Here is a 102,263-nt window from a genome sequence, read left to right as displayed (position 1 = left end):
GATAACTAACTAACTGGATGGATGGATGGATAACTGGATGGATAACTGGATGGATAACTAACTAACTAACTAACTAACTGGATGGATGGCTAACTAACTAGATAGATGGATAGATAGATGGATAACTGGATGGATGGATAGATGGATAACTAACTAACTAACTGGATGGATAACTGGATGGATAACTGGATGGATAACTAACGAACTAACTAACTGGATGGATGGATGGGTGGATGGATGACTAACTAACTAACTGGATGGATAACTAACTAACTAACTAACTGGATGGATGGATGGCTAACTAACTAGATAGATAGATAGATAGATAGCTACATAGATAGATAGATACATAGATACATACATACATACTTTCTTCTTCCTTCCCTCCTTTAAGCCCCCCAACACTCAGCACCCCCCATATTGACAAAGGCGTCTGCTGTGACCAAATGACTAACGCTCCAAAAATGTCACTCTCTATGTGTGTGTGTGTGTGTATGTGTTTGTGCGCGCGTGCACATTTGCGTGGGTCCCTCCGTACTGTCACAGGCCATCGGGTCGTACGGCTGACAGCTCGAATGAGTTTCACCCGGCCCTTTGTGAGCCACATGGATGCCACGACCTTGGCGTGACTGTCAAGAAGAAGACGAAGGGCGGCGGGGGAAACGCGCGTCGCAAAACGTGCGTAGCAAAACGTGAATAAAATCCGAATTCAGGACTCGGGTTTGTGCGCTAGATGACAGGAAAAGCCAAAATGTCAGGGTAACATTGAAATAATGGGTAGACGTAGCACATGTAGCACACATGCTGTAGTAGTGCTCAGCGGTAAAAAAGTAAAATGTTACTAAAGCTACTGTAGATGCTTTTGGCAGACTGCAGTGTCATCATTATCTGGCCGTGTGTGCGTGATAATAAACAAGTACACCTGGCTCCTTGCATAAACTCACGCCTCCGAGGCTGCGACACACCTCCGCTGTCAGACTTTCCATTGCGGTGACCTCACGCTCTTGATATGCTGGCACGCACACGCGCACGCACACGCGCACGTATACACGCGGATGCCTGACATTCCGTGCAATCACAACAACTTTTATAATATTCATTTATCGTAAGGATCAGGGAATTTTATGATGCGTCTGTCTCGAATAGTCTCCTCCCTCTTCCCGGTTATGATAACCTCATGACGCTATTGCTCACCAGGCGTGGGAGGGTTACTTTAAAAAGTGTAATGTAATCCAGATTAGAGTAATGTAACTTGATGACTTTCTATTTAGATTTTGGATTACTTCACTACATAAAATGCCAGTGAAGAAATTATTATTCAAGTTATCCCACCAGATTCTTGATTTCTCCTTTAGAGTCCTTTTTATTTAACTCATTCACTGCCATTGACGGCTGTAGACGTCAAAAATTCATTTGAACTATTTCTATTCGTTTTACATTTTTTTCCACTTTTCTTAACAAGAGTATAAAAACCTAGAATTTTTTTTATTGTACATTTAGAACAGATATAAAATTTGTGATTGATTGTGAGTTAACTAGTGAAGTCATGCGATTAATTACAATATAAATTTGTAATCGTCTGACACCCCCTAATTTTTTTTCGATTAATCACAAATCTGTTCTAAATGTACAATAAAAAATATATAGGTTTTCATACTCTTGTTAACAAAAGTGAAAACAATGTTAAACTAATAGAAATAGTCAAAAAATTTTTTTGACTTTTATAGCCGTCAATGGCAGTGAATTCATTTTTTTTTTTTTTTAAATCGGAGCTTCAGGTTGTTAACATTTTTAATTGAAAATAATTGCATGACTTCACTAGTTAACTCACGATTAATCACAAATTTTATATATGTTCTAAAGGTACAATAAAAGTTTTTTTTTTATAGTTTTTTTTTTACTCTTGTTAACAAAAGTGGGGGGGAAAAGTGAAACTGATAGAAATAGTTCAAATTAATTTTTGACATCTATAGCCCTCAATGGCAGTGAATGAGTTAATTGGAAACTACATTTTCACATAACTGCAATATAATGACCATATTCTTACAAAATCTCCTGGCCCAACTGTAGTTGACAAATTAACGCCCGCTGTTGGCGAAAGGTACATTTCTGAATATCTCAGTGATGTTCAGAGTAGTTTTAATTTGTGGCTTTAGTCCTCCTTTTAATCAACTGACTGCGTGCACACTTTAATCCGAGAGAACGCACGTGCACATGGGTAAAATGGGACACGCACACACACGGGAAGAAGTGTGTGACTTGAGTGCAATGCAACAAGGATTAGAGAGTAACAGATCAAGGTCATTGCAGTGCGATGAGCTCGTAGCAAACGCTAAAACTTGACATTAGAGCTGTCAAAGTAACCAGGCAGGGGTGTCAAAATTAGTGAGTTAATTTTGAGTTAATTTAATGTTCTTTTAGTGCCACACAAAAAAATTCATTTGAACTATTTCTATTAGTAAACCATTTTTTTCCACTTTTGTTAACAAGAGTATGAAAATTTACATTTAGAACAGATATAACATTTGTGATTAATCATGAGTTAACTAGTGAAGTCATGCAATTAATTATGATTTTAAAAAATTACCGCCTGAAGCCCCGAATTTTTTATATTCTTGTTTTATTTATATGATTTTATGGCAGTGAATGAGTTAATGAAAAATTTAAATGAATCAGATTAGCCGATTAATCGATTGCATAATCGATAGATTAATCGATTCTAATGACCTAATTAACAAAACACAATACTAACAACTGCGACATTGAGCAAGCGCGACACTTCCTGTCGGGAAAAGTGTGTTTTGAGGATGTGAGCAAAGGCGAGGCGCGTTGCCACAGCGCGACCACATTACGCCACGTTGACATCGACAAGTATAGTCATTAGGGGGGGAAAAAAAAACAAAAACAACGAAGCGAGTTCCCTTTTCCGCGGAGCAGCGTGACTGGGAAGGCTGCAAGAAACGGATCTGCAGCTTTTCATGTATAACACCAAGACAGATGAGGGAATAGAAAAGGATGCACTTCTTGTTTCGCTTCTGTAAATTCTGCTGGTTACCACAGTGGATGCAAACAAACCGCATCTTGGAATACTTTTGTGGTTCCTTGCCACTTATTCGGTGTAACTTGCCACCTGGCATAAATAAATAGAACGACTCAAAATAATCCACACAGTCAAAAAATGTGTTGTGCATGCCCGGTACGAGCAATGTACAATTAAAGCGAGGGCGGGACCAATTCATCGGCAGATAATAGCACTTTTAAAATCTTTTTTTTTTCTTCAGATTTAAAAATAAATAAATTAACACACCTCAACATAAGACAAAAATAATGACATTCAAATGCCCCCCCTCCCCTCACCCCCACTCCCCAAAGCAAAAAAAGGTGGATTTTCATCTGTTTTTTTCCCCCCTCAATTAAAGTGTCATGTAAAACTCAGTCAAATGTTGACATTAATCACCCCCCCCCCCACCACCACAAAAAAAGTGATAAAAATTTAGATTAAATTAAAAGTAAGCGGGACCAATTCTGCCGATATGACCACTTTTAAAATCAGGAAAAATAGGCAGATTATTATTATTATTATTTTTTTTGCTGTTTTTTAAAATACATTAACACACTACAACATAAGACAAGCTAAAGAAATTCAAACGCCACCCCAACCCCCCAAAAATAAAAATAAATACAAATCTGTCAACATTTTGGGCAATTTTTCCCTCCGTTGTGAAAAACAAAACAAAAACCTTAACAAATAAAAAAGTGCAATGTAAAAATCATTCAAATGTTGACATTCAACCCCCCTTCGAAAAAAGTCATTAAAAAATTGAATTTTTGCAGATTTTTTCCCACATTATAACATATAACAAAGATAATGACATTCAAACATTCCCCTTCCCAAAAATGTTGAAGTTTTTTTTTTTAACTCATGAAACATTGAAAAGTAAGAACAAGCATAATGACATTCACACATCAAAAATCAGCAAAAATAAATAAATGAATGCCGTTAGTTTTAATTCGTTTATAGAGCAGGGTTGATGTTGTTTTTAGTTTGTATTTTTTCATAAATGCTTTGTTTTAGTTAAATTTGTATTGGTTTTAGTAAACTACAATTCCCAAACGACTGACGTTCCTCCCTTAGCCACTTTTGGATTTTGCCGCTAGCAATTTTGTACATTATTGTACAAACAGCTTTAGTCTTAACTCAAAGGACATAATTGTACGTACCAAGGGACGTCTAACGAGCAGAAAAGCGGAGAGGGCGTGAGACGGACCCAAGTGTGACAACATGTGATGAAAAGATTATCGTTGCATTGCCACAAGCATACACACATCCACTTCGGTAATTATGGCTTCAGCCCGCTTGTAAGATAATAACAGGAAATTGTGTAGCACCATTTGCAGGAAGGTCAAACTATTGTGATAAATGTGGAGCATTGAGCTAAAAAAAAAAAAGAAAAAAAAAAGAAATCATTGTTTTTGTTGTGTCTTTGTTTGAACTTTGAGTGACTTGGTCTTGGATTTCTTGCCAGTCCAGAATCATAGACTTAACAGATTTTTTATTTTTTTTTTATTTTTTTCACTCGCCTACGAGGCGGGCTAGCGTGGAGACAAGATTGCATGTGTGTGTCTGGAGACAGACGGTTGGCCCAAGACAAAGCGTCGAGTCAGGGGTTAGATGAGGCCGAGGATGGAGACACGACTCCCCCTCTGCAAACAACACACAGACCAAACGACCATCACAGGCCCATACAAACACACCCTCGCTACATGACAACACCATTGTGGCACTGTGTGTGTGTGTGGGTGTGTGTGTGTGTGCGTGTGTGTCAGCTTTCTTCAAGTGAGTGAAATAAATGCAAAGAGGCAAAATCCACTTCCTTATTGGGCTAGATGGATAATATTGACACAGTCTGTCATCACAATATGAAGACTAAAATGTCCGACCGGATGGGACAGGTGGGTGGGGTTTACTGAAACTTCTCCTTTCGTACTTGCCGTAAAAGCCGGCATTTTCCGCCTTACTTTAACTTGCCTGCTATTTTCTTGCTCAAAGCTGGATGCGCTCCGCTTTAACGCGGTTCCTGCCGCAAGTCTGCGAAAAGTGAACTCGAACATCCGAGCTCTTAATTTGGGCGTTAAACGTGTCAATCTTAGGTTAGCTTAGCAATTAGCATGGTTTCTCCGTCTTTTCTTGTCATCCCTTCACGAAAATGATACTAATCCGAAATGTAGCTTATTCGCCGCCACAGAAGCGATTATTTGCCACTTGATAAAATCGCAAATTTACGAATTTTTTTCTTGCAAATTTGCCACTTATAAAGTCACAAATTTGCGACTTTATTAAGTCTCAAATTTGCTGCTTTATTTTAATAAAAAATTTGCCACTTTATAAAGTCTCAAATTTAGGATTTTTTTCTTGCAAATTTGCCACTTTATAGTCGCAAATTTGCCACTTTATAAAGTCACAAATTTATGACTTTATAAAGTAGCAAATTTGAAATAAAAAAATTTGGCACTTTATAAAATCTCAAATTTAGGATTTTTTTTCTTGCAAATTTGCTACTTTATAAAGACACAAATTAAAAGAATTCTTGCAAATTCGCCACTTTATAGTGGCAAATTTTTTATTTTTTTACACGCAAATCTGCCACTTGATACAGTCGCAAATTTCGGATTTTTTCAGAAAATATGCCATTCTATAAAGTCGCAAATTTGTGAGGTTTTTTTGTGCCATATTGCCCTGGCCCTATATTTGCGTGGCCCTAATACGCCATCGTATCATGATATAATTTTTAGCAAAAATCAAAATTTTCCCACCACTGCACTCGAGGTCACTGGGGTAAAAGTTCAACCAGGTTCCTGGAAATTAGCTTCATGGAAGGTACGTTTATCATGCTTTTGAGTTTTTTGCTACTCAGACAATTTATCCTCCGAGTGTGTGTGTGTGTCTTGTCGGCTACATGTCACATGTAGGTGGGCCGACCGCGACGTTTACACACGACGCCACGGTTGCGGTGCGACCTCGGTACCCGCCGGTCACATTAAGTGGCGGCCGTGCCAGCCGACACACTCTCCCATTTGTTTCACAACACACTGACAGTCGCACACTCTTGTCAGTGGCAGCCGGCCGCACGCGCACACACGCACACACACACTGCGTGAACTTTGGCTCACCCTCAGCGCTTCATCACACCACACAACCTCACACCTGGATGCCGCTTGGCTGCCGCAGCATGTGGCGAGGTCGTGACCTTCAATAGGCGAAGGGGATGTCGAGGACGACTGAAAGTCAACTTGAGGGCGGAACAAGTACAAGTAGAAGAAGAAGAAGTGAATTCTCCATAGGTTGCTTCTTTTTTTTTGATGACGGTGCGTTTGCTGTGACAGTGCTGAGTTGCTGGTGGCTGCGAAACGTTTTTTTTTGGGGGGGGGCAACATTTGAAACATTTTGGCTGAAATTATCTAGATTTTTTAAAAATTAATTCAATTCATTATTAATTAATTATAATCACATTAATTATTTTAATCAACCCATTCACTCCAAGCCATTTTCACTGAAGCAAGCCCCTTCGCTCCGAGCTGTTTTACTGGATTTTGACTGATTTTCGAAGGTCCACAAAATATTCTGTTCTATTGCTATAATAAAAACATGGAACCTACCAAAAAGAAAGATTCTAGAGTCTAAAATCGGTTTCCGTTTTGCAGCAATTAGCATTAGCATAACATAGCTAAGTTTCATCATTATTCACGAACCTGTTGAAAAAGAGCGTGTTGCAACATGGCCCTGGCTGATCTCTTATATACTTTTTGGCATAACTACCTCTTCATGTCAGAAGCTGTATCAAAGCCTTCTGTATGTTCTAGCATTAAAAAAAACTACTTTTGGGGAGTGAAGGACAAAGTATTCAAACGTATTTATACGTTTTTGGATTTGAATGAGTTAATTAAAATCTTGAAATTATTCCTTAAAACATCAACTAAGTGTTTTTATATTAAAATGTAAAAATGTCTTTCATGTGTTCCCTTTTTCATGCCTGTCTTGCTTGTTAGGTTTTTGTTTCCCCCCCATTCTCGTCAGACCGGTTCCTCATGTCAGCCAATCAGGTGGGGGGGTTTTAATTTGAGAGCCCATTTTTCATGCCGAGCATAAGTCGAGCGCAAAGTGAAATGTATCTGTGTATATGGGTGGAGTTTTCTTTCTTTTGGTATTTTTGTATACGGGCCCTGCGTTGCGCCATCGGGGGAGTGAGCACAGCCAATTTACTTCCTTACTTCAGGATTGTCATATTTATGGTTGAAATATAATGACATGCACCACTCACAAAATCCACCAAAATCGCGTTACAACACCTGCACCACCATTTAGACCTGATTTTTTGCAAAATTTAAAAAATTAGGCCAGCAAACAAAGTTGAACCTAAGTTTTTTTTTTGTTTTTTTTTCCCGAAAGATCCAACGGGAGGGGGATGCACCCGTTTTTATGCCGAGCCCATCAGCACCTTTTTACAAAACTCTTTTCTTCTTTCTTTTTTCCATTTATTTTTCTTTATTTTATTTTATTTTTTATTTGTCTTGTTTTCTTTACTTTTTGTTTTTTTTACAAAATACTTTTGTTTTTTATTACTCCTGCTCTCGATCTTACCTCCCTTCTTCGCTGTGCATCGGCCCGCCACAAATTTGGTACTTTCCCTAAAGTTCACACTCAATTTAATTTGTGCAAAGAATGTCGGGTAAGATTAAGGGGCGGGGAAAGCATTTCAATTTGGCTTAAAATGATGTTCCAAAACAACCAGCTGACAAAAATGTATCTCCTTATCATCCTTCTTGTTTGTGGTCAAGGAACAAAATGTACTTGTGGGATATTTACTTGAAAAAAATAAAATAAATCCAGGGTCACATTTTAATCATCTTCCCCTTCCCATGCTTCCTCTTTCTCCCTTATTGTTGTTGTTCAGTGCTGTTTGAACATGCTGGACTTATTCATGTTGTGCAGGCGTGTCAAACTCATTTTTGAATTCTGGTTTCCCTCAGTGGTTTTAACTCATTCACTGCCATTGACGGCTATAGACGTCAACAATTCATTTGAACTATTTCTATTAGTTTTAAAAAAAAATCCACTTTTATTTGTATGAAAATCTAGAAAAAATTTTTTTTTTTATTGTACATTTAGAACAGATATCAACTTTATGATTAATCGTGAGTTAACTAATAAAGTCATGCGATTAATTACAATTAAAAATTAGGAGCGCCGGGCAATTAAAATCGTAATTAATTGCATGACTTACGAGTTCTAAATGTACTATAAAAAAAATCTAGGTTTTCATACTCTTGTTGACAAAAGTGGAACAAAAATGTTAAACTAATAGAAATAGTTCAAATGACTTTCTGACGTCTATAACCGTCAATGGCAGTGAATGAGTTAATGTGAAAGCAAATAAATTAGATGACACCCATGATGTAGTGGTTCATATAGCTGATTTGCAGCTGCCGTGCATTATTTTCCCATTCACAATCCAGACTCTTATCTTGTTTGTGTCACTTGCACGTCCTCCTTGTGAAAAGTGCATTGTTTGCGTTATTACAGTGTAATAACACCGTATTTACTTAGTTGATTACCACTTATGCCCTACACTTAAGGTTTGAGCGAGTTGCATTGTGTTGACTTTAAGTGTGCGCTTGCGTGCGCGTGTACGTCTGGGAAAGTACGTGCTGAGTCGCGATTCCTGCGAGGGAATCTGCTGACCGTGCAGCACTCTTGCTCTAATTGCTTTGAGTGAACATTGCGTATTTGCAGGTCATTTATCTTGTATTTGGCGTTTCATCACATACCTTCGCCCTCCTCTTCCTCATTCATCATGTGTCACACATACACACACATACATAAATACTCCCCCGCCCCCTCCCTCGTCTCTCTTTCACCATATGATATTCCCGTTGACATGTCCGCTGGCCTGTTGCCACAGCAACCAGACATCTCCGCCGACCCTCGCGCGGACTTGTGTGACAGCCTGCTGCAAATGAGTACAAGTCACCCACTACAAAGACTTATTTGGTTTATAACTGTGTAATGACATAGTAATTACATTTTTTTGTTTTGCACATATCAGTACAGTACTTATATATTTGTTCAACAACTATTTTACTCCCACAGATGTGACGAAACATAATTTTTTCGTCTTTTAACATTAGCCATTAATGAGAGGGGAAACTATTATGACTTTGTTTTGTTTTTGCTTTTTCTTCCAAATAGATATTACATATGATTGACAGTACTTTTGTACTTGAGTATTTACTTCTACTTAAGTACAGTATGAGTACGTTTGGCACCTGTCTCACACAAGTACACACACTAAATGACATGGTTACTCTCACACAAACGCACACACTTTCTCTCACTCTCATACACACAAATATAACATAACATCTGTTGAGCTTTTTTTATTTTCTATGAAAAATAACATTCATTACAGTTACAGTGTACAACCAACAGTTCCTTTGACTTGAAACAGCAACAATAATAATATTCAAAATAATAATAATTACACTTGAGAACCAAAGGACTTTGTTGTCCTCCATTTTGTTTTGAAATAAGTTAAGAAATAAAAAGTTGCTGAAAGTGTTTACACATATATGTTGTCGGGCTATGAACTATGTCTCATAGCGTCTCTTTGTAAAGCAACGTCTTTAAGACCGCTTTGAATATGATGCTGTGCGTTGGTCCAACGTGAGCCAATTAGACGTCACCAAAAAGTTGCAGAAAGTGAAGCGACCGTGAAGAGTCCGTCCAGTGTTTAGTGTGACACAGTTCCTCCGCCATCAAGGAGTTCTTAAGATTGCACTTTTTCTTTTTTTTTCATTTCGTCCATTGATGTCCACAACGTCAGTTGTGTGTCCAGTGTATCCATTGTTTATCCAGTGTGTATCCGGTCCCGCACTAGTAGTATCCAGTGTGTCCATGCACCCTTTGGAGATGGTTCCCCGCACTCCAAAGCCTTTGGTTTGCTTCAACAAATCCCTTTAAGGAAAAGAGAAGTTTGTTATTACCTCCTCCAAGGAAGCTTTTGTGTTTGTTTGTTAATAACGTCCTGTCTACACTTTTTTCTTTCTTCTTTTTTTGCTTTAAGTGGGCTGGTATGAAGCGGTACGGAATACCAGCCAAGGTTATTTAGGTTAACGTAAAAACAAACGGGAAGAAAGAAATCGTTAAAAAAAATAAAATTAAAAGGAAAATGCTTAAAAAAAATCTAACTTACTGAAACTGCATTTTATGTTTACAAAACTAACTAAGACTAACTATAATTATAGCAAAAATTTCCTTTGTTTTAGTCTTTGGTAATTAATTTAATGCATTTATTTTAAATTATTCATTTAACTCAGCCAAAATGCAATGCTAGGTAAGAAATGTGTTTTTTTGTTTTTTTTTGTTTTACATGGTGTTTAAATATCGCGCACAAGTAATACATATTTTTTTTAACTAAAACTAATACCGAAACTAACTAAAACGAAGCATTTTTTTAAATAACTAAAACTAATAAAAAACTAACAGAACCACCCTGAAAACGAATTAAATTTAACTACGTTAAAAAAACAAAACGAAGTAAAAACGAACTAAAATAAAAATTCCAAAATTATTATAACCCTGATACCAGCACTTCTCTCTCTCTCTAAAGAAAAAAAAGAGGTAACAGTTTATTTGGTGAGTGTCATCATTTAGACATGTCAAGGAAGCTGCAAACACAACCAACACAAAAGCTAACTTCAAAAATAAAAGCTTGCCAAATAAAACATTAATCATGTTTCCATCCAAATTGTCGAATTTTTAAGCAAATTTACTGAAAATGCGCAAAACAGACATGCTACTTATGCCCATTTCTATCTGTTCTTTTTTTTTTTTGCGAAAATTGAGAGTGGACTCCGCCGCTGTAGGTGGCGGTATATACCATAGAGATGTAATCCACCAGTAATTTAAAAGAAGAAGAAGAAGACCAGGAAGTGACTGTGCCACGCAATGACGACGTATGAGTTTTCCTTTGTAATTCTTGATAAACCGTAGCGTTTCTTTTCTGTCTTCCATCTAAAATAACATTCATATTCACTTCTTTCATTAATTTCAAAAATATTTCAGTTTCGTCCCCCCCCCAAACATACCTTACTTTATCGTCCGACATTGCTTTGTGACTACAAATATTCGTGTGATGTAATATCTGATCAAAACGTGCGACGTGTATCCGGTCTTTCCAGCTGTTATTCGCAAAACCTGCTTCCATAAGCCAAAATTCACATTTTTCTTTTTTTAGATTTGCTTCAAAGTCCACCCCCTCTTAGTGTAAAAACTTTTTTTGCAAATTTTGGGCCCTTTTTTTGAATTTCTAGCATTTCCATTTAGTTTTATTTTCGCATTTCTTGAAAATTCATATAAAAATGGATGGATGGAAACCCAACTATTGACACTTTATTAGAATTTTTGTTGCCATTTAATAGTTGCTACCAACGTCAGGGCAATGCCACCCAGAAATCCTATTCAATCGCTAATTTAGGACGCAAAAAAAACCGCAAGTCATTGACGCCATCATTGTATGATACGGCACATTTCGGCGTTAGCGATTAGCATAAACATTGACGTCTCATGAGACATTCAAATGCAGTCGGATATTTCACATTCAAGATAGAAAAAAATATGTATTATTTATTTATGTATTAATTAACTTATAATGATTTGCAACAGTCAAATAAGGGGAGTACCGGCATAAAATATATATATATTTTTTTTACGTAAAACACTGTATATTAGCGACAATGCAGGTAATGGAGATGTAAAATTCTGATATATATTTTTTTTTTAATGTTTTGCATGCAGTCTAATCGAGTCAATCAGTTGTGATTTCCATTCAATAAATGGTTATTTATTCATCATAAATATATCTTCAGCTATCTATGCTAGGACAGTCGAGCGCTCACCTGCACGTGCACCTCTACATGATCATGTCCCTCATGGCTGCCTTGCTGATCCGCTTGCGGTGTTTCCTCCTGCGGCGGGGGGACGCCGGCCTGAAAGGAGTCTGGCGGTTGGAGGGCGGGGCCGCCGTCGCGAGCTCTGTGGAGGGTAAGGGTCAATCATATTAGAGAGGCGGAAATCATTTATTATGGCTGAAAATAAATCGTTTTTCTTTCTTAATCCTGTTTAGGTCAGAAGGTAAACGACACCTACAGTCAATTCAAGGCCAGTTGTGAACGGGTCATTGAGTGGGAATCGATCCCAGATCAGCTAAATATATATATATATAAAGTCAGCTCCTGTATGTGAACCACTACACTACCAATTGCTACGACACAAAATGCAGCCCCAAAAAAAAAAAAAATTTGAGGAAAGTCGAACAATCGTGCTATTTTTAGGATTCTATTCCAGCTAAGCTAAGCTGCAGTCCGCAAAATGAACCACTACACATAGCTACAGCTCGAAAATCAACAAAATCAAAGAGAGAACCAGAAAGTTAAACAAGCTTGTACTGACTTTCAGTCAACTGCAGTTGTAAACAGGGTCACCAACTGAGAATTGATCTCACACCAGATACATAATTTAGCTATGCGAACCACTAAACAACACGTAGGGCAGAACATTTCTGCTCAATTTCTTTTCAATGGGCATTTTAACTGAGGAAATTCAGGAATAAAAAAAAAAATTGCTGTTCCATTTAATCCATCTAGCTTGGGTGTAACAGAAAAGCGTGATGCTAAAGATTTGTGAATGTGGACGTTCCTAATCTAACTGAGTCCATTTTTGCACAACATCGAGTTGTTTGAAGCAAGCTAACGTAATGCTAACATACAACGAGAAAGTCCATAGGCACCCGGGCTAACAATTAGCGTCTATGGGACGGTGTTGTTACCCCTCAAGCAAGCAAAGACAGCGACATGTAGTCAGATGATGAATACTCACAGGCAGACATTCTTGATCCTCTACAAAGAAAATAAGAAAATAATATTACTGCCGTACTGAGAAAGTTGAGAGAGAAGCTGAGTCTCCAATATAGAAATCCTGTATGTCTGTCATTGTACAGTTTCATTCTTTTTAATTCAATTTCATTGTGTCGTTACTGTTTTTATGGAGTATAATATTATAGGATGCTTTTCTTTTTCCGTTAAAAAGTATACCACCACGAAACTGGAATATTTTTGTAAAACACATTTCGGAACTTAATTGTGAGATATATTAATGGGTTTGAATTCCTGAAATCATTTTTGAAAAATGAATAGTTCCCATTTAAAGCTTTTGGTTTGGATTCTTCCACAAACGTTTTCCCCCTTTGCCGCCTTAGCCACAATACAAAAGATAAACTGTTACAATAATGTTCTCGCGAGGGGACCGGATGCACATTTGTAGTCGCAACATTTTCATTTTGTGTCCAAGCTCCCATCAAGGACAAACACTGTGACTGTGCAATTTTCACAGGGGCTTTAACTACTCCCAAGGTTACCTGCTGACCTTGGAGCTCGCAGCTTTGAGTCATTGAGTTCTCTGGGGGGTGCGGGAAGAATAGCAGGACACACGCGGCCTTGTTCATCGCTGTGCAACTTCCCGCTCCTTGTTACCCATCGTGAATTGTGTGCAGCAGCCAAAATGGACACACATTTTCTCTTACTTTGGAATCTGCGTCATACTAATCTGGACCCAAAAGGAATCTAAATTAATTTGACCTGTGAACTTTTGAATGCAAAACTAATATATTTTGCACAACTGTCTGCTCTCTAACAATCTTCGTTGTCCTGGTCCAACTAGAATTCATATTTTGACATCATGGGGCGGCGTGGCTCGCAACCCAGAGGTTGCGGGTTCTATCCCATGCGATTGTGAACATGTCGAAGTATCCTTGAGCAAGATACTGAACCCCCAGTTGCTCCTGATGCTGCGTCATCAGTCGGTGAAGGAGTCGTCGAAAGTAAAGTGCTTTGATTTTCTGGTAATTTTCTGGTAATTTTCTGGTAATTTTCTGGTAATTTTCTGGTAATTTTCTGGTAATTTTCTGGTAATTTTCTGAATTTTCCACCTTGTAACCGTGGAAAAGTGCTATATAAATTTAGACGAAGTGCAAATTCTGTAGAAATTGCGTTGGAATGCTGAGAGCTGAATTCTTATGAAGTACATTGAAAGATAAATTATGTAAAAATGACAAAGTATTAATAGTGAAATAATTTGACAATGATTAGTATTCAATATTGCATTTGTACGAAAGAGTTGCCCAAGCAGGGTTTGAACCGAGGTCTGACCTAACTTGTCAATAGCCTTGCTTATGGCATATTCATATTGAAAAAAGGTATCAATGCTGAATGGGGGACACGTGATTTTAATCAATTCTGTGAAATTATAATGCATTTTCTGATATGATAGCCAGTAATAACAATAATGATCAGTTGTATGTATGGAAGTGGGCGTGGAAAGTGTGACTTAGAAAAAGTTCAATGTCAGTCCCATTGAAAATGAATAGGAAAAAGAATCAGACGATAAATACCCCGGAAGGCGTGAATTTTTGAAGCAAGTTGAAATTTGAACGGTGTAAATCGGAAGTATTATGTGGTTGTTTCACGGCAAAAAATTGCGGGGAATAAAAATCACAATAACATATGTGGGGATGCTTCAGTACCATTTACCATGGGAGCAAGATGGATACCTAACAGCATTGCGAGGCTTTAAACAGAAAGTGGCCACTCAGAGAGACGGACAGAGACGCTGGAGTAGTCACAGAAAGCACAGAAGCGGCCTTTCTTAAAGCTAATTGTAGCTAGCTGTGTCCCTTTTCCACAGGATGCTAACAACTGGCTCGTCACAGCTCGACAACAACAAAACTTGATGTAATCTTTACCTGGTTTTGGTCTTTGCTGAGGATGAAGAGGATGAAGATGAGTGGGCCGGTCTAGCTCCCCCTGAACCACCTCCAGAACTTTCTGCCTCCTCTCCTCTTCTGTGAGCTGGCCTCCACCATTGGCCTGTGCCAAGTCCTTAGCCTCGCCCCGATTGGCCGACTCATTGTCCTTCCTCCCACTCCCCGTTAGTCGGTTCGCTTGCGTCCTCGGGTGTGCCGGCGTCGCCTCCATGTTGGGCTGGCCGGTCACAGAGTCTTTGGGGTTGGTGGAACTGTGCAAAACAGGGGTGGGGCTTTGTTCTGATCGGAGCGACGGGGTCGGGTCAGGGAGGGAGGTACCGTCCGATTGGGCGGCATTGAGTCGATATTGCGTCCTAAGATTCCGATCGTCAGAATCTCTGTCGTCGTAGCTTTGACGATGCAATTCACCGCCTTCCTCGCGACTTCCCTCGTGTCCGCTCCCCTGGCCAACCTGCGGCGGGTTTCCCATTCTGCCATGCTCGGCCCGTGAGTCCGACGGCCAGCTGTGCACCCTGGGCTGCGTATAGTGCACCAACTGCGTGTATCCCCCTTGCCGCCACTGCCTCGACGCCGGCTCCTGCTCCTCGCTGTTGTAGAGCTGCTGGTTGCGCTTCAGGTCATCGTTGCGGTGGAGGTCAGCCTTGGAACCGTGGGGTTTAGGCGGGGCGGGGTGGGCCGCCCGCGGGAGAGGCGGTTGAGGGTGGGACGGCGGGGTAAGCGCCGGCGGATTGGGCGAGGAAGGCTGGCACCTGCACGCCAGGTGGTCCTCCACCGAGATGATGGCTTTTTCATAGTGGGGCTTCATGTTGATGTACTGGATCTTTATCACCTGCACACACACACACACACAAACTCGTGAGAATGTGTTGTGCAAGTCACATTGGCATGAAGACATTTCCAGACAAGCTAATAACGCTTGGGAAATGTGGTGGCTTCCTGCCAGAACTGAAATTTTCAGGCGTCATTTTCCAACATGTTTTAAAATTGACATCATGCATGCGGACTTTGTTTTCTATGCTGGCAAATGCGGACCCCTTTATTGGTGTGTCACACACGACTGAACTAATTGTTACTAGCGTACGTCTACCCGATACCTCTCGTCTACGGTCATGCCTAATGTCAAGCTTAGCGTCAGAAAAACTGCCAGCCTGGAGCTAACAAAATGCGCCCGCGGCATCTGTTCGCGTCCTATCTTGTTTGTATAATCTGAGCAAAAATGAGAGTGTAAAAATGTCAAGGAAGCCTTTGGTGAGTTGGTTCCACCTGTTTGCATTCACACTGAGCCAACGTCCACAGTACTGTTCAACAAAGGCTCCAAGGTCTATCAACACCAGAAGTCCATTTGACTGTGGCAGATCTTGCCAACAAGGAGTCCGAAGAAAGTCAAAGGGAACATAACGTAAAGTTGTTGTCAAGACCAAACCAACCAAGACATTATCGAGACTGGGGAGTATCAAGGCAAGACTAGGACTAGGACAAGGCCAAGACTTGCGGAGGTCAAGACCGAGACAAGACCAAAACCTTTGGAGGCTGAGACCTGTCCAAGACCGAGACAGGGACCCTTAAAAAGTGATCTCGGGACCAATCTTTAGAACTGCAACGCTACCATAACGACATGCCAAAGGGCAATCTTGTGTATTAGGGGCAGCAGTGCCTCTACAGTTTTAGAACCCCGTAAAAAAAATATCACTTTAGGCCCCACTACTTCTTTCTTCTTATCCAAGGTCCTTAAAATCCTTATCAGTCCCCTTGATTGGGTTTTAGGGTTAGGTCCAGAGGTAGAAAATCCAGGACCTGCAAGTAAAAACCCTGGACTTTCTGAACCTGGATTTGCAAACACACACTAGCGAAGTCCAGGTAGTGCTCTGTTTGTCTTTGAAGACCTTTCATCTCTCATCTGAGTAGGCTTCATCAGTTCACGCAGCAGTCCTAAGCCTAAATCCTAAGCCAACGGGTCCACGGTATTAAGCAGAACATGGTCAGGTCTTAAAGACTATTGAGCGCTTTTTACACTGCACTCATTCAGCGTGAAAAGTCTGCGTGCCCTGGTGTGCCCATATTCAGAACTAGTGACGTAGCGGCCTCCCAGGAAGACTTTTGCTGCTCCACACTAAGTGCAGTGTGAAAAAAAGCGGCTTTAGTGGGCGGCCATTGTGGTTTTACCTGCAGGTATCTACTGGAGGTGACGGTGGGGACGCACTGCAACAGTCTGGTGTTGCAGCAGCCCGAACATCGCTGCACCTCCACACAGGGCGGCCACAGCATGAAGTTGGCGTTGCGACGGTCCAGCATGGACCTGGTCACCTCCATCACCTCGGTCCGGACTCTGCACACCGCCTGCTGGGCGATCTCAAACTCCACTAAGGTTGGCGGGGGCGGGGGGGGGAATGGAGACATGCTTTTAGTCAAGAATTGCAAATAGAAAATTCAATGTAGTAGAATTAGGCAAGTGGAGCCTACCGATGCTTCTGATGTGTCGTCCGTGCGTTTGGTTTGTGGGAATGCTGGGATCATCTTCTTCCTCTAAAAGGTAGAGAGAAGAAAACATATTTTTTAACCCGTGTTTGAAACGTAGCCTATAATCAACATGAAAACCAGGAACATAAAGCTTCTCGGAAATGTTCTTATAACCTTTACTGTTAGCGTGCTCGTTTAGGATTTTCTTTCTTAGGTTTTGAGACAACGCTCTTCTTTGCTTCCTCTGGTGTCTGTTTGGTGTCGTACACACAATGTCACAAAATAGAACAGTGACGACGTGTCGGCCAACTGACTGATTACAAGTTTGAAGACACCAATCATGCTAATTTGAGGACACAATTTAATGGATGGCAAACTGCAGTCCTCGAGAGTCCTGTAGGTTTTAGAGGTTTCCCTACTCCAACTGCAGCTGATTCCAATTAACAGGATCGTTATCAGGCTTATGCAGAGCTTGCTGATGAGCTGATCATGAATCAGCTGTGTTGAAGAATGGAAATATCCAAGACCTGGTGTAAGGGTACTATCATTTTTGTCCAGGCCTGTTTTATTTTTTATTTTTTTATGTGTTTAAAGGGAGGGTCCATAGTTTTCACTCAGAAATAAACACTTCATTCTCAATCAACACCTCTGGGCCCATAAGAGGGACGTTTCTGGGCGGAAAGTCAATGTTTACCCCTCCACCCAATCACAGAGCAGGGGGGGCGTGTCGCTGAAGGCAGACACAATGTTGATGAGAAGAGTGGGGGGTTGAGTCCGTTTTGAATTGTTTGTTTACGAACACAAATGGTCAAAACTTAAGACCCCACCTTTAACCACCATTCAAAAACAACGGCTGATTTTTATCGGTTGTTTTTCAAATTTTATTTTTTTAATCAGTTTGTAACTTCCAAGTGAAATGCATCACTTTTATAAGCGCGTTTTTCGCAAAAGTCATTGTTTACTGCAAAAGGAAGGATTTTTTTTTTTTTTTTATCCTCCCATTTTAACAATTAGGCTATTTCCTGCTGCAATTCGTCCCGGAGCTGTCAAAAAACTGTTGGGGGAGTTATGAGCCGTTAAATATAGCATGCATGTGTGCGCGCGCGCGCGCGCTCACACATACCGTCATTTCATATTTTGCCCCTCGGCTTTAATTATAACCCTGAATGTGCAAAAGAGCGAGGTTATCTCGGGATCTTTTCTTTTTTTTCCCTTGTTGTATTGTTCTTAATGAACAACTTGATGCGCTTCCAATTATTCTCAGAAGTTGTTTTCATCTTCTGTGCCATTATCCAAGTTTTGCATGACTGATTCCTTTCTTCTTCTTTTCATTTCATTTGCTTAATTGCGTTAAAGTTGGAGCTTGTCGGCGTCCTCGCATGCCAGCACGGGTTCGGCTTCTTTTGTAGCCCAGCTGTAGAAAACGTTTCAACAATGCATAAAAGTGGACCGAGTTTTGGAGTGGGAAATATATTCTTTCCCATTAAAAGCGTAATTAAACATTAATAATAAATTATTCTTTAAATGGGCCATTTCCGGACTCGTTAAGGCGGCAAAAGTGACTCATCTTGTCCTGTTTGTGTGCATACGAATTGTCTCCATCCTTGCTGTTATGTCACGATCAAAGGATCAGCTTTTTAATAAATGCATGCGTGACTTCATTTTCATAGTCTGTGGCAACCCCCCCCCCCCCCCCCCCCGACATTCATCAAGGTCACAGATACTCTGGTGACGGCTTCATTCTTGCCTCCGCTGGCAGCTGTAACCCATTTAACGCTTGCCTCCTCCGCGTCGGTCTTTGCTGATTACCTATTGCGCCCGCCTCGTGCTGCAGCAGTAGCTTCAGGTCGTCCACGGAGGAGACGGGAGAGTTCCTCACCAGGTCGACCAGCGACGCAGGGAGCGGATCGCCCTGCGCACACACACACACACAGACAAACAAAAAGCACGCATTGTCATCTAGTGTGTTGTTTTAGAATGATGTCGTGTGGTCTTAATAATGATGCATTCTTGCAGAGATAATATTTGTACAACTAATGCGAGTTGTCTTCTTGACAAAAACTTTCGAATGTGTCGAAGTGAGAGGTTAATTGGCTGCCCTCAAGCACGCCATTTGAGTATCTTAGTGCAGGATGGAGTGCAGCACTATTATAATTAGCTTGGAAAACAGCCTGACCTTGTGAGAATCTAGTATGATTTTTTGTTTTTGTTGTTATGAATGGTGGTGCTGTTAATTAGTGGAAAACTATTATATTTGCTGTTTTCATTTCATTTTATTCATTAAATATAATATTTTGTATTTATGTATATATTTGATTTTTTTGTATATATTTATATGATTTTATTCATTTATGATTTTATATTTTTTTCATTTATTGATTAAATTATTTTTATTATTTTTTTAATATAAAAGTATTATCCACCACTAACTGCCCCCAGGCGAAATGCTTAATTACTATATGTACCAGAAAATGAATAATGAGTTACCGATAAGAAGGTCAATGCAAATTTTAAAAAAAAAACAAAAAAAACTAATTGTCTCTTTTTTTTTCTTTTTTCTTTTTTACATGTTTATGTTTTCGGGATGAAACTGAATGCAAGCATCCTAAAAATGTAAGAAATGTAAAAGAAAAGAAAAAAAATGGACATAAGTGTTTTTCACATCGCAGCGACGATATGCAAATGCGTATATGCTCTTCGTGTCATGCCAACACATGCTCTAGTTTCACTTCCTCCCGAACAGGAAACAGTGAGGATGATTGATGTGTACGCTGTCACTCTCTCCTCTTCTGTTTGGCCGCAAACTTCCAACCTTCTCAGCACAACCCCTAAACGGTATATTCACTCGAGCGCTAATACAAGAGCTGTATCACACTTTACATCCTCTTTTGGCCATTTACAGAACTCTGGCCTTGGGATTTTATAGCGGCACGATTGGACTTTCACCATTCCGTTGCAAGTTTGGAGTCCATTCAGAAAAACATGCACTCCATCCAGAAGAGATCTCAAGGAGGATGAGACCCGGCGCTAAAATAAAGTGAAGTGAGAGAGAGGATTGCTCACAGTTGGTGCTACTGTTTTGGCTAGCAACAGTGAGTTCAAATGGGTTCACCACAAAACTCTTTGACAAAAGCATCTATGAGCTGGAGAAAAAAAAAAAAGTTATGGAATATTTGTTCATTCATTCATGACTAAGTGGGACACTGGGTTTATGAAATTGACGAGCACTATTTCATGACGTCGTCGGCCCGCTGCACACACGCGAGAAAGAAATGTTTACACAGCTGCAGGGGAGGAATTCTTCAATTCAGAATTGATAAGTCGCTTGTTTGTCGTGCTTTTGTGGAAAGGTGATAAGAGCGGTATTCAGCGGGGCTTAGCAGGGTTTTTCGGAAGCTCATTCATGGGCGAAGCGCACGCTGATTGTATTGTTACTCAACCTGGGCCAAAGTGGCATTTTTACGGCATAATCGGAGCTGCAAATGAGGTTTGTACGAGCCACACGAATGATCTGAATGCTGAATGTTTTGCTTGTGAACATTTCAACAGATAAGCATTCAAGTGATCAAACCTCCTGTTTTCTTTCTTTATTATCCATTTAAGTGCATGAAATAATTGTTAAGTTGATTTATTGTCACTAATAGAAGGAAAAGAAGAATATGAGGAAAATAAACATGGTTTTCATCTATTTGATTAAATAATTGGTTCATTAATTATAATTGAATTAGTAGATAATCAGATGAAAATATGTGTAAATCAAACATCTTCACACATTTAATATTTTGATTTACTTATTGAATAGTTGGCTAGGTAATTATATTCGATTAACTGTAATGAAATTACAAAATTAAAATGTTTGGAAATGGAATTTAAATGTATTTTAGTTATTTTTAATTTCCTCTACCAATAATCTAGCCAATCAAAATCGGTTCATTCAAATGTATGTAGTTACTGTATTGTATAAACCATATTTCTCATTAAATAATTGGTTAATTGATTATTTTTAAATTATCCGGTAAAAAGGGAAGTAAACGTGTACATTTTAAAGCATACAATGTTTAATTATTTAAAATTTAATAATGTACATTTAAATAAATATTTTATTGAATGATTACTTAATTTACATTTAAATTACATATAATTATAATATATATAATAATTAAATAATAACTGCTAAATAAGACAGAATCGTTATGAATGCTATAGTTACAACAAACTATTTTATATGAACGCACCATTTTTAACCTCATTTCAAGAAAATTAGTGAATGAAAATTTACTGAATGTATTTTATAAATTAAATGATCCATTTATCTTATAGTAAAATAAGCAATTGCACATTATAATAAATACTAAATTACAAAATAATAGCATAAAACTTATACTGTAAGTAAAATGAACAATTTCACAGTTTATTTAATGAATTAAATAATTGTGTATTATATTTAAATAAATTATAAATAAAAAAATACTAAAGGGAAGGAATCATTAAATTTCACATTAATAAAACTATGTCATATGCAAATATGACTTCTTTTTTCTGCATTAACGATATTGTTGAGTCTTCCACAGGAATCAGATCAGATCCGCCAACCAATCAGAATCAAGCAATCCCAGTGGTCTGCTCTTGCAGCGTCTTCACATGTTTAAGATGCGACGCCACAAAACAAAAGTCCACATTGTGCCGCTCAAAGCGCCTTAGTACCGCCACACTGTGTGAAGGATGTCGTTGTCGGTCCGACTGGCCGCCCCGTCTCCGACGCTTTCACATTAGCGGACACAAGCCTCCATTGTTACACGTTGACACCGTCCGTACATCCTTCCATCCGTTTTCTGGACGGCTCTTCCTGCTCACGGCTGAGGGGAAGCTGAAGTCTGGCCCTGCTGACTTACAGTACGTCAGCTATAGATCCAAAAAAAATTACATTCAAGTACTCTGTCTTCATTTATGGTGCGCTTCAGACTTCGGCCATCACAAAATCAGTTGGGAGCAAAAAAACGATTCTCACCAAGCTAGCTAGCGTAAGTATGGATTATCATCAACCCGTAGTTATGCTAGTTATCGCAGCATACACGGTTATCATCAACACGTAGTTATGCTAGTTAACGTAGCATCCGCGGTTATCATAAACCCGCAGCTCTGCTGGTTATCACAGCGTATATTACATTATCATCAATCAACCCATAGTTATGCTAAATGTTACAGCATACACGGTTATCATCAACACATAACTATGCTAGATATTACAACATACGTGGTTATCATCAAGCCATAGTTATACTATCTATCTCAGCATACACGGTATCCTTAACGGTAACCCGTAGTTATGCTAGTTATCGCAGCAAAGGCTACCATATCTGGCTATCATCAACTTAGCTATGCTAGTTTGCACATGTTGACAATTTGCTTCACCAAAGTTAAGAATGACGTCGTAACGTAGCATTTGCGGTTATCATAAACCCACAACAACACATAATTATGCTAGATATTACAGCATCACGGTATCCTTAACGGTAACCCGTAGTTATGCTAGTTATCGCAGCATAGGCTACCGTATCTGGCTATCATCAACTTAGCTATGCTAGTTTGCACATGTTGACAATATGCTTCACCATAGTTAAAAACCAAAGTCAGTTATATCCATCCACAAAACAATTTTCAAAAATGATTAAATTATGTTTCATTTGCATCCTCTCGATGATGTTTCTGCCCCAGCTAGATTTGACCTTCTCGTCGTGTCTGTCTGCTGCAAGGGTAGGCAGCAGCCTAGGACACCTGGATGACTTTCACAAGTAACTGGCTGACCTAGTTAAGTAAACACACGCACGCACACAAAAAACGAAAAACAACTTTGCTTTCCGCCCAATTTATCCGGAAATCCTCCGACAAACGTAACATTAAAGTAGCACAGCCACACCATGCCTAAACAGGCATGAATAAAATAGTCGCTCCTGAATGAAGGGAAGCAGCAATTAAGTGGACAAGTGGAGCTAATAATACACCTCTGGCCCCGCTTAATGAACCAGTTTGGATGCCGGGCAAGTTACTTATTTGCGCACTACAACTCAAATATTGTCGTTATCCTTTTCTGAGGGACCTTTTCCTCTGTGTTGTTTTGACTATTTCATAGTTTATACAGTGTTCACACACACACACAGTGTGCAGTGGGCCTCCCGGTACAGGAAGCCTGGAAGGCACAGAGATCTTATGGAATGTTTGTGGAGAAAGGTGAGGTGTAATGGAATGTAATTATGGGGCCGGTTGGCGGTGCTTACATACTCACACACAATTTCTATCATGGAGAATAAATATCGTTGATTTAATATGAGGGTAAAATCAAATGTTCTCAACCTCTGTTTCCATGAGTGTCATATTGAGCAGATTAAGATTAAGCCTGGGGAGTTAATCAGCATTTAATCGATTATTATCTACTATGGGTCAAACTGTACTTTTAGTGAGACGCAGTGGAATTGCCAGGCCTATTTTGCAGGCATTGAAAACTCCCTAAAATGTTCTTAAAGACAGTCGAATGTCGATGTAAATATGAAACAAGTGTATTGAATTATGGCGCAAAAGCTGGTTTTCACCATGTCAGATTTTTTTTGCCGTGGCTAAAACGCAACCAAGAACGCACTTGGGCATTCGACGCGAGTCACCTCCACTATATAAGAACATGTGTTTCCCAGTGATGTAGCGAAGCGAACAGCATGAGTCCCATCTCCTCCACTACATAATTTCCACCGTACGTGCAGCTAGTTAGCTAAGCTAACACCCTGAAACGGCATCTTCCCTGGATGATACAATTTACAGAGCAGCTTGTTGCGGTGACGTAAAATCTGAAGTGAGGTGTTGACGCCACGGATAAGCCTAACAGCAGCCGTGGTAGCCTGTTAGCTTACAAGCTAGCTAGCGGCTATCATCTCTCGTTGTGGTGTGTCAAGACCCGTAATGTCCTGATGGGAAATATTCCAGCCACGATAGGCAGTAAACATTTATTTTCGCTACTCAAATATTTAGGGATGTGTTGATATAAGAAAGTTGCTTTGGCAGGTTTGTTAAAACCCTCTTCACTGTGGCATGACAAATATAGAAGACATTTATTTTCACTTTACGGTGACTTAAAGCTCCCCTAAATAATTAGGTATTTTGTTTTTATAAACCCATGCGGATCATTATCCACACTGTTTCAGTGTTGAGTGTGCTAGCTTAATAGGCTAAAGGCCCTGGCTGTCAACACACTGACCAGCGCGGCTTTTAAGATGTATGGTGGTGTGGTTTATGCTAACTGAGATATGTTACATATATTCACTGTAAACTTTTTTATATATTTTTTTACACAGTATTGTATCATTGTTTAATTTCTACAAAATAAAATAAAGTTCCCTTTGCTAGCTAATTTTGTACTGGCATGCTACGTTTGATCACATCCTATGTGGGGGCTGAGGCCCCCCATCCATCCCGGCCATAAAATATAGTGACACCCCTGCTAATTGATCTTCATACATTTAATTTTATTTCCTTTTTTTGTCTGCAAGTGGTATTTTTAAAACCTCTAAAGTAGACTAAAATCTAATACAATTTCAAATTCCTCTTCCAACAGCAATGACATGCAACATGAATCATTCATGATTCATTATGAAACATCAGAACTTCAATTAATTGAAAAAAAAAAACATAATTATCCAGCTGATACACCAACGTAGATCAACTAAATTGCCTGTTTCATCCTAATTGCCCCAGAGCGCAATGAGAAAATTAGCATACGAGAAATTAGCATGTGGCAGCTATGCCCGTTTGAATGACTAAGTGATGGAAACAAGAAAAACACAATTTTCAGGATTGTAGGAGTTACACTTTTTACTATTATGTATACTTTTTCAATTGAAATGTTCTGTATTCAACACAAAATGCATATTTTTAAGTTTGATGACAGTTGCCACACAACAGCTGCAACTTGCCACATTTTCGTTCTCCCAATGTCCTTGCACCAAAGTGGGCTTAAAAAATCAAATACTCTTACGAGCCTTTGCGCTTTTTCTGACACGCAACACAACCACAAGCACATATGTCCGTCAACACACGCGCAGCTGGACATGCGCGCAGATGCGCACGCACACACACAAAGTCGGTGAAATCCCTGGCAGATTAGTAGTTGTTCTTATGTAAAATGGATCAGCGGCCGCCAATCACCCGAGCTCAACCTCAGGGGACAATAGTGAGAGGGCAACCTGTTCAAAAGTGCATTTATGTGCATGTGTGTGTGTGTGTGTGAGGTCAGTATTAAACTTTACTGCATGCTATTAGCCGAAATTGGATGGATGGATGGATAGATAGATAGATGGATGGATGGATGGATGGATGATGGATGGATGTGGTGGGTGGATGGATGGATGATAGATGGATGGATGTGGTGGGTGGATGGATGGATGAATGGATGATGGATGGATGGAGGATGGATAGATAGATGGATGGATGTATGGATGGATGGATGATGGATGGATGTGGTGGGTGGATGGATGATGGATGTGGTGGGTGGGTGGATGGATGGATGGATGGATGGATAGATAGATAGATAGATAGATAGATAGATAGATAGATAGATAGATAGATAGATAGATAGATAGATAGATAGATAGATAGATAGATAGATAGATAGATAGATAGATGGATGGATGGATGTGGTTGGTGGATGGATGGATGGATGTGGTGGGTGGGTGGATGGATGATGGATTGATGTGGTGGATGGATGGATGGATGTGGTGGGTGGATGGATGGATGGATGGATGATGGATGGATGGAGGATGGATAGATAGATGGATGGATGTATGGATGGATGGATGATGGATGGATGTGGTGGGTGGATGGATGATGGATGTGGTGGGTGGGTGGATGGATGGATGGATGGATGGATAGATAGATAGATAGATAGATGGATGGATGGATGTGGTGGGTGGATGGATGGATGGATGTGGTGGGTGGGTGGATGGATGATGGATTGATGTGGTGGATGGATGGATGGATGTGGTGGGTGGATGGATGGATGGATGGATGATGGATGGATGTGGTGGGTGGATGGATGATGGATGGATGAATGGATGTGGTGGGTGGATGGATGGATGATAGATAGATAGATGGATGGATGTGGTGGGTGGATGGATGGATGTGGTGGGTGGGTGGATGGATGATGGATGGATGTGGTGGATGGATGGATGGATGTGGTGGGTGGCTGGATGGATGGATGGATGTGGTGGGTGGATGGATGGATGTGGTGGATGGATGGATGGATGATGGATGGATGTGGTGGGTGGGTAGATGGAGGGATGTGGTGGATAGATAGATAGATAGATAGATAAATAGATAGATAGATAGATAGATAGATAGATAGATAGATAGATAGATAAATAGATAGATAGATAGATAGATAGATAGATAGATAGATAGATAGATAGATAGATAGATAGATAGATAGATAGATAGATAGATAGATAGATAGATAGATAGATAGATAGATAGATAGATAGATAGATAGATTCATTCATTCATTCATTCATTCATTCGTTCATACAGACAAACGAAGAGTCACCTCTACTCACAATGTAAACATGTCTATTATGTGTTAGTATCAAGCTAGCAGTTCATTTATAAGGCAAATGATTTGGTTGATTTAAATACACAACAGCTTGAAGCCTCTTTTATTTCAGAATTGCTCACTATCTACAACACTGATGATTGTTGTTGAGCTCTCGTTTCGCTAAAAAAAAAATCTAACCTGACTTCAAAAAATCTGCCAAGCGATGGCTCTTGAGACACGCTGCATTACGACTTCCTTAGGGCAGCAGAGTCAGCCGGATAACATGACACAAGAAGCCCGGATTCAAACCACCAACCTTAACCTCAGAATTGTGAGGTGGATGTGCTAAGCACTCAACCGCCGTAACACACGCTTGCTTCCTCCCACACTCCAAAAACATACAAGGCTCTAAATGATCCATAAGTGAACGGTTTTGCGTGTATTCATGCCTTGTGATTGGCTGGCGACCAGTCCAGGGTGCTCGCCCAGTATGGAAAATGCATCCTTAACCATCCTTTCCCTCTCTGTAGGCACATCACAGACTTCTGTGTACAATTAGGCTATTTACGCTCCAAATACTTCTCTTAACTCATGATGGGAAATAATACAGTACAAATACTTTATGACTGTATTTACGTAGATTTTTTTCAGGTATAGCCTTCATTTTACTTATACTTTTATTTGTATACTTCAACACAACAAATTGTATCCTTCCTTTTTCAAGATAGTTTTGTTACTTCCTGCTTAAAATCTTTGAATGATTGACTGAAATCGCAGGTATAAGGCAGAACAGAGTCAGGGAAGCAAGATATTCCCCATTCATGATGTTTTTGGCAAGAGTGATTATGGCGACTTGCAACCAGTTAATGCTGTTTTTTTTGTGTGTTTTTTTGTTGTTGTGCCAAGTTATCAAAACAGGTTTTGTATAAATGACAGTAAAAAAATAATTTTTAATTTTCCAAAACATAATTTAGTCTGTATTTTACTTTTCCTGGAGTTACTCGTACTTTTACTCGTCTTTCATTATTATTATTATTATTATTATTATCATCATCATCATCATCATCATCATCTTCATCTAATTGACACGGGTACCCGTATCCCGATCTGCTCTTACCTCAGCACTGCCGAGGCTCAGGCGCGCCCCCGAGAGCGCGGCCAGGAGCAGCAGCGGGAGCCACGACCTCATGTTGCCGCCCAGCCAGAGGTGCCGCCAGCGACCGGCTGGGCATTGAGCACCTCGGCGTCCACTCTCACCGCCGAGCCCCCGGCTTTCCCCCTTCCGCTTGATGTGACGGATTCCAAGTATATGTTGCAACCTGTGACAGCTTCGCAGTAATAAAGAATGACTCACAGTCAGGCTAGACGTGTGAGTCTGGCCATGGTCGGGCAGGTGCGTGCTCGGTGAGTTGCGGTGCACCGATGAGGATGACGGGGGAGCGAGAAGAAACGAGTCCCCCCCCCCCAAAAAAAAAAATCCACGCGCGTCCGAGTGCGTCAAATACGCACACGTTGCACTTTAAACGCCACCAAAATCAGAGCTTCCTATTTGAAGTGGCAGTCCGCTCGAATCAAGTCCAGACTGGCCAAATATCCGTGCGTAAAAGTTGCGCGCGTCGTGCGTAAAATCTCTGGGAAGTCAGCGGTCTTCCCTCTTGTTCTCGCAGCAGCTCATCCACGGCGAGCGTGCGTGTACGTGTGAGGGGAGTGTGTGGTAGCTAACGGCGCAGACGTGTTTTTCTCTGCGTCAACGTCACGGTCACGTCCTTCTCGCTCCTGCGCGCGTCTCCTCGCTGACTGCGTCTTAAAAAGCTCCGAGCGTCTTTTAACCCCCGCTACCTTCTCTGCTCAAGTTCATTGCGTCAATATGCGCAAACGCCTGAAGGAAACGTAGCGATTTTCTTTTCAAAATAAAACCCATACATAAGCTTCATCCGGCGTGTATTCAGTGATTACATTTATTTTGAAAGGTACTGTTGAGAAGCGTCTATTTCCACATTTCTAGCTTTACGTCACTTACATTTTCCTCAAGGGTCTTTTTTAAGGGCAGGGCTTATCGCGGCTTCTTGAAGGAGTGTTCATATTTATATTTAACATTAAAATCACACAGCAACGCAATTTCTAATATAAATAGTACGAATGAGTTAATGGGGCCTCACGTAATAGGGAAAAAAGGAATAAACACAAGAATAAAGTTGTATAGACTGCAAAACAGTACTAATTTTTCATTCAACATTGCGAGGAAAATATTATTAAGTGAATGAAGACATCATTTTATGATAATAATAATAAGAAGAAGGTATGTCCCACTATATGAGCAAATGGTTGTTTTTAATGTATTTAAAAAAAAAAGTGCTGTATAATCCAAATTTTGATTAAAATTGTATGTGGAAAAATGCTGTATTCTAATTTCTGAACTTACAAGGAAAACAGCAATTTTATAAATTTTATAATTAGGTTCTGATATTTATTTATTTATAAGTCATAATTTTATAAATATAGAGTTGTAATATAGAAAAATGCATGTTATTTTTTGCGATAAAATCAGAAGATTTTAAATTTTTACACAGGCATATTTTACAAGAAAATTGGAAAAATGTCATATCAACCGCTTAACATTAGTCCTTATTTCTCCTCATTTGTCATTTGTAATGTGCCGTTCTCCGAGACAAAACAACACACAAAAGTCAAGACAAATTCTTAGTTTACCAAAGTGGCCTAAAGACTGTTTTCCAGGAAGCTCACAGTCTCGTTTCAAAGTCATGGCAGTGCGGGTCACCGCCGAGGTCAAGGTTCATGGTGAATTCTTCCGCTTCGCTAATGCAGAACGGAGGAAGCAGGCCTCCCTGTGCGGCTATTCCTGGATGACACAAACACACACTAGCTGTGTTTATCAGCTGGAGTAAATGCTAACCTTTGACCTCGGCGTGCACGTGCAGTAAGCGTAGTGAGTGACAGTTTGAACGCATATCAGATTTACACACCCTCTCTACATACAACATTGCAGTTTGAAATGACTACAAATTACAAACAATAAGAATTAAAGCTGCCACAAGTGATGGATTTATTTGTGAATTCTTGAAAAGATCCACTTTGACACAATGTTCTGCCCACATTAGATAGCAACGGTTAAAAAATAAAAGCTTTGCAATTGTCAGCCATTTATACCCGCTTAAGGGGCTCATTTGATTGAATTCTCTCAAAGTACTTTGGTAAAGTTGGAAATTGCCCAAAGTGGCTGATTCAATTGAAAATGGCCGACTTCCTGTTCATTGTATTCGTGGGTCCCTGGGACTTTTTCCTTCGTCTTATTATCATAAATATGTCTGCCCAATTTCATTTTGATCAGTGAAACTGGTTTCGGGGCTTTTTAATTATCTTCTACTGAGTGATTTTTTTGTTTTTAAATGAGTTTTGTTCAAGACCGTCTTTTATAAGTTTAAAATGAAATTTTTAGACTGGGTTTGATTTTGTTTAAAAAATATATATATTTTTTTGTTTTGTTTTACTGAGTTTTAGTATTAGATTTAGTTTTTTTAATATATTGAGAGTCTGTTGAGTTCAAGATATATATATATATATATTTTAAAAAGGGCCACAAAGTATTATATAATAAGTAAATTACAATTCCCAAATGACTGCTCAATCTTATTTCTTCTGATCGGTTGTACAAGAATATTGAAATTAATACATTTTAAATAAACACCACAACTCATGTAAAAGTTCATTGACAAAGACGAAAACAAAGGACATATCATTATAATTACAGTGTATGTAAAATGTAGTTTCAGGCTAAAATGACTGACATCCCGAGTCTTTTTGGGCATGAATTCATGCGGCATTTTTATAGATCTAATTATGACAAACCTACAAACCAGTCAGAACTTACACAACGAATATTGCCACTTTGTGCTGGTCGAAGGAAAACCAATTTGTTCTCAAACACGAACAGGCTAAAACTGGTTTTCACGAGACCTGAGGCACCACATGTGTGACTGGGTGAGTGAACTTCAAGCAGGTCCAGACATTCAAGTTGTGAAGTCATCAAAAGGTCTCAGACAAGCCGCATTCAGTTTTAAGAGGCTCATATTGGCTTTGCTTATCAGCCCTTTGAAGGGCCACGTCAGGCACGCCACTCATTTTCTCTTTATTTGATTAACTGCTTTCACCTGTGTTCCCGCTCCCTCTCGCTAGCCCTTTCCTTTTTCATATCTTCGCATCTCCCGTCACCATCTTCCCATTCGTTCTTTCCACCAGCGAGTGTTAATTAACTTCCCGTCCGATAGCCTGATCTAATTAGCAATTACAGCGCATGTCTTTCCTCCTCGCCTTGCTGTCGTCTCTCGTCGACACAGAGGCGCTTGCAAAGTCCCCGGCGGAGTTCAAACTCAGGTCACAGACTTTTTACACACCTCTGCTGCTCTTTCCGCACTATATCGGGAAACTTCGCTCAGCACTTTATCACGAACAAGCACAGGTACATACAGTATTTGAAAGTGGTGGTTCCGAGCAAATGTTTGATTTTGACTTGGACAGTGAAAGACTCTCAAAACAACAAAATGGAGTTCAATTTAGTTCTTGCCAACTGGTTCCACAAAATTGGATTAAGCTTGTTAAACTCAAAAATAGCTAGTAATTTTAAACAAATTGTGTGATCATCAAACACATTTATAATGGATGAAATATTAAAGTATTTGCATAGTTATGCTGTACTCTTTATGAACAAAATAATTTTTTTTTTTTAAAAATAGAAGCTTAGTAGACAACCCTACCCCTTGTTTTAATATTTAAAAAAAAAAAAAGACAAAAATGAGCAATCTAAAAATAATAATAATAATAATAATAAAAAGAAGAGAGAAAAAAAAGAAAAATAATTATTAGAAAATGTATTAATTAAATGTTGAAAAAACTGGATTGTATTTCATTTAAGAAAAAATAATGTATACAATTCAGGCATAAGAAGAAATTTCTTACCCACAATATAAGTATATAGTCTTTCTCTTTTCTCAGTGTAATCGTGTGCCCACAATTTAGCAACCCGTTGATAACAAACAATAGGTAATGACTAAAACTTTGACTTGCATCCTTCTACCACACCATCATTTAGACATTCCAGATTATAATCAACGTTCAGAAGACACACTGTATGTAATCTACTGTAAAAAAAAATACTGACATCAAAGCGATTGAGGGAGTATTGAGTTAATCTGAGGCGTATGGGGAAGAAAAGGGAAGCAGGCAGACGATGCAGAGGGAAAAGAGAGGAAGGTCTGAATCACGACGTATTGTTGTGGGTTTTCCCAGCGTCAACAGCAAAGGAAGTGGAACGTTGTAGCTAATTATACAAACGGGCACAATGAGGTAGCAAATGTGGAGTCGGTGTGGAACATGGATGTCAGCGTAAGTGTGACCTGTTTAAAGATTGTACACAAGTGAAGTCATCGTTTTTTGTCTTGTGGTGGAGATGTTGCTTGTTACCACGACAACTTGGGCAACAGTCCCTATGAGCTAAAAGGTCGCAACATCCTATTGGTGTGTTCCAGCAAATACATTTGGACTATAGAGATCTGGAAAGGACAAGTCCAGATTTGAACTGGGACGACCGAGCTTTACCATCCTCACTGGAATGTAATTTTCATGACAAATATACCACTAAAGAAAGAAGCGCCTTTAAAAGTGAAATATTTTGTTGGTTCACTTTCTGCCAAAACACTTGAAGTGGGAACCCAGAATTAAACTCAGGACCTCTTGATTTGCAGTCAAATCCTCTACCACTGAGCTACACCCACCTCGCAAATCCTTAGATTTTCTTGACAAATGTGTCAACAAAGCAAGTCCCGACCAGAAAATTACTTGGAACTAGAGAAAACCAGTAAGTGGGTACCCATATTTGAGCTGGGGACCTCTAGATCTGCTGTGGAAAGAAGACCCTGTGAGCCAAAAGGTCACAAGAGCTTATGGGTTAATGTTGTGTTCTAGCTAAAGGTCTGGCAAGATTTGAACTGAGGACTGCTAAGTTTTACCAGTGAAACAAAACTTCCTTGATGGTTTAGGGGTTTCTGGCAAACGACTTGAAATTAAAGCAAACTTGGAAGTGGGCACCGGGAATTGAGATGGGGACCTTTTGATGCTCTACCCCCCTACGCATTTCTTAGAACTAGAAACAACTTGTAAGGGGGTAACTAAGCTGGAAGTAGCATATTGGTTGATTGGTGTGTTCTAGCAAATGATCTAGATTACAAAGATCTGACAAGGGGGGTCCTAGTTGGGCGCTGAGGACTGCTAAGTTTTACCAGTGAAATGAAATTTTCCATAACAAAAGTATCACTAAAAGAGGCAGCTAGTGCGAAAGTCACATATTTTTTGGGTGGATTTGGGGTTTCTGGCAAAAGACTTGAAAGTCTTGGAAGGACCCTCCCAGAATTGTGCTGGGGACCTCTTGATTTGCAGTCAAATACCCTGATATATACGCTATACCCCTTTCACGTGAATTAGAACTAGAGACAACTAAAAGCGTAACTATATTTGAGCTGGGTACCTTTGAATCTGTTGTGGAAAGAAGTCCCTGTGAACCAAAAGGTCACAACAGATTATTGATCGGTGTGTTCTAGTAAATGACTCTGGACTACAAACATCTTGCATAGGGGAGCCCAGATTTGAACCGATGACCATCAGGTTTTTCCGGTGAAATGGCATTTTCCATGACATGCTACTGCGGAAGTTAAATCTTTTGGTTTCTGGCAAAATACATGAAAGTAAGACCAACTTGGAAGGGGACACCCAGAATTGAGCTGGGGACCTCTTGATCTGCAGTCAAACGCTCTACCACTGAGCTACACCCCTACACATTTCTTGGAACTTGTAAGGGGGTAACTATTTGAGCTGGGTTCTAGAAAAGGTCAATAGCTTATTGGTCGATTGGTGTGTTCTAACAAATGACTGGACTACAAAGATCTGACAAGGGGGAGCCTAGGTTGGCCCTAAGGACTACTTAGTTTTACTAGTGAAATTAAATATTTCCATGACAAAAGTATCCCTAAAACCAATAGCTACTGCGTAAGTCGAAAACAAAAATTGTTGGTGGATTTGGGTTTTTTGGCAAAAGACTTGAAAGTCAAGCAAACTTGGAAGGGTGCACCCAAAATCGAACTGAGGACCTCTTGATCTGCAGTCAAATGTTCTACCACTAAGCTATACCCCCTTCACATTTCTCATCGCTAGACACAACTTGTAAGGCAGTAATTATATTTGAACTGGGACCTGGAAAGAAGTCCCTGTGAGCCAAAAACTTCACAGTTTATTGATTGGTATGTCCTAGCAAATGACTGTGGACTACAAACATCTGACAAGGGGGAATCTAGGTTGGCCCTGAGGACTACTAAGTTTTACCAGTGAAATTAAATTTACGATGGCAAAAGTATCACGAAAGCAAGTAGCTACTGCAAAACTCAAATCTTTTTGCTCGTGGATTTAGGGTTTCTGGCAAAAGACTTGAAAGTCAAGCAAACTTGGAAGGGGGCACCCAGAATTGAGCTGGGGACCACTTGATCCGCAGTGCAAATGCTCTACCACTGTGCTATACCCTGACAAATGTGTCAATAAAGGAAATCCCTATTGGAACGTTACCTGTAAAAACGAAGCATTACAGACAACTGAGAACCGGTAGGCTACATGTTAAGAGTATGGTGTGAGGTTCGACCTCAGATTTTTTCCAGACAAGTTTTGTTTTCCTCCAATAAACACAAATGGCAAACAGGCTAAAAAAAAAGACAGCCCTCCAGTTCATGTTGGTGCGAATGATGAACACACACGTACACGCACCCTGAACACACGCAGACAGACACACACGTCAAGCCTATGCAAACAGAGATCACACTGGCTGAGAGGAAATACACTTCCCCGATCTGGCCATCTGGGGAAGTTTTGGCAGTTTTTTTTTTTTTGGTATATATGCACAGTTGCGGTTTAGGAAAAGTCTATACAAAGATGTCGAAATACGTCATTAGGGGAATGACAAACACCCGTGGCCATCTCATCCGTTCATTTACAAACCTCGTGTGTATGTGCACTTTTGACGTCGAATTTGACTTCCATCCCTCCCGTAGCTCACGTCCACTGTCCTCACAGCTTCCTGTTTACACGAGACCACTTCCTGTCAAAATGGCAGATACAGACCCGGTTTTCCCGCACTCCTTCCAGATGAGTCCATAAACAATAACGAGCATGCAGCAAATGAATAACCGAACGTCTCTTCTGTTCCTCTGAAGGAAGTAAGTGAAGTGGCTCGGGCATCCGCCTTTTCTTTCATCTCTCGTCGATGCTTTTTTGAAATACACAAACCAGGCGCTAACTGCTCTTTAATATGCCACCACACAGGTGTGTTTTAATCTCCTAAATTCGATAATAATAGCAATCTTGATCTTCAACAGAGCAGCTGGGCATGCAATGTGTGTCTATTGAAGCGACGCAATTAAGTGTTCTTGAAACGTTTAATGGCATGTCAAGATGTCTATGAGACTTACCCAACACCTTCGGTTTATCATGTTAGCATTTAGCGTGTTGTTGTTTTTTTCAACAATTTACCCATATAGTGCATTCGGCTTTTAGCTGGTGCTCTGTAGCAGCCTGCTAGTTTGTCAATATCGCTGGCGTTGGGTCAAAACCTCCAGAGGTGTCAAATCCAGGTGCAGAAAGTAAAAACCCTGCCGCAGTTTAGGTTTAGCCACAGTTACCCTGTGCCTGCCGGTTGAGTAGTAGCTCCTCTGAGCTTGTTTACCTGCCGGTTGAGAAGACGCTCTTGTGGCCAAAGCCAAACGATGGCAGTCTTTTTACTTTCCTGACCTGGATTTTACACCTCTGGAAACCTCCTAGAGTATTTACTATGAGTACATTTCTTCAAAATGCCAACAAATTAGACATTGACCAGAATCCAGATTTTTAAAGTTCTTCTGGATTTAGAACTCGATCGGTGAACTGTAACATCTGTGACTTTGAATGTGTGCTCCAGGGGAGAGCCAGGTAGGGGATGTCGACTCAGGTTAGTTAGTCCGCATGTGGGGTGACTGGCCGTGGGTTGTGGCCAATAGGAGTCCACGTATGAGGGCATCACAGTACTTTGATGCGAATATCTTTGCGCGCGTGTGAGTGCACGTGTGCGGCACGTCTGATGTGACGTGTTGGCTCTCAGCTCAGAAGCATCAGAGTGGGTGACTAATTGTGCCGTCTGTTCACCATAACGCTCACTCAGTCACACTGAGATTACGCAATCCCTATCAAGATAATCTCTTTGGCCCTGTATGTTTTCCTTTTTCTTTTTCCTTTTTTGCCCGAATATCAACACGTCTAGATTACGTCGCCGTCTGGTAACCCTTCACTTACCTAATCCTCGACCTCTACTTACTCCCATCTCTGCATTTTCCCATGCTCACTCAGCACAGAATCAAAATCACAATCCGACACATCTTGGAATTTTTTTTCCATTCGGCTCATCATGTGTCGGCTGAAGATGACATCACGGTTGCTAAGGTCTCGGGTAACAACCAATCACAGCTCATCTTCAGAAAACAGGTGAGCAGTGATTGGTCGCTGACTGAGCCCTGAGAAACTGCGATGTCATCTTCCGTCGACAGCATGCGACAAAATGGCCGCCCCCTGAGATGGACAAAAAGGGCTGGATTTTGCTTCATAACTCATATTCCACAAAGGTAATATTAATCAGATTGTCATGTTTAGACTAGTGAGGTCACATATGTTATTGTCAAGAATCTTGTTGGGGGGGTCGACTTTCCCTTTAAACGTGAATTGCAGCTGACTTTATAATATGAAGTGAGTGTCGGATGTTTCCCAACACATCACTCAACAGTCTAATTCACTTGAGACTATTGTTTTGATGTGTCATTGTGCATTTGTGTGTTTGTGTGTGTCATGACTGTAGGAAAAGGGTGTTGCTCGCCTCAGGCCAGGAGCAGCCAAATAGTGTAACAAGTGAAAATCAAAACACGGGCAGCTGGATACGATGGACGAAGAGGCACAGACAATAAGAAGTTAAACACATGCGACTGAAATATGTGAGTGACGGATCAACACTTACTTCCTTGACTTCTCTCTCTCTCTGTGAAACCACTTCCGCCACCGTCATTTTTTTAAAGTAATGATACAATGTTACTTAAAAAGTTTTTTTTCTTTCTATGTGAAGCAAAAATAGTAATAAATACCTGAATTATATTTATTATGAAGCAGACTGTCTGGTATTCATAATGCATCTACCTTGTTGCCATAATTATTTTGTAGCTGTATTTCCAGACATGACCTGAGGTCGGGACTCCAGACATGAGCTCACGGGGGAAATAGCATCAGTTCGGTGGCCTGAAAAATGTGTGCTGTCTCTAAATATCAGTTGAAAGCGTAAATATATGCAGAATTAAATGAAGGCACTTAAAAACTTACATGCTCCTATGCCAGTTTTACATACACATAACACAACTAACTAACTAAGTAATTGTACAAATAATATTACTATAGAGAGATTAGTAGAGTAATCAAACACAGCTAGCTAGCTAACTAGCTAACTGAGTGCGCAAACAAACTAAACAACCAACCACATAACAGGCTAACAAATGAATACATCTAACGAATTAATGACCGTCCTTCTTTTTTACGGCGGTATACCCATACTGAAATAAATATAAAAGGAATTCCAAAAGTTCATTCACAATATTAACTGACAAAGATGAAAACAACGAACATTTATGCTATATAGTTAGTTTTAGCTAGCTAATATAAACATACAATAAGATGTAGCTTCAGTTAGTAATGTTTTTTTAAAGCACAAATTTTAGTAGTTATTTCGTTAGTTTTTGTTTACTAGAAAAACCTTGGCCTTCGCTTATACACACAGAATGTACCTGCACCTTTGTGTCTGCGTTGTGTGCACGTTAATAGCATTCAGAAGCACACAATTTAGAGGAAGGAAACGACTCCTTTATAAGGTCATGTTCCACTGATCGTCCATTACTACAGTTGCCCCACTCAGCAATATTAAAGTCGTCTCGTTTAAGGTGTTCTGTGACTCAAACAGTAACGTAAAAATCCCGAAGACAGTAATCCCTCACACATTACGAATTGACTCATTTGCATTTTTCCAGGAGAACCTTTCCCCTGTTATTCACTGAAAAACTTCTAAAACACCACAAGAAGCCACAAGCTGTCAGCAAATAGGAAATTTGTACATTTGGTCCAAGGATGCAAGAGTGTATGTCGATTCGTGACGGCGAGCAGCTAAAGTTAGCCCGGGTTGTCAGGGAGAGTCTTCATCCAATGTGAACATACATATTCACAAAGGTGTCCTTTCATTCTTGATTCTCGGTGCTTTTGTGTTGTTCTTATAGCAACACTTACATGTGGACGCGACGAGGTGACGGGCTCTCACCTACCGGTCAACTCATCGCAACACAATCTCAGGAAGCCGACGTGCAGGAAAACGGCGTTCTCCTTGTAAGGACACTTTTTGAGCCGACTGCCTGAAACTATGAGTGCTTCTCGCGCCTGTGATGTCACAGACAAAAAATCCCCCCTCGGCGAGACTGCAGGGAGGTTTTAGTTAATTATTGACAACGTGCGACAGAGAATTTGTATCACACGCTCCAAATCCTCATGCGGAAACTGTGTCATTTACAATGTCTGGATTTACTTTCAGTGAGTCTTAGTCACGCGGATGGCGCGTTTATGTGGAATGATTAGCTTTGACCAGTAAGCGAGTGAGCTCGAAGTTTCCTGGAGGCAAAACAAATATTGATCTCACTTTTTTATTTGGTGTGTTCAATCGTTGATTAATAGTTCTTTCATTCGTTTATTTCTTGGCTAGTTTTTCATGTTTACTGGGTTTGTTGGTTAGTTTGATGTTTGAACATTTGCTCAGTATGTTCATTGGTTGGTTTGGTCAATAGCTTAGCTTAAGCTACAAGACACCAGTGCCAGATATGGGAACACTGCTACTGCTGGCACTTGTAATTAGTTTAATGGTTAGTTCATTTGTTTGTCAGTTAATGGCTTGGGTTATTATTAGTGTTATTTCCGATACCGTTTTTTGGCCCCAGATACCTACGTTTTTTTTTCTCAACATGAAAAAGCTGTCCTGCCATTGGTTCATCGCATTCAAAGGCAAATAGGATATCTTAGCTCAGCATGCAGTAAACATACCGATATCACTGTTTTAATGCAGTATCGGGGCCTCTGCCGATACCAGTATCGGTATCGGAACAACACTAGTTAGTATGGTTACTTCATTAGTTAGCTGATGTGTTTGTTTAGTCTGTTATTTAATTGGTTGGTTAATTTGTTTGCATGTGCAATTTTGGTTGGTTGGTTGGTTGGTTGATTGGTTTGCTGTTTTGTTTGCATGCTCATTTAGTTGGTTGGTTAGTTAATTAGCTATGTGTATTCATTTGTTAGTCAGTTAGTTAGTTAATTAGTTAGTTAGTTTTTATTTAACCATTATTTAACCAGGAAAATCCCATTGAGATCCGCAGATCTATTTTTCAAGGGAGTCCTGGCCTAGTTAGTTAGTTAGTTAGTTAGTTAGTTAGTTAGTTAGTTAGTTAGTTAGTTAGTTAGTTAGTTAGTTAGTTAGTTAGTTGCTTTTATTGCATTGTCATTTGGTTGGTTGGTTTGATTTATTTGTTTGTTAGTTTGTTATTTGGTTGGCTGTTTAATTTGTTTGCACACTTTGTTAGTAAGTTAGTAAGTTCGTTAGTAAGTTAGTTAGTTAGTTAGTTAGTTAGTTAGTTAGTTAGTTAGTTAGTTAGTTAGTTAAACACATACTTTTCAAATACAAAATACAGTCATTACTAGTCTATCTCTTCCCGGCTAGCCCACTGATATAACACATCACTGATGCAAGAGATTCTGGGTCACCATAACGACAAAGGAGCTCCTTATTACACGCCAGTGTGTCACTAGCAGCATTTCGAATCTGTTATTGTAAACTTCAATTATTACAGAGTGTTGGATTTTTGCAACACTGCTGTGTGTGCAGTCATCTTAATAATACTCAGACATGCTCTGTGTGACAATTGTTACCCGGCGCACGTCTCTTACCATAACACTCCCTCCCTTGCCTCGAGCGACTCACTGCCATGACATCACCGCGGTGAGCTCACAGTCTCCTCGCTGGATGGAGACGGGATTAAATCTGCTGATGCTGTCACATGGGTTACCAGAGAGTTTAGGATTGACCACGAGGGGCTCAACAGATTAAGACGCGGGTCATGCTGTTGCTGCCAGTCAGTTGAACTCTGCTCGTGACCCAGATTGGGTGCGTCAGTCAGTCAGTCAGTCGACAAAACAACATATTCATATGATTTATCCGTCTTGTGTAAATTGATTGAAATATGGATTAGCAGTTTATCAAGCATACAGAAACGATGTTCCTCACTAGTACAGGCAGTAGTGATGTATATAAAGGTTCATGAAATATAATATGACCATTGTAGTGGGCATTACTTCTTGGGTTACACTTAATGGGGTTAATGAGGTCTAAGAGTTTCCCTTGTACGTTTGGTAGAGCATATATCAAAATAAAAGTCCATTTCCTTTTGAGGAATAAATAGAAAACGAATCATTGTTAATAATCAATCAAATGCATTATTGTGTTGTATCTTAATTCAAATGATAGAGTGACTTTCAATTTTTATTTATAAATGGAATATATAATAGCCTATACATTACATATTATTAAAATAGAATGTAAATGAATAGATAACCATTTTTAAAAAATAATGTTATGTCAACCTAATTATGAATGTAGTTTTATTCTAAATCAATTCATAAAAAAATGATGGTTATTTTTAATTTATTTGCTGAAATATATCGTTTATTATTTTGCATGATTAAAAAATTAAAAAAGTTTTTGATTCAAATATTTATAAAGAGTCCACATTTAAGCACTAACTCATTGCAAATATTTTGAATTTAACTTTAATTTTTAGTTAAATAGAGTAAATAATGCATGTTATATTTTCCTTTCTCCTTTCTGTGTGCTTTTATTTTTATCTTTTTATTTTTTTACATTTTTGGCAGCCATCATGACGAGATCCTGTTTATGCACATTCCAAAACTTAATAGAGGTCATACTTAGTCATCTTCCACAGAGAAAAAAACAGACTCAAGGCTGGAAATGCCCCCCTTGGGCTCGCCCCACCCCCTCAAAGTCACTGCACTTTCTTTATTTGTGTGTGTGAAATTGTGTGTGTGGTGGGGGGGGGGGGTGCATCTGTTACCTTAGCAACCCTATCAACAATTGACTGGGAGTATCCATTATTAGGGGGAAAGCCCTGAGAAGCGGGAGAAGTGAGGCGGGATTCTTAGCAACAATCACATATTCAGTATCTGATGCACATTTACCATTTCCAAACGATTATTCTTATTCAAATATATATTTTAAAAAAAATAGGAGCGGTCGCACACTTCTGCATGGTCGCACTGTAAAATCTCAGGTGATAACGGTTGATGCGTGGACGCCGTCACGGATCTCACCATCTAAATTTTAGCTTCTCACCGGACATACATCATGAAATATTCAGTCAATGTGACCTAGAAGAACAAAGTGGAACAAAACAACGTTAGATCACTGAAGCTTGAGTGCTTTGTTGCAACATGGCGTGAATAACAAACGAGTCACATTTATTTACTTTTTGGAATCCTGCACAGTAAATTCTGTGGAGTAAATTTGACTCTATTTAGAGTGGGTCCAAATAGACTCCGTTTTAGAGTAGGCTAATATTTACTTAGAAAAGAGTAATTGGGAACAAATTAATAAAAGTCACTCAAGGGTTGAGGAACGAAATCTAAAGCTTAGGAGATTTCCACTCTACCATCTGAGCAATGCCACTCCTACTCTTTACTCCAAGAGGAGACAAAAAAATTCCAGCTGACACGAGCGATATACTAACACTCAGCAGGAAGCTGCGTGGCTCAGGGAGTAGATCGGATGTCTCCCAAGCTAAAGTGCCTTTGTTCCTCAACCCTCGAGTGACTTTTATTTATTTATTTATCCAATTATTTTACTCTCTTCCAAGTGTAAATATTATTCTAAAACTGAGTCTATTTGGTCCCACTCTAAATAGAGTCAAAATAATTTACAGAATTTACTGTGTACCAATCAGTCCAATCATATTTGGGCTACTAGGAAAGAATTACAAGTGGTATCACTATACAACTAAAACATCTATAAAAATCATGTAGTGTGATTGGATTTTTTTTCTATTATACTTTGGAAATCCTACTAAAACGAAATTATACTCTTTATAAAAATGCACAGAGAGAGAGAGAGAGAGAGAGAGAGAGAGAGAGAGAATATGTGAGTATGCGTGGGACACCGTGTTTGTGTTAAGAGTTTGAGAATGTGTGAGAGTGTATGTGCATGTCTGTTTGAAAGTGTGTATATGAGCGAGTGTGAGAGTGCGTGAGTCCATGCGAGAGGGAAAGTGAGTGTGAATGCTTAGTCATGAGAGTGTGTGCGTGTGATGCACTTTGTCTGAGAGCAAGTGTGTGAGTGTGCAAAAGAGACTGCATGAGAGTATGTGTGAGATTGTTTAGATGTGTGTTTGAGTGTGTAATGGATAGTGAGAATGAGAGCATATGATAAATTTATGTGAGAGTGGAACATGGTCCCTGCTTTCCGGCGGACATTTTGTTTTCTGCTGTGTTTTCATTGGCTGCAAAGTTGATCCCCTTTGCAACATCTGTCACGTTCCCCTCTCCCTCACTGTCTCGCTCTCACACATACGTACGCACACACACATATGCACTATTTTGATCACATTCCAACTCACTGACTTCAGGTCAGAAAAGGGACCGGCCATGAGTGTGTGTGTTGTGTCTGGGCCAGCCGCCTGGCAGATAAGCAGAGTGGGAGCGGCTGCGTGTGCGTTTGGGTGTTGTCGGCGTACGAGTAAAAAGAAAGAAGGAAACGGCACACATGAAAGAGTGCATAAAATCCCCCCCAACCCCCCAAAGACGGGAGTGATGAGCCTGTCGGGCCTTCTCATTGTTGAGAAGCCGATGACTGAGTGGAGTCCTGCCGCTGCGTCTGCCTCTCGCTCGGGCCAGCCAGAGGAAACTGTTGCCTAACGATAACAAGACACAAGACAATGGCTTCCACAGGCGTAAACACACACACTGCGTGTAGACGCACGACACACTTCAGCTCAGGGGCCGGGGGGCCGGCCAGCATTGCCAATAGTCACCTGACCTTTTGCCATTATTTATCAAATATGCAACAATCCGGACATACCAGCCACATTTGGGAGCTTTTCCCCCCCTTTTTTCAAAAAGGGGAAATTGGTCACAACGTCCCCTGCCTGCTGTTTGTCGGCCTGTTGATAAGCTACCTTTGGATTTATTTGGGGCTACTAGAAGATTTGGTATTTGAGTTTTAGACAGCGTTTATTCTTACAATTAACTCATTCACTGCCATTGACGGCTATAGACGTCAAAAATTCATTTGAACTATTTTTATTAGTAAAACATTTTTTTCCCTATTTTGTGAACAAGAGTTTGAAAACAGAGATTTTTTAAAAATTGTATTAGAACAGTTATAAAAAATTGGGATTAATCGTGAGTTAAATAGTGAAGTCATGCGATTAATCACGATTTACGGAATTTTTTAAATAATCTTTTCTTTAAAAAAAATATTATTCCATTTTTTTCGTAAATTAGGGGCATCAGGCGATTAAAATTTGTAATCGTAATTAATCGCATGACTTAACTAATCACAAATTTTACATCTGTTCTGAATGTACACAAAAAAATCTAGGTTTTCATACTCTTGTTAACAAAAATAAAAAAAAATGTTAAATAGAAATAGTTAAAATGAATTTTTGACATCTATAGCCGTCAATGGCAGCGAATGAGTTAATATATGTCAAGTAAGGCCTTAATTATTGTTTTTATTTGGGGCGGGATAAATAATCAATTGTTAGATGCATCAATTCAAGACTCATACAAATGTGTATGGGTTCTTTTCATATCATTTGATCAATAAACGGTGAAGACATACCCCACGGAATTTTATTTCAGTGTTGGAAAACAAACTATAGGAAACATTGAACTGCCATGAAATTTGTGTATTTATCTCTTTATTGTCTTTACTGTTATGATCTAAAATGTCAAATTATCAATAACATTTTGAAAGTAGCAATTCGAGCATGGCTGTTTTAGCATTAGAGACATTTACACATACCGTTATTAATTAAACTATATGTCAATTACTCGTTGAATTAATTAAAAAAATAATGAGTTCATACATGAATAATTACATTATATACAATGTGTTAATGATTTTGTTGTATAATTGATAGGAATGGGCGAGTATCGATACCAGGTATTGTTTCAGTGCTGATAGCAGCCTTGTTTTAAGGTATCAGTACTCATGTGATGTGCCCTATAATATTCGGCTGCCCTCTTGTGGCTGTTTTATGAATATATATTTGAAGAAGAGAAAAAGGCCATTAATTTCATGTACTTTTAAGGAAAATGCTACATTGAGATATATTGATCTTTCTTTAAAATGAGCTGTCATTGTTTATTTGTGGGAATTGTATGTACTAGTGGGATCAGTATTTGACATCCTATTGGTGACTACTCAATTCTTGAGTACTCGTACTGGTATTGGTCTGAAAAAAAAAAGTGATTTCAAACATCCCTAATAAAATAAAAACAGCAATAAATAGAACTATAAAATTCATATTCTAATTATGTAATATACTTTATTTATATAATAGACTATTTTTCATAATCAAAAATTAAATAAATACTGTATTATGTTTATCCTGATGGTGTATAATTTACTATTTTGTTGTTTTTGTTAATGATAGAAATGAGTTGTATTAGTACAATTGTTAGAATTGAGACGGGATTGTATTACTTGTACTTTAAATAAATAACTCCATGAAATGATATACTTGTAATTTATACTGACAATAAATAATTTTGCATGCGTGTTTGTTGATGGTAGTAATACATAAATACTTATTTATATGATACATTATATAATTTTAAAATAAAGAACATATTATACTGGTTACATTTTTTAATGTTTATTAATTCATTAATTGTTTTAATCTGTTTTTAACATGTATGCATACATTAATTTCCCGAACTCACATAAATATACAATATTTAAAGATAGCACAGTATCTTTTTTCCCCCTTGCTGCTAACTACACTGCCTGACACTTACAATGTGATTGACGGGCCGATGGCGACCCCGTGTGTCGAATAATTGAACTGCAGCTGAGTAAGACCACTTTTTGGTTATGACTGTTATGATAGCAGACAGAGTACGTCAAGTTTCCATCGTGACTGTCACATACCGGAAATGCCGTCACACGTTTATAACGCTAAACACGACTAATGGCCTTGTCCTATTGTATTAAACGATGACATTGTGTAAACATCACTCAAGAAGGTTGATCGTGAACGATATGTTCTTTTAATGCTAACCAGTCAGCAGAAAAGAGCTCGCTAAAGTTAAAACTGATTTATTTTGGAGCTTTTTACCGGAAGTAGCTGTTTGCCTTATCTTGACTCGAGTGCTGTCAAAATTTGTAATCTTCGCAACTTGGACACGACCGCACCGCCTGTTGAGGTAAGTTAAGAGACACGCCAACGTCCCATTTCTCACTTAAATACTCAAAATGCTCTTTTTTTTTGTCTTCTTCTCTCCTCTTCCTGGTTTTTCTGTCGTTTCTTTTTCTTTTTCTTCTTTTTTTTGGCCTCGTTTAGCTAGCTGGTAACAGAGCTAGTTTTATATAAAGTAGTCGTGACCTTTTTCAGCATTTGTCTTCGTGTTTAAATGTTTTTATTTTAACGCTACTATTAAGAGGGATGCGTCATTTTAATGACGTATATTGAATAATTAATACAACTTTTTTGTATGTATCTTCTTGTCTTTGTTGACAAGGCGAATGATGTCATTGCATCAACAGGCTACTTAACTGATGGTCATATTTGGAGACAAAAACGAATCCCTCCTCCACTATGCAAGAAATAATAATAATAATAATAAGTGCTATGATATTAAAGTCATAATCTCACGAAAATAAAAGCCGTATTTTTGTGAGGGAGAACCAGTAATATTTTTGTATATGTTTGATAGTGTATTTTCAAGAATTATTTTGTAGATTTTTTTGGGGGAATAAAGTAGTGTTACATTAGTTATGATATTGCCAGAACTTGTAAGAAAAAAAAGTATATTTCTAAGCCCGTTGTAAAAAAAAAAAAAAAAGTAAGAATTTGAGATTTGAGAATTCTATTTTTTTTTACAAAAACGTTCATATATTTTTTTTAAGTCATAATTTATGAGAAAGTTTTATATTTTTGAGACATTTCTCTTTTCCTTTCTCTTGCATGCATATATTTATTAGATTAAATTCATAATATTAGAACAGGGAAGTCACGTGTTTCTGGGATCAAAAAGTTATAAATTTTCGAGACAAAAGTCATTTGTCTTTGAAGTCGTATGTTCTCGCGAATAAGTAGCATTTTTTTTAAATCATAAACATATTTATTACAAGTCAAATGATAATATTATGAGAATAAAGTTGTATATTTTTGGAGAAATAAAGTATATTTTAGGATTGGGGTACAACAAGAAAGTCATATTTTTAGATGAAAGTTAGTATACGTAAAATCGTACATTTTCGAGAACGAAATTGGTGCATTTTTTAGATTAATGTTGTATGAGTGGAATTTCTTTCCCTCAAAATCATACGAATATTCTTGTACAATTGTGAATTCGTCTTGTGTAGTTTTTTTCTTTTCAAGCTAGCTCCTTTGTCCACATTCAAATTGACATCAGTATTTTTGCAGTACTATACTTTTCTTTTTCAAACATACAAATGACTCACTCGCTCTGTGTGACTCATTCCTCCGGCACGTTTGCCACCGATTTAAAAATGTTTGCCAGCCACTTGTGGCTTGGTCAAGGCACGGCGAAACCCATTCATGTTTTTCCATTCCTTCCTGCAGCCCTTCAGTGCCTGCCTGGCTTAGTGCTTAGTACTTGTGTCTCCTCTAACCTCATGATCCACAAGTGAGTGATGGCGAACTAATGTTATATGTGGTATACCTGGTTGCGACATGTTTTTTTTTTTTACTCATTCACTGCCATAAATTAAAAAAGAAAAAAAAGATTATTAAAAATTAAGGGCAAGAGGTGATTAAAATTTTTTATTGTAATTATTAATCGCATGAGTTCACTAGTTAATTGGCGATTAATCACAAATTTCATATCTGTTCTAAATGTACAATAAATAAATAAATTCTAGGTTTTCACGCTCTTGTTAACAAAAGTGGAAAAAAATGTTAAACTAATAGAAATAGTTCAAAAAGATTTTTCGACGTTTATTGCCGTCAATGGCAGTGAATGAGGTAAAAAAAAAAATATATATATATAAAATTTTCTTCAAATCTTCTTGGGTGGTGGCCAATTTACTCCGCCCAAGTTTTAACATGGTGTGGGAAACTATACATGCAAACGCATGATGGGTGTTTGATTGATGCTTTTTGTCTCTTAGTGGGCCTAACATTTTTTGCTGTTGGCTTGTTATTCTTTGCTTTGTAATGGAACGATCTCGACTTGTGTCAGGTTGGTCTTTCGCACAGACTTCCTGTCCCCATTTTTTGGGTGCACGTATGCCACCGCAACTTCCTTTCGTCACATCTCCTGCTACTCATTTCTGACATGTCATTTCCTTGCATTCTTCGCTGTCTTATAAAGGGCCCATTACATTTAAGAAATATTGCAAATTCATATCTACCAGCACAATGACTCGAGATTTTAAATTAGATGTGATGACCTTCCAACTATGATTCCACTATATTCGCTGGGATGCAATAAAGGGTCACATGCTGCGTTTGAAAGAAAAGCCGCAAGCAGAAAGATCAGTTGATGAGATGCTGATGAAATCGTGAGATCATCATAAGCCCCCCCCCAGTAACAAGCAAGCTTGTCTTAAATAGCTACTGTATTACATTGTGATGGCAATTGTTTTTTTTAACTTTCCTCAGATGGCTCATATGATGTAAGGATGTTTATTTAGTATGTCAAGCTTTGTGTGTGGTGTTTTATTTATATATATATATATATATATATATATATATATATATATATATATATATATATATATATATATATATATATATATATATATATATATATATATATATATATATATATATATATATGTCTTGTTTATATGCCTTTTTCAAGCCTTCTTGGTGCATATTTGTATGTGCTTATGATTGTTTCTTTGGCCTCTTTGTGTTTCCTCCTGTAGATTAGCTGGATTATTGTGGAACAAGATTAGCATAGCATCTGTCAGAGATTTTTCAGTTTGACGCCACAATGAACATTCTTCTCTCTGTATGTTTGACTTGATCATTCGTTGGACATAATATTAGATACAACTGCATGCTGTAATTGAAAAAACTGATGGACCTTAGAGAATCATTCTTTTTAACTCATTCACTGCCATTGACGGCTATAAACGTCAAAATAATTTTAACTATTTCTATTAGTTTAACATTTTTGTGTGAGTGTGAAAACCTAGAATTTTTTTATTGTAAATTTAGAACAGATTTGAAATTTGTGATTAATCGTGAGTTAACTAGTGAAGTATGCGATTAAATACGATTTAAAAAAATAATCACCTGTCGAATCAAATTTTTAATAATCTTTTATTTTTAATGAAAAACCTTTTCTTTTTTTTTACAATTATTGTTCTTTTTAAAAGGGACGTCAACCTAAATAAAAAAATTTGGTCAATTACAACTAGTCTAAATGTTGTATTTTGTGTTGAGTGGGGGGGGGGGGGATACACGGTGTGCCTAGTGGTTAGCCTCACATGCATGTTTTCCAGCATATAAAACCTCCACTTTGTCTTTCTGTTAGTCATGTCTCGCAGGAGCTGTCGCCTGGCGTCCACAGGCTACTACAACTCGGATGACGAATCCGACTCGAGTAGCGTGACCAACATTTCGTATCGGGAGAACCCCGTCAAGTGAGTAACGGTGGCGCAAACGTTTGCGTAACATTTGGATCAATTGTTTGTTTGTTTTCTGATGCTTTTTTTTTCCTTTTCTTCAGAGTGTTCAAGAAGAAAGTGGGGACCCGCAAGGCCGTCACTCGTGCCTCCACCAGCTCGAGCAGCGTACAGTCGCCTTCCACCAAACGTCAGTGTGTAAAAGTCAACAATTACTACAGAAACATCTAAAGTTGTTCAATTAAACTGAAATGTTCGTGGTACAAAAATCAGAACAGCTGTCGTTCATGACGTCATGTGAAACCATAAGCGAGACCGCAGCAAAATTCATAATCGTTAGGGATGTTTGATACCATTTTTTTCAGACCCGGACCAATACGAGTACTCAACTCTTGAGTAGTCACCGATACCAAGTATTAATACCACTAGTTTATATACATATAAATATGTGACATAATTTTACATAAAGACCGACATATCCCAATATAGGATTTGTACTTGAAATTAATTGCAATTTTTTAAAATCCTTTTAATTTATAGTTCCAAACTGTAAAACGGCAACAAGAGGTATTGCAGTCGTCGCGACTAATGATACCTTGAAATTATTGGTATCTTTATGCTACATTCAATAATTAACCTATAATTAAAATCAATTAACTTTTTTAATTCACTTATCACATTAAATAATCTGTTAATTATTTTATATAGATGAACAATTTTGTATACTGTATCTCTTTCCATATTTAAATAAAATTGGTTAAATATCTAATTCTAAATCGTAAAAATGTAAATATAGACAATGAATTGTTATATTATTAAAAAAAGATTTTTTTGGGGGGTATATCTTACATACACATTTTTATACACTCCGTCACCTGAAGCCCACGTCTACAAATTACCGGGCCTTTTTTTTTCTTTCTTTCTTTTTTATGTGGCCCTAACCACAAAAGTACTCGTGTAAAACATTAACTCCACAAGTGTTGATTGTGGAGAAAACCTACACAGCATGGACAGAACATGCAAATTCCACACAGGAAGGCCATAGCCCAGATTTGAACCCATGGCCTCTAAACTGTTAATTCATCCACTGTTAATTCGTTTCCATTATCTTTTTTTTTGGAGGGGGGGTGGGGGCTCAGTATTGTTCATTCGGTACATGTCATCATCATTACTCTATCTCGCTTTTTTATTTTTATTTTTTCCATTATGTTCTATTGGACAAACGTGTCGCGTTCAACCTTGAAGGTTGCACCCAAAAAAATGTCAACACAAATCCCATAGTGACGTTAAATGTCTTCTTCAAAGCCCGCAGACCTTCCCTAAGCACCCAGACGGACCTGACCATGGGGGGCGTGTCTTATGTCACCCCGAGGGCCACCGCCCGCCCTGCCCTGATCTCGGCGTCGTCAACCACACACCAGGTCACCACCCGCTCAACACTGCCTCCTCCCGAGAGGATCCGCACCTCCGGCCAGGCTGTCGTCTACCTCCGATCGGAAAACAAGCATCAGGATAAGAACTGCGTAGACAGCTCGGGATACTCGTCCTGTGAGGGCATCAGCCTCAAACCTCCAACACCTTCCACCACCACCACCACCACAAAGGCCAGCGCCAGCACCAGCACCAGGAAAGCCAAAAGTAACAGCGTGGCCCCAGTGGCTCCCGCTGTCCGATACAGACAGCGAATCAACAGCGCCCTCTGTGGTGTGAAGGGTGAGTACTCGCGTTTGTTTACTGTGTGTGCTCTGTATTTCGCTAAACTGTAGAGTAACGCACTTTTTGTGTGTTTTTTGTTGTGGTTGCAGACTCGCTGTCAACTTTGACTGCAAAGATAAACCATCTGACCACTTTTGGTATGAAGTGTATGCTTGTGTGTCGCTAAGCAGAGATGGGAAGTTACCAGAGTATTTTTTTTCAGTACTTTCTACTTTCCTATTTATTTTTTAGCATACTTTTTACTTTTATCCGTTACATTTTAACATGACTTTTTACTTGATAGCATTTTAAAAAACAAGGTCGTTACTTTTGTTTTTAAATGCATGAAAACAATTAAAATACTAGACCTAGAGGAAAAAGCAGCCGTTAATGTATCGTGGCTCCGCCAATCATATGAAGCGTAAACACGGTCCTCTGCATCCCAGCTTGTGAATGGCTCTGCGACAATCGATCACATGTGCAATTGGCTAGATTAGAACAACCCGTAAATATGAGGGCAATGCGTGCCGCCACAACAGAGGATCATTTGAACTTGATAGTCAATTGGCCGTGGTATACCCATTTTTGCTCCAATTATCTAATATCTTTCAAATTGATATAGAAGGAAACATCAGGTGAAAATACTTTTTAATTCTACTCGGCAAGTACATTTCAGAGCCTGTACTTTTTTTTTTTTTCTTTTTTTTTTTACTTCAACAAAGTTGTTTTTTACACAAGTAACTGTACTTTTACTCTAGTAGAGAATGTCAGTACTTTTCCCCATCTCTGTCGCGAAGCATTTTAAAGTGCACATTAGCACATAGTTTACAGTCTTCTGGAAAGTCTGGAACAAGCAAGTGCCTTCATCACAAAGTTAACAACAACCAATCACAGCTCAGCTCAGGCCGTTGCCTGAGCCCTGAGCAACTGTGATGTCATCTTCAGTCAACAGAAAGCGGCAAAATGGCCGCCCCCCTAAGATGGATAGATACGTTTTGATTTTGCTGCATAACTCATATTCCACAAATGTAATATTAACTCATTTGCTCCCTAAAACGTATTTATATGTTCTATTTTAAATATTACGATGCTCCCAAAGACATTAATATGTTTTTTATGGATTTTAATGCAGTCTCTAAACTGAAGAGAATGCTTGAAGCAATGGTAATTATTACAAAAACAGGCCAGCAGGTGGCAGTAGAGTATAGGAGATCAACCAGGGCCATGTTGCAAAAAGCTCTTTCCACACTGTTTTAAAGAGATTTGTTAATAATGATGAAACTTAGCTATATTCCAATGCTAATTGCTGAAATTGATGAAAGAAGAGACTCTGGTCTTTCTTTTGGTAGGTTCCATGTTTTTATAGCAATAGAACACAATATTCTGTGGGCCATGCAAAATCAGTCAAAATCCAATAAAACAGCTGGGAGCAAAGGGGGTTGCTTCAGTGAAAATGGGAGTGAATGAGTTAGTCAAAATGTCATACTTGGACTAGTAAGGTCACATATAACAGTTTAGCCAAATTCACAATTGAATAAGTGCATGTGGAAACCCCCCTAAACCAACTTGTCTTCTTGTCCTGCAGTTTATAGATCCTTCATCAGTGCCCAAACAAAGAAAATTTGCATTGTCCTCATCCTGCTCTTTGTTGTGGCTGCCTGTAAGTGGTCACACATTACCCAGTACATGTTCTTCCATATACTCAGCCATATTTGTTTGCTTTCTGCTCCCCTCTGAAGGTGTTTGGCTCCTCCCTCACTTGTGGCTCCCTTTCTCCACGCTCGTGGACGTCATAAAGGCCAAGTCACAGACCAACAAATTCATGGAGCGGCTTCTACCAAACATTATACTTCCTCCTCCTAGCACATCAGCAAAGGTATAGTTTTTATCTTGGTACTGAGGGATGTTTCTAAGTAAAATAGTAAGTCAAAAATGTTTTGGGGGGGGGTCTTGTTCCACTCTCCAGGACTCTGTCACACTTCCTGCTGATATAGAAGCAAAGGTGCAAGATCTTTTGGTAAGAAGCAGGTTGTATGAGTAAAAAAAAAAAAGAGAGAAAAAAGGTCAACATATAATATTTAGTGAAGGATGAGTGGAATTACTTTGTGGTTTGTGCTTTTGCAGAATGATCTGCAGCAGAATCAGGAGCTTCTTTACAAGGTAAAAGTATAACTTTGCATGAGCTTCTACTTCAATTGGGTTCATTAGAACAACAACTGCGGGTTGTCTGCGACTGGCTGGTGACCAGTCCGGGGTGTATCCGGTCCAAGTCAAGTGGGAAAGGTTCCAGATCATCTATGACTCCCAAGTAGAAGTGTAGTAGATCCCTCAATTACAGAATGTTGTCAGGATTCATGATGTGACAGATATAAAAAGTCTACACACCCCTTTTCAAATGCCAGTTAAAAACCGGTACAACTCAATTGATTTCTTTTTTTCTTTTTTTTTGAGAGAGGAAGTAAAAATAAGCAACTGAAAAAATTTGGTTGCACAATTGTGTACTCTCATAACTGGCTTGTGTCTGAGGTCTGAACAATCAGCTTCAAACTCAAATAAATAGGAGCCTGTACACAAGGCAGTGCTTTTGATTCACCCCGAATAAAGTTCAAATGTTCTATTGGGCTTTTCTAGACATTTTTGTTTTGCTTTCTAGCAGAACACTATCATTTGGACCTGGGGCCTAGCACAAAACTATCAGACTTCTGCTAGAAATAAGTTTATTTTAGTTAACGAAAAAACACAAATTCAAAAAAGTCGTTAACAAAATAAAATTAAAATTAAAATGCTTTAAAAAAAAAAAAAGAATAACAAACTACATTTAATGTTGGCAAAACTAACGAACATTATAGCAAAAATGTCCTTCGTTTTAGTCTTTGGTAATTAATTTTATGCACGAGTCTTTGGGGATGGTTTTAAATGTGATTTTAAGTATATTTATTTAGCCGGAATAAGGACATTTGAAAGTGTGTTACACAGAAGTGATGTCATCTAGCAACAGCCAATAGAAAAGCACCTTCAGATGACGTTGCTCCGAGGCGGCAATTTTGTGCACTTGACTTTTGGCTCCAATGGCTTGGCTCGCCTGCTCAGGCAAAATGCCACGCTAGGTAAGAAATTAGTTACTTTTTTCATTTTACCATGGTGTTTATTAAATATTGTTCACAAGTTTTTTTTTAAACGTAAACTACTGAAAGTAACTAAACTAAAACTAAGCAACTAACCACCCTGAAAACTAATTAAAACGAGCTCAATTTAAAAAACAAAACTCAAAACGAAATAAAAACTAAAATGAAACATCCCAAACTATAATAATTCTGGCTAGAATGCAAAGGAATAATCCACAAAAGCCTACTAGAACATCTGAATTTTGAATGGGGCTCACCAGAGGCAATTTAAAGTGTGTGATTAATTGATTTCAAATTTGTACCTGCTGAAAAGCAGATGTTTAAATTCTCAATTGAGTTGTGCAGGTTCTAGGTCACAATACTGGTGGAAAAGATCGAGAAATTATTTATCTTGGCAAAAAAACTTGGATTTGAACAAGGGTGTGAAGACTTCTTAGATCCACCGTAAAGTGATTTTTGTTTCCCTGTAGTATTCAGTTAAGTCATTTCTCTCTTCTTTCCTGTTTCAGATGAGGGAGCAATTTGAGGTGGAGATGCAGAGTATGCGGGACCACGTGAAGACGGTGGAGTCCAATAGTGCGGTGAATCTGGATTGGGAGGTCACCGTCCTGAGCAAGAAGATGGATGATCAAAAGCGGGATTTCCAGTCCCTCTCAGGCCATAGTGTCCGAATGAAAGCTTTAGAAACCCAGATTGCCGAGGTAATGGAGGTGTTAAGAAACTAATGTAGACACCCCCCGCCCCCCCCCCCCCCCAATGTTCAACCCAAATCACTTTCTGATTGCAGCTGTCTAAGGAGTTGCTGTCCATCCAATCACAACCTCCTGCGCTGCCTTGTCCTGACATCTCCGCCCAAAAACAGCTGACGCCGGAGCTCCAGCAGGCCATGGAGAAGTGGCTCACTGACCACATCCAGGTAAGGGGCCGGCAAAACGTCAGAGGGTCTGTTCCGGGACCATGGTCGACCTCTTGTTTGTTTGGATTTCGGATTGGATTTGCTCCCATTCAGGAAATAATGGAAATCTGTTCACATGGAAATTTTATTAGTTGAAATAAATTATAATTAACAGCCAGAGTCCTTTTTTTTATCAGTTCAAACTTCAAATAGTAATATAGATGAAAACCACCTAAATTCTTACCATATCTCGTATTGTTTTTTGTGTGTTTATAATCCATGTCGAGTGAAAATAGAAGTTTGACATACCACAGAAAAAGTGTTGTTAACAACCCTGCCGAATCTGAATGATTTTGAAAAATTGCCATGCAAATATGATGACGCGTCAAAACTGTGAAAAAAAATCAAGCCCTTGCTTCCGCTCTCAAATCCACTGAATGCTTGAAACTAGGGCTGTCACGAACGTTGGCCCCACTACGTAACAAAAACAGGACCACACACACACAAACATTATCGGGGCACAGGAAAACCATGTGAGGAAAGGCACCCACGAAGCACTGGAGCTAAATACTAAAAGACAACAAAATAAAAGCAGTTAAAAAGTAAAAGAAAACAGAATAAAATGCAAAAACAAAGCTAAAAGACAATATGACAAAAGGAACTGGGAACTAAGATAATAAAAGGGGAATGCGCAGTCACAATTTGGTGGAAAATGCTTGGCTTTAGCTTGTTTAGTGCTAACAGCAGCTGGCTCATCGTCATACGTACACATTCCCGTTTGTCATCTCCCGAGCTCCGTCAGCTCTACTTCTGCAGGAAGATATCCACTGGCGTCATTGCGGCATGGAAAGCCCCGCTAGCCACCAGCTAGCTTGTAAGCTAACAGGCTTTCGGGGCTTCTCGGGCAGGCTCGTCTGTGGCATCACCTCCTCGCTTGAGAATTGAAATTACTGTAGTGGCAGAATTGGACCTAGCAATAAGTCGCTAACCACTCAAGTTCTTATATAATGAGGGAGGAACTCATCCCAGACGCACAAGTGCGTCACTTGCCGCTCTTTCAGACATGCCCGAAAGTTCTACCTATCTTAAAACCCCTCGTTAATAAACGTCCCTCTTTTGGAATAAGCGTCAAAAAAAGCATTAAAAAAGTCTGCTGTCTTTTCTGCTTATCACACAGGTGCATAATGCGGTCAACCTACAGGACAAAGGAGTCTCCTCAGCGTACGCACAGCCCTTCGCTAACAAAATGGCTGACTTTGCTTTGGAGGCTCAAGGTTAGACACTTTACACAATGTTTGTATCTAGCTCATTCACTGCCATTGTCGGCTATAGACGTCAAAAATTCATTTGAACTATTTCTAGTAGTTTAACATTTTTTCCCACTTTTGTTAACAAGAGTATGAAAACCTAGATTTTTTTTATTGTATTAGAACAGATATAAAATGTGTGATTAATCGTGAGTTAACTAGTGAAGTCATGCGATTAATTACGATAAAAATTGTAATCACCTGACGCCCCTAATTTTTAATAATCTTTAATAAAAAATAAAGATTATTTAAAATTATTTTATCTTTTTATTTTTTAAAGAAAAGATTATAAAAAATTAGGTTAGTTAGTTGACTAGTGAAGTCATGTGATTAATTACAATTACAATTTTTTATCGCCTGATGATAAAAAACAAAAAACAACAATGATCATTTAAAATTATTTTTTTTTAATTTTTTTTAAGAAAAGATTATTAAAAAATTAGGGGCATCAGGCGATTACAATTTGTAATCGTAATTAATCGCATGACTTCACTAGTTAACTCACGATTAATCACAAATTTTATATCTGTTCTAAATGTAAAAAAACATTTTTTAGGATTTCATACTCTTGTTAACAAAAATGGGAAAAAAAAGTTAAACTAACTGTTCATTTTTGACGTCTATAGCTGTCAATGGCAGTGAATGAGCTAGCTATAGCATATCTCTATTTATCTATCCGTCCCATGTCACCTGTTGCATTGTACGGGGCACCATTTTATAGTTTGTGCGTGTAATGTTCAGGTGCCAGCGTGATCAGCACCCGCTGTTCCGAAACGTATCGCACCCGCTCAGCGTGTCTGATTTTGTTTGGATTCCCCTTGTGGTACCCGACGGAGAGCCCCCGCACTGTCATTCAGGTAATCATCTTCCCCTCTTCCTGATTTTGCTTTTTGTTCCGAGATTACCCATCCATGCCCAGTCCTGCCTTCTTCACTTCAGGGCGAGCCAATGCTGCTGCCAGGCAAATGTTGGGCCTTTCACGGTGCCCACGGGACTCTCGTCATCGCCCTGTCCCACCCCATAAGGATAACCCATGTGACGCTGGACCACGTGCCGCGTCAAAACACCCCCACTGGCCGAATTGACTCTGCACCCAAGGACTTTGAGGTTTATGTAAGTCCCTCAAAACATTGATACAAGCCATCATTCGGCCGATTTTATTTATTTTTTGTTGTGTCTTAACTCACTCCACAATAAGCAACACTGCCGTACAGTAAAAAAAATCATAATTTAATGCTAACGCTAAATAGCTTGTGTGAATTTTTTTGCCTTTGCTCCCTGAAGGGACTGAAGGACGAGGTGGAAGAAGGAACGCTGCTGGGAACGTTCACATACGACGAGGACGGCGAACCCACGCAAACGTTTGAGCTGCCCGTGAGTTTCCACGCCGAGCCAAACTGCTTTGCTACATGCTCGAACCACAAATCATGCATTTTCATTGCTCTTGCCTGACGCAGCCCAGCGATGTGATCTACCACGTGGCGGAGCTGCGCGTCCTCAGCAACTGGGGTCAAATGGAGTACACGTGTCTCTACCGCTTCCGAGTGCACGGCACCTTGGCGGCTGCGACAATGGATGAAGTGGTGAGTTCCACCACAAAAGGCCGCACTGGCGCGTCTTCAAATATTGTTGATGTCCTTTGAAAAAACGATGTCAATATACCTTTACCATAGCAAAGCTGGTACTCAAAATTATACACACCCATTCAAAAATGTCATTTTGTCCCTGGTACTTAAATACTTGAAAACGTTTTCTTTCTTTTTTAATACTAGCATCATGTGGATGCAAGATGCCTGTTCTTCTTTGAACTTGTAAAAAGCACTTGAATTTTCTATGAACGCAAAGTCAGGAAAGATGAAAATGTATTTTATGTGAGAGAAAATATTTTTGCAAACTTGTGCCTTGTGTTAAATTTATAAATGGCGTACAGGCTGTATGACATATTACGGAAAAATTATATAATAAATAGAGAAAATGATGAATAAAAAATTACTCAGGATAGTTGGAAGAATAACATAGTAATGTGATGAGAATAAAAACACTCCAAAAAAATTACAAAAATACTTTAATAAATATAGAATAGAAAACTTTTTGAATGCAAAATGTGGTATTAAAAATCAAGTGCAAATTATATTTCCTGAAAATTCTTTTTAATTTGATCCATGAAGTAATGAGTGTAGTCTCTTAAAGGTATATTTTTTTGTAGTAGTAAAAAATTCTTCTTATCTTAACAAGTACCTTATTAACTGTTTTGTTGTTGTTGTTTTTTGCACTATTACGGGCCTATCCCAGCTGACTTTGAGCGAGAGATGGGGTACACCCACGCCAGTCAATCACAGAACTTTTATTATTATAAATTTAAAAAAATAAAAATTATTGTAAAAATGTATCGTCATTGTTGGGCAGAAACTTATTTTTTTCTCTTTTTTCTTCTATCTGCCAATCCCCAAATGGGTCTGTTAGTTTTACATATGATTCTAAAGTGTTGGTAATAGTTTGCTCTGCTTGACAACAATGCAATGTTAATGACATTTTTGTTTCTAAAAAAAAAGTGAGGATTCTGCCCACCGCCAGCAATAAAATAAAATAAAAAATGTTTTAAAGACCTAAAATACTTTGGATTTTTAAACTTTACAAATGCAATGCCTCAGTTTGACCTGCTGTTAGGACTTTATTCTCTTAAAATTATTAATGGTATGGTTTTTTTGGGGGGTTTTTCAAAAAATTTACTACTTTTTCTCAAATTTTCAGTCCTTATTTCTTGCTAAATAACTTTATTATTATTACATTATTCTCATAATTGACTGTATCCTTGTTTTTATATTGTTTACTATTTTCAGTGTCATCTTAGCAGAAAACCAACTTTTTAAATATTGAAGATGACCGATGAGGTTGTACAATTCCCTCACCCAAAAAGTTTAGCTTTTTTTTTTTTCATGTTTATCTTATTCAAATGACACTTTTCTCCGCGAAAACCGTGTGTTTTCTAATGAAGTGAAGTACAGGTTAATCCCGCTCAAAATTAATTGTTGCAGCTATTTGAAATGAAAGCATACTGTTCTTAAAGAACATGTAGAACATGTGTTATTTTTCATGCAGTTTGAAAAGTTCTGTTTGCTTGACAAGTAAAGTTTGTATGGGAAGAGTTCATTATGGTACGAAGATACAATTGCATTTGGTCTGGAACTGATGTATTCTATTTGGTATTCTATTTGGTAGGTTATTTATAACAATGCTTTGAATATTATATTTAAGCTACTCACTTTCTTGAATGTATGAAATAAATAAATTCATCTTTGTTCAACTGCTAAATGTGTTTTGCCATTACATTGTAGAATAGATCGTATTAAAAAAGAAAAACGCTTCCCAAATATATATATATATATATATATATATGGGATATATATATATATATATATATATATATATATATGGGAAGCGTAAAAAAATAAATAATATATATATATGGGATATATATATATATATATATCCCATATATATATATTATTTTTTTTTTAAAGGCGACTAAAATGTGTCATACTTGTTGCAGCTAGCCTTATAGTTGCTAACACTATTAGCCATGAGTTCAGTTTTTTAAGATGCACTGCACACCTTAATTTCAACTTTTGTTTTTATTGATTGACTGGTTTATTGAATATAAAAACACATTAGAGTTGAAGAACGAAAGTAATAAATAACTTTCAAATATTATACTGTATTGAAATAAAAAAAATTAAAAAAAACATGCCTGTAGTAGCTAGCTGCTAACGCTAATGTTAGATGTGTAATCCACTTTTTGGGTTCCACTACACACGTTACACCATAAAAACACTATATTAATAAATATAATACATGGCTAAGTGGCTAGCCATCTAGCTGCTTGGGTCCCACTGCAAACAATTTTGCCATTGAAACGCTACTCTGCATTAAGTACAAAACATGCCTGTAGCGATAGGCTGCTAATGTTAGCCATTGACTCGACGTTTCAGGTCAACTGCATGTGTTTATTTTGCCACTGAAACACTATTCTGCATAACATATCAGGTATCTGTGCTAATGTTAGCCACGAACTCCCTTTTTAAGTTTGCACAGCACATATTTGGCTTACCACAGAAACACTACTCTGTATTCAATATATACACAGGAAAACTTTAAAAACAGAACTTATTTTCAAGACAAGAGCCATCTACTGGATCAGGTAGGACACTGCATCACTTATTGCACCCTTAACACCAATTTCAACCCTAATTGCTTAACTGTTTGTTTTTTTTATTCCCAGTAGGCGTTTTTTTCTTCTTCTAGAGCGCGCTGGTAAGACGTTGCATTGGATTTCTCAGCTTGCGTCACCTGTTTGCACCAAACAGCCAGAGGCACGCAGACCCAGGATTAGCTTTGGTTGCCAACGCGCTCGGACAGACGACGCAAAGATAACGTCAGGTGGCTATGAGAGCCTGACGACGCCCCTTTTTGTTTACCGGACCAACCAATGGCCAACCAGCAAGAATTCATCTCATGTGCAGTGTGTTTTTATGCAGATGGTCTGCACAGAAAGTTCTCGTTTCCAATACAGCATTTAACTTGAAGCAGCTGCAAACGCCGTTAAGGTAAGAACTCCATTTTTCATTTTTGTGCGTTTTTTTAATCATAATATCCCAAATATATTATTATAGCATAGGGTGATTTTTGTAAAATAACTAGAAAAGGTTGTTTAAAAAAAAAGAAGAAAAAAAACAATTGTCTCATTAAGGCACTTAATTTCTCTTCAAATGTAACTTTGTTAAAATTGTTTTCCCTTATTTTAATAATGTACATTTTCTTTTTTCCCCCACATATTTACACTTGAAGATGTTTTGATGGCAATGTTAATTTCATAACTTTAACGATGCAGTGTAACTAAAAAAATGCCTTTGTAAGAAAAATGTCATTCTAATAATTCTAGACATTTTTTTCTCAAATATTTTTGTGCATCCGATGTAAAATTGAAAGCTACCCCCCGCCCCCCTTTTTTTTTCATCCCATCAACTTCTATCACCTCCAAGATGAACTCAAGCGGCGCGGTTGGCCCCCCATTGTGGTACCAGTACCAGATGTGTGCCGTGGCGCCGTACGGCTTCGTCTTCTACTATGGCGTCAAGGTGTTCAACCTGGTGGTGGGCACCCCGTGCAACGGCCTGGTCATTTGGCAGATTTGTGCCAAGAAGAGCGACGCGTGCACCTCGGACGTGTTCATCCTCAACCTGGCCATCCTGGATGCGTACTTCTGCCTCATGATGCCCACCGAGCTGCTCAACTCCCTGCTGCTGGACGACGTGCGCATCTGGTACCTGCAGAGGTTCTCGTATGGCCTCAAGGACGCGGGGGTGCTCTTCTTGGTGAGTTCCGATTGCGCAGGTATGGGATTTGATGTGTCTGATTAAGAGTATTCATCTTTACTCAAGCACTTTTGGGTTCTATGAATACAGAAAAGGATTAGGGCCAGTGAAGAGAAAATAAAAAGGTTGGCAGGATTATGACTTTAGAGTCAGAATTCTGACTTTAAAGTGAGAATTCTGACTTTAACCACAGAATTCTGACTTTAAAGTCAAGTCATCTGAAAGTTCTGACTTTATTCTCAGAGTTCTGACTTTAAAGTCAGAATTCTCACTTTATTCTCAGAATTCAGATTTTAAAGTGAGATTTCTGACTTAAATCACAGAATTCTGACTTTGAAGTCAAGTCAAGTCTTTGAAATCTGACTTTTTCTCAGAATTCTGACTTTAAAGTGAGAATTCTGACTTTAATCACAGATTCGGACTTAAAAGAATTCTCACTTTATTCTCAGAATTCTCACTTTATTTTCACTTTATTCTCAGAATTCTGACTTTAAAGTGAGAATTCTGACTTAAATCTCAAAATTCAGATTTAAAAGAATTCTGACTTTATTTTCAGAATTCTCACTTTAAAGTCAGAATTCTCACTTTATTCTCAGAATTCTGATTTCAAAGTGAGATTTCTGACTTTAAATTGAGAATTCTGACTTTAAATTGAGAATTCTGACTTAAATCACAGATTCTGACTTTAAAGTCAATTCATCTGAGAATTCTGGAGTAAATCTCAGAATTCTGATTTAAAATAATTCTCACTTTATTCTCAGGATTCTCACTTTATTTTGACTTAATTCTCAGAATTCTCACTTTCGGACCCCCCCCCCCGTACGCATTATTGATTCAATGATTCCTCTTTTAGGTGTGTGTCTGTGTGGACCGCCACATGGCGGTGGTCCACCCCATGCTGTTCGTAAGCATCCGGGACAACAAAATCCGTACAGGAATCTCGGTGGCCGCGTGGGCCGTGATCGCGGCCTACGCCCTGGCTAAGTGCATCCTGGGCTCCATGAGCGTCAACGGCGTGTTCAGCGGCTTGGTGCTCTTCGCCCTGGCCGTCATGGTGCTGTGCAACATCTCCGTCATCTGGGTGCTGCGCCGCTCCGTGACCGGCAAGGAGGCCATGCACCCGGCCAAGAAGAAAGCCCTCAAAATGGTGCTCATCGTCCTGGCCATCATCGTGGTCAACTACCTGCCGCCCGTGCTCATGCCCTTTGCGCCTTACTACTCCCTGATCGAGTTCCGTTGCCAGATCAGGATCAGCGTGTACTCCATCATGGACCTGAGCTGCAGCGTGGAGCCGCTGCTCTACATCACCAAGATGGAGTGCGTAGGAGGTCGGGGCTGCGGGTGCTGCGTTGCGAGGACGCCGCATCGCGTCGATGTTTGACGCTGATATTACTGCATTATTTATTTATTTTAAATTTAGATACTGCATACATATATGCGGAGGCAGTTGTAATATAATTATTTCCCACTAGATGGCAGACATGGCATTGGGTCTTATACATACGACAACGTGAGCAGGCCAAATACTTTATATATTTTTTTTGTTGTGGATTTGGATATGCAGGACAAGTGCCTCAATCATATTAAAGTTGATTTATGTGACGAAAAAATTATTGCACTTTGTTGGTTTGTGATTGAGCAGTTTTGTGTCGTCCTTGAATGGTAATTTTTATGCCAGAAAGCCCTTTGCACTTGAGGAACTTACAGTATGTGCTTAATTTATTGTTTGCCTCAACCCCTTTGTTGTTGACTATTTAGTGGGTCTTTTTAGACATGCATTAAGAAGTGCATAATGAAAATTTAATATATTAAGAGCATGTACAGTATTTCGTCCATAATCTAAAATAGCAAATGTCATACATCTGATTAGGAAGTGCGTGGTCCTAAGTGGCCCCTGAGTAGCAGTAGGTGAAAAAAAGTTGTTTAGTTTTTTTTTCATCCAGAGGGTGAACACATCGCAACCAAATTAGCTTACGTACTACGTATGGTTCAGCCCACAGCCAGCATAAAATGATGTCATGTCGAAGACACACAGGACACGCGGTCCTAAAAAAAAAAAAAAAAAATAGAATTGTGGGCGAAACTAAGGATGATTTTGAACACAAAAACTATAAGGTTAAAAAAATAAAAAGCTTACAGCACCTGGTATTCCCAGGCGGTCTCCCATCCAAGTACTAACCAGGCCCGACCCTGCTTAGCTTCCGAGATCGGACGAGATCGGGCGTTCTCAGGGTAGTATGGCCGTAAGCCGTTTGAATAGCTAAAACGCAGTGTTTTATAGGAGTAACAGTTCTAGTACAGTGCCAAGAACAGTGTTTCGGAGACTACACCTGTCAAACTGAAGGCTACTAAAGCATCCTGTGTGCTTCCATGAGGGTAGCTAGAAGGCTAATCTTGGAATGCTAACATTTGCGTTCGCTAAGCCTTTTGACAGCCACCGAGCTAAAAACAAAATAACCCAAGAGCATATAACAAAGTACCCACAGCATTAGATCATAACATCCAAGTAACTGGTTTACGCCGGCCATACTAACCTGAAAAAAAAAATCTAATTTGCATGTTCATCCAACAGATGACGCTATTGTGTCAAATGCTTCGAAGCAGTCGTTTTCGTCTCGTTTCGGCGCCCCCAGTGCGGGGGTCGCTTGTAATTGTGATCAATTCAGCCAGCCTCAGTTTTCCATCCCTAAAGCTAGGTGCTAACTTTGCTACCCAGTGTAGAAAGACCTCAACATACAGGTGTGCAACTTTATTTTTTATTGTCAAGGCACCACTGTAGTGCAATACAAACATTTTGAATTAATGCTTAGTTTTCACATACAAGCTGTGGGCTACAAAACAACAACCGATGGACCATTTGTGGCTGTAGTTTGACTGCAATGCAAAGTTTGACTGAAGAAACTGAAATCAACAACGATGTGAAAATGTCTTTTAACCTCATTGTTAACAGTTCTACTTTAAGGTCATTTTGGCATACATCTCCTCCAAACTCTCCATGGACGCTCCGGGTCCATCTTGCGAGGTGACGTAACCGGGATACGAGAGAAGGCACTGCTGAGGCGCCGGCTGCGCACTGTGATTTCCTTCCCCGGCAGACGGCAGCTGCAGCAGCGGGATCAACTTGGCGTGGGCGTAATCGATCTCGAAGCCCTCGAAGATGAGCCCCACCCCCCACGCCCCCAAACCCTTCTCTAGGAGATGAGACACCTTGCGGGCGGCCAGCACCAGCCCCTCGTAGTCGCTCTCCTCCAGCCCAAATATGTCGGAGGACAGAGGGCGGCGTGGCACGAGCACAGTGAAGCCGGGCGAGTTGGGAAACGGTGTGAGGAATGACACGTGGCCCTCGTCCTCCCACACACGCCACTGCTGCTCCTCGCCCCGGACGATGCGCGAGAACAGCCCGGGATGAGACTGGTTGTCGCCCAGGAACGTCAGGTTGGGTTTTGCATCCGGGTTGGGGAGTTTGGCGCGGATCCTGGCCAGGATTTCATTCAGACGGGCATCGCTCCACCGGGGCGCCGTCTTGGAGGTGCAGTAGCCCGGATCGTGGGTGTGGTGCTCCTCCTCTCCTGCCTGGTGAGGGCGCCACTCTGCATCCAGGCCGTGCAGCGGGAGGATACGTATCTGGAAGATTAAATCAACTGTAACTCATCATGACACTCATTACATTAGCTCCGCCACTTTAATGTTACTTCCAACTTTTCATGATGACAAAAATAGGTAACACACCTGAGCGGGTCTGTCCACGTGGGGTCTGGTTACCAGGGCACACCGGTGCACCTGAAGCTTGTCGCACAACAGCTGGGCCACCACCCTGGCCCCCAGCATCCAGGATAAATACTCGGCCTCCTCCAGGTGAAAGATGCTGCCCGCCATCGTTCCGGGCACGCGGCGCTCCAGGATCACGGAACCGGGCGTCCATGGCCGAGGGTGAAGGTAGGCCACGAGGCGCTCCGACTCCCAGACAACATGGTGGGGAGGACTGGCGAACATTCTGCGGGAACAGGAGGGAGGAAGAGTTTTTAAGTATTATTTTCAAGTATCCGTACTTTTTATTTTTCTGACGACTTTATATTTTTACACCCTGATTTTGAAAAGGTTACAGTGGAAGAAAAAAGTTTACACACCCATGTTCAAATGCCAGTTTTTTTTATGATTAAATAAATTAGACTAAGACAAATAGTTCCATTGACAAAACTGGCATTTTGAACTTTTTATATTCACTATACCTGCTATTTCTACTCCTCAGTTTATCAAAATAAGCTTTTTACTTTTTCAACCTCCGTGGATGACAAGACGTGAACAAAGACGATGGAGATAGTGACTTGTTATTTACCATTTTTACTCAAGTACATTTGTCTGTAGAATTGTATTTTTTATTTAAGGAGTTGAATCAACACTTCTACTTTTACCATAACCACCAAAACTCCATATTTCATTTCCTAAAGTTTAAAAATATAAATACCGATTAAAACACAAGCGCACAATGATGACGTTAGGTACGTGTCAAAGCTACCTGTACACGTGATAACCGACAATTTGGCGTCAACACACAAGTACCCTGAATTAAACTTTAGCGTCAAATTCACTGACCAAGCCTACCTTGCGCTGAAAACCCTCGCAAACAGCATGTAGAAGAAACGAGAAAGACTCAAAACCGACCTGTCTTGCGTTACAGGATCGAGGCGGAGTGTCACGTGAAAGGCACAAACAGCGACAATCACGCGACAGCAGAGCCACTTTCGTCACATGTTAGTTACAACTGAGAAGTGAAACTGGTACAATTCATCTCAAAAGTTAAATAATAATCTATAAATAATAAATCTAATAAATCTACTCATAGATGCCGCCCATAAATTTGCTCTACTTTGTAGCTTTTTTGCGTCTGAGTCGCCCCCTGCAGGCAGAGATGACGGAAGCGTGACGTACAAAGCATGCGGCGTTTTATTACCCTCGGAAATATGAAATATTTGGGCTGAGAGGAAAAACTAACCAAAACACAGCCTGAACTGCCATTTAAACTAGAGATATCAAACAAAACCTTGTAACTTCCAATGTCAACTTTCAAGACGGCCGCACTACGCATTAATTCCAGGTAAAACGTGCTTCATGTTGTTTAGTTTTTTTGTGATGTTTACGATTTCGAGTGTCTTCAAATCCACCATGATAAACCATTTTGTTACCGGTGTGTTTTGATGACTTATTTACATAGACGGTGTAATAAAATTAATAATAATATTAAGCAGCCTACCTGGATTAGGTATCACGACGTATAGTCCCAATGATTTGGCGAATTGGAGCGTTAATGTCGTACTTCTATGAGTACAACCACTATAAACGTGTCCGCCCAAAACTCTTTACTGTATGTGACGTGATCATTGCGTGTGATGTCGTTGCTGAACAATACTTTAATACAGTATAGTTTGTTTACCATTTGGTTTAGTAGCTCCCTAATGCATTACTAATTGAGCCTTATCCAATTGGATATTGACTGAGACATTATTGATCCTAAATTTGTTGTCAAATAATATTGTTATTACAATTAATTTCCCATACTCTTTCAAGGTCACTTTAGACAAATAAAAGCATTTATGTGAGCTGTAAAACTGAAGCTTCCGTTGCCACGTTTTAATTAAGTTTGGTGCACAAATACTTGACTGTTGAATAGTGTCAGTTTCCCATAAATGAACTAGAATTTATGTAATGAGCCAAAATAGTAAAAGAAAGAAAGGTCTCGCCATTGCTAAAACATCATCAGTCACAGCATTGACCAGTCCTAACATGTCATGCAGATCAGCTGGCTTTAGTGCTATTTGAATGCTTTTAAGAAATTAATCAAGTATTTATGTAAAATAATGAAGCTAATATTACTTTTACTATTTAAAAAAAAACACATCTAGAAATTAATAAATATATTTTGTTTAATTTTGTATTTTTTCAATTAGTTGAACCATTAATTAAAAGCCACATTTTAATATATATTTTTTTTAATTTTATTTATACTCTTACGGGATTTCACGCAAAATTATATTAGGGTGAGCGGCACAACGAAAGTATTCAGTACAAACGTCCATGAAGTCATCCCGTGCAGCAGGTGTCGCTATTTAACTGGTACAGTAGCCGAACCCGAATCCGGTTCTGACGTCACGACCTCCGCGGTGTCATTGGAGCGCCGCTGAGGTTGCTGAACAACAATATCGGATAAATAAACGATCATGTCTGGCTACACTCCGGACGAGAAGCTTCGCTTGCAGCAGCTCGCCAAGCTCCGAAAGCAGTGGCTGAAGGACCAGGAGCTCAGCCCGAGGGAGCCCGTGATACAGGCGAAACCACCCAGCGGCGTCGCCAAATTCTGGGAGCGTTTTCTGGAGCCCAAAAGCCTGTGGAGGCTCTACGTGAGTGATGCTAACATGAACTAGCAGCAATGCTAACACATGCTCTACTTTCATAGTAAGACATTTGGTAATTGTTTCGTTATAAATATGAATACAGAGGAAAAGTTTGACGTCTAGTAGCTGTTGTTCATCATCAATATTACGCTGCTATTTTTTTTATTAACATGTTTCTCTTTACAGACGCACAAAGCCTACAAGGGGACTATTATGACATTTACTCGCTTGTTGATTCCTGCTTGGGTTGTCCACTACGTCGTCAAATACCACACTGATGTAAGTTAAAGCTAACTTTTTAACATCACTTAACAATACTGTAAATGTACAGTATTTTTCCCTCTGTACTGGTCCTACAGGAGAGATTAAAAATCAAAAGATTGAAAGAGCTAACTCTACCGATTTTGTTTGTACTGTAGTTGCAAGTAAAAGTTTAGACATTGTTTATTTTGCCGTGACCGGCAACTCTCCTGCTAGTGTTATTTTGTGTGAACAGTTCTTATTGGCCTGGCCTAAATCTGCCATTTTACTGTGATTACAGTAGGTCAGCTGTGAATAGGTTATTTAAGCGTGACGTGTAGGCTGCTGGGAATTGGTTTAGCTCAAAGCATCACTGTAATGAGTGACATCTAATAACTACATTTTGTTGTTTTTGTCCCTCACAGCAAAAACCATACGGCATTGTAGCAGTGAAACCTAAGCTTTTCCCAGTAAGTGTCACTAACTGTACATTTATTTTGAAAAATACGCTTTTGTTGTACTTCATGTTCCTAGTATTCTGTGGGATTCAGGGTGGAATTTATTATTTTCCTTTTTTCTTACAAAATAGTATTTGTGTTTTGTTAAAGGGGAACTAAACACTTTTTTCTTTTTTTTGCAAGAGTATGCGCAAGCACTCGACAACAATCATATTGAGGACTAAAATAAATAAATCCAAGTGGAAAAAAAACCTGATATTAAAAAAAATATATATAGGATCTATAAAAAATAAAATTCATATATATGTATATATATATATATATATATATACACATATATATAGTTTTAATTTTTGAATTATATATTTGTATCCTTTTTTATTTTCACTTCTATGTATGTTTATTTATTTATTTATATTTAATTTTGGTCGTCCATACAGTCCCCTTGCACTTTGGCATAGCAACTGTTACTATGGTAGAGTTCATGCCCCCAAAATACTGTCCTCTGTTTGGTCTATTGCCGTTTGTTCACGTAGCATAATAGGCACGCAGTTCAAAGAGGGCGTGTCAATGTAAAATCTACCAATTCATATTCGTGGTAATGAGTAACGTAGTGCAATGGTTGATTGTTCTTTTTTTCTTTTTTTTTTCTTTTTTTAATTTATTTATGTCAAAACCTAATTTTCTGAAATATGGGCCACTGTAACTCATTTTGCTATGCCAGGTCACAAAGGACAAACTATTCATATTTAATGGTTGGGTCTTATGGAAAGCACCTCTTCATGGAGAAAAATGTGGTGTATGCTTTGTTTTGTTTTTAGGGTGACACTATTCTGGAGACAGGCGAAGTTGTTCCAGAACTCCCAGAGAGCCACAGTCATCATTGACCCATTGAATTTCAAAATGTCTGTAAAAACTGTATGCCAATTAAAAATATTATAAGTCAAAATGTGTGTGACCCTATTGTTAAATGTTATATAACAGTCTGGTATTTGTGTCACATTTTGCTCTTACTTGCTATTCAGTTCCATCCACCCGTTAAACGGAAGTGAATCCCTCTTATTGTGAAGATCGGAAGTTCACTGATTACGAAAGACAACAATGTGCCTTTGGAGAATGACGTCATCTAGGCACGCGTCGCGTCTTGGGAAGAGTTGGAATTTGTCAAATGTTGCTACAAGTGCGATCGTAAGACACGGAGGAAGTCGAATCAGTCGCTAACTTACACGAGCGATTTAAAACTGGAGGTAAATGTGTCATTTTATGTCAAATCAAACTACTCGAGGACAGTTAGCAGGTTCTAGCTTGCTAGCATTAGCTTTAGCTAGCTCTCCTAGATAGATGGCCCACTCGCTATCCAAGTACGATCTTTTTTAAAGCACAGATCAGTCTCATCTCTTTATAGCGTTGAGGCATTAAGACGGCCTTAAATGTGTACTATTAAAGTAAGGTTATGTCCCGAGTTATTAACATTTAACTTGGGAGGTGTAAAAATAGTAGGAAGGGAGTACCCGGTTAGTGCTAGCCACGTAAATATGTCTAGTATATATTGCGATATAGATGCTATAACATTTGGCGATACATTTTCGATAAAGGTGTTTGCTTTAACAGTGATTTAAAAGTAGTAAGGAATCAAATGTCTTCACAGCACAATGCTGCGTAGATTCAACGGATGAAAAACATTTCTACTGGTCATGTATTTTACAAAACACTCGCGTATTGTTGAGTAAGCACAATTTTGTCGTTTTCTTTTACATCTAAATTGACGTGAAATCTTAAATATGGCCGTAGAAAAGTCATTCTATTAGGGGTTTGGGTCATTTCATCAAATGCATCCCACCTAACCATCTCAGAATGCCTTGCAAAAAGACACACTTGTTAAAAAGAAAAATCCAAAATATTAGGTCTCTATTGTCACGTCTTTCTCATGAAAAATCATTGAATGTAGGGTAGTTGAGACGGTTTTGTATTCATAAAGTTCACTTGTTGCCTTCAAATTTTCTACAGTGTATATCTGTTGCCAGAGATGGAATGTCTGGTGTTTAGCTCAAGTATAACGTATGGTTGTACGTAGGCCTGTGCAATTGATCGAAATTAAATTACAATGTCAAGTATTACACTCCAAAATTACAAAACCGGCATAACCGTAAAAAAAAAAAGATTAATACATTTTTTTGAGTTGTTTAAATTGATACATTTGCATTTTTTCTTTTATTTTTTATTTTCTTACCTCTTTTGAAGTCATGTCTTCGTTTGTCAACTGTGGCTGTCGCTTCAAGATCGTGCACGTACTCGCACGCGAACCACGAACGAGCATGACACAGATGCAGCGGTTACGCGAGTAAAAAAGTGACAAACTGCACAACGATCCTTTTAATATTTTTAAATGTGTAAAGATTTTCTTGTTTTCTACCAAAAAAAAACAAATGATCGTCCTAATGCACAGTGCAGAAGCTGCACTCCAACGTCAAGTTTTTGCCTAAAAAAATACAATTATAAATATATATTATTATAAATTTAGTTGGTCCAAAAGGAACTTACATAATTATAGTGTTTATATTTTTTTTAATTAATCTTAATATTTTAAAATTTAAAAAAAAAATCTTGTTTTGTACCAAAAATAAATAATTGTTTGAATAATTGATTAAGTGATTATTGCCACAACGATGTTGATTATTTTTTTCCATAATCGAGCAGCAGCCCTACTTGTACGGTAGATACTTAGAAGTCTCCAAAAAATGTGACTTGTCATAATTAAATAGCAAATTTGAAATTGAACTTTGTTTTGTTCCAGACCATGTCGGCAATCAAGCTTGCCCTGCAGCAGAACCAGAAGAGGAACAAGAGGAAAACCCCGGAAGCAGCAAAGTCTGCCGACGTGTCCCCGGACTCCAAGTGTCCCATCTGCTTGGACGCGTTTAACAACATTGCCTACCTGGACATCTGCCTGCACAAGTTCTGTTTTCGCTGCATCCACGAGTGGTCTAAGAACAAGGCCGAATGCCCGTTGTGCAAGCAGCCATTTAATTCCATTTATCATAGTATCAAATCGGAGCAAGACTTTAAACAGTATGACCTGAAGCCAGTGACTAATGGATCTTTTGGGATGTTTGGCGGTGTGCGGTTCAGGTACCGCACCACTCTTACCGGGGTGCAGCGGCAGAGCTGGGGAAGGACTTCTCCCCCTCCAGACAACGGCGTCATATTTGATTCGACGGCCAACCCCCCCCAGCAGCAGCAGACTCGTTACATCCGGCGCATGATGATGAGGATGGCGGCCAAGAGGAGAGCAGCGGACGAAGGCCGCCAGTTGCACAATGTCAGAGAGCTCGAAATGGTCAACTTCCGGCGAGAACTCTACAGACAGGGGTTGAGGGTCCGCACCGTGCGCGACGGCGGACGTTCCCGGGACACCTCTGCCGAGTTCTATCGCAGAAACCCCGCCTGCTTGCACAGGCTCATCCCTTGGCTGAAAAGAGAGCTTGTGGTGCTGTACGGCGCGCACGGCTCCCTGGTTAACATCGTCCAGCACATCATCATGTCCCGCATCACCCGTGTGGACATGGAGGACAGAGCCATCCAGGAGGAAATCTGGCCGTTCCTACAAGGCCGCACTGATCATTTCCTGCACGAATTCATCAGCTTCGCAAAGTCCCCGTTCAACATGGACGCCTACGACCAGCACGCCATGTACGAGTGCTCGGCCCACTCCTCCAGTTCGGACATCAGCTCCGACTCCTCCGTCATAGCGATTTCCGAGGACGAGGACGTGGACCTGGAGCCCCCCAGGACCCCCGGATACACCGCGACGAACCTGAGCCGATCCCCGTGGGATGACGAGACGCCGGGGCCGTCGTATTCCACCTCGGCGGAGCAGAGTCAAACGGGAATAGAGTCGGTCCATGACTCCGACTCGGACAGCAGCTTAGAGGAGGAAGCGCAAGAAATCCCAAGTTCGCCAGCGCAGCAAGGAAACGCGACGCACATTCAAGTCGACGACTGTTTGTCGTCGGAGAGCGACGACTGCGTCATCGTAGGTTTCATTAAGCCGAGCGGCGAAAGGACCCCCGAGCTGGTGCAGCTGTCCTCCGACGAGTACTGGAGCGACGACGCCAAAGAAGTGCCGCCCCTGCCGCAGCACGTTCGCTTCGACAGTGACAGCGCCTCAACCTCGCCGAGGAGCGGGCCCACGGAAGCAGACCCCCGTCATCACCTCGATACCAAAGAAAGACTCGGTACCCTCAAGTCCAAAGTATGCAAGGTGTCCGGCGAGCCCGAGAGAAAAGACAGAGGCGGTTGCGAGCGATCCAGCCGGAAACGCGGCTCCAAGGACAGAAAGCACAAGAAGAAAAGATCGAGTGCCGAGCGCCGACACCACAGCCGCAGCCCGGTTAACTGTCGCAGCAGAGAGAGAGACTATCACTGCAACCGCAGAGACAGGAAATGCGACAGTAAACACAAAAGGAAAGAGAGCGACGTCAACCGCCAAGCCAGCCGGAAGCATTCCGACCGACGCTATCGTCCCAGGAGTCGCAGCAGGACACCGAGGCGGCGAGATAGACGGAAGTCCAGGACCAGGTCCAGAACTTGCTCCACCTCGCCGTCGACGAGACGATCTCATCACGAAAAGCCCGGCGGCAAGAGCAAATACAAAACCCGACATCTTGAGAACCCCTCGTCCCCCAAGGGCGACACCCGCGCAGCTGAGAAGAAATCCGCAGACGGGAAAGACGAGAGGAGTCCGAGTGTCCGCAGCAAACATCATCATCATCATCATAAGAAGAAGAAGAAGAAAGAGAAGAGGCAGAGGAGCAAAGACAAACATTCGTCAACTTCGATCACCATCGAGAGCGACAGCGATCGTGCTGACGGTACCCGGGCCGGAACCTCCAGCGGGGACCCGACCCCCGCCAACGACGCCACAGATCAGCAAAATGACTCCACGTGTGGCTGCGACTACTCCTCATGTTAAACCTCATTTAAAAAAAAAAAACATTTGAATTTTAAGATGTGTTCTCAGGGATTTGATTTCTTCGGGTAATGTTATGTCCCCATGCACATCATGATCGCCATCCGTTGCTTATGAATCAACTAGAGTATTTGTATTAAAGTTATTTTTGGGCATTTTGTGTTTTTCAATTTCGACTCTGGGACAATTTAATTTTGTCCAGCATCCACATCCAAAACAGGCATATAAACACATTGCACACATTTGATTGAGATTTTTTTAATTTGCAGCAAAAATCACATTGTCTAATTTATTTATTGAGAAATTAAATGGATTATGGTTTAAGAGGTTTACAAGCACTGGTTAGGGTATCATCGTGGGCTTGTTCTCAGCATGTGACAGTTCTGAGATTTGGGTTTGTTATTTTTTTTATTTTTAAACATTTATCCAAATTGAGCACAGATTAATGCCAAGATGGCGGCAGACAGTAAATCAAAGCAATGCCGATGACAAATTTATAGACAAACTGAAATGTGACAGAGTTCAGCATTTATGTACTGTCTCCCGCACCAAGGTGAGTTTTATTTGTTGCCGTGTTCCAGTATGGGTCAGGACGCTGGAACGGAGAGTGTGGGTGGTGGTATACATGGTGAGCAGAGAGCCAAAAACAGACATAGGTCTTCCTAAAGAGTCAGACTTTCATAGGTAAACATGGGCCAGTGAAATTGACAAGTGTGAGTGACGAGAGACAATTAACCAGCCATTCCGGTTCCCAGCTCTGATGAGTGTGTGGAAGTTCATGCTTTTACTCTGAAGGGCGCGTATAACCAGGAAGAGAAATGTGCCTTTTCCCAGCAAGTACTGCAGTAGCGGCAACTTGCTCACCTGGCAAATTGCTCTAATATTGTCAATATTTGACCAGTGACGTCATGAGTTCTTCGGCACCCGTTAAGGTAAAAGAACAACTAAATCAATACACTTAACTAATGTATCCATATTTAATCGCTGTGTAACCTCGCTGACTAAGCAGTAAGCAGCATGGCTAAACATGAGGCTTTTCAACACTCATGAGACTGACAGCAGGGACAAGCTAACAGTTTGGAGACATTTTTGCAAACTCGTGCTTTTTATTCTAATTTTACGAGCAATATATGCGTCATTGTTAGCATAGCACTTATACGAGGACGCTCCTGTCTCGACTTTTACGTCACGCCAACTTTTCAAACTAAAAGTATGCCGAGCATCAGAACTCAGCATGTTTGACAGCAATTGCAATCCTTTTTCTTTAATTTCTTTCTTTATCCCCCCAAACCTCGTAGATTGGAATAATTGGCGGCTCGGGGTTGGGCGATCCTGATATACTGGAGGGAAGAACCGAACGTTATGTTGACACCCCCTATGGAAAGGTTCGTTGTGTGCTCGACATTGCAACTAAATTTTACCCATAAACTCATTTCTTTCTATTTTTATTTTATGTTTTATTTTTTTAACTATCAATGCTGTTTTTGTTGACAGCCATCAGATGCCTTGATATTGGGGAAGATAAAAAATGTTGAATGTGTCCTCCTGGCAAGGTAAGACCCATCAATTTATAGAATATAGTAGTGAGTAAAGTCGCTATTTAATTTTCCTCAGTTTGTCCATCGAGTTTAGTTGAATGTAATAAAAAAAAAATTAATAGCACCATCTTGTGACTTTTACTGGAATTGTCAGTTATACTCGCCCCCTCTTTTACTAGTTTTATTCAGTGTTTCTCGGGCTTTTTAACATCAAGTGCCACCTAAAAATAATAATAATAATACTTGGCTCCACAAGTACCACCCTCATGACCAATGTGGGTCTACAATAGTGTAATATAGATTTTACTTTGATTACACTTTAACATTATGCAGTTTAAAAATTACCATTGCACGTGAATGTAGGAAAAAACACACTGTCCTTAAATAATGATTTGAATAAAATCTTTATGTGTAAATGTTTATGTAATAAATTAATATAAAAACATGTTTCAAATAAAATAAATATTTTCAGAAAAACAGTTAAATAATGCAAATATATTGTAAAGTCCATCCATTCATTTTCTCAACCGCTTATTCCTCAAAATTTGTAAAGTGAAATACAAATTAACTGTACATAGGCACTTATTGTTTTGCATGAGATTTGAGCTGGTTTTCCCCTTTGCCCATAGAAAAAACAAAATGGCAGACAGTTGGCAGTATATCTTTAATGCTTGTCAATACGTTCTTGGTCTTTTCAGGCATGGGAGGCAGCACACCATCATGCCATCAAACATCAACTACCAGGCCAACATCTGGGCGCTGAGGGAGGAGGGCTGCACACATCTGCTGGTCACCACGGCGTGCGGATCGCTGCGAGAGGAGATCCAGCCTGGCGACATCGTCATCATAGATCAATTCATCGACCGGTAAACTGGTTATCAAAATCCGCATGTTAAAATGCAATTTGAGGAACGTGAGTGGTTGCATTTATTGCGTGGGAGGTCCGTAATACGTCCAACGTGTTCCCACACATCTCTGTGACATGATTCACGTTACCATGTGATTGAGGTGTCTGGGCGGTGCGGGAAGGAACTTGTCGTGCTTGATACTTTTTTTTTTCTTTCCCCAAATGCTTTTTCAGTGTCAACAGTGAGCGTTTAAGAAAAATGTCAACAATGTGACATTGAACCTCAGGTGAGATGACGGATTACTACGGAGGGATTCCTCTAAACATTTGGGAACTTCTCTTCCTGCTCGTCTCACGTTTCTCGTATGACTTGTGAGAAGTTTAGCCGTAAAAAATTTTTTTTAAAGCAGACTAGCCAATGCATTGAAATTCTTTTTTATTTTTTATTTTTTATTTTTTATTTTTTATTTTTTATTTTTTATTTTTTATTTTTTATTTTTTATTTTTTATTTTTTATTTTTTATTTTTTATTTTTTATTTTTACTATGAAATGACACAAAAAATTAAATAAAAATGTATTTTCTGCAGGTTAGATTTATATCAAAAATTTAAAGATAGCTTATTCTAACGTCTTTTTGAGAACAAGTTGGACCTGCTGGAAGAAACTATGTACTTGAGTATGTACTGAGTCTCGCGTCACCATTGCGACCTAAAAGAATTTCCTTCCAGATTTGAAAGAATTGATATCTCTGCTGTGCGCTCTTTATTAGCTGACCACACAAAGTCAGTCAGAAATGATGTTAATATCCACTTTGATCATCCTGCTCAGGCATGTGCCACAAAATAAATCACCATGTGTGCTTATTTTGCGTGGCTCCACCCACCAGATTTGAACATTTGTTGCTATAGTTTAGTGAGTCGTGTTTTTGTTTTTGTTTTTTTTACCGAGTCACTTCTGCATTTGTCACGCATTGTTACATAAATGTGGTTCTTGTGGAGTATTTCTATTAGTTTAACATTTTTTCCCATTTTTGTTAACAAGAGTATGAAAGCCTATAATATTTTTTTTGTACATTTAGAACAGGTATAACATTTGTGATTAATCGTGAGTTACTAGTGAAGTCATGCGATTAATTACAAATTAATTAATTTTAAAAATCGCCTGATACCCCAAATTTTAAAAAATCTTTTCTTAATTTTTATTTTTTATTTTAAATCATCTTTAATTTTTTTTTTTTTAAGAAAAGATTATTACAAATTAGGGACGTCAGGCGATTACAATTTTTAATCGTAATTAATCGCATGACTACACTAGTTGACTCACGATTTATCACAAATTTTATATCTGTTCTAACGCAATAAAAACAAATCTATTCATACTCTTGTTAACAAAAGTGGGGAAAAATGTTAAACTAATAGAAATAGTTCAAATGAATTTTTGACGGCTATAGCCGTCGATGGCAGTGAATGAGTTAATATTGTCAAAACGAACATAATGGATCGAGTCTGCGCAATTAGTTTTTGCTGCTTTTTACATTTGACAATTTTAAATAATTCTGTAATTTGATAAGTACAGGTGCAACATATATTATAAGATATATATAGTTTATCCATTTACGAGCTGTCATTTTTTCCCTTTTTTTGTGGGATTGCAGTTTTTTTTGTAAGCAAAGTTATTATAATTAACATGAACAATATAAATGTGTGCTTTTAGGACCACCAAGAGAGCGCAGACTCTTTACGACGGCCGGCCGACCAGTCCTCCAGGTGTGTGTCACATTCCCATGGCTGAGCCTTTCTGCAACAAGACCAGAGAGGTGAGCACCCAAACGCACCCAATCTTGAGACCCCGCCCACAACAACATAACTCCCGAGTTCCAAACCCGCTTACCACTGTAGTGCTGAGCAAATTTAAATTGACATCACGTTGTAGTAAAACGAAATCCAGATTATGGTTAGGAACAATGTTGGTATTTTCATTGGAGTTTGAGCCAGCCTTTAACAGACAAAGCTTTATATATTCCATAGAACAGCCAGCCCATAAACCATTACATTTATGACACATTGCCAGTTAACTCATTCACTGCCATTGACGGTTATAGACGTCAAAAAGTAATTTGAACTATTTTTATTAGTTTAACATTTTTTTCCACTTTTGTCAACAAGAGTCTGAAAACCTAGAATTTTTTTATTGTACATTTAGAACAGATATAAAATGTGTGATTAATTGTGATTTAACTCATGAGGTCATGCAATGAATTTGGGATTAAAAAATTAAATCGCCTGACGCTCCTAATTTGTAATAATCTTTTCTTTTTTTTAAATCGTCTCTGGCGATTAAATGTTTTCATTGTAATTAATCGCATGACTTCGTCTGACGCTCCTAATTTTTAATCATCTTCTATTTTTTTTAAATCACGTCAGGTGATTACAAATTTTCAATGTAATTAATTGTTGACTTCAATAGTTAACTCACGATTAATCATCAATTTTATATCTGTTCTAAATGTACAATATACAAATTCTAGGTTTTCATACTCTTGTTAACAAAAGTGGGAAAAATGTTAATCTAACGGAAATAGTTCAAATGAATTTTTGACGTCAATAGCCGTCAATGGCAGTGAATGAGTTAATACATGATTAATGCGAAAAGTTAATGATTAATCAATGAGTTAATGCTTTAACTTTGACACCACTATATATTTTTTAATAAATGTGATTTTGTAATACAGATGGATAGATTTTTTTGTGTGTTTGTTAAAAAAAAAAAACCTGGGCACAATGATTTGATCGCAATATTGATGGGGAAAAATAAGATCGCAATTGGATTATTTTCCCAAAATATTTTCGCTCCTCACAGTTGCTGGTGGAGGTGGCACGCACTCTCGGCATCAAGTGCCACGCGAGGGGCACCATGCTGAGCATCGAGGGGCCCCGCTTCTCGTCGCGGGCCGAGAGCCTGACGTTCCGCCGGTGGGGCGCCGACGTCATCAACATGACCACGGTGCCCGAGGTGGTCCTCGCCAAGGAGGCGGGTTTGTGCTACGCCTCCATCGCCATGGCCACGGATTACGACTGCTGGAAGGAGCACGAGGAGGCGGTGAGTGGATGTTTTTATGGCTTGCTTTATCGTGAGAGGCGGTTGGTTGACTTTGCTGCTCTCGGCGTCATAGTCAATGCTTTTACTTTTCTTTTTGGGCAAAGTTGTTTTGCCGGTCACGTTAAGTTGTAGGCAGTTGCAAACCGAGGAAATTATTCAAACTATCTGACTGACGCCCACGATGATCCATGCCTATGACAAAAGTTTTTTTTTGAAGTAATGTTTGTAAAATATTTTTCAATCATTTTGTTTTTCAAGGTAAATAGTCAAAATTGTACAGAAGAGTCTCAACAAAAGACGATTCGACTGGTTCGATATAGTGTGACTCACTTCCACATGTTATGATCTCGTTGTTGTCAGTGCGGTAAAAGTGCCAATTGCTTCTAAGATATATTTCGTCTATAGCCGTCAATGGCAGTGAATGAGTTAAACGTTTACTACTAAGATGGCGGTGCACATTTGAGTTAGCGGCTGACTCGTCAAATTCAGATAAAAGCATTCAATTCCGTATGAAACGTATTGCGTGTCTTTGCGATATGCATATTGCATGGGACAATATCGCAATATCGATAATATTTTTTGATATATTGTGCAGTCCTTAATTGTTACGTTGCATTTTTTTTTTAAGAAACAAAATTGTAATAAGTTTGTAGACGAAAAAACGTTTTGCGTGAGTCATTTGAGGGGTCACAGTTAGTCAAAAGTAGTTCCTTGCCACCATTTTGTAACATCCATAGGTAATTAGTATCTTTCTTCCGGGATGTACCGATTACTGGAGTGCCGCTTCCCTCGCCGTGACCCGGTTTCACCGCTTTTGTTTGTCGCACACTCATCGGCTTGGCCTCATGCTGCTTGCCAGGATGAAGACAGTGAAGCTCATGAGTCATCGTGAGTCAACCTCCTCTGGCGGGCCTCGCACCGGAGGCTGGCAGCTGAGCAGCCCGAGGGTGTGGGTGGCGGGGGGGGGGGGGGGGGGGGGCAGGAGGTAGTTGTGAAGCGGGCGGAAGGATGTGGCGAGAGCTCTGTAACAGGACAGGAAGAGGTCAGCGGCAGGAACTTCGGAAGCGGGAGTCGGGTCGGTCGCCCACACGCGGCGTTATCGCGCACCTGCGGGAGCCACCGCGCCGCCTCCGTGGCAATCGTCATAAAATGAATCACTCTCACTCTCTTTATGCTCTTTATGCTGAAAAACGCCGGGACGGACACATTTGTCATTCGTGTCTGCCAAAAAGTATCATTTGTAATAATTTGCGTAATCCTGTTGATTAATTTTTGATTGCCGCTGCGCAGGTTTGCGTGGACAACGTGATGAAGACCATGAAGGAGAACGCCAACAAAGCCAGCAGCATCCTGCTGACCGTCATACCTCAGATCAGCCAGATGGACTGGAGCCAGACCATATCCTCCTTGAAAGTAAGGCGGTGGGGGGTTTTGGACCGGTGCTAGTCGCTCGCCACTGGACGTTTGATTGAGATCGGTTAGGGTCGCAAGGATCGATCGAATAACTCCAAATATTTGAAAATGGGTCAAAGCTTCATCGCTGCCTCAAAAGTTTTGCGGGCATCATTTTGGAACACTTCTCAATATGGCTAAATTTAATCATGATTTGGATTTTGCCCTTTTTGATTTTGCAACGAATAGAGCTGATTAACTCATTCACTGCCATTGACGGCTATAGACGTCAAAAATTCATTTCACATTTTTTTCCCACTTTTGTTAACAAGAGTATGAAAACCTAGAAACATTTTTTATTGTACATTTAGAACAGATATAAAATGTGTGATTAATCGTGAGTTAACTCGTGAAGTCATGTGATTAATTACAATTAATTAAAACATTTAATTGTCTGGCGCTCCTAATTTTAGAATTAATTAATTAAAGAATTTTAATATTTTTTTTAAATCACGTCACGTGATTACAATTTTTAAATGTAATTAATTGTTGACTTCAATAGTCAATACTTTTTAATAATCCTTTCTTTTTTAATTACGGGCATCAGGCGATTAACAAAAGTGGGCAAAAAATGTGAAACTAATAGAAATAGTTCAAATGAATTTTTTACGTCTATAGACGTCAATGGCAGTGAATGAATTAATTGACAAGTGATCGATGATCAAATTATTCGACTATTTTAATAATCGAGTGATTGCTTTTTTGTGATTTTTTTTTTTTTCATTCAAAATTATCCAAATCCTCTGATTTCAGCAGATCAACAGTAATTGATGTTTGTAGTCCTTCATGAAAGAAGACCGATGATCTTCTGCTTTTAATCAAAATAAGACATTTGCAAACATCACCCCCCCTCCCTTTTTTTTTAATTCACTATACCAATACGAATAAAAAAACAATCACTGGTTCACAAACAGTAATCAGGGGGAAAATGCTTTTGTAATACACTTTAAATGAAAAAATGAAAATGAATCAGATTAGTCGATTAATCGATTAAATAATTGATGGATTAATGGATTCTAAAAATATTTGATAGTGACAACGCTAAAAACAATTGCGGGTTGACGAATGATATTTTGCCCATCCTGAATCCGCTTTAAGTTGTTGAAGCTATTATTTTAATATATTATTATTACAATACTTTGATACTACTGTAATTTACTTTCTGATTGTATTTGAAGTTACATTTAAAGTTAAATTTTTGGTATTTGAATCTAAAATTTTAAACTCAATGAATAATCCAGTTTTTTTTTTTTATCGTCAGTTCCATATCAATCAAAAGCAATTGTGATCATTTTTTTCCCCAGTATGTTATGCCGAGCAATTCTACCCTACAAGCTAACCGTCTTGTGAAATAAATGCTACAAACATTAAAAGTAATAATTATTTTGCAAGTGCAGCTAGTTGCTAGTGGCGTTCCAGCAGGAAACTCTCATTTGTAGCGACATCCTTATTTGAACAATGTTTTGCGTATACATCCGTTTTTGTGTCAATACACATGATGATGATGATGATGATGACGATGATGATGATTTGTTTGCTCTGCTCAGGGGATGGCCCAGTCGGCTGTAATGTTGCCCAAACATTGAACCCCGACAAAGGAAAAAGACGCTGGGCTCAGCTGTGGATTTGTCACCACTGAAAATAAAAACCAAGCATGTCATTTTAAGTGATTTGAATTTAATCCCCCGGAATTTCATATCCCCACACGTAAGGACTTCTCTCACTCTCGGGTATTAAGTGAACATTTTCTTTAGATATTATTTTTGTATGCTTTTATATTTGTATGCTGTAGACATATGTTTTTATATGGGCTTGTTTTTAACTCGTTCACTGCCATTGACGGCTATTGACGTTAAAAATTAATTTGAACTATTTCTATTAGTTTAACATTTTTTCCACTTTTGTTAACAAGAGTATAAATACTTTTTTTATTGTACATTTAGAACAGATATCAAATTTATGATTAATCGTGAGTTAACTTGTGAAGTCACGCAATTAATTACGATTAAAAATGTAATCGCCTGACGCTCCTAATTTTTAATCATCTTTTATTCTTTTTTTAAAATCACGTCAGGTGATTACAATTTTTCAATGTAATTAATTGTTGACTTCAATAGTTAACTCACGAATAATCATACATTTTATATCTGTTCTAAATGTACAATAACATATTTTTCTAGGTTTTCATACTCTTGTTAACAAAAGTGAGAAAAATGTTAAACTAATAGAAAATAGTTCAAATGAATTTTTAACGTCAATAGCCGTCAATGGCAGTGAATGAGTTAATGGACATATGGAGTTATTTTTGTTTTGTTGGCAAGTCATCCCCACTTCCGGAACTGTATCCCTACTGAAATGTGTGATGCTGCTTCACTTTACATAAATTTAAAAAAAAAAGAAAAACTAATCTCTTCACCAAAGCGCACTGTATCAAGAATACACCCATCTACATTAAATGAACCCCATCAGTTACGGTTAAGTGTCCTTGGGTCCCTTGAAAGGTGTTCTATAAATTAAAGTTAGCATTAGGTGCACATGCTGCATGCCAGAGCCCTCTTGATTCATTCATAGAAGCAATCTGAGTGAATGTTGACAATTTTGTACTTTTATCATTTGTGACATCGTAGACATTTTGTGACAAAAGACAACCAAAAATACTGTAAAGTAATCCCAATAAATAATTCCCTGAGCAAGCATTTTTGGTATGCCTCATTCAATCAATGCACCTGACTGTATTATTTTTAGTATTACTTTCCACTTAATTTGATTGCTATATGCCAGTAAATGAATGTAATGTAATGTGATTTGCACCATGATTCACTTTCAGTTGACTTTTGTGCTTTGTCACAAGTGTATGAGCACATCAAACGGCGTATTTGCACGCATGCTCCAAAAGGAGTCATTAAATGGGAGTGTTGAACAGGTTTGTAATTCACTTTTATTTCTTACATGCGGATTCAGTACAGTATACTGTATGCATACACACACACACACACACACACACACACACACACACATGGTAGCCTTAAAGGCACTTTGTGAAAAGATGAAATAGTCCAAATGGAAATGAAAAGCTGATTGGAAGGTGGTAGAATTTGTGCAAATAGTGCTATTTATTCCCTGAATTATAACTCCCATATAACACAGTTTATCTTCTTTACACATTAAAACTCATTCACTGCCATTGACAGCTATAGACGTCGAAAATTCATTTCAACAATTTCTATTAGTTGAAAAAAATTCCCCCCAATTTTTTTTGTACATTTAGAACAGATAAAAAATGTGTGATTAATCGTGAGTTAACTAGTGAGGTCATGCGATTAATTACGATTACAAATTTTAATCGCCTGATGCCCCACATTTTTAAATAATCCTTTTTTTTTTTTAAATAAATAAAATAATTGTTAACAATCTTTTTATTATATTTTAAAGATGATTAAAAATTAGGGGCGTCAGGTGATTACAATCTTTATCGTAATTGCATGACTTCACTAGTTAAGTCACGATTAATCACAAATTTTATATCTGTTCTAATAAAATAAAATAAAAAAATCTAGGTTTTCATATTCTTGTTAACAAAAGTGGGAACAAATGTTAAACTAATATAAATAGTTCAAAAATAATTTTTGACGTCTATGGCAGTGAATGAGTTAACTGACAATGTGTCATAAATGTAATGGTTTATGGGCTGGCTGTTCTATGGAAATATAAAGCTTTGTCTGTTAAAGTGCATCATCTTCATGAGTTAATTTGATTATACAGTGATTCAAGTAAAATCCAAATATGCTAATAAATAAAAACATTTTTTTTTTTTAAAAGAGGCTGGCTCAAACTCCTATGAAAATACCAACATTATTCCTAACCATCATCTGTATTTCGTTCCAAAAAGTCAAGGAAGTGTCCTTAACGCCATACCTTTAATAAATAAATTCAATACCGGGACATCATGCCGTTCCTTTTCCAAAATGTCCTTCACAGAGACTCCAGGAAGGCCACGGCGTCGGCGTGGCCCTGTCTCCGAGCCACATCCACGGGCCGACAGTTGGCGTAATCCGTGGCCGACGGAGAGGCACCGAAGCGGACCAGAAGCCTCGCGGTGTCTCCGAAGCCTGTCCGGGCCGCGTCGTGCAGCGGCGTGCTCCCGGTTCGAGCGTCGGCCACGTTCGGGTCGCCGCCCCCCTCCAGCAGCAGCTGGGCCACCGGCGTGCTTCCCATCATCATCACCTTTGGAAATAAATACACACGAGCACGTCTGCTTTTATAAACGTTATAGGCTTTTGGACCTTTTTCATTTCGAGGCTGTGTCCGAAAATGCCACATTTGGTAGCACATTTATTCATTTTTCTTTAAACCCCCCCAAATACAAAAATAAGTTGTTATTTTCTATTAGACCTACCGTCACAAATTCTCATTTATCGAGTGTTTGAACTTTTTATTCCATACATTATTATTGTATTTTTAATTGTCTACTTGTTGCTACATTTGTCAAGCACTACATAACTTTCTCATTCTCATTTTCTAATTGATTTTTTTTTTTATGAAAAATTCCCCGCAGGTTAAAGAAAAAGATGAGGTTGCTGCCTCGGTTGTCCCGACCTGCAACGCGGTGTAACCCAGTCGGTTGGCCGCGTTGACGTTCGCCCCTGCCCGGAGGAGTCGCTCCACCTCGGCCGTGTTCCCCTTGGCAGCCGCAGACGTCAACTCATCCTCCAGTGTCCCCATCGTCGTCGTCGTGGTGGTCCCCTGCACAGCCGGGCGGCTCCCCAGGTTGACAGGTACTCCGCGCTAGTGGACAAAATGTCTTGCCAATCCACGCGTTTTGTTGTTATTGTTTATGTTCTGACTTGCCTCGCGGATTCCGGACCGGTACGTAAAGTGGAGCAGCCGTCAGTGAGGCGACATGAAGTACAGTAATGTGTCCGGGCTTGTTTCTCTGTCTGTGCGTTGAATGGGTGATGTCATCGCCCTTGTTTGAAAGCTGCCGCGCATGCGCATTACTTTTGTTTTGCTTCCGCGTTGTAAACCGCGTGACATGTAAGGGCCATCAGGTGAAATGCCATCATGTCAGTGATAGTGTTTGCTTTCGGTTCCAATTCTAACAACACCCATAAACTGTTTTAATGTTGTCACTTGTAGCAACGGCGCAGCGGCAATATTATTCATGTGAACAATTAGCCTATACACAAACAAAAAGACTCACATTCACCTATATATACTGTATTGACAACGCCGGGATGACGTCACAAGTCGAAATGGCGGTCAATTGGGTTTAAAAATCGCTCAGCTCATTACAAAAATTATTTAGCATTTGTATTTGTATTTTAAAATGTGATGAGATGTTGTTTGATTACTATAACAATCAGTGTGGTTTGTATGATAGTCAAAGGCAAAAGCAATACAATACGTCATTTGTTTTCACCTTATAAAGGAAGCATTTGCATTGTGTTGCGTTTGAGAAGTATCAGCAAATGCCCGAATGTTCGGAATTGTCAAGAGACAATTAAAACTGTTCGATCAACCAAAGGTTCACCGTACACTGAGCAATGAGGCCAAATGCAACTGAAGTGGAACACTGTGGTAAAAAAATTAATTAATAAATTAATAGTTGCAACTTTTGCGCAGCACACCAAGCAATTGAGTCCTACACATCCAATGCACTGTGGCAGAAAAACTGTGACCCTTTATCATATGAGGCTCCACATAAAAGACTGTACTGTACTTTTTTTTTTTAACCACAAAAGGATGGCACGATTATGAAGGAAGATGTAGGTTGTCACAAAGCAAGGAAACTGAAAACAAAGGAAAGATTGTGCATGTTTGTAGCTGTTGGCAATGATACAAAAAAACATTTTTTTAAACTCGTAGTTTGTTGAAATTGCCATCACTTGTTTGAACTCAAAAGTACAGTTTTTAAATCAAATTAAATGTATCTGATGCAAAGAAAAAAAATGACTTTTTAGGCTTAAAACCCCTGATATAATTCATCTGTGTGTATTGTTTATGGCTAAAATCCGTTACACTTGTCATTCCATAACACAATTTCTTCTATCTGGATCCCCACTTCAGGATGTATAAAGTCATAAGGCCATTGCTTATCACATTGAATGGGTTGTAAACTAAACGGGCGAATTAACCTCATTTGTGAGGTAATCTAGCAGGAATGCGCACACGTGTGTGATTTAATCGGTCAGCACTTTGCCCCGATTGGCATTATGCGCCAATGGGCAGCATTGACGGGCGGGGACTTAATCCTGGATTCAAGGTGGACTTTGGCATCAACCTTCAATTGTAGGCCATAATACAACACGTAACAACAATAACGCTGGTTTTGATGGTTGTAATGACCCCTAAGGTTTCGATTTTGCTCACTAGATTACAATAAGTGAACTGTACAAAACCTTCTCAATAGACGACTTGATGAAATGGCTGAAATTCTTGCGCGCGCCTATGTTATGTGAAGACAACGCCGTCCTCTGTGGAAGACAATAGCCGATACAAGTGGAGGCTCTTAAGGCTGTACAATTTGCACGTGGGCAAGGAGAGCCACAGTCACAGATGCACTTTCAGCAATTTATCGAATGGAGCAAACAGCCAAACCCAACGATACAAAATGAGGACACTGACGAGGAGCTGCTGTTGGCCACAACTCACAACTAGATGCTCACACATGAATTAACCGACCAAGTTGGGCCAACTCTAGGTAAAGGCACGAATTTGATCAGCTGATATTTATTATTAAGGGTGTGCCAAAAAAATCGATTCTCATAAGAATCGCGATCCTCATTTAGTACGATTCAGAATGGAGTTAAATGTCCCAAAATCGATTTTATTGAAATTATTTTATACTGTCTTGCCTTTGTCTGTGTGTGCCTTTATTTGGAGCGCTGTTCATGTTGTACCCAATTTGGCCACTTAGGGGCAGTGTGATTCCACGCGGTCTAATACACTGTTAAGTTGTAGCCACATTAGAGAGTAGAAGAAAAAAGTCACGATCAAGTTATTCCAATAAAAGTAGTTTTTTTGCGATGTGGAGCCGTTCTTTTGAGTGATAAAAGTGCAGCGGGTAGCGCGCTAATTAGCATTAGCGAGTCAAACTGGAGTAGATCATTACGATTCCTTGAACATCTATAAATTGAAGCAAAAATCTAAATAAAAAATCGCTCTTAATTGAAAATCGATTCTGAATCGAATCGCAGGCCCAAAAATCAGAATCGAATCGAATCGTGAGACATTCAAAGATTCCCACCCCTATTTATTATACATCGAACCTCCAGCCGTCGCATTCTGTAGGCGTTTCATGCAGGCTTCAAGAGGATTGTCTTCAGCAAAAAGTAGGCTGGGCTTGAAATGCTCCCTGTTTTCATTCTTCTTCTTTCAGAGTTCAATGTCAAACATAATAGTGTGTCGCCATCTAGTGGCAGAGAGTGTAAATACACCCAACATAAAAGAGAAGCAGAACAAAAAATAATTACTATATAATTGTACAAAACAAATTAGCAAAATAATGGGACCGCAAACTCGGAAACCACGATGGAGGAGGCTCGGGGCTACTGTATTGGGTGCTCTGCTCTATATGTGTGTGCGTGGTCACGTGAGCAGACCTGTGAGGAATGCAAATATGTCCCAAAGCTTCTCAGCCTGCAGCCACGGAGGTTGAGCGTGGGTGGAAGTCTCTGGAAGTCCCCTCCGTGAGTGTTTGTTTGTTAGGTGTGTGTATGATGACAGCAATTGCATGCTTTGTAGTTTTCTTTTTCGTTTCATGATTCAGTTTGAGTGAGGAAACAATCTGAATGAAAAGTCATCAGCAAGTGGCATCTTGTGAATTTTCAAAAGCACGATGTTAATGTGACATTACATTCTGTGCAAATATCCCAAAATGCTTTATTTTGTAATTTCTCTCTCTCTTTGAATTTTCTTTATTTCAGAATTTATTCTAATAGTTTTATTACTTTTACAGTGTTCCCTTGTTTTCCGCTGGGGTTAGGTTCCAAAAAATACCCGCAATAAATGAAATCCGCAAAGTAGTTAGCTTTATGATTTACATTTGTTAAAAAATTTTAAGGCTCTAAAACCCCTCACCACACACTTTATACACTTTTCTCATTGAGACATTTATATTTTCTCACATTGATCTCTTATTTAAACATTCTCAGCAACATTCTTCATACATTTTTTAAAATAGGTACCTTACTGTAAACTTACTGTAAAAAAAAAATGCATGCAAAATTGCACGCAAAAAAATCCACGATACAGCGAGGCCGTGAAAAGTGAACCGCGTTATAGCGAGGGAACACCGTATTTAAAAAACAAAAACAAACACAAAACAAATGCACCTATTCTTGAAATTATATGACTTTCCTTTCAAAATACCACATTTTTATTTGCTAATATATTTGTGTGTTTTTTTTTATTGCATTTCTTTAGCGTTACAACATTTTCTCCTAACTAATTTGCTCCCAAAAACATATAAATACGTTCTATTTGATCTTTCATCTTATTTTATGCTAGAGCATACAGAAGGCTTTGACGCAGCCTCTGAACTGAAGAGAACGGTTAGAGTAATGGTAGTTATTACAAAAACGGCCAGCAGGTGGCAGCCGAGTAGAAGAGATCAACCAGGGCCATGTCGCAAAAAGGCTCTTTTACAATACTGTTTTAAACAGATTTATGAATAATCTTGAAATTTATCTATATTCTAATGCTAATTGCTGCAAAACTGAAACAGATAGAACATTTTTTTTTTCAGTTCTGTTTGTCTTATTTGTAAACACACCGTTTTTTTGTGTTCATGAAAACCGCTGCTGGTTACAACAGCAAGCTTGCAGGAAAGTAGCTACATTTGTTTTCAAAGCTTAATATTAACTCATTCACTGCCATTGGCGGCTATAGACGTCAAAAATTCATTTGAACTATTTCTATTAGTTTAACTTTTTTTCCCCACTTTTGTTAACAAAAGTATGAAAACCTAGAATTTTGGGGGGATATTTAGAACAATCGTGAGTTAACGAGTGAAGTCATGACAATTTGTAATCGCCTGACGCCCCTAATTTTTAATAATCTTTTCTTTTTTAAATCGTTTTTTTAAAGAAGAAAAGATTATTAAAAATTAGGGGTGTTAGGTGATAAAAAATTGTAATTGTAATTAATCGCATGACTTTACTAATTAACTCACGATTAATAACAAATTTTATATCTGTTCTAAATGTGCAATAAAAAAAATTCTAGGTTTTCTTACTCTTGTTAACAAAAGTGGAAAAAAATGTTTAATTAATTTGTTAAAATGAATTTTTGACGTCAATGGCAGGGAATGAGTTAATGAGATTTGGGGGTGAGACTAAATACATTTTTTTCCCTCCCACTCCTTCTCAGGCCAGGTTTAGTTGAGTATTGTTTGGAAAAATGTATATCATGTTGAGGTTGATTGCTGCCTGAAATAAATGAACAAATAAAATAAGATTTTTCAGGTACAACAAAACTATGACTAGCCTACTACTTTTTAACATTAGGACCCCCCCCCCCCCCATCGTATTTTGTAACAGTTTTATTCCCTTCATTGTCATAGTGTACATGAACGTTGGCTTATCTCAGCAGAGCCTCTGTCCTGCTCACCCACTGGCCCGTCACACACATCTGCCACATGTTATTTGTGTCCCATCGCACCCTGGCGACAATTACTAAACGAGTTCTTACGTTGCTCCAAAGTTGCACAACAACACAGTTCCTCCTTGCGGGACACTTTTGACCCTTTTTGACGGACTGACGCGACCTCAATGTTTGCAAAATGCGGCTTAGGTTAACTCATTCACTGCCATTGACGGCTATAGACGTAAAAAAATAATATTTGAACTATATTAGTTTAATATTTTTTTCCACTTTTGTTAACAAGAGTATGAAAACCTAGCATTTTTTTTATTGTGCATTTATAACAGATATAAAATTTGTGATTAATTACAATCTTAAATTTTGTTATCGTCTGACGCTCCTAATTTTTTATAATCTTTTTTTAATTTTTATTAAGGGCATTAGGCGATTAAATTTTTTAATTGTAATTAATCACATGACTTCACTAGTTAACTCAAGATTAATCACACATTTTTATATCTGTTCTAAATGTACAATATTTTTTTCCTAGGTTTTCCTAATCTTGTTAACAAAAGTGGAAAAAAAAAGCGAAACTATTAGTTCAAATTCATTTTTGACGTCTATAGTCGTCAATGGCAGTGAATGCGTTAAATATGATTGGAATATTTCCTTTGGACAAAGCAAGTGGAATCCGTATTGAAAACTGTAGTAGGCCAGGTCGTCGTTCACTTCCATGACACGCAACCGGCGGTCTTTTTTTTTTTTTTTCAATATACCTGTATTTCTAAATTCAAAGTCTTAATTAACTCATTCACTGCCATTGACGGTTCTAGACATCATAACTTAATTTGAACTATTTCTATTAGTTTTACATTTTTTTCCACTTTTGTTAACAAGAGTATAAAAACCTAGATTTTTTTATTGTACATTTAGAACAGATATACAATTTCTGATTAATTGTGAGTTAACTAGTGAAGTCATGCAATTAATTACAATTTAAAAAATTATCGCCTGACACCCCTAATTTTTTAATAATTATTTGGAGCCATTTTTTTTTTTTTTTAAACATTTCAAATCTGATTTCAGCATATCATCTGCAATTAACTGATTTCAGTAGTCCATTAAAAAAGAAAAGATTATTAAAAATGAGCGGCGTCAGGGGATTAAAATTTTTACTCGCATGACTTCACTAGTTAATTCACGATTAATCGCAAATTTTATATCTGTTCTAAATGTACAATAATTTATTTCTAGGCTTTCATACTCTTGTTAACAAAAAATGTTTGTTTTTTTAAACTAATAAAAATTGTTCAAATGATTTTTTTTTACGTCTATAGCCGTCAATGGCAGTGAATGAGTTAATAACCTTAGTGTGTGTGCAGGTGAGGGTGAAAAAGTGTGTGTGTTTGTGTGCATGTGTCGGAAGGACACAAGATGGCAGCGATCCGGCTGCGGACAGAGCAAAATGGTGGGAGCGAGGGAAGATAATAAATGTCAGAACAGCTTCCACCCACACGGCCGTACAAAGTTGACTACGCACACAAAAAATCAAGTGTTTGCGTGTTAGCATCAATCATATTTAAGCTGCTAAGTGAACCAGATAAAAACATACAATGGAGTTGATGTTGCCTTTTTTTTTATCTGCGGGGTGAAACTGCAATAAAAGACGACTTTACATATCTGCATTGCGGCTGGTTGACGATTAACCGCCGGTGACATCATCCCGTCATTACCGGCGGCGTCTCGGCATGCGCCCACACAGTTTAAACAGGTGGCTTTGAAAGGGATTATTTACAACCTAAATGAAAAATAGTCATGTGGGAAATGTTTGCTCCTGAACGACAGCTGAGGAGCGCCCTTTATTTGTACATACTTGCGAAAATATAAACAATGTTGGCGCTATTTTACTGTTCACATAAAAAGGACAATTGTAGTTTTTCAACCTACGAAAAAGTATGATGCAAAAGTTTGAGTTGAAGTTTATTGTAAAACTAAACAGTGTACTTAACCAAACCCGCCGGCTATTAATGCTAACACACAATGCAAAACAACATAGGCCGGCTAACAAAAATAGCATTGATATTTCTCTAATTATAAATGTAATATATATATTTTTTAAATCATGCATTTTATACGCTCAAAGTCAGCTCGTCCTAATGAAGAAAATCAGTAGGGGTGTGCCAAAAAGTCGATTCTCATAAGAATCGTGATTCTCATTTATTACGATTCAGAATGGATTTTAAATGTCCCAAAATCTATTTTATTTAAATTATTTTATACTGTCTTGCCTTTGTCTTTGTGTGCCTTTATTTGGAGCGCTGTTCATGTTGTACCCGGTTTGGCCACTGAGGGGCAGTGTGGTTCCACGTGGTCTAATACACTGTTAAGTTGTAGCCGCATTAGAGAGTAAAAGGAAAAAGTCACGATCAAGTTATTCCAATAAAAGTTGTTTTTTTGCAGTGTGGAGCCGTTCTTTTGAGTGATAAAAGTGCTGCGAGTTGCGCGCTAATTAGCATTAGCGAGTGAGACTGGAGTAGATCATTATAATTCCTTGCACATCTATAGATTGAAGCAAAATCATTGTCAATCAAATCATTCTGAATAAAAAATCGCTCTCAACCGAAAATCGATTCTGAATCGAATCGCAGGCCAAAAAAATCGGAATCGAATCGAATCGTGAGACATTCAAAGATTCCCACCCCTAAAAATCAGTATAGAAAATACATGGATGAAATCAGCCTATTACACGGGATTAGTCCTGTCTCATGCACGTCAGCCATTGCTCACCCCACCCCTGTATACTGCTGGGCCAATGGGGAGTAAGCATTTTGTTACCATGACAACTACAGGTGGGGATAAGAGGCTGCATGATGAGCTTGTAACGTTATGTTGGCGTCTTTGGTGAGCAATCAATTATGTGGCGTTTATTAGAAATAAAACCCAATGCAGCTCTGCTTACCTTTTGCCTGAAAATGGAGGATCTTCTGCCGGCCTAGCTGCACAGCTATTTAAAATCAAGCCATTAAAAAGTCAGTTTCCCTCTTTTTGATAATGTACCAATACCACATTTTAAATTATACACAAATATTTTATTTTATTTTTTTAAATAAGTTTTTATTGAACATGGAATAAATGTCACTTTAATGAAAAATAAAAAATAAATTATAATGAATGAATAAATTGTTAGATTTGTGGTTTTTTTCTTATTTTTTTCGTTTTGGGTAGTTTTTTTTTTGGTGGGGGGGGGGCAACCATTTCTCGTGCACATTGGAGGTTTAACAGCATTTTGTGAAGAATTTAGGGTGTTTGAATGGCTGGAGACACAGCAAACACACATTGACTGTTCTTGAAGAACTGTTCGCTATCAGGCAAAATAGGGAGGACGGAATAGTATCAGGCGTCGTAGTATCGGAGCATTTTCATGCGCCAGAGTACGATCACAGACGGACTGATTGCACCCGAGTTAAGATATGACAAAAAAGTTATGGAAATGTATCAAATGAAAAAAAATCATAGCCCTTACTCATGTACACAGACATCGACTTGTATCTGTGACGACCTTTGAACTTTCCCCCGCCTGATTATCGTCCAGCAGCAAGCTTGAGGATGTCATGTTTGAGGCTTCATTACATCCTATCAGCTCTTCCCCTCAATGGGTTCCGGCCCAAAGTTAGTCACGTCCGCTGTCGGAGGCGCGTGGGAGGAGGTGAAAGAAGAAGAGGGGAAAAAAAAAATTTGCTATTCACATCACATGAAGCTTTTACAGCAGAAGCGCATCATTGTGTGAATAAAATCGGTGATTGATGGTTGGGTTTTATCGTAGTTACGCTTTCTCCTCTACTTATAAGCCGTAAATTAAATCTCACAGGATGGCGGATGCTCAATGCTCGGGTTTCGATTGACACTGCTTGGGAGAGGATGATGATGACGATGATGATGATTATTATTCTACTCTTTGTAAAACATCTTATTTGAAAATTAGTGGACAAGAAAATGAATGGAATTTTTTAGAAACGGTGTCAAAGAATTGATACATTCTGGTGTATTGAAGAAACATTAAAAGTGGCTTTGGTGATATAAACCTTAAATTGGCTGTTGGTCTAATTCATTTGTTTGTTAACTCATTCACTGCCATTGACGGCTATGGACGTCAAAAATTAATTTGAACTATTTAACTATTAGTTTAACATTTTTTTCCCTCTTTTGTCAACAAGAGTATGAAACCCTAGAAAAAAAATATTGTACATTTAAAACAGATATAAAATCTGCGATTAATCGTGAGTTAATTAGTGAAGTCATGCGAGTAAAAATTTGAATCGCCTGACGCCACTAATTTTTAAGAATTTTTATTTTTTAATGAAGGACTACTGAAATCAGTTAATTACAGATGATATGCTGAAATCAGATGATTTGGAAAAATTTAAATAAAAAAATTGGTTCCAAATGATGGCTTGAGTTGATTATTAAAAATAAAAAAAGATTGTTAAAAAATTAGGGATGTCAGGCAAATATATTTTTTTGTTTTAATTATTCGCATGACTTCACTAGTTAACTCACAATTAATCAGAAATGTTATATCTGTTTTAAATGTACAATAAAAAAATCTAGGTTTTCATACGCTTGTTAACAAGTGGATTTATTTTTTAAACTATTAGAAATAGTTCAAATGAATCCTTGACGTCTAGAGCCGTCAATGGCAGTGAATGAGTTAAGCTACGCACATATAAAATTAATCAAATAAGTCCAAGCGGCTTTTCAAGATTTGTTATTTTTTACTTCTTTTTTGGAATTATTTAGCATATTTAGTACATTTGTGTGTATATTTTTTGAGAATATATTTTGTATATATTATGTATATAGGTACATTTTTGTAACAAAAAGGGTTTTATATTTTAGAGACAAGGGGAAAAAGGTCTAAGGGGTTGTATACAGTTTAAATGCAAGATGTTATTTTTATGTATTTATTTATTTTTTCCCCCTTAAGATATGTTAATGATGAAAAGAAGCTTTGAAATGATTTCTCTTGGTCACAAAAACCTAGTATTTGAACAGGGGTGTGTAGACTTTTACATCCACTGTATTAAAACAAAATTATCCCAAAAAATCACATCATTTTGAGAAAAAAAAGTCATATATATTCAAGAAAAAGGAGCATGTAAATCTGTATATTTTCGAGAAAAGATCTTATACGAAAATAATCATATATTTATGAGACAGTGACTCCCCCCCTCACCCCTCCCCGCTATATTGTGTAGTTTAAAAAAATATGAATAGTAATTTAGTATTTATATGAACATTGACACGTGGCGTTTTTATAATTCATCAATCATAATTGCGCTACACCTGGAAAAGAAACACAATAAAGCAACTAAATAAACCAATGTAATTGCACCAATAAAGCAGCTGACTTTTATAGAACCTCACAAAGATCACTTTATGCCTCTCATGTTGGACTTTGGATACGTTGCACTTCTTATTACGCTATTGCCGTCGCGTGTTAGAACGGAAGTGTTTCGCCTGCAGGGGGCGCTGCATGAACGCCTCATGAGGTCCGTGTGCTCAGCTCAGTCCTGCGGCTCGCCGGCGTGCATGTTAGCGGGGGGAGCTTCCATTTTGAACTACTTGAATGTATTGAGCGTCGCTGCTCTCATTATTAGAACGATCACAATAACAAGAGCGATGGTGGTAGTAGCACGTGGAAGTCAGCTGTTGAGTAGAAGGTGGCAGGTTGAGGTGGTGCTGATGGGTGGGATCAGACATGCCCCCCCCCCCCTCTCACGCCTCCCCACATCAACACCGTCCCCTCCGGGCAATATGAGACGTCAGGGGGAAGCTGCAGGAAGGAGAAACGGCGCAGTCACTGGCCCGTGTAATGGAACCATAAGGGTATACACACATTGGGGTTAATGTGTGCGACTGAGCTTTTTGATTTGGGGGAGGGGGAGGGGGGGGGGGTACTCGGGACACTTTTTGGAAAACAATGACCCGCTGCAAGCATATACTAGATTCAGTTTTTAAAGTGGGATATTCAAAATCAAAAGTAGCATAACTGGTGCAATTTTGGAGTTGAGTTAAAATATGGTGGGGAAAAAATGGACCTCAAAAGTCAGTAAAAACTTCTCAAAGCGCAGTGAAAATTTGATTTATGAACTCAATTGGTTGTGTGAAACCGTTTGTAACCCGAACCGTTCATAAATAGAGTCATTGTTTCCCATTGAAATGAACTCATTCACTGCCATTGACGGCTATAGACGTCAAAATTCATTTGAACTATTTCTATTAGTTTCACTTTTTTTTTTCCACTTTTGTTAACAAGAGTATGAAAACTTAGAAAGAAATGTATTGTACATTTAGAACAGATATAAAATGTGATTAGTCATGAGTTAACTATTGAAGTCATGCGATTAATTACAATTAAAAAATGTAATCGTCTGATGCCTCAAATTTTTTAAATAATATTTTCTTTTTTGTTTAATTACTTAATTATTTAAACTCAACCTTAATCACAAATTTTATATCTGTTCTTAATGTACAATACATTTTTTCTAGGTTTTCATACTCTTCATATCATCTGTAATTAACTGATTTCAGTAAGAAAAAAGAAAAGATTTTTTAAATGAGCGTCGTCAGTCGATTACAATTTTTACTCGCATGACTTCACTAGTTAACTCACGATTAATCTCAGATTTTATATCTGTTCTAAATGTACAATAATTTATTTCTAGGGTTTCATACTCTTGTTAACAAAAGTGGGGAAAAAATGTGAAACTAATAGAAAATAGTTCTAATGATTTTTTTACGTCTATAGCCGTCAATGGCAGTGAATGAGTGAGCAGTGAAATTTAAAAGGTTATAAGTCACATTAACTCATTCACTGCCATTGACGGCTATAGACGTCAAAAATTCATTTGACTATTTCTATTAGTTTAAATGTTTTTTCCTCTTTTGTTAACAAGTGTATGAAACCCTAGAATTTTTTTTATATATTTAGAACAGATATAAAATCTTTTTTTAATAATCTTTTCTTTTTTAATAAAAGACTACTGAAATCAGTTAATTGCAGATGATATGCTGAAATCAGAGGATTTGGACAATAAAAAAAAAGGCTCCAAATGATGACTTGAGTTGATTATTAAAAAAAAAAAAAGATCATTAAAAAGTTAGAGGTGTCAGGCGATTAAATGTTTTAATTGTAATTAATAGCATGACTTCACTTGTTAACTCACAATTAATCAGAAATGTTATATCTGTTCTAAATGTACAATAAAAAAAAAAAAGTTTTCATACTCTTGTTAAGAAGTGGATTATTTTTTTTTAACTAATATAAATAGTTCAAATGAATTATTGAGCCGTCAATGGCAGTGAATGAGTTAATGATGGAAACATTTGAAATGAGTTATGCTGGTCTCATGTTTTTTTTCATATCCCAAAAAGGTAGCATTTGCACAGGGGTGTGTAGACTTTTTAGATCCTCTGTAAATGGCCCACTGACGCTGACATTACTAATGATACTTGTGTGAGGAGGATGTGCAAAAACGTGTCGGCCTTGTGAAGCAGGATGATAATTTGTTTGTTTACAAAGTGGCGCAACAGCTTTAACAGCTTCCTGTCATGTGACCAAAGTGTTCCCAAGAGGTCCCAACACCTGTCTGTCATCAGGAAGGGGAAGGAAGCCTCCTTCTCTCATTAAGGGTCGGGGAATCACCATCAACATAAGTTTACAACCTGCTCTCTGTTTGTCTCTGCATGGCGCATACTGTACATTTACTGGCCATAACATTAGGTACAGTCTCAGGTTTCGAAACAAACACGGTGAAGTGACATTTAGCTGTTATGCTGCACGCAATTGGTAGAAGTTGCCAACAGGTGAAAGCAGCTCCAAGTAAAAAATCTTTTAAATCCATGCATGGCTTGAAATTTGAAAAAAATTACATTCTTTGAAGGAGCAATTTTGTTAATCAATTGCTTCATTTGAGGAGCAACTATCCAAATCTGAGGAGCTTCTTTTTTTTTTTGCAGGTTAATCACAGGGACCTGAAGGGTTTTATTTAAACAATAAAAATATAACATTTCTTTTTTATATGATAACATTTTTATTTCTTTAATTAACATCGCAAATAGCAGTCAACTGCATTTTATTGTGCAGAAATATTATAGAATTTCCGAATGGGTTGTATTGTCTTTTAGCGAAACTAAATTGATTAAATAAATAAATAAACAGATGAGATCTACTGTAATGTCATTTATTGTGCAGATTTCAGAAGTCAAAATGAAAAGGAAAAAGGGAAAAGGGAAGTCAGAGATGGGAGTGGATTCTAAACTGGTGATTAAAATGTTCATAATAAAATGTTGAACTCATTCACTGCCATTAAAGGCTATAGACATCAAGAATTCATTTGACTTATTTCTATTAGTTAAATTTTTTTTTCCACTTTTGTTAACAAGAGTATAAAAACCTAGAAACAAAAAATGTTGTACATTTTGAACAGATTTAAATGTGTGATTAATCATGACTGAACTGTTGAAGTCATGCAATTAATTACAATTAAAAAAAATGTATTGCCTGATGCGATAAAAAAAAGTTATAAAAAATTAGGGGCGTCAGGCGATTAATTTTTTTAATTGTAATTAATTGCATGACTTCACTAGTTAACTCACGATTAATCACACATTTTATATCTGTTCTAAATGTACAAAAAAACAAATTCTAGGTTTTTATACTCTTGTTAACAAAAGTGATTTTTTTTAAACTAATATAAATAGTTAAAGATGGCACCTGGCACCTGCTACCAATTGCCACCCTGTAAAACCTCTAATGATTAACTTAAACTACTCTATATTAGGAATGGATGTATTAATTTGATGGATTAATCAATCCAATTTGAAATTCATCCTCACAGGGCGAGAGAGAGCGCTGGCCCTCGATGACGTCAGCATTTTCCATCCTCTGATTGATTGGTCAGAGCAGAACTTTAACTAGCAAAGCACTTCTGTAGCGATCTGCACATACTTATCATAACCTCGCACAATATTGAATGTTTGTTTTTTTGTCATGTTAAATACGGAATACTGCTTGTGAGATGCTACATGCAGATGTTGTACATATTCCGTTTGTATAAAACTTATGGTTTCTATAATTGTGATGTGATAGTGGTGGTATGCAAGAGCATGACCAGGTACCAAATTCACAATTAGACTAAGGAAAGTGCGTGTCTCGTGGGAGACGTTGTGTTGCATTTCCGCCTATTTTGATTCCTGCGGAATGTTTGATGTCTGAAAGACCCTCACTTGGCTGACGGCGCGTGGCGGCAAACGTGTCACGATTCGACGGCGCGCGTGACAAATGTGCTGTTTTGGAAACAAGCGATTTGTCTCCGGGATGCGCGGCAATCTTTCATGAATCATTATTAGCGCCTCATTTGATGCCCTCCCATCACGCGCCCCGGCGCATGTGACCCCTCGCCACTAGATGGCACTGCGCTCGCAGCCATTTCAGCACCCCGCCCTCGCTCACGTCACCCCCCCCCCCCCTCCCTCGGCACACACTAACCTTATTCCCTATCTATCTAATTACACATTAGAGCTGTAATATGCCATTCCACATCCATGGGTTTCAGATGAATGGTCACCCCCCCCCCCCTTCCTTCGTCGCTCTTCTCATCTGCCGCCTTCCATCCTTCCTCTTTTACCTCCTTCCACCCCTCCCTCCATCTTGTTCCGGCCAGCTTCCCTCAATTACTGTCACAGGCGGCCCACAACATTGCATGGGGGGGGGGGGGGGGGGGGGTTGGAGGAGACAGCCGCCGACATGGCAAGAGTGTGTATTCACAGGTGCGTGCGAGTGATGGACGACAACACTTTGTGAGGAAAAAATTGAAGAAATTTTTCTTTTTCTTTTTTTTTTTTAACCAGACAATGTTTTAACCTCCCTTTACTGGGTCGCCAGTGGACTGGAGCATATCCCAGCTGTCCGCCTAAGAGAATTAATTCCACGGGCTTGTTGTTGTGCAAAAAATAAAATCAAAAATAAATTCCCATTCACACCTGTGAACAAATTACTAGGGTCCTCAATGAAGCGACATGACAACTTGGGAAGTGATTTGAAACCTGAACCCCAAACGAGCGAACCAATCTAAGATCAATTAGTGTAAAATAAAAAAATACTTTTTATTTTTTATTTTAAGTTTGAGAAAAACCCCTCAAGGTAAGCATGTCAGGTCACATTTTTGGAATATGCTCCCGCTCATCCATGATTCCAAACAGGATAAGCACTCACTACAAAACTGATTTTTAGCGTCTCCTGCTTAAGAGACACCTGTTGCAGGGAAATCTGCAAAAAAAACAAACAATAAAAAAGCAAAACACGCTAAGTTGACATCTCGTGAGGTATACCTTCTTGAAATTACGAAATTCTGTGTAATTTTAGATGCTTAATTTTTCCCTGAAACTCTAATTCACATTCCAACGTGTATGCATTTATTATTCACATTAAATGTGTTTTTTATTTTTTAAATGTGTCATATACAGGACAGGTGAAAAGTAACTTGGTTTATGATTCAAAATTATATGTGTAATTTATTACATGGGAAAATTTAAGTAAATATAAGAAGACATAAAATAAGAAAAAATAAACTAAGCGCACAAGCATAGCGAAGGTGATTGACGAGCAGGAAAATTTGCTGCTAAAAAACTATGTCGAAGTGAACTGCCGTGCTTTATTTAGACAAAAGTTGTGTTTTGGTGGCATCTCCTTGGCAAGGAACTATGTTAAAGTTAATTGTGGTGTTTTATTCGGACAAAATTAGTGCTTTGCTGCATCCTGTGGCATCTTGCTGCCAATGAACTATGTCCAAGTGAACTTTGGTGCTTTATTTAGACAAAAGTAGTACTTTGCTGCCATCTTGTAGCATTATGCTACTATGTGGAAGTGAACTGAGGCGCTACATTTAGACAAAAGTAGTGCTTTGTTACCATCTTGTGGCATCTTGCTAGCAAGGATTTATGTCGAAATAAACTGAGGCACTTCATTTAGACAAAAGTAGTTCTTTGCTTCCATCTTGTGGCATTATGCTACTATGTCAAAGTGAGCTCAGGTGCTTTATTTAGACAAAAGTAGTACTTTGCTGCCATCTAGTGGCATCATGCTACTATGTAGAAGTGAACTGAGGCGCTTCAGTTAGACAAAAGTAGTGCTTTGCTGCCATTTTGTGGCATATTGCTAGTAAGTATTCATGTCGAAGTGAACTGAGGTGCTTCATTTAGACAAAAGTAGTTCTTTGCTTCCATCTTGTGGCATTATGCTACTATGTCAAAGTGAGCTCAGGTGCTTTATTTAGACAAAAGTAGTACTTTGCTGCCATCTAGTGGCATCATGCTACTATGTAGAAGTGAACTGAGGAGCTTCAGTTAGACAAAAGTAGTGCTTTGCTGCCATTTTGTGGCATATTGCTAGTAAGTATTCATGTCGAAGTGAACTGAGGTGCTTCATTTAGACAAAAGTAGTTCTTTGCTTCCATCTTGTGGCATTATGCTACTATGTCAAAGTGAGCTCAGGTGCTTTATTTAGACAAAAGTAGTACTTTGCTGCCATCTAGTGGCATCATGCTACTATGTAGAAGTGAACTGAGGAGCTTCAGTTAGACAAAAGTAGTGCTTTGCTGCCATTTTGTGGCATATTGCTAGTAAGTATTCATGTCAAAGTGAACTGAGGTGCTTCATTTAGACAAAAGTAGTGCTTTGCTGCCATCTTGTGGCATTTTGCTACTATGTCAAAGTGAACTGGGTCGCTTTAATTAGACAAAAGTAGTTCTTTGCTGCCATCTTGTGGCATTATGCTACAATGTCGAAGTGAACTGAGGCTATCATTTAGACAAAAGTACTTTGCTGCCATCTTGTGGCATTATACTACTATGTAGAAGCGAACTGAGGTGCTTCATTTAGACAAAAGTAGTGCTTTGCTGGCATCTTGTGGCATCTTGCTAGCAAGGATTTATGACAAAGTGAAGTGAGGCGCTTCATTTAGACAAAAGTAGTGCTTTGCTATTATTTTGAAGGGAATTGAGGAGCTTTGTGGTGCCAAAAGGCAAATAAGTCTTTTGGTGGGGCATCAATTACTTGCGGATTTTCCCTATTCGCAGCAGGACTCCATATCCACCTTGTGTGTGCGTGCGTGTGCGAGCGCGCGTGCGCGTGGTCAGGTCAGGTCACAACGTTTCCCCCCCATCTGTCAGATATCTTCATTACGAGCTCGCAGGCCGGCGTGCTTCATTAAGAAGCCCTTTCACGCCTCTCACGCCTGCAAAATACTTCACACATAAAATCCCTAATTTCCTGTCTGGCTGAGTGTAA

At 38.8% G+C, this 102,263-nt stretch overlaps 8 protein-coding genes and 2 non-coding genes across 17 annotated transcripts; 5 read left to right on the top strand and 5 right to left on the bottom strand.

The window, feature by feature from the left end:
* Window positions 1-9,436: 9,436 nt before the first annotated feature.
* Window positions 9,437-28,719, bottom strand: pdgfba (platelet derived growth factor subunit Ba). The gene is made up of 7 exons (XM_086082436.1): window positions 28,022-28,719; window positions 19,143-19,245; window positions 17,337-17,399; window positions 17,040-17,236; window positions 14,856-15,705; window positions 11,956-12,091; window positions 9,437-10,012 (listed from the first exon to the last, which is right to left on the bottom strand). Exons 1-6 carry the CDS (start codon window positions 28,091-28,093, stop codon window positions 11,970-11,972), a joined length of 1,407 nt encoding a protein of 468 aa, XP_085938562.1. The 5' UTR covers window positions 28,094-28,719; the 3' UTR covers window positions 9,437-10,012; window positions 11,956-11,969.
* A 4,956-nt stretch (window positions 28,720-33,675) lies between these two features.
* trnac-gca (transfer RNA cysteine (anticodon GCA)) lies at window positions 33,676-33,747 on the bottom strand. Its single transcript has one exon. It is a non-coding gene; the product is annotated as a tRNA-Cys (tRNA).
* Window positions 33,748-35,089: 1,342 nt separating this feature from the next.
* Window positions 35,090-59,280, top strand: sun2 (Sad1 and UNC84 domain containing 2). 3 transcript variants are annotated; one of them, XM_086082435.1, is made up of 17 exons: window positions 35,090-35,174; window positions 36,839-36,971; window positions 48,856-48,964; window positions 49,051-49,136; window positions 50,252-50,659; window positions 50,752-50,799; window positions 52,227-52,301; window positions 52,381-52,517; window positions 52,608-52,658; window positions 52,766-52,801; window positions 54,276-54,467; window positions 54,554-54,682; window positions 55,839-55,935; window positions 56,710-56,825; window positions 56,908-57,081; window positions 57,253-57,342; window positions 57,426-59,280. In XM_086082435.1, the coding sequence occupies exons 3-17, from the start codon at window positions 48,858-48,860 to the stop codon at window positions 57,609-57,611; spliced, it is 1,932 nt and encodes a 643-aa protein (XP_085938561.1). In that variant the 5' UTR covers window positions 35,090-35,174; window positions 36,839-36,971; window positions 48,856-48,857; the 3' UTR covers window positions 57,612-59,280. The 3 variants fall into 3 exon arrangements, with proteins under 3 accessions (XP_085938561.1, XP_085938559.1, XP_085938560.1); XM_086082434.1 differs by lacking the exons at window positions 35,090-35,174; window positions 36,839-36,971 and adding exons at window positions 45,493-45,549; window positions 46,932-46,995; XM_086082433.1 differs by lacking the exons at window positions 35,090-35,174; window positions 36,839-36,971 and adding an exon at window positions 45,414-45,549.
* A 1,164-nt stretch (window positions 59,281-60,444) lies between these two features.
* On the top strand, window positions 60,445-62,896 carry LOC147169427 (hydroxycarboxylic acid receptor 2). Of its 2 annotated transcripts, XM_086082437.1 has the most exons (3): window positions 60,445-60,572; window positions 61,008-61,340; window positions 62,194-62,896. In XM_086082437.1, exons 2-3 carry the CDS (start codon window positions 61,008-61,010, stop codon window positions 62,719-62,721), a joined length of 861 nt encoding a protein of 286 aa, XP_085938563.1. In that variant the 5' UTR covers window positions 60,445-60,572; the 3' UTR covers window positions 62,722-62,896. The 2 variants fall into 2 exon arrangements, with proteins under 2 accessions (XP_085938563.1, XP_085938564.1); XM_086082438.1 differs by lacking the exon at window positions 60,445-60,572 and having other exon boundaries at window positions 60,977-61,340.
* A 574-nt stretch (window positions 62,897-63,470) lies between these two features.
* LOC147169426 (5S ribosomal RNA) lies at window positions 63,471-63,589 on the bottom strand. The gene has a single exon (XR_015095880.1). It is a non-coding gene; the product is annotated as a 5S ribosomal RNA (ribosomal RNA).
* A 493-nt stretch (window positions 63,590-64,082) lies between these two features.
* Window positions 64,083-66,694, bottom strand: LOC147169425 (uncharacterized). 4 transcript variants are annotated; one of them, XM_086083885.1, is made up of 3 exons: window positions 66,592-66,694; window positions 65,070-65,334; window positions 64,083-64,964 (listed from the first exon to the last, which is right to left on the bottom strand). In XM_086083885.1, exons 2-3 carry the CDS (start codon window positions 65,331-65,333, stop codon window positions 64,293-64,295), a joined length of 936 nt encoding a protein of 311 aa, XP_085940011.1. In that variant the 5' UTR covers window position 65,334; window positions 66,592-66,694; the 3' UTR covers window positions 64,083-64,292. The 4 variants fall into 4 exon arrangements, with proteins under 4 accessions (XP_085940011.1, XP_085940009.1, XP_085940013.1 ...); XM_086083883.1 differs by lacking the exon at window positions 66,592-66,694 and adding an exon at window positions 65,943-66,266; XM_086083887.1 differs by lacking the exon at window positions 66,592-66,694 and adding an exon at window positions 65,934-66,265.
* A 768-nt stretch (window positions 66,695-67,462) lies between these two features.
* On the top strand, window positions 67,463-69,376 carry ndufb6 (NADH:ubiquinone oxidoreductase subunit B). Its single transcript, XM_086083888.1, has 4 exons — window positions 67,463-67,735; window positions 67,916-68,008; window positions 68,395-68,439; window positions 69,249-69,376. The coding sequence occupies exons 1-4, from the start codon at window positions 67,556-67,558 to the stop codon at window positions 69,312-69,314; spliced, it is 384 nt and encodes a 127-aa protein (XP_085940014.1). The 5' UTR covers window positions 67,463-67,555; the 3' UTR covers window positions 69,315-69,376.
* Window positions 69,377-69,510: 134 nt separating this feature from the next.
* Window positions 69,511-73,530, top strand: toporsa (topoisomerase I binding, arginine/serine-rich a). Its single transcript, XM_086081760.1, has 2 exons — window positions 69,511-69,674; window positions 71,222-73,530. The coding sequence occupies exon 2, from the start codon at window positions 71,225-71,227 to the stop codon at window positions 73,397-73,399; it is 2,175 nt and encodes a 724-aa protein (XP_085937886.1). The 5' UTR covers window positions 69,511-69,674; window positions 71,222-71,224; the 3' UTR covers window positions 73,400-73,530.
* A 643-nt stretch (window positions 73,531-74,173) lies between these two features.
* On the top strand, window positions 74,174-83,029 carry mtap (methylthioadenosine phosphorylase). Its single transcript, XM_086083237.1, has 8 exons — window positions 74,174-74,328; window positions 74,695-74,781; window positions 74,891-74,949; window positions 75,633-75,800; window positions 77,496-77,598; window positions 78,642-78,881; window positions 80,172-80,294; window positions 81,881-83,029. The coding sequence occupies exons 1-8, from the start codon at window positions 74,305-74,307 to the stop codon at window positions 81,917-81,919; spliced, it is 843 nt and encodes a 280-aa protein (XP_085939363.1). The 5' UTR covers window positions 74,174-74,304; the 3' UTR covers window positions 81,920-83,029.
* cdkn2a/b (cyclin-dependent kinase inhibitor 2A/B (p15, inhibits CDK4)) lies at window positions 79,859-85,309 on the bottom strand. Of its 2 annotated transcripts, XR_015095824.1 has the most exons (3): window positions 84,930-85,309; window positions 84,249-84,557; window positions 79,859-79,903 (listed from the first exon to the last, which is right to left on the bottom strand). XR_015095824.1 is itself a non-coding variant. In XM_086083239.1 (2 exons), exons 1-2 carry the CDS (start codon window positions 85,053-85,055, stop codon window positions 84,306-84,308), a joined length of 378 nt encoding a protein of 125 aa, XP_085939365.1. In that variant the 5' UTR covers window positions 85,056-85,309; the 3' UTR covers window positions 83,040-84,305. The 2 variants fall into 2 exon arrangements, 1 of the variants encoding a protein (XP_085939365.1); XM_086083239.1 differs by lacking the exon at window positions 79,859-79,903 and having other exon boundaries at window positions 83,040-84,557.
* Window positions 85,310-102,263: the final 16,954 nt, after the last annotated feature.

Source organism: Leptonotus elevatus, chromosome 8 (assembly GCF_054856555.1).
Source record: "Leptonotus elevatus isolate MCC_2025b chromosome 8, RoL_Lele_1.0, whole genome shotgun sequence".
NCBI lineage: Eukaryota > Metazoa > Chordata > Actinopteri > Syngnathiformes > Syngnathidae > Leptonotus > Leptonotus elevatus.
This window is presented reverse-complemented; position numbering and strand designations above follow the sequence as displayed.

Coding starts and splice junctions, on each gene's coding strand:
- pdgfba (XM_086082436.1), bottom strand. CDS start 28,093: ATGAGGTCGTGGCTCCCGCTGCTGCTCCTGGCCGCGCTCTCGGGGGCG. Junction 19,246..28,021: donor TGAGCCTCGGCAGTGCTGAG/GTAAGAGCAGAT, acceptor GTGTGTGCGCAG/GGCGATCCGCTCCCTGCGTC. Junction 12,092..14,855: donor TCAGCAAAGACCAAAACCAG/GTAAAGATTACA, acceptor TACCCTCCACAG/AGCTCGCGACGGCGGCCCCG.
- LOC147169425 (XM_086083883.1), bottom strand. CDS start 65,971: ATGCTGTTTGCGAGGGTTTTCAGCGCAAG. Junction 65,335..65,942: donor GCGAGGGTTTTCAGCGCAAG/GTAGGCTTGGTC, acceptor CTGTTCCCGCAG/AATGTTCGCCAGTCCTCCCC. Junction 64,965..65,069: donor ACGTGGACAGACCCGCTCAG/GTGTGTTACCTA, acceptor TTAATCTTCCAG/ATACGTATCCTCCCGCTGCA.
- sun2 (XM_086082435.1), top strand. CDS start 48,858: ATGTCTCGCAGGAGCTGTCGCCTGGCGTCCACAGGCTACTACAACTCG. Junction 49,137..50,251: donor ACAGTCGCCTTCCACCAAAC/GTCAGTGTGTAA, acceptor TCTTCTTCAAAG/CCCGCAGACCTTCCCTAAGC. Junction 57,343..57,425: donor CGCAAACGTTTGAGCTGCCC/GTGAGTTTCCAC, acceptor TGCCTGACGCAG/CCCAGCGATGTGATCTACCA.
- toporsa (XM_086081760.1), top strand. CDS start 71,225: ATGTCGGCAATCAAGCTTGCCCTGCAGCAGAACCAGAAGAGGAACAAG.
- mtap (XM_086083237.1), top strand. CDS start 74,305: ATGAGTTCTTCGGCACCCGTTAAG. Junction 74,329..74,694: donor GTTCTTCGGCACCCGTTAAG/GTAAAAGAACAA, acceptor CAAACCTCGTAG/ATTGGAATAATTGGCGGCTC. Junction 77,599..78,641: donor TCTGCAACAAGACCAGAGAG/GTGAGCACCCAA, acceptor CGCTCCTCACAG/TTGCTGGTGGAGGTGGCACG.
- ndufb6 (XM_086083888.1), top strand. CDS start 67,556: ATGTCTGGCTACACTCCGGACGAGAAGCTTCGCTTGCAGCAGCTCGCC. Junction 67,736..67,915: donor AAAGCCTGTGGAGGCTCTAC/GTGAGTGATGCT, acceptor TTCTCTTTACAG/ACGCACAAAGCCTACAAGGG. Junction 68,440..69,248: donor TGAAACCTAAGCTTTTCCCA/GTAAGTGTCACT, acceptor TTTTGTTTTTAG/GGTGACACTATTCTGGAGAC.
- cdkn2a/b (XM_086083239.1), bottom strand. CDS start 85,055: ATGGGGACACTGGAGGATGAGTTGACGTCTGCGGCTGCCAAGGGGAAC. Junction 84,558..84,929: donor TGGGTTACACCGCGTTGCAG/GTCGGGACAACC, acceptor TTATTTCCAAAG/GTGATGATGATGGGAAGCAC.
- LOC147169427 (XM_086082437.1), top strand. CDS start 61,008: ATGAACTCAAGCGGCGCGGTTGGCCCCCCATTGTGGTACCAGTACCAG. Junction 61,341..62,193: donor ACGCGGGGGTGCTCTTCTTG/GTGAGTTCCGAT, acceptor TTCCTCTTTTAG/GTGTGTGTCTGTGTGGACCG.